General features: G+C 45.8%; 3 protein-coding genes across 5 annotated transcripts; all 3 read right to left on the minus strand.

Annotated features, from left to right (window-relative positions):
- Positions 1–220: 220 nt before the first annotated feature.
- On the minus strand, positions 221–796 carry LOC133351265 (ceramide-1-phosphate transfer protein-like). The gene has a single exon (XM_061566367.1). The coding sequence runs from the start codon at positions 794–796 to the stop codon at positions 221–223; it is 576 nt and encodes a 191-aa protein (XP_061422351.1).
- LOC133351083 (uncharacterized) lies at positions 566–14,166 on the minus strand. The gene is made up of 7 exons (XM_061566012.1): positions 13,866–14,166; positions 13,198–13,252; positions 11,966–12,081; positions 10,641–10,685; positions 9,753–9,946; positions 3,748–3,997; positions 566–740 (listed from the first exon to the last, which is right to left on the minus strand). Exons 1-6 carry the CDS (start codon positions 13,954–13,956, stop codon positions 3,752–3,754), a joined length of 747 nt encoding a protein of 248 aa, XP_061421996.1. The 5' UTR covers positions 13,957–14,166; the 3' UTR covers positions 566–740; positions 3,748–3,751.
- A 3,610-nt stretch (positions 14,167–17,776) lies between these two features.
- PIK3CD (phosphatidylinositol-4,5-bisphosphate 3-kinase catalytic subunit delta) lies at positions 17,777–96,066 on the minus strand. 3 transcript variants are annotated; one of them, XM_061566014.1, is made up of 23 exons: positions 95,788–96,066; positions 76,946–77,133; positions 73,888–74,116; positions 66,008–66,042; positions 64,844–65,026; positions 59,485–59,640; positions 54,830–54,919; positions 52,419–52,679; positions 51,112–51,208; positions 48,112–48,245; positions 46,895–46,954; positions 44,729–44,914; positions 42,799–42,920; positions 40,982–41,125; positions 40,339–40,438; positions 37,832–38,013; positions 36,373–36,479; positions 34,686–34,764; positions 31,635–31,802; positions 28,692–28,815; positions 26,532–26,677; positions 25,557–25,689; positions 17,777–24,635 (listed from the first exon to the last, which is right to left on the minus strand). In XM_061566014.1, exons 2-23 carry the CDS (start codon positions 77,084–77,086, stop codon positions 24,501–24,503), a joined length of 3,012 nt encoding a protein of 1,003 aa, XP_061421998.1. In that variant the 5' UTR covers positions 77,087–77,133; positions 95,788–96,066; the 3' UTR covers positions 17,777–24,500. The 3 variants fall into 3 exon arrangements, with proteins under 3 accessions (XP_061421998.1, XP_061421997.1, XP_061421999.1); XM_061566013.1 differs by having other exon boundaries at positions 65,801–66,042; XM_061566015.1 differs by lacking the exons at positions 64,844–65,026; positions 66,008–66,042; positions 95,788–96,066 and having other exon boundaries at positions 76,946–77,103.
- Positions 96,067–144,179: the final 48,113 nt, after the last annotated feature.

Raw genomic sequence — 144,179 nt, forward strand, 5'->3', positions numbered from 1 at the left:
CTCTGGCATGCAATTCAGTAGTTGGGAGCGGTCCAAATAATAAAGTGCTTGTGTGGCTTGGTTAAAAATGCTGAACTGTCCTCAACAAGCAGCCTACACCCTTACCTACAACATTTCACCCATTTAAGCATTCTGTTAACAATAACTATGGCACAATCTGGATCGCAGTTTGGCAAACACCCGTCGCGCAGCAACAACGACAGCAGCTAGCGATCGGCGCTTACGGCAAGTCCAGCATATTGTGCTCAGTGTAGACGGCCTGGGAGACATCGTAAACCTTCTCGATGGCAGGCACGGCCTCTCCGAGCATGGCAACCACCTGCTCCTCGGCACCCACGTGCATCACCTCGAAGAAGGCGCTGCGCGTAGGCAGCAGGCGGAAGGCCACGGAGGAAGCCTGGCGCACGATCCACGGGTGATGTTCTGACAGGGAGCGGTCGTACGCCTCGGAGCACATCGTAGATGGACGGTCGTTCTCGCCGCTCGTGCGCAGCCGCTCCAAGAAGAGGCGCAGCCACAGCAGGGCGCGGTGGAGGCGCAGGAAGGTGCGGCAGCCGGAGGGTGGGTCGCGCTTGGAGGCGGCGACGAGGTCACCGGCCTCCGACTCGAAGCGTGCCATGGTCTGCAGCGAGCGGTAGCTGTCGGCGTGCGGGCCAGTGCGGTAGGCCTCCAGGATGTTGAGCTTGCTGACAGCGTCGCTCGAGATGAAGGAGAACATCGTACCCAGGCTGTTCATGAACCTGGAGGGAGAAGTGTCACACTTGTAATTGGACCAGAACTCCCGCGGCTCACACATTTGGTATCTGGCAGTCATAATTCTCGTGTGTGAACCGTACTCAAATTACTCATGAATTTAGGGTAACATGAAAATGATTTAACAATATTCGGTACTTTTTGTTATGGAGGTAATCATTACACCACCCACTCCCAAATCTGCTGCCCTCATGCCAACCGCAATTTGCACATTCCAACTCGAGGGGGTCTCTTATTGAAGCCGAACATTTCTAAAAATACAATTCTCCATTAGCCCGAGGCTGGTGGTAACACAGAATATCAAGTATTTTATACTGTTGTTTAGTAAAGAAGTTACATTCTTAATACCCCAGCGAATACAAATGCAGTACATGTTAATGGATGCTTGGCAACAGAATGCAATGAATGTTATTTCAATTGGACAAGCCAAAAAGAACAAAATGTCCTTAATAGAAACATTTTTCGACTTACAAAACATATTGACCCTTGGTTTGTATAAACAATGTAACAATTGTTTTTTTAAGTTCAGTATGACCTTAATACAAATCCAACTACATAAAAAAATACAAATTCTGTGACCACACCGACACTATGTATCTTTGAAAGTTGTTATTATACTGTATATAAGCAGAACTCGATTATGTGTGTCTTGTCCTTCGGCCTATTGGCTTCCAGATCAATAGTTTCAGACAGCATTTGTATTAAGGAAGCAACCCACTGGACGGGTTTCGACCTTCATGTGCATAAGGGAAACTACTATACAACACCCACTGAAGCATTATAGTGCACTCCACAGCAGTATGTACAACACTGCAATGCTAAACACTTAAAACATATAGGGCTTTATCTAAAAAAAATTACATACCATCTTGTGCTTGAAAATGTAAAGAGGAACGATAAAGACCAAAGCGACACCATCATTTGGCAAAAGCATTGGCAAGTGCATTACCGTAAATAATTTATGTCAAACGTATGCTTGTAAAATTTAACAGCATTAATGATGAATTGCGATGGGTTTGTTAAAATAAACATCGGTCAATAATGAATATTAATGGCTTGGTTAAATAAAGGAGATCAATCACTCCATCAATGATGGATCTCAATAGTTTAGTTATATAAAGGTCAATCAATACTCATGAATCTCATAGGGCCGCTTAAAGAAACATTACCAATAAATCAATAACCATTAACCTTGCACATGCATGTTTTTTTACCTTTCTGTACTATAGTTTGTGGTTTGGTTTTCCCCGTTTACTGCACGTATTGATTGTTATCATAAAGATAATTATGAGGGCGACAGCAATGATTGCTCAGATGTAACGTGCACATTGACGAAAGTACTTTAGGCAAGCAAACACCAGAGTCACAGACAGTTGCACAGACTCAATCATCACGGAAGTGCTTCGTGGCGTTACCACGGCGCTTTGTGCCAGGCTAGGTGCACGTTAAGGCCACATCAAGTGTTGATCTCCTGCTGGCAGGAGGGCGCACGGGACAGACCCAGGTGCCATGGGTTGATCGACTCGAGGTGACTGACCGATGCACTCAATACTCACACACTTTACACAGAAGCACCCACTCACGCACACTTACACAGGTGCTGTACACACATGCAGTCACACTTTCCAACACACAAAGACATTGGTAGACACAAAGACAAAGGCCCTGCTCGTATAGCCGTGAACATGTTGGGGCAAGGGCTGTTCGCGAGCACCTATTAAGGCTGACACACGGCACACGAGAAGGGTGGCCACCACCACGCCCGGCCACCTTTGTTTTCCACAATTTTAGGCCGAGTCGACTTAGGGGAATGCACAGGACCGGTTTCAGATATTCGCCACCCATGTTTGGCTGTGAGCGTAGCAAAAGTGCGCTCACCACTCTGCCACTGCTCCGCACTTCCACTTCTAAACACACACAGGTACACAAAGGTACACAAAGATCAGACGCTGGCCTTCCTCAAGAGATGCCGCCAACTTGCATCTTGTAATCGCTGCCTCACTTGATACACCAAATTCAGCTGTGACGGTCCCACCTGATGACGGAGACTTGTGTTGCCTCCGAAACGTCGTGATCTTCATTATTTTATTAATTTAAATTTCATTTTTTACCTACGTGACTTTACCGAAAAAAACTAAAGAGTATGAATCCTGGCAGTCACGAAAGCTTCAAATCTAGAATCCCCCTACGTCAGGGGTCGGGAACCTTTTTGACTGGGAGAGCCATAAAAGCCAAATATTTCTAAATATATTGCATTGAGAGCCATATAGTATTTTTAACGTATAATAAATTAATATGTCTTACTTTTAATGCGACTTCTGGTGCTGCATGGTTTTGCTGATGGCCTTGTAGTCTGGTTCATACGTGGTGAGGTTGAGCTTCGTGCATGCGTGACCCGTGCAATTTATCTTCAAAACTAATTTCTGTTTACTTTAAAATGACACAGTATTATTAAGCAATATCCCAAGTATTTTAAAATCAGTTCCAAACTGATTTTTGTATTTTTTTTCAACTCAAAATTGTCTGGGAGCCATATGCCGTCACCAGAAGAGCCATATATGGCTCGTTTATAACCCTAACCCTAGGGGCAAGTGCTGTTAGCGAGTAGCACCCAATGAAGGCCGGCACGCACACGTGGCGGTAGGGGGGGGGGGCAGCAACCACGCCCGACCGCCTTTGTCTCCCCAGGTGGCGATATTCACACACAGCAAACCAAGTTCTCATTTGAGTCCGAGTCGACCTAGGGGAGGACGACCCAGGACCGGTTCAGATCATTAATCGATGACCGTGACCCCCACTGAACAAACAACCACCAAGTGGCGGCGGCGGCGGTGGCGGCGACGTTGACCACGGCGCCTGTGCCAGGCTACGTGCACGCAGGCCCTGAACGCCCCCCACACCAAACCACACACGAACGCACGCAAAGTCGACAACCAACACGGCAACGACTGCCTGGTTGTGTGTGTGTGTGAGGGGGGGCACGTCGCTACTCACTTGATCAGTCCCCGCCATCCCTGCGCGTACTCCTCCAGCAGCACCTCGCCGCGCTCGTCCAGACAGACGCGGAAGGCGTCCAGCACGTCCCGTAGACAGAACACATCCTCGCCGCCTTACACGTGGCGACGGCGGTGGTGGTGGTGGCCATGGCTTCTTCCTCGTCTATTCTTCGTCTGCCGCCTTCCTCGTCCGGGTCCCGGTGAAGGCCGCTGCCAGGCGGAGCCTCGCTGGGCGCGGCCTCAGTCGCCTGCGTTGGCCCCCAAACGAACGTGAGAACTTGATGTTAAAAAAACGAAGTTAATTATTACTACGCGCTGCTATTAGTAAGCTGCTATTAGTAAGCAGCAGCAGCAGCGCCACTCCCTGTTGTCGTGTGTTGTGTGACGGCGTGCAGCGAGCGTAGACGAAGTTGGACTGCTGGTGGTGCTGGTGATGATTGTCGCGATCCATTTAACGACCACAACGCGGCGCTAGGCCGCCTCGCACCGCGCGCTGCAGATTCGCGGCATCGCTGCTGCGGTTGTAGAGAGCCCCCACCCCCATCCCCTCACCCAACCCCCCCACCCAACCACCCCCCTACCCCCACCCCCATCCCCTCACCCCCCACCCCCCTACCCCCACCCCCATCCCCTCACCCAACCCCCCTACCCCCACCCCCATCCCCTCACCCAACCGCCCCCCTACCCCCACCCCCATCCCCTCACCCAACCCCCTACCCCACCCCCATCCCCTCACCCAACCGCCCCCCTACCCCCACCCCCATCCCCTCACCCCCCACCCCCCTACCCCCACCCAACCACCCTTTACCCCCACCCCCATCCCCTCACCCAACCCCCCCATCCCCCCACCCAACCACCCCCCAACCCCCCTCCTCCACCCAACCCCCCCACCCCCCTATCCCCACCCCCATCCCCTCACCCAACCCCTCCACCCCTCAGCCCCCTCCTCCCCCCACCCCCCTCCTCCCACCCACTCCCTCCTCCCCCCGTCTCCCTCCTCCCCCCTCACCCCCTCATCCCCCCACCCCTACCCTCCCCCCCTCAACCCTCCCCTAAACCTCCCTCCTCCCCCCAGCCCCTCCTCCCCCCACCCCCCTCCTACCCCCACCCCCTCCACCCTGCTACCTCCACCACCCCCCTCACCCTCCTCCCCCCACCCCCTCCCCTCCATCCCCCTCCACCCCCACTTTATTCCCCCACCACCCTCCCCACCCCCTACCCCATCCCAGGGCAGGAAAAAGCCATTTCCACATTCTGCGCGGCGAGATTCAAACGTGGGGGGGAGGGGGGGATTTAAACCGCTGTAATAATATCCCCTTAACTCAAATAGTGACATACTTATTCTTTGGGTCTTTCGGTAAAGTGACGTGGATAGAAAAAATAGTAATAAAATAATAGAAATGAATTAAATAAATACTCTTTGGGTCTTTCGATAAAGTCATGTAGATAGAAAAATAATAAAATAAAATAATTTTTAAAAATCACGACGTTTCGATCGCATCGCAACGTCGTGATTTATTTTATTTTTTATTTTATTCTTTTTATACCTACGTGACTTTACCGAAAGACCCAAAGAGTATGAATTCCTGCAGTCACGAAAGCTTTAAGTCGAGAATAAAAAAAGAATAAAAATATCACGACGTTTCGATCGCAACACAAATAATCGTCATCAGGAGAAATAAGTATAACCCGTAAAAACAAAGTTTTTCACTCTAAATACTTTATATGCGTGGCGGCTAGAGTCCTCTCGTTCTCTGGCTTGAGATGGCTGCCACCTATGGGTCAGATGATTGTCTGCAGTATTAAACAATTGGTAATTAAATATTTAATTTGTTTTCCCTAAACAGTGTAAAATTTTGGAATTTTTTTTTTCACGAACATTAATTGTCTCGCACAACGAGTCTGTGTGCAAAATGTCAGCTCGATTGGATCACGGGAAGTGGGTTAAAAAACGACCGAAAGGTTTGCACGGTCGTAAGCAAGCAAGCAAGCAAGCGAACTTAATATAAAGGATTTAAAAAGAGTGGGATAGCTGCTGCGGCAGGCTGTTTTAAAGGTTTGAAATGGGTGTAGCCCAAGGGTCATAAGCGAAGTGGGCGGGGCTAGTTATGTTAATGTGAGAAATTTTCATGTCAATGTGAGATCTGAGAGCGACCTCCACGACGAGGGTACGGAGGTGGCCATTGTATTGTGAGAGATTAGCGTGATTAAATTTCGATTTAAAGCTTTCGTGACTGCAGGGATTCATCTTCTTGGTTCTTTCGGTAAAGTAACGTAGAATGAAAATAATGAAATAATAAAAATAAAACACACAAACAGACTCTGTCTTCTCGACAGACCTGTTCTCCACCTGAGGACGGCTGCTTGCGTTGTGGCCGAAACGTCGTGAGAATTATTTTATTATGCTTTATTTTTATTATTTTATTATTTCCATTCTACGTGACTTTACCGAAAGAACCAAGACGATTAGCATGATTATTGGGTTTTTTACCCTTTTTTCTGGCAACAAAACTGACACCTTTTTTTACAAGGAATCATGTTTGCATAGACCACAATACCTGCAGTCATAATGCAAACAAAAAACATAACTCTGATAATGTATGCACTGTCCTTGAAGTTGATTGGTCCATACCCGAGACAGCTTTCCTTAGAGCCTAGTCTCACATGGTGTTGGACCAGATGACGCCAAAAGGCGCACAACTCAAAGACAATGCACCATCAGAGTACGAGAGCTCGGGGTAAGCATTTACACCATTGGAACCTCATTTACCAGAAGAAAAATATGATAATTGGTGTCAGTTTTGTTGCCAGATAAAAGGGTAAAAAAACAATTATCATATTTTTTCTTCTGGCAAATGAGGTTCCAATGGTGTAAAAGAGATTAGCATGTCAATGTAAGATCGCGGAGCCACCGCCACATAGAGGACACGAGCAACGGCGGCTGTGTTAGTGTGAACCTGTTAATGTAAAATCAGATAGTCGAAAATAACTGCTAACATCGGAAGGTAGGATGGAAATATCACAGCCAGTTATGACTTAAACTGGTTAATAACGCCCTTCCAATAATTGCTCAGTTTGTACCCATCTTCTTGGTTGAAATTGTGTCTGTGTCTATATATATGGATGGCTTCATGAACGAATCTTTGTTGATAGCCAGTGGGTTTGCAGAGTACTTTCGTCTTGGAGAAATCAATTTCGTATGAGCCAACCGCATTAAAACAATGATCAGCCACGGCCAATGTGTTGGTCCTACCGTGTTTCAGATCTGCCTTATGTTCACGAACACGGTTCGAGACATGTCGCGTAGTTTCCCCAATGTAACTACTGTCGCAGACACAGCTTAGTTTGTAGACGCCTGGGTATTGCATGTCAGGGATCACATCCTTCACAGACGGGATCAGATCACAAATTGTATGTACTGTGTAAAATCGAACCTGGATCTTGTGTTTGCTCATGATTTTGGAAATCTTTTTAGTGATCCTGCTATGTATACCAATTCAGACCTTATTGGTCACACCGTTCCCCTTATACATCTCAACGTTCATCCTGCAAAGTCCCACCACAAGAAGAGAAACACAAACAAATAGGCAAAAAAATAGTTGTTGCCCGTATAGAAACGGCTGTACGCCATATAGACCTGAAAACTCGATTTCCCTGTACAGGAATACGGGGCAAAACCGGCTAGAGAGCGTTGGCAGTGCGGTGTTGGTGGCACCAACGATCTTTGACCTCGACAACATCTTGATATGGAAACATGTGGCAACATCCCAGGCTGATGTGTCCTACAGATTACAGCACTACGCTATACGTATGGGGGATTCCTGATGGCTGTACATTCTTAAGCTACAATGACTGATATTATTTGCCGAGAAAGCTGCTTTTCGTCACGCCTCATTGTCACTTTGCTATCGCTACTACCGTGGTTACTATCGCTCGTTGATTCCTCCACCCATGCTTGAGGACTCGGGTCGACCAGGCTGAATGTTCCATCTCATCTGTCCTGTGTTCAACCACCGTCGTGCCAGCAGCTCACAACAAAACCATCACGAAGTGGCGGTAACGTCACCACGGAAGGTCACAACGCTTTCTCATCCTGCTCCCATAGTCTCTCTCACTTTCCCAAGTTCCCGTAAACTTTGCTCAGTACATGCAACGTTTTCACCCTTATTGTCGTTTACACATTTCACCCTGCTGTGTTGTTGATGGCCGTTTGAAGTTCCGGGCCTGTTACTGAACAACCGTGTTTAAAAAAAACAACCCCCACAAGACCCTTCACGTACAAAATGCGCCGGCTCGCTTCTTAGGAACATGAATGTCGTTCAAGTGATGGCTATCATCTGTAATCCAGCGCTTTGGAACCAGGGGCTGATGGATGATGTAAGAGCAGTGTTATTCACTCATTTTCAGAGGGAGAGGGAAGGGGGGGCACTTATCCTCTACGACATCAGCGTGAGGGCCACCGCACATTTGAAACCATTGGGGTAGGACAGCAGCACGATTGGGGGGTGTTTTCAAATGTGTGTATTGTCGGGGGCTGCACATCAGGGGGCTGCACTAAAGGCCACGAGGGACCGCCAGTGGCCTGCGGGCCTTGCAATCAAGAAAACTGCTGTCGAGATTGATCAAACTCCCCAAACCCACTGGACCAGGAGGTGGCAGTAGAGGAGATGACAAAGCAAATGGCTTTGAGTCAGAGGTCGCAAACGGGTTTTGATTCCTTACCCTTACCCGGCCGCACCAGGGTCGCAAACGGGTAGCCGTACCCGGCCGTACCCGTACCCTACCCGTACCCGGCTTGAATTGTGAGAAGAGACAAGACGTTGGGAAATGAGTGACAAACGGTTACTCACCAGTGACTCACGGCCTACCCGTACCCGGCCGCACCAGGGTCGGGTAGGGTACGGGTATCGGGTACCCGGTTGCGACCTCTGCCTTGAGTGGTATCCCCTTGGACATGGGAGGGCTGGGTGGCTCAACGAGAGCACTTGTGTCTCATGGCACGAAGGACCTGGGTTCAATTCCTGACTCGGGTGCCACTTTGTGCGGCGTTGCACGTTCTCCATCTGTTCCGCACGGATTATCCTCCAGGTGCTCTGGTTAATCATTCAAATCTTTCAATGGTGAAGAAACCCCATCACAACAGAAATAACATTCTCGTCATTTACAGATCTGAATTACTGCACTGTTTGTGGGCGGTTAATTGGTCAGGGCGGATACGTGACATTGTACTGTGTTGTTATTTCCATTTGAATATGTTTTATAAACTCAAGGTTATTTTGCCCCTGCCAAATGAATGGGTTGTTTCTCTATTGGTAAATCATTAAACTGGCCGTTAAATCCTCAGCAAACTGGACAGTGTTTGTATAGGGTGTTCTGAGTGCACTGCAGTTAACATGCAATCAATTGTCGATACCACCTTGTGTTCCATATCTATACGTTAAGTAAAATCAATTTCAGTCCATCAGCCTGTTGGCCTTGTGGATGTACGGTAAGCAGCACCATTTGTTCAAACACAAACATTCTGGGGCGGTGTTCAGTCTTTTGGAGCTCATCAGCAGTGTTAAGGCATTTATAATTGCACTGTAGTGGAGGTTCTTGCTTTTTAAAGGGGACCCATTCCTTTCACTGGCACCCATGTGACGTCACGATGGCATCCCATGGGCCCTGGGACCGATGCACACCCTGATGCCTGTATATTTTGAGTTTGCATGTTCACCCCGTGGTCACGTGTATTTTTCTCCAGGTCCTCCGGTTTTTTCCCTCCACATTTACTATCAATAAATGTCCACATGATAACTTCGTTGAGCTATCATTTGTGCAAAGGTTGCTTCTGAAAAAGAGCTATATAGCTCAGTGGGCCTTACCTGATGACATTACAAATAGTTTCGTTTTGGTTTCAGCACACACTATGGCACTAAATCTGCCTTCTGCTGGGTTCTGGTGACAGCACCACCGCACTTGACCAAATGCTGCACCGAGTTGTCCAGGTTTTGGGGAGCCTACCTGTCGCGCATGTGCCCCGGGCCACTGCAGACGGATGGGCTGGAAGCAGTGGACCCAAGATGATCCGGGGCCACACAGAGAGGGTGGCCTTACTTGAGACTCGGGCCTCTTGCGCCGGCGTGTCGCACGTGAAGGCCTCGCCAACTCAGGCCATACGGGTTCATCCAATGCCTCGTCCACCAGCACGGGCGTGTCTGCCGACGCAACAATTGCACATCACCGTCATCATCGGCTCTGCTGCGGTACCGCGTCTTGTCCGGCACGACGTCCGGCGTTTTTCTGCATGTCCTGCTTCAAGAACTCGAATCGAAATTAGTTCCTGATTCAGTTTTGCCGTACGGCACAGCCACAAAAACCTAAACAGCAGTGCACATCGTCGGGGTCTGCGTGAAGGTATTGCTTGTCTCTTTGCAGTTTGGTCCATTGACCTTTGGCTATCATTGCCATGAATATCGTAAATACCAGGTGTGTGACCATTCACTTCCTGCGCCTCGAATATTTGATGGAGGTTCGTGATTCGAAAAAAAATGTATATATATAAACTGCCAGGATTTTCATAACTGAAATATAGTGACCCCTTAAAATCACATCCGCAATAGGCTCGCTGTGCTGGGACCACCGCTGTTTTACGCTTGTATGTTGAACTTCTTTCGCACCATACGTAGACAACCGTGCAAATCGGAGGTGACATCCACATCACAAATCAGAACGCTCGCTTGAGTCGTCCGTTAGTCCTTAGAACAAAAAAAAAACGGTGTCAGACAACGACTGGAATTTTACGTTTCAGTCCTTCCACACTGGCTCGCTGGCTCCATGGCCTCCACAATCTCCACATCAGCATTTTATTTACGATCCCAGCGCACACGCGGCAAGCCCTCTGGACTTTACCTTCCAAGTGTGATTCTTGGTCTTTGCTTATCTCGTATTCCGTGCCTGCGGACACAAACGAACAGATGACTGATTCCACTGCGACTGGTTGTAATATCCACACTCGCTTTTCTGATTAACTGCATTTTGCAAGATGCTTTACACATGTTTTAATGCGTGCCATTCGTCATCTGGACCATGGGAGATTGCTTTTATGGGGGGGGGGGGGGGGGGCGGGGCTGGCTTCATCCAGCAGTGGATTGATCATGGCTGATACAAGTAAAATGCAAAGGTACAGCTCTGGCATTATTTGGCCTATTTGTCTACGCTTGCTCGACGTCTTGGTGGGATTAACCACACTTTAGCCCACCGCACGCGACTGTGTCTGACGCATTCATTTATACCGCCTGGGTGGACGCAGGTTGCAGTGCCGGATTAATATCCTAGAAGCAAAAGTAGCTACATATGCAGTAGCTACATATGAAACGTGTCTTTTACAGAAATGACCCGGCCACAAATGACAGCTCGAAAAAGTGGCTTATGTTGTGGAAATGTACAGAAACCGAATTACTCCAAATCCATGTTTTTTTTAAATAGGGAGGGAATAACCGAAGGACCCGAAGAAAAATCCACGCGACCACGGGGAGAGAGAGAGACACGCAAACTCCAAATATACAGCAGGCGTCAGGGTCGGAATCGAACACACGACCTCCTGCATACCAGGCGAGGTAGTTAACATCTCGCCACCGTGGTGTCTGGCAGTATGTGCAATGAGGAGATGGAGGAATAAATAAAATTGCATGCAGTTGGATAGTATTACATCACAGGACCGTGAGAGGTGGTTGGGCTGCCTTCATCCAGCAGTGGATTGACCATGGCTGAATGGTAATCGTGATGATAAACATGCTGGGTTCAAACGTCGCTGACAGTTTATATGGCAACTGTACACTCCTTAGTCAAGGCACTAAAATCTCTGACTCACGAACACTACTGCACGTGTATATACCGCACATACACTGGGTGTCACGCCACTGGTTTAAACTGCATCTCAAGATACGACAATCACAGAGATGATTATCAATCCACCTCTCACCTGCGTTATTATACAACTCCGCCAACATAGTGTACGAGAGGCGGAGGTGGGTTATGCATAACTGCACTATGAACCTGACGACCCGAGTTCAATTCCCGGCCACGGTTATCCAGTATGGGCGGGCAGGCGGGTTACAACATCAAACAAAAAAAAACCTTTTTTTTTTTTTAAATGACAAGTCACCAAAATAAAAAATAAATACATTCATGACTCGTACGAGTCCCGATCGATCAAGAACGAAGTCACCACTCACCCCTGGGTCGCTGTGAGATGATGACGAGGATGTACACGGCGACAGCAGCGACGCCCAGGCGAAGACCCCAGCGCCTGGCGAACACCCCAGCCATGTGCCGGTGTGACCGCGTGCGGCTGTGGGGAGCGGTGGGACAGCGGTTAGGTGCGCTCTGCTAACAAAAACCCGGCGAATCGAGTTCGATGCCTGCTCACGGCCACCGACACCTGTGACCATTAATCTGAAGCAGTCCTGGGCCTCCCCTGCGGGTGATGTGTAAACATCGCCACTGGGGAGACAAAGGCGGCCGGGCGTGGTGCTGGCACACCCACCACCTCGTGTGCTGTGCCGGACTTCACAGGTGCTCGCTAACAGCGCTTGCCCCAAAAGTATGCTACGGCTAAAGGGGAGGTCTTAGTCGCTGTGTGTATGACTGTGTGTGACTGTGTGTGTGACTGTGTTACTATGTGTGACTGTGTTACTGTGTGTGTGACTGTGTGTGTGACTGTGTTACTATGTGTGACTGTGTTACTGTGTGTGTGACTGTTACTGTGTGTGTGTGACTGTGTATGTGTCTGTGTGTGTGACTGTGTTACTGTGTATGTGTGTGTGTGACTGTGTTACTGTGTGTGTGACTGTGTCTGTGTGTGACTGTGTTACTGTGTGTGTGACTGTGTCTGTGTGTGTGTCTGTGTGTGTGTGACTATGTTACTGTGTCTGTGTGTGTGACTGTGTTACTGTGTCTGTGTGTCTGACTGTGTTTGTGTATGACTGTGTTACTGTGTGTATGTGTGTTACTCTGTCTCTCTCTCTGTGTGACTCTGTGCCAGTGTCTCTGTGTGTGTGGACTTCGTGTGCGTTGTGACGGAAGGTCAGCACTTTCCAGAGAAACAGTTTACTCGTGCAAGGCTATCAACCATATCTCGCTTCTGTTCTCTACGTCAAACTCGCTGCGTTTGCATTGACCTGTCAATGCGAAATATCTCTCCGATCCAAGTTAGCCGACTTTTAAACGCATCCATAAAACGTGTGCCGAGTAACCGCTCTCCTTTTGTTATGGTGTCAAGTAATGCTCTTTACCATACGTGTTCTTGAGTCTGGATGCTCGTTGTTAGGAGTGCATTGCTCGGGATGTATCACTGTTACGTGCGGCAGAATGTTCGAGCAAATAAACGACTGGAGCGACCTGCAATCACGCCACGTAAATCCTTGACTAACCCTCAACGTTCGACTGATCGAGCGGAGCAACTTACGTGCTGTCAATCTGCACGCCGCGCGCGTTCCTTGACTTCCTTGCAAGGTGGGTGCCTAAACACGTCAGCGTTTTAACGGCAGTCCCAATCCCCAGAACGTAATCGACGCACTGCACATCATTCCACGATAGGGTGCGTTTCGTAATAAAATGTGAGAAGGCTTTATTACGAATGAAAAGATGAGAACTTTCAGATAGACGTCACGTTTGAGATGCATCCCGTCCGGTTTGCAAGGTACTTTATTAAGCTTCTGCATTTCTATTCTTAGGTTTTTCGGTAAAGTCACGTAGGTAAAAAATTTTAATTAATAAAAGTAAAATAAAACAAAATAAAAAATAATAATAAATAAATGTAAAAAAATTTTACCTACGTGACTTTATCCTAAACAAACCTAAGAATATGAATCCTTGCAGTCACGAAAGCTTCAAATCTAGAACTTCTGCATTTCAACAACCGCAGTAGATCTTCGCCCCGTAGAGCCGCCCAGACTTTTTTAATAACAAATAAATCAACGACTGCGAGACAACATTGAAGATTAAGCCACGCAGCATACCGGCTTGCCATTGCTTTCAATCCATGCTGAACAGCATAACGAAAGAAGAACCGCCACTTTCACATCAATTTATTCTTTACCATCATCTCTTAGTTACAGGGACTCCTCTACTTACGAACGAGTTCGGTTCCAGAGGTCTGTTCGTAAGTCGATTTGTTCCCAAGTCCAATTTTACTCCTGTTGATTCCAAACATGGTGTACGACATGTATACTAAACACGGAGAATGGCTTTAAAAGTTGTATAATCTCCGGTAGATGTAGATGCCACTGGTTCTCCATGTTCTGCAGATGTAGATGTCACTGGTTCTTCATGCTCTGCAGATGTAGATGCCACTGGTTCTTCACGTTCTGCAGATGTAGATGCCACTGGTTCTTCACGTTCTGTAGATGTAGATGCTATTGGTTCTTCACGTTCTGCAGATGTAGATGCCACTGGTTCTTCACGTTCTGTAGATGTAGATGCTATTGGTTCTTCATGTTCTGCAGATGTAGATGCCATTGGTTCTTCATGTTCTGCGGATGTAGATCCCACTGGTTCTTCACGTTCTGCAGATGTAGATGCAACTGGTTCTTCACGTTTTGCAGATGTAGATGCTATTGGTTCTTCAAGGTCTGCAGATCCAGTTGCTATTGGTTCTTCATGTTTTGCAGTTGTAGATGCTACTGGCTCTTCATGTTCTGCAGATGTAGATGCCACTGGTTCTTCACGTTCTGCAGATGCCACTGGTTCTTCACGTTCTGCAGATGTAGATGCCACCACCGCCATCTATTTGCGCGGCGGTTGAACTTACGACTCTCGGTCCGAACAGGCAACTGGACGTACGGACCAGGTTTGATCGAATCTCTTGAATGTTCGTAAGTAGAGGAAGTCCCTGTACCTCTCGACCGTCGGTTAAGAACTTGAGTAGATGTTGTTACGAGCCAGGAACGATGACGCACATTGCTGAAGACCGTGTCCCGCTAATCATGCCGAGCGGCTGTCTGATGGACACCTCGTTTTACAAATGATGAAGCCGCCTGCCTCGGCGTTCAAACTCGCACGCTCAGCAAAAACGACGAATACTGTCAGTCCCACTGGCTACGTACGGTGGGTAAGAAGTTCGACATACATGCATGCAAAGATGCGTTCAGGTGCGCGGTGTACAACGTGCTGCGGCTTGGCTATGAAATGCAAAGGAACGTTGCAAACTCCCTCGGGCTGATGCTCTCCTTACTGCGGCTTCTCTCCATGTTGTGGAATGTGGTTGGACGTGCATTGTTAAATAAAATGTCACCTTTTATGTCAGTTCACGTGTGCGTGGATACACGTGGGGGAGCGAAAGTAGCGTGGTTTTAGCGCTGCGCTACCAACAACGCGACACCCCAGTTCAATTCCCGCTCACGGCCAACATCACTGACGAATATATCTAAACATTGGCGCTGGGGGAGACAAAGGCGGTGGTTAGTGTGACCACACAATAACAAAGATCCCCCGTATAGCCTGAACAAACGGGGGATCTTTGTTAGCGCAAGTGCACCTATAAAGGCCGGAACCGCACACGAAGGTTTTGGGTGACCAACACCACGCCCGGCCGCCTTTGTATCCCCAGTAGCAATGTTTACACACCGCAGCCAGGTACTTAATTGAAGCGGAGTCGGTGGGGGGGGAGGCATGACCGGTTCAGATAATCGTCACCGGTGTTAACCGTGAGTGGGAATCGAACTCGGGAAGCCGGTTTCGTAGCGCGGTGCGCTGACCACTACACGAGCCGCTCCCCACCCCGCGTGTGCCGTGCTCCCCCCCCCCCCACCTTGCCACTTCAAGAAGGCTACATTTCAGGGCACAATTATCCACGGAAATGTAGCATCGGCCGTTGTTAATCCACTGCTGGACGAAGGCGTTCCGAAGCTGCCGTCAGCTCTTAGCATCCTGTGATGTAACAATCCAGAATCATCAAATGAATTTATATACTGGAGGAATCCGATGAGCTATAAAGCTCTTTTTCACCGACGTCCAGTAGGGGTAGGTTAGGACGTTGTAGCAATACAAAAAAATTAACCCGTAAAAACAAAGTTTTTCACTATAAATCCTTTATATGCGTGGCGGCTAGAGTCCTCTCGTCCTCTGGCTTGAGATGGCTGCCACCTATGGGTCAGATGATTGTCTGCCAGCATTAAGCAATTGGTAATTAATTATTGAAAAAAATTTCCCTAAACAGTGTCAAATTTAGGAAAAAAAAATTCACGAAAATTAATTGTCACGCACAACGAGTCTGTGTGGAAAATGTCAGCTCGATTGGATCACGGGAAGTGGGTTAAAAAACGACCGAAAGATTTGCACGGTCGTAAGCAAGCAAGCACGCAAGCAAGCGAACTAAATATAAAGGATTTAAAAAACAGGATAGGAGTGCAAAGTATATGAAAGCGAATCACTAAAAAAATCAAACGGAACAATTTTTTTTACCAGATAAAGCCCACTGAGTAATGAGCTTCTTTTTCAGAAGCCACAAATGATAGCTCAACGAAGTGGCTTATCACGTGGAAAATTCATAGCAGCCGAATAATGAAAATAATTATCTAAACGCACGTTTCTAAATGTGGAGGGAAAAGTAATATAGAAAAAAACTTTGAAAAAACACGCTTTTATGAAATGTACCGTACGAGTAATGACAGAACTCCACGACTCCAGGAAGTGGCCCCGAAGCTTGCCACGACGTACGGGACCGTGGCCAATTAAAGGCAACGTCAGTTGAGCGTGGACAATTAGACCCAAGCCGAAACATAGCATAAAAAACAAGGTACAATTGTTTTTATGATAGAATATAGTATTGTCATCAGTATGACATAAGTATACCAAGTTTGCAGTCGATAGCACATTGGGAAGTGGGTAAAATTGAGTTACAAGCTTTGAGGATACGACAACAGTGAGTTAAATATTAAAAGCGTGTAATAATAAAAAAAAGCGTGTAGTAAAAACGGGAGGACCCGGAGATTTAAAAAAATTAACCCGTAAAAATAAAGTTTTTCACTATAAATCCTTTATATGCGTGGCATCGGTTTTATTTTATTATTCATTTCTGTTTTTCTTGAGTAAGAGTTTCATTTTTATCACATTGGTATTTTAAATAAAATATGAAAAAAAAAATTTCCTAAAAAGTGGAAAAAAATTTTCACGAAAATAAATTTTCACGCACAACGAGTCTGTGTGCAAAATGTCAGCTCGATTGGATCACGGGAAGTGGGTTAAAAAACGACCGAAATATTTGCACGGTCGTAAGCGCGCAAGCAAGCAAGTGAACTTAATATAAAGGATTTTTTAAAAAATGCACGCGACCACGGGGAGAACGCGCAAAGTCAGGCGTCAGGGTCGGGATCGAATCCCCGAACTCCTGCAAACCAGGCGAGGAAGATGACATCTCCTAGCCACTGTGGATCGACATAGCACCTGCACTGAAACTGACTTTCACCGCTCCAGCGCCCTCGGTGGACGTAATCTCGGACGCGTTCCGTTCCTTGGCAGCCACTCCCGTCATTATTCTTGACCATCGCCCCATCAAAGCGACGGGTCCTGCCCAGGCCCACTCACTTTACTCTGAACAGTTTGAAGGATGTAATCAACACATTCCTGCGGAGGGAGCTGGTAGGAACGTTGGGTTGCTCGGTCAATGGCCAGGGTCAATGGCGGCGTGGTGTATTCCGCAAATATTCCCGACTGTGAGGGCTGGCACAAGCCGGCGTGAGTAGGTTAAACGTTGAGTTTTATAAGGGCACCACGGGGTGACCAGCCCCTCCCCACCCAGTCCCACCCACTCTCCCCACCAAGCCCCACCCCTCCCATTTTTGGATGCACAACAGACGGATGGACACAATAATCCCCTGTGCGCTGGTGGAACCAGGAGGTTCCTACCAGTATAAACATATTCTGTACTTAACGAACGTAATAAGAAGCACCCGCGCACAAGCTTATGTCATTTTACTAAATTGTTCCATCTCCTGGACGCAATTAAAATTTAACGGAACAACAAAGAACATCGGACAGCTTTTGTTTGTATATTTTTATTGTACTGTAGCTGCACATTTGCTATTTACACGTGAATGCCATAACGTCTTTTTATTTCCAAACACCTGCAATGTATTGGGTATACTAGAATTTAACTTATTTTTTTTTAAAAAAGCAAAGCAACATTCATATACAAACAATTTTCAATACAAAGGCAAATATTCCTTGGCAGGCTGTGCACACGGGCACGCGCCACGTGCAATGCGTGTAAGATATGTTACAGAGTTAGCACATCAAATTTCACATTTGTCTGCAGGCCTTATATTGATTCAACAGACAGAACAACAACCAAACAAAGCTCATATACATTCATATCCTTTCTCGCAACTGAAACGTATTTTTTCTGACGCACATTTTTCGTCGTCACGCTCTCGGTTGATTTTGTATTTTCAGGGCGTCTTCGTCTGGGCAACTTGAGGGCCCCAGTGCAAATGTGACAGCCGTTTGAGACTGGAAGAAATTACTGTTATCGTCATCAAGTTCCGTTCCACTCGACGTCACTCTCTCCACTTTCGCAGCTTTTGCACTCAAGTAAGCGACTCGTGGATAATTCATTCTACTCACTAAGCATGCGAGAATTATTACGAGCCTCTTGACAGCCAGATCAGTCTTGTGCTCATCGGGATTACTTTGAGTAGGCACGCTAACAACACATCAATTCAAATCAATCCTTACATTCGCAACGCGTGCATCTCATCGCGCAAGAATCCGTTGTTGTTGTTCCGTACGTATATTTTACGAGACCGCTGCGTAGATTTTCGCGACTGCGCCGCGTTGCTCTCCAAATTGTTTTTTTTTGGGTTGCACCTTCGTGCGTGTTGTTCGGCGCGATGTCCGACGTTCCCCACCCCCCTCCCCTCGTGACGGGGAGCTTTCACAAGACACTCGTGCTGAACATGCAATACAACCCGAATACACAGCGGAGAGCCTGGATGCGACTGGTTCGCTGACCCCCGCATACAACCCATTAAGAGGACTCCGCGCCGAGGACAGATAAAAAAAAACTCAAATCTTAAATCCAATCGTAGACTTGCATCATGAAAATTAATTGAATGACTGAGCGGGGTACCGATTGAATTGGTACAAGGCTAACCTTGAGTTCTACAGGCTAGGAGCAGTCAAGATTTCTTTGGGTGTCACAATGGAGTACTGAAACCCTAAATCGTTGCCTTTGTCCAATGTAAAAAAAAACCTCAAGGTGCCAATTTTTGGTCTCGGTGTGGAGATAAATTCATTATTTTCACGTTGGCAGCACAATGGGTTTAGTGGCCCGGCATTTACGAGTGTCAAGCGCTGTCGAAACTAAAAAGATGAAAGAACGGATCACTCCAAGCCAAACTTTTAGCGACTTTGTGACAAAAAACATTTTAAGTTGCTGCCCTGTTTACCTGCCATCCCGATGGCCGAAATAATCCCCTAATCAATGAAATAAATGTATCAAGCTAATATGTAATTCACATGTTTTTGGAAACATTAACTGGACGTGAAATGCTACGGTAAAAATTTTCTTACGATATAAATTCAGTGGGTTAACATGGGGGGGGGGGGGGGGGGGGCTTCCAATACGAAATGGTATTATCCACATTTATATTTACACGATCTAACCCAAAAAAAACCTGTTTTATGGACGATCCATTTATCCCACGCACACATACTTTTGAAAGGACGCGTAATTGAAAAAGAACACCACCCTAAAAGATGTACAACCTGTGCATGTCATTGATAATAATTAAGTTATCATTTCCATCCCTCCTGTCAATCCACTGCTGAATAAATGCCACCCAGAACAGTGTTGGTCATGGGGCATGTTTGACCAGGTTTCACCACACTGGTCAGTGCAGGTTCGTAAGGCAGGGTTGGTAGGGGGGCCGAAAGGGAGTCAGGGGTTAAGACTGGTTCAAAAGTCACTTGCCACTGATGTTAGCCGGGGCTGGGAATCAAACTGTGTTCACAGGGTTAAAAGCAAAGTGGCTCACCACTGCACTGCTGCTGCTGCACCAGATGAAATCTAGAAATGTTTTAACCACACACCACACATTTATGTATGTTCCATAGTGTGGATATTTCCCACAATTCAAGCAAATTTGTGCCAAAACTGAATTTAAGACATCTTGGAAACGAGAGCTTACAGTGCTATTCTGTCAACTACAGCCACATTTTACTACTTCATTTTACATTTCAATCTTAAGGTCATTTTACTCATTGCATTAGACGTGACAATCTATTTAGCCGGAATAATGCAAAACAATGCATTTACATTAAAGCTACTAAATTTAGGCCGCGTAACATCTTGGTAAATAAACTACTGAAATGTCATCCAATTCCCACAGCATCACTCTCTGATATCAGTAGTCTTTAGAGCCAAATGGCCAAAGAGCACCATACACATCCCAGAAAATTGCACACTTAATTCCAATTGGGGTATATTTTAACTGTATATCCTCTTCAAAAGCTATACAATCATATGTTTAAAAAGTGAAACGCTTTAGGTTTTCATGCCATACGCAACAATCACAAAGATCTCCCGTATAGCGTTAATAGACTTTTGGGGCTAGTGCTGGGTAGCGATCAGCTTATGAAGGCCGAGGCCAGCACGGTATACGTGCGGAGTGGTTGGCCAGCACCACACCCGGCCACTTTCATCTCCCAAGTGGCGATGTTTGCACACTTCACCAGGAATTAATTTGAGGCTGAGTCAACCTAGGGGATGCCCAGGACCGGTTCAGATAATCGTCACTGGTGTTGGTCGTGAGCAGGAATCAAACTCGGGTCTCCAGGCTCGGAGCGCAGCACGCTAACCACTGTGCCACCACTCCCCAACATGCTTAAACAACACACACCTGCACACATGCATTAAAAGCAACGGCGTTTTAGCACAGAAGCAGAAGTGAAGCAATGTAAACAAGCTACATATTATACGTACCACTCGCAAGGTAGACAGCAGTGGGCCTGAATATGCACTTGCACACTTAATACTATTTCTGGTACATTATATACAGAGCAAAACATTTTAAACTATATTCATACGTGATTGTACATTTATAAGTTAGTACCCAGCATGCTTATGTCTTCATCGAAGTTTCAGTATATTGCATGATAACATTTTCATCCCACTGTTCTCCACCTTGCAGATGGCAATAAACACAGAAGCACAGTTTTTATGTTTTGCAAAAAAAGCCAATTGAAAGAACGGCAGTGAGTGCGCGATACAAGGGGGGGTCAAAACATTGTGAAAACACCTTCTGAGAATGCATGACATTTCAAGGTAAACTTTAAATTAATAGCGATTTCGTGACAAAGTAAGGAAGCGCAGAAAAAATAAAACGATTACAAAATTGGTCATTGTAACTCTGCGTCAAATGTATATCCCCGTGTTTATGCGTGTGTGCATGTGACGTGTACAAAAAAGAATGCAAACGCATATTACACCATTTGCGGCTTAAAAGAATCGAAAAAAATACCACAAAAATGTAAATCAAATGCCCTATATTGGAATGTAAGAAAAATGTTTGCATCTCAAAACTGTAATAAAGGCTTTTCGATCGTTGCGCCGTCGTCACTTGCAAGCACGTAAATATACATCAGGACGTAAATAAAACACCCCCTTTCGTGCCGCTGAATGTTGTTAATGTGCTGCTGACCATCCGTTTGTGTAAACTTCCCCCCCCCCCCCCCCGAACCACCGGGCTCCCTTGGCAATAACCCCCACGTTAATATTCAGTGATGAGACAGTCTTCAACGTAAATTTTTTTTAAAAACATTCCCACATCGTGTGCAATCAATTCCAACGCGTATTGCACAGAATGACCGCCCGCCGGGTGTGACATGTCCCCCTCCCACCCCTCCACCTCTGTCTGTGCCCCTCACGGCCACCACAACACGACCACATCTCACTCGTAACGATTCGTCTTTAAAAGCACAAACTCTTCACGAGATGCGCACCCCCCCCCCCGTAAAGCAGTCATTAAGGCCATAATATGTACAAAGCACGGGTCTTGGTGAGATAACTGGAGCAGATGGTGCAAAATAATTACGGAGAGGACACGAAATGTAGAAAAAAACAATGGCTTGGACTACATTCTCAATACATCCAGGAGACGCATAGTCTCTGTTACGCAACAATTAATTTAAAATATTTCTTTTTAAATCAACATGCAAGCCAGAACTGCACCCCCCACAGCAGGAAAAAAAAACCATCGACAACGTTTAAACGTTTGCCGTAATCTGCATAAATATCCAAACCATGGTCTGGAGTGCAAGCACGCGAGGACAAGTGAATACGAGATGAAGCGATGAAACTGGAGCATGCTTCTGGGAAAAGAACGCAGGTGAACATGATTGTACATAATCGTGCCATTGTGTGTAGAATGACGATGATGATGGTATTGCTGTTGCTGCTGATGATACAAACATCATTTTATATTACTGCATATGCGTGCCTTTTGTCTAACAGCTAGACACTGCATGCTACTGAATAATAATGTACATGTGCTCCATTGGAACTGCATAGCTCGTTGTTCCTGCATAGCCGTCAACGTTTAACAACACCTACCGGCATCGTTGCACCCCAGTTGCGCCAAAGTGGAAGCGTTGACTATGATACCACTGCAGTTCCAAAAACTTGGCTTGACTTAGACCTACACTGTCCCTTCCTGATGCTGAGAGGCTGTTGCATGCCTTCACATAATCGAGGTTAGATTACTGTAATACCTTGCTTGCTGGCGTTTCTAAAAAGTCTTCTAAATTGACTACAATATATTTAAAACTCAGCTGCTTGGGTTTAAACCGGACTGAAATTGTGTGACCATATTACTCCGATTCGTTCCTCAAGATTTTATTCTCGCGTTTAAGGCTCTGGATGAGTTCGCTCCTAAATATCTCACCGATCTGTTTAATTTTTACATTCCACTGCGAAAATTGAAATCTTTCCATTGTGGTTCACTACCCATTATTCCTAAGACCAGTCTTCATTCTACTGAGAGACGGAGGCTTTTTTTGCAGCCAGGCTCGGCAATTGAGGAATACCCTTCCTTGGTCCATTGGGGAATAAGAGTTTGTTAAGACTTTTTAAATCGCGTATTAAAAACTCAACTGTTTTTCCAGCGGGCTCTCTCCGTAACTTAAGCTGCGTGTGATGCGCTTTGAGTCCTGGTGTGAGTTAGGCTATAGAAAACCGAGATTATCATTATTATTAAAATCCTAAAACCTGTGCAGCTGGGATCGATTTTAAAACTGAGAATAAAGTGCAATTAAGAAGGCACTCGTGTTGTGTTTTTTTTTCATGGCAACTCACCCGAAGTTGAATTTACCATTAAAACCGGCGATTTCGTTTTTTGTTGAGTGATGTGATGATGCCACATGGGCAAGGCTGTTTTTAATCTGCTTCAAAAGAAAATGTGGCGATCTGGGTGTTTAACTTCTGTGTAAATGCATCACTAATTAAGGAACTCTATCTGGACAATGTCAATATCGGCGCTAAAAATGTATGGCAGACATTATCATTTAAAAGTAAGATTTTTTTGTAATAACGTGGATGATTTTTTTTAAAAAGATGCCCTTGTCTTTGGTAGCCATGATACTTTGTTCAATAAAATTAAATTACCCTTTACAATTAATAAGATCAAGCGTTCCATGCAGACAAAATTACAAAAAGAGGAGCATGCTCCATTGAGAAAAGTTCAACAAACATATGCAAAAACTTGATCATGTTAGTTAAGCAAGAAAAGAGCCAAAGCCAAATGTGCTTCCTTCCTTTGACTGTCAAGTAACGTAACCTTTCAGTAGTCCTGTCATGGTTAGCGTGAATTGTCATTCATTGGGCACGCAAGCCGCAAATAAACAGCAATTTTAAGTTACTTGTGCCCAGCAACTTCCTAATAGAAGCATGTAAAAAAGAAACGCACGTACGCGTGCACGCGCTCTCAATCCTGCTTCCCCCAAACAACGAAACGTAAATGAACACACGACAAAGCTTATCTACAGCTCTCAAATAATTTCGACAGCTTCAAATCGAGACGGAAACAACTGAACATGCGAATTGGCCCGTCGTATCGGTGTGCTGTCAGACCCGGCTCAGGAGTTTCCTTAGTTAATGAAAAATAAAAGTTCATACCTTGATGCCGTTCATATGGGTGGTCATTTGTGGCTTTAATATCCTCGCCACAACCCAGGACGGCAAGAGCCAGAAAGTGTCGCACCCTGGCATTACCTGCAGTGTGAAATGCGTCTCGTCCCAACAGTCTCTCAGTGCAATTAAACAATTACCACTCTGTTGTGTTTACGATCCTTCTTCCTTTGTCGTTTAAGTTCCTGAACGGCCATTCCAAAAGTACATTTTCTCATTTTCTGAATCTTATTCGTCTTCCGTTATTTGACTTATATAAAAAAAAACGAAGAAAAGCCCCCCCCCGCCCACCCCCCCCTGCACAATAAAAAAAAACCCAGTACGACTTGAAATTTCCACAAAGTAAATAATAACAATACAAAGTTTAAAAATAACTTAGAAAATATATTGCATTCACAAAAAAATGCTTGTCAGGCTCTTTGTTTGAAATTCTGAACTCATTTTGACTGTAGAAACATACAACACTGGGTCGACGGTTGGATGAGTGTTTCCAAGAAGTTCGAAATGTTGACGTTTCATCTCTTCGATACTTCGTGCCATCCCGCCGTCTTCGTGTGCCTCGCAAGCGCCAACATCAGCAGCGCGTCTCAGCGATTGTCCTTTGCTACATTGTGAGCCATCCACATCACCTTGGTCTTCCAACTCTCACGTAAAGCCTCGTTGAACTTTTGGCAGAAATGTTTCAGGGCATCGTCCTCTCGTTTCTCCAGAGCGAGCGTCTCCTGGAGGGGCGCACGGGAAATAACGACGTGAGCGGGAACAGGATGCAGTCCATTTTTGAAAGGTTTCATTCGATAACGAAAAGCAATGTGCAAACGTGCTTAGTGAAAACTTAACGCGAGGCTCTTCGCAGCCAATATTACGATTGGCTGTTCCTGTGAGGTCGCGACACCTACTTCAGAAACTGGATCAGGTGACACGGTGAGTACTAACTTCTTGGACTGTTATTCTGACTCCCTGGACCTTATTCTGATCATGTTTGACGTCATTTCAAAAGAAACGCCTCATCGAACTGCTGCTAAATTTCATTGTAAGGATTGTTCTTCAACTCACCAGTGAGCTGAAACGGTGATCATTGATGCGTTAACCGCTGATACACAGGACAGGATGTTTTGGCTTTGTCAGGTGGTGGAGGGTCCTTAACAATACAAGTTTGGCCAGATTCTTATGTGGCCAAACCCAAAAATCTATTATTAATCATGCTAAAAGAAGAAAGTTTTTAATAAGTGACTATAGATGCCATGATATGTGAATTGAACACAAGCGAATAGAGCATAAGAATAAATGAAGAAACATGGGTAGTAGATGCATGCTGGGCATTACAGTCTTACACTGAGACACATTAAAAGAAGAATGCATGAATCAGTGAACAAACAAAAGTTACAGATGCCACATTGATCGTTAAGAAGAAATAAACAAGTGTACTTGGACATGACACACTGGGCGAAGTGATGATGGCCGATGGACGATGCTGGTAATTGAATGACAGCCAATGGAGGGAAGACGCCAGATAGAGGTCAACTGCTTGTTGGCATACATCGTGAGACCGCGAGAGATGGTGATGCCGTGGCGAAGCCTACATCTGCAAGTGGCTAGGTCATGGCTGGTGATGATGAACAGAACTTTAGTGAAAGTCAGCATACCTTCAGGTACTGGATATCTTTCGGCGATGTGAGCTCTGGGAGGCCAGCTGCCAGCATGAGGGAGAAGAGGTTCAGGAAGAGGTGGCCGTTCTTCCTTAGGATCAGGTAGGCCCGCTCGCAGTACTTGCGGAACCTTAAGCATGGAAATGGTTTCATTAGTTGCAGTCGTTGCGCTTCGTGACTGCGGTGCCAAGTTGCACCCCAAAGTTTGTTGCAAAATATAAATTATTTTCCGTCACATTCAGCCCGTGTGACTCAATCCTTTCAATAATTGGCCACATCGATGAAGGGCCAAGGTGGCTCGGTTGTTCAGGATAAAATCCCACAACGGGTCAAAACAACTATACAAAGCCAATCAAATGTGCCACTATATCGCGATTAAAACTCTGCACGCCTCACTGGGAATATAGACATCCCGTTGGAACGAAACAGGTGGCATAAAGTACAATTACGAATTTTTTTTTATCTACTTATCCAGGAAACCCTCGACGAGTCTCAAGACGAAAATTGTTTTTTTACCCTTCTATCTGGCAACAAAACTGACACCTTTTTTACAAGGAGTCGTGTTTGCATAGACCACAATACCTGCAGTCATAATGCAAACAAAAATCGCCTTTTGGCGTCATCTGGTCCAACCCATGTGACACTAGGCTCTAAGGAAAGCTGTCTCGGGTGTGGACCAATCAACTTCAAGCACAGTGTATACATTATCAGAGTTATGTTTTTTGTTTGCATTATGACTGCAGGCATTGTGGTCTATGCAAACATGACTCCTTGTAAAAAAGGTGTCAATTTTGTTGCCAGATAGAAGGGTAAAAAACCAATTATCATATTTTTTACTGGCAAATGAGGTTCCAATGGTGAGTCTCAAGACGTTTTGTAAAAAGTCTTGCTCTGCGACGTACTCAACAATTGATTTGTTTCTGTTAATGTGCATTTTGGAAGCTAGGGCTGCAGCTACGCAGGAAGGCTCACCGGTCGAACTTTTCGCTGTTGGTGGTCTTCCCCTCCTGGATGACGTGCACGAAGTCGTACGTGAGGATGAACGGCACCCGCTCGCGCTTGATGCCAAACTTGCTCTTGAAGTTTCCCAGGAAGTGGCCAAAGTCGATGTGGAAGAGCTGTGAGCATCCAGGCAAAAAGGGGCCATTGCACGTTTGAAATATTCTGCTCGTAGAAATTGTCCGATGTAACCAAGGTCACATTCGTGACTCAGCAGGCCTATATTGCATATCCTAGATAAATAAAGGATAGTATTACTGTTACTACTTTATCGCAAGTGAACAGGTATTCCTCAACAGGACTGTCAAACACATCAAATGACACTAAACATGGTGGGTAAAGTTACATATTTTGAACAGAACGTTATGGTCATCATGTAGTTGCTCATGAATAACAGCCGTGCAGTGGTTACTGCGCTACACTATAAACCTCGTGATCCATGTTCAATTCCCAACCCAGCCATGGCTAACGTCAGCGGCAAGGGATATTGGATCCGGCTCTTGCCCCTTCACCAACTCACACTGTCCAGTATGGTGAAACAATCGCAATGACCCACACGGTATGAGGAGCCTTTCATCCAGCAGTGGATTGATAATGGGCTATATATGATTACAGTAAAACCTCAGCTTAACAGACATCCATTCAATGGATCTCAGATTTAACGGACAAAATCTGCTGAATGAAGAGTTTTGTCCGAAGATCAGAGAACAAACGGACTTTGCCCCAAGCAACGGACTCAGTCCGTTAATGGGTAAACTAGTCCAGTCATTAAAATGCAAATCAATTTATAACATTTTTGACATGCGTTTTTCTGGATTTTGTTGTTGTTATTCTGTCTCTCACTGTTCAAATAAACCTACCATTAAAATTATAGACTGATCATTTCTTTGTCAGTGGGCAAACGTACAAAATCAGCAGGGGAACAAATACTTTTTTCCCTCACTGTATGTACAGGTATTATTACACTATTATTGTGCAGCTTTTTTTATTATTATGAAACGCATTACAATATTTTAAACCATCATTAATGAACTATCAGTAAGTAGTTTGCGTGTGGTAGGGTGTGATTTAGTGCTCAGGAGGCTCGTGAAGGACGCTACTGGGCAGTTGGAGGCAGTCGCCCTCCAACAACAACGGAGGGCGGAGGAGCGACGCTCACAACGAGCGGAGCGCCGGGTGGCTATAGCACAGCAAGTTGGCACAGTAGGGGGCACAGGTGGTGCATCAGCCAGTAATCTCGGTCATCTCAATCAGTTGACCCGTGGCCCCTGGGTCTGCCCCGTGACCTCCTGCCAGCGGGTGTTCGACACTTCACGTGGCCTCAAGGTGCACATGGCCTGGCACAAGCGTCGTGGTGAAGTCATCGCTACTTAGTGGCGAATGGCGGTTGTTGTTGTTTAGTTCTCAAAATAGGTAATTTGGCCATTGACGGACAATCGGATTCTACGGACACTCCTTCCCCCCTATTCGTCCATTAAACCGAGGGTTCACTCTATTGCCATTTACTAGATTTCTGAATTTTGGTCTCACTAACCCTGTGACTCTTTACATAAACATGTTCAGATTCTATTTCCTCTGGGAACACGGTCATAATTAGAAATCAGTCAGTCAGGAATAATAAGCGCAACATATGAAAGTGAAACTAAACTATAAACTAAACTCTTTTTTATTTTACCAGGTAAAGCCCACTGAACTAGATAGTTCTTTTTCAGAAGCGACCTGGCCACCAATGATAGCTCAACCAAGTGGCTTGCCAAGTGGAATGTATAGCAGTCAAATATTCAAAAAAGCATGCTTATAAATATGGAGGAAAAACTGGAGGACCCAGAGAAAAATCCACGCGACCACGGGGAGAACATGCAAACTCCAAACATATACAGGCGTCATGGTCGGGATCGAACTCACGAGGTCCTGTATACCAGGGCGAGGTAGTTAACATCTCGCCACCGCAGCGTGCTTGATATGGACCCTGTTGTAATAAATTAAACAGAGCCGCTCTGACTGCCTTCCCGCCCGTCTCTTTGTGGCGCAGCACCCAGTCTCCTCCATCCCCTGGGCCCCGATGAAGTTGCACCGCCTCCACCCTCGATAGCCAAGCCACTGGTGTGTTACACGACCCAATCAAAAACTCACCTGCCCCGTTTCCCGAATCATGATGTTGTCGCTGTGCCGGTCTCCTATGCCCAGCACGTATGTTGCCACGCAGTAGCCGGCACAAGAGAGGGTGAACTCTTCTATAGCCCTCTCCAGAGCATCCCTGCGCCAACACACAACAGAACGAGACTCTCACCATGAACAAAATCGACCGCTGCTGCTCATTGAGCTACTAAGGTGACGTAGAAGGGATGTAATAAATAATACAAATAAAACATAATAATATAATTCTCACGACGTTTCGGCTACAACGCAAGCAGCCGTCTTCAGGTGAAGAATGAAACACTGCCAAGCTTGGAGCGTATATATAAACTAAACGTCGTGAGAATCATTTTATTATGCTTCATTTTTATTATTTTATTACTTCCCTTCTACGTGACTTTACCGAAAGAACCAAGAAGATGAATCCCTGCAGTCACGAAAGCTTTAAATCGAAATCTACTAAGGTGAGATTACATTTATACGTCACAAGGCAAGGAAACCTCCTCGCTGAATTCCTGCAGTCAGAAGACCGTCATGTCACATCAGTGAGTACCACTGGTTAATTACATCACAGGGCTACTTCTCAATTTCATTCGACTTAACTCTCTTACTCTAGACCAGGGGTGGGGGTACCTATGGCCTGCAACTTTATCTCATAGGTCCTGTGGACACATGAGGCTCACCACTTATAAAACGGCCCTCAAACCAAATGCGACCGTCACTGGAAGCATCTTAGTTGCAATAATTGGGTAGTAGAGGGACATGTAAATTTCGATTTAAAGCTTTCGTGACTGCAGAGATTCATCTTCTTGGTTCTTTCGGTAAAGTCACGTAGAAGGGAAATAATAAAATAATAAAACATAATCAAATACAATTCTCACGACGTTTCGGCCACAACGCAAGCAGCCGTCCTCAAGTGAAGAACAGGTCTGTCGGAAAGACAGTGTCTGAATGAACTTCATGAATGAACTTCATTCAGACGGCTGCTTGCGTTGTGGCCGAAACGTCGTGAGAATTATTTTATTATGTTTAATTATTTTATTATTTCCCTTTTACGTGACTTTACCGAAAGAACCAAGAAGATAGAGGGCAATGTTTTAGACCTGGTAATAACTCCGTTTCATAATTTTAGCATGCTCACTCGCTTAGTTTTCAGCAAGGACAAGGGAACGAGCTGTGAGTGTGTGTGTGAATACGTCGTTGCCCGCAAAATATATTTGAAAGCCATATTCGTCTCTCGGTGAGGACAAGATTCACTATCTCTCCTGTAAACTGTTTTCCTCATTGTCCATCATAATTTATACGTATAGATTTTAATCCTCACTGCTAGACAAGGCCAAATTACAAAATCGATATGATGCTTTCCATGTGCAATCATCAATAACTGGACAAAAATCCATCAACTCTCTACGTTTGAGTAATTGGTCTGTGGGCAGATATCCAGCTGTGAAACCAGGATCTCAGCGGTGGTGCCTGATTACTCAGGACAGGGCAATGATGAGCCCAGCCAACACACACACACGTATCATTTAATTCTATTCTCACAACAGGCATAGAGGGCGACTTTTGTTTGTATGCCTACGTGAGTAGTGTGTTGGTTATAAATCTACTTTTTCTTGTGTGCTGCCACAAAAGTCATGTAATTATCCAATGTCACACTCATGATGATGACGATGACATGGCCTGGTCTGTAATGCTGACGAGGTACTTCATAGCGCACGGCTCTTCCATAATCATTGCGCGCTTTCACATGCGCTTTTGGGGCCGTCTGGAATGCTCTTCCTTTCAATGTCAGAAAGCCACTGGAGCGATGTACTTTAAAATCTAGATTGCAAACTCATTTCTTTATAACTGCTTTTTTGTGTTTAGTTTGTTGTCCTTCCCCCGCACCTCCGATTAACACGGTTGGCTACGTACGGTGCGAAAAAAGTTCAACATACATACATACATAGTGTCGCTTAGTGGCCCCACTTTCGCACGTGGACTCTCTAACTGTCTGCTCCGGATCGAACGAGATTCAAGGCCGTGTAGGTCAGACAATCGTTTCTCTGCACCAGCGGTGGAGGTGGTCGTCAACGTCGATGTGCGTTGTGACGTCCTTGGTTATCGGGTCAATGAGTGATCATTGACAGCGGTTTCCTCAACAGCGCCAGCAGACTAAAAAGTAGGCATGTGAAGAGCGAGCCACCACCGATGCATTGATTAACATGTCCTCGTGTGCTCTCTCACAATGCATGCACCGAATTTTAAGAGTGATTTTTTTTGTTTTGTTACGATGTAAACCAATTATATGAAAATTATATGCTAGTACCTTTATGATAAAGGGGGAAAATAAAGCTGTACATTTAAGGTAAATCAAATAATGATACACAATACAAAACTCATAAACCAATTGTTGTGAGAAACTCATCGCAACAAAATAAAATTGCTGGCCAGAAAAAAAAAACTTCCAAAAACACAAAAATGTGTAAAAAGCACACAGCAAAGGCTGTCTGTGCACGCATTTCCCTCAAGAATTGCAAGGACAAGGGGACCACAATGCACTTCTTCAGGAAGCGCTGATGGTTTATGCACAAGTGCAGAGTATGAGTGCTTTTCACACATTCGTGTACTGTCAAAGATCCCCTGAAAGCCTTTCACAGACTGTTGGGGCAAAAGCACCTATGAAGGCTGCAACAGCACGTAAAGAGGTGGGTGGCCAGCACTATGACCTTTGTTTCCCCAAGTAAACAATGTTGACATACCGCACCAGGTACTCATTTTGAGGCTGGGCCGAGCTATGACTGGTTCAGATAATCGTCACTGGTGTTGGCCGTCAGCAGGAATCGAATTCGGGCCTGCCGGGTTCGTAGAGCAGCGTGTTAACCGCTGTGTGCACGCACACACCGCACACACCGTACACATCGCACACACCGCACACACCATACACATCGCACACACCCGGGGTTCTTGGCTTTGAGCCAATTGAGCAGTGCGTCCTTGTTGAAGGCGGCGGTGGCCGCGATGTTGCTCTTGTCCAGCTGGATGTTGGCGATGGTTTCGGCGCGTCGCACCATCTCAATGAGGCCCGTCTTGTCGCCCGTTGACAGGCACCCGTAAGGGACAATCCTGCCGTGGGGGGACAAGTGTTTGAGAGGACAAAAGTTGTAATTAACGGCAGAGCAAATTACGAGGCTTTCACCGCGGCAGCACACCCTATGATAGGGATATAATGGTAACGTAGTGCAAGGACAATTGCCGGAATAATTAAAATGGATAAAGGTGGATCATTTGGTAGACAATGCAAGCTTTTGTCTTCTACAATGTCACGTGGTGTGACTGACGATCAGTATTAGCCCTGCTTCACTGTTCACCTGCCTGAATGTGACTTTCCTTCGAGATGGATGGTTAAAGTTATTGTGCGCGGTGACGTGTGCACGTATAGCCCGTATTTGAAGGTCAGCAACGCACTAGAAAATGCTGGATTTTGACAAATAAAAGGCATACACATAAGTGGTGAAAGAATTAACCGACAATGTAGCAACTATAACAATTCCCACCATTAATGGAAAAAGAAGGTTTAGCAAGCGATTAAAGAACTTAATCAAAAAGGCTGCAAAGTTGGTTAAAGAAATAATCACGACCAAAAATAAATGTCGTACACAACAGATTTGCCCAACAAGAGGAAACCATTGTTGGAGGGACACAACTGGAGAACACAACGGAGTGTGCATATCTACGGCAACTCGTGAAGGCGGAGCGGGAACGAAGACTTGGTTTGAAGAGGTGAGCGAGAGCAAGTTGGAGTGCTCTTTGTAAATTTTAATTCGATAATGAAAAGCAACAGACACGTTTTTTTTTCTTCAATCAGTGCGCATTACCAGCGATGACAAATGCATAGGAAATATGGAGTTTGACAGAGAACATGGAACATGAGCTGAAGATAATTGGTTTTTTACCCTTTTATCTGGCAACAAAACTGACACCTTTTTTACAAGGAGTCATGTTTGCATAGACCACAATACCTGCAGTCATAATGCAAACAAAAAACATAACTCTGATAATGTATGCACTGTCCTTGAAGTTGATTGGTCCACACCCGAGACAGCTTTCCTTAGAGCCTAGTCTCACATGAGTTGGACTAGATGACGCCAAAAGGCGTACAACTTATATTTTTTACTGGCAAATGAGGTACCAATGGTGTAAATGCTTACCCCGAGCTCTCATACTCTGATGGTGCTAGGCTCTAAGGAAAGCTGTCTCGGGTGTGGACCAATCAACTTCAAGGACAGTGCATACATTATCAGAGTTATGTTTTTTGTTTGCATTATGACTGCAGGTATTGTGGTCTATGCAAACATGACTCCTTGTAAAAAAGGTGTCAGTTTTGTTGCCAGATAAAAGGGTAAAAAAACAATTATCATATTTTTTACTGGCAAATGAGGTACCAATGATGAGCTGAAGAGTTAACATGCGTCTTCTTGGTTCTTTTGGTAAAGTCACGTAGAAGGGAAATAATAAAATAATAAAAATAAAACGTAATAAAATCATTCTCATGACGTTTCGGCCACAACGCAAGCAGCCGTCCTCAGGTGAAGAATAGATCTGTTATTATTTCCCTTCTACGTGACTTTACCGAAAGAACCAAGAAGATGAATCCCTGCAGTCACGAAAGCTTTAAATCGAAAAGTTAACATGCGTTTTAGAGTATTTGGCTGCTCGTAATCGGAACACTAACAACGCCAATTTGCGACGTTTTTTTCAATTGTGGACAAGTGGGTTTGGGGCAGGACTTTGTTTGAAGGGATCATGGACGAGGCACGAGACTGGTGACAGAAAGTCCACCGCGGAGACGGAGCAATAAGATCAGCAGCACCGTGAACGATAGTGATGACATGGGCGAGGCATTATTCCATCATTGGATAGATGACTGCTGATGATGATGAATGCATGCATGTATGTGCAGTGCTCATGCCAATGTAAGCAGACAGACAAGCTTCTGAAGGATATTTGGCAAGAATTCCATATTAGCCAAACTGGCTTGCGGAGATGGAATTTTAATTACACTTCATCGTCCACAAAAAGGAATGTACATTCCGTCCATGCAATTAAGACGGAGGTCCCGATAAACACATTCCCCAATGTGTTGAATACAAAAAAATAACCGCTTTGTCTATCATTTCCCATATTCCGATTGGCTGGAGGCTGCCCGTGGGAGAGCGGGAGTGTGGGAGGTTGGAGCAAGGGTGGGGGCTGAGGGGGGAGGGGGCGAGGAAGTGGGGGGAAGGGGCAGGGGGGGGGGCGCGGGCAGTGGGAGTGCACTAGGGGAGTCAGGAAACCGATCGTTCACTCGTGCATTTATACAGGAACACTGTTGAATATGGAAAATTAAATTAAATATAACAGCCAAAATGTATTCAATAATTTCTATGAGAATCCAAATTTCATGAGCGCATTCCACAACATTTGCACTTCACTGTGCTTTTTATTGCAAATGGAAAACAAACAACACGGGAAAGTATGCTCCAAATGCAAAAGTGTAATTTTAGGGCCTCACTACTGGGAGAGAAAATTTAGATTTTAAAACCAAAGAGAAAGTGAATGTGATGGCATAAAACTCTCATTAAAATTCTCACTGCCGATGCTTAACCGCATGAACATTATAATCAAGCTGGAGAGAGAGGAGCTTGTATGAAAGTCCATGTGGAAAATCATTGAAACCTTGGCTTCGCATCACTGCTGATAAAAAAAAAACTTCCCTTGTTGATTTTGTGTTGCTTCATGATGTATAGTTATCATCTTGTTACGAACAACTTTTGGTACGAACAACTTTTAGCGCGGCCTTTTAAGCTAAATTATTACTTCGGGGGGGCAGGGGTCCACATTAGTTTAGGGCATTGCCAATCGGTGCTGGCTCAAGCTCCCAGTGACATTCCAGACGGTGGCGATGGCACAGTGGGGGCCAGTCACAGGAGAGCTGCGGAAATCTGAACACTGCTCGTGTTTTCTCACCTGAGGTCAAGGCCCTGCTGTTTCCACATGTTGTCCATCAGCTTCAGCATCTGCAGAGTCAGCATGTCCTGCCGTAGGTCTGCGTGTCACAGTGAACGTTGGTTGTTATCAGTGAGGGGGGGGGGGGGGGGGCAAACAACGGTCATGCATAATTTGGCACTTTATTTTTTAATTAAACCTCCTCACCCTTGCCCTCCACTCATCCTCAGCAGCATCACGGTAAGTTACAAAGTTTATTATGACTTTGTAATGTACCGTGATGTAATAATAATATAATTCTCACAGAAGTCTTTTACAACGTCAATGAGCGCGTACGTTAGTGCTGTTCAATTTTTCCAGGAATGCATCGACGAGCCTCAAGACTGCGTCGTGACGTTCAGCAATAATCCATTCCACCGAGTGCATTGCATGCGGGAGGAAAGGGAGTATCCAGGGAAAATGAATGGCTATGAGGAAATGACAACGGTCTGCATAGGCAGGATCACGGACCTACTTGCTGTACCGTCATCTCCTGGCCACCTTGCTGCCCAGCTGGTTTGGAAGGTTCACAAATGCGTCTGATCTACCAATATCATCAACCCAAAATGTTGTTTCACGTCGATATGATGAACTTAGATGAAAAAAATCAAATGTCCATGTCGAGCTCTTCTACTACTCTGTGTTTATCACTTTCTCTGTGGCCGTTCCATTTTTGCAAGTGATTTTTTTTTCTCTCTCTAAATATTAGTTTCACTTCGGCCATGATTTTTGCGAGCTTAGATGACCGCATCACTTTTCCGCTGAGGCGAAAATAGCGGCCTCTAGTGGTTGGAGGGGATCACGTGAACCAATTAAGTGCAACATATAACAAGTTATAAAACATATCTTTTAACGCTCAAGATTCGACGCATGTAGAATGAGATTTAGAACCAACATTATTGGATTAATCAATGCACCGGTACAAACATAGCGAATTGCATGAGCCTCAATTCAAAAGCAAAGATGTGAGTGTAAACCCAAGGTAAGAACTATACCGACATGAGGGGTCAGCAAAAGTGTGGCCAGCAGAGGTTAAAGCACCAAGATCCATTGCTGTACTTACTTCTATGCACCCATATCTATGCTCCCCCCTCCCCAACCTCCATCAACCAGAAGCCGCATGGTATGGAGAGGCCTTAACCCAGCAGTGGATGACAAATGGCAGTGCATGTGTAGTGTAATAACAAGGGCTGCTGACGGGAAGGGGTACTGACAGCACGTCAGCATGAGTAGACAAAAAGCAAAGCCCAGGACAGGGGTCCATCTGGAAGCCGAGAACCCGCTAGGAGGTTCTAGAAGAGCGGGGGGGGAAGTGTGGCTAGGGCGGGGCGAGGCCAAGCCAGGAAGATAAGAGGAAGCTCGGGACGGGGGCTCGGGGCTGTTGCTGGGAGTGGACCCCCCTCGCCGTGTCCCTGTCCGTCACCTTCGTCGCCGCCGTCTCGACCACCTGAAGACGCCACCAGCTAGACAGCTTGTCAACTGTACTAGCTAGGCAGTGCCGTCAAGAGGCGGATATGTGACTGGCGTGTAAGGATGTAGGGCGTCTGTAGTTCTCTGATGTGTAGGAATAAAAGGTGTCTTCTGAACCTCCTCTGGGAGTGAGTCACTACACATGTACAAAATGATGGCACAGAATTTAACTGCGAAAGCAGCCAATGCGAGCATTCACCGTCTCCATTTTTGAAGATGGCGCCTGTGGGCTCAAGCCCTTCTTCGTCCGAGTAAACCATCCACAGAGGTTTCATTTTCGAGTTCATGAACTTGCACTTCTCCACACTGCACACACACACACACATGCAAGCAGCAACACACCACGTGCACGGTGAGTACGGACGGTAATGTTACCTAGGAGCACGCTTAAAATCAGCACGTCTTTTCAGTGCGAGGCTCGCAAATATAAATGCTAATTTCGCCGCGGGTTTTGACGCACAGTCGTGAAACACAACGTGGAACCCGCATGCCCCAACCGAGTGTCTGACCTCTCACAGCACGGTAATTTTTGTGAGTGGCTACACATTTTAGGACCATTAAGAAGAGCAGCAGTAGGCACAAAACAACTTGTCAACCTTCCCTACAGGGTTGGTAAATGTAATACTATCTGGTGGGGCTCAATCGGTATGCTAGGAATGTAATGATCATTCTAGATTTAAAGTTTTCGTGACTGCAAGGATCCATAATACTCTTTGGTTCTTTCGGTAACGTCATGTAGAAGAAAAAGAAAATTAAATAAATTATATTTTCTTTTTTTTCACCTATGTGACTTTACCGAAAGAACCAAAGAGTAGGAATGTAATGGTCCGTGCCATATGAATATGAATCCCATTATGGATTCAGGACTGGCAACAGGGAAAAGTAAAATAATTTACACAAACGAGCTTGGAGCCAAATTGACTTGACACATCAATTAGGTTACAGAACCAATAACCACCTGTCCAGAAATGATATCTTCATCATCCAAGCGATACAATTACCTGCAACTGCTATAATTTAAAAATAACTCTCCCCCCACTATGTGGCTGTACATACGAATACAACAAATAAGCATGGAAATGTATTACCTTCGTAAATATCTGCCGCTCCACGCAAAAAAAGAGAATATTTTACACTTCTTGTGAACGGCACGGCCTTTTTGGAGGATGTAATTTCAGCAGTGATTCGATAAAACAAAACTCTGGATTGGTTTTGACAGTGTTCTCAGCAGCAGCAGTCAGGCTTGCTTAAACCATTGATGGTGAGTACCAGATGTGATAGGTAAAAACCCTCTCTTCAAGATATGGGCCCCAGTCCTATACTGATAAGATTGGCTGTGTAAATCCAATGGGTCTGCCATAGCATAACTGTATTCCAAACAAAGCAATCCCCAAAAAATAGAAAAACATGACATTTCAGGCAATGGCCCATCTTTATATTAAAAAGCCCTCTTCAACGGGAAGAGCCATTACACAAAACGTCGCCAATTATAGATTTTCCCCTCTTAAGGGCCACAGTGTTATTGACGAATGTGTCGAGTGTTTGTTATCTGTGCTCGTGCACCACCGGCAATGTTTGGCTATGTACTGTGCGAAAAAAAGTTCGACACACACGGCGGGTATCACAAAGACCACGGGTTCAATATGCGAGATGCTCACTTGAGCTGGCTGAGAATGACGCAGGGCTTGAGCGGAGACTGGAGCCCCGTGAGCGCCTCTGTGTAGGACGTCTGCCGCAGGGAGGCGTGCATCGCGTCGATCACCTTCGCTTTGTTGTTCGACTTCATGGAACTGCTCTTCACCAGGTCATTGATGGCCCTCATCTTGGTGAGCGCCTCGCACTGCGGGAGGGGGGGGGGAGCCAGGGAGCACGCCTTGGTCAGCCGTCACCTCCCCAGCTATGCCGAGGGTTTTTTTTACCTACGGCGTAGATTGAGTTTCCAGCTATCAACCCTGGCAACTTTGTCACGGTGGCCGGGTGGCTCAGTGGGGCGCCGTGGTGGCGAGATGTTAACTACCTCGCTTGGTATGCAGGAGATCGTGAGTTCGATCCTGACCCTGACGCCTGTATATTTTTAATTTGCAAGTTCTTCCCGTGGTCGCATGGATTTTTCTCCGGGTCCTCCGGTTTTTCCCTCCACATTGATAAATATGCGTTTAGAGTATTTGGCTGCTATAAATGTCCACACAATAAACCACTTCGTTGGGCTATTTGTGGCCAGTTCGCTTCTGAAAAAGAGCGATATAGCTCAGTGGGCCTTACCTGGTAAAATAAAAAGCTTAGTTTTTGGTCAAAGCACCACACTGGCATCAGAGAGATCGTGAGTTAAAAACTAAACCCCTGAATGTTTGAAAAGTCCCAGAGCACTGTTCATGGAAGTCGGCCAACGTGCAGCAATGTCAAGACGAATATTACCACCTCTGATTAAACTGGTTCCTGAAGGGGAAAATCTTGAAGGTCTGCGCCCGGTCACCAATGACTGCACAAAAAAACAATCACGTTCTGTTTTGTGCCGCACTTACTTTGGCAAAATTTCAACTCTGAGAATGAATCGAATAAGATTGGTTTGGTGATGGGGATTGTTTAACCATACTTCATTCTTGACTGTGCCGCAGCAATAATTCAGACATTACTCGCCATTGATGTTATAGCTGCAGCCGTGAAATTAATTAAGCTCATTGGATTTATAGCACAGTAAGTGCGCTAACCGCTGTGCCACCGCTCCAGCCCAGTCACATTTTACATGCCATATAAATCTAAATGTCGTTGTATAAAACTTTCATAAATAGCCTCTCATCCCGAAATCCCCCCACCCAAACTTGCAAAGTGCTGGTATAGCTCATAACTCAATGATCCCCTTGAGTGGTGTCTATATGGCAAGGTGGGTTTGGTTTCGACTGGTAGGTTAAAAACTGGTTACGGGGCACTTCATGCTTCTACGACTCCATCGTTTGTGAAAACAGTTTAGGAATTTCATTCGTACGAAGCGCATTTAATCACTGCCTCTCGTCAGGATGTTACGCTGATACTGCAAAAAGTTTTCCTCTGAAATACAAGGCTAAGGTTTCTACTCACAGCTAATGGGGGAGGGCAATGCAGAAGTGTTTTTTGTTGCAGTCAAAGCACCACGTGGTACAGATGAATGGAATGGACGTAAGCCTACGGAAAGTAACATCAGCCAAGACCTTGTCTGCAGTGCAATTGAATCCTTGATTCAAAGCGTTACCAAGGGCTAACCACTTGGTGCTACAATTAATGCTTCAAAGGACTCCAAAACACTTCACGCGATTCGTTCTCCTCGCCAAACTTAAAAGTGCGGGTGGCCTCCCCTCATTCAATCGCCGCCATAAAATGCACGCAAGCAACTCCCGACGGGAAAACCATCTCGGGGCGCGCCGGCGGTTTGGCGAGCAAATTGAGCACGGGCGCCGACTCGCGTTGCTCACCATCCCACGTGTGAATTGAGGCCAGCAGGGCTAATACGAATTGCTTGGAAGTCGTATAAATCACTCCATTAACGCTACTGATGGCACACACACACGCACGCACGTGGGTACACCTGTGGGGAAATCAATAGCAAGCGTTCGCGGTGACCGCAATGCAATCTCTGCTTTGACCCCACGACAGGAGCTGCCAGAACTACTGCGGTTTTCACGGGAGCGCTGTAAAGCTCGGCATGACGTCCAACGTTTTTTTCCCCCCCACGTGCTGGGAGATTCTAAGGGGAAGTGAATGTTCAGTTCCCGTTTAGCTACTGACTGTTTGGTTCCTATTCAGCTCCTGTGAATATTCAGTTCCTGCTCCTGAAGAAGCTCCAAGCGTGTGCAGCGAAAACATCAGACATCGTGCCACGCAACAATCTGTACTCAATCTGAATGTAATCTGCCCGAGTCGATTTGCGCTCCATGGAATTACGTGTGCAATATCTTCAATTTGTCGTGAGACAGAGTCGTTACTATTCCTGTGCTGATTTGTATGCAATTTACTTTATTCAATTTGGTGACTCATGTGCTGACTCTTGCAAATTAGGCTTTATCCTGCTTTCTTGAGTTTTCACACAATTAAACAAAATAAACTTGAACAGCGCGCAGTGCAACTCTAAAAGACACATGGCAGAGCTGGCGGCTGCCAGCGGCCGGGAGAGGTGAAGTGCGGACGACCCCACCTGCTTCATGAGCGAGCGCACGTGTGCGATGCTTCCGCGGCAGTATGCTTCCAGCATGAGGCCGAACTGCAGCGACACGGCCGGAACGTGCATCTCTGACCTGCGGCGAGCACGTAACACGAGCAACTTAACGACGCGGGCAAAATAACGCGGAAGCGGGCAGCCTTGAACGTGACGTCGGAGCGCTCGATTTGCAAGCCGAAGGGGCAAAATTTCAATCGAGCCGATCCCCGATTCTTCAGCGTATCGTCGTGAGTATAAAAGTCGCGATTCAACGCAAGAAACGACAAAATATATTTTATGTTACGGTGAAACGTTCGGGCCTCTACAGTGTATCATGTGTAGCCATCACATCCGTGGTTCTCGACCCATGGCTTCGCCGCCCCCTCCCTGTTCTTTCAGTCGTGGCACAGGCTGCGGCCTGCATAATGTGCAAGACATTGTTTGAATGTGTGCCGTGAATGTTGAATGTTCACCACTGGCTCAGGATTCCCGACAGAGATAAATGCCGCATTATTATTTGAACAAGAAGACAATTTGACTCGTGTCTCAAATGCCAGCAAAGTAGGGGCAACATATATGTTTACACGTAGACATTTAAGACATTTAATACATCATACACACAGTTAAAATAAATCCTCACCTAAGATGCCAGAAAAGAAAGTGTCCGATGCATCTGTTTGTGAGCGCACGTTCCAGCAGGAATTTAGCCAGGTCGCTGTCCAGGTACGGCTCGTATTTGAGAACCTGGACAAGCTGCAGTAGGTACTGAGAGAGTTCGTCATCGCTGGGAAAAGACACGGAAGAAGGTGTGTGGGCAGAGGATGATACAGGAACAGTCACCATTTATGTAATCATTCAGATGTTCACGTCACCGTATTTCACAGGTACACAAAATAACGTATTAAAGTCAGGAATAGCTTGGCACTGTTATATTGTGTGTGGGTTATTTGCACAGCAGGTGTAAATGGTTCAATCGGCAGGGTCTTTATCCATTCACCAGTTTGCACCAGTTCTCCCCAGATCTCTCTATTTTCGCAACGATTGACTGCGAGTCCGTTAAATATTAAACCTCATCCGCCTACAAATGATTGAAACATCCCACAGCACTGATCAGTGGATTGGCCATTGGCGTAGCAATGTCAAGACCAGCATTACCACGTGAAATTCCCGAAAGAGGGCCCTTCAGCGCACTTCAAATCAGCACGCGTTACCTCTGTTGAATTATCCACGTTGATTTAAACAGCCCAATAAATGATGCACTCATCTTGCTATGTCTCGTCCTCTTCGCTCCCAATCTCTACTGCCCCTCTCTGTGCTTTCTCCGCCCTGCGCCCAGTCACGCTTTGGTTCCTTGCCCTTCACTGATTCCCGGTACCCCAGCTATGACCAGGCCTACCCCAACCTCTACCCCAACCCCTATCACTACCCCAAACCCTTATCACGACACCAATCACTTCCCCTATCACTACCCCAACCCCTATTACTACCCTAACCCCTACAACTATCGCAACCTTTCCTGAACCACTCCGATCTGTCCTCCTTAGTGTCACAATAACTTCACGCCACCACTTTTAAGAAACCCGCTCTTTATCTTAACCACGAACATATTTCGTGCAATTGTATAATTATTCCAAAGCACCTTGGACCAGAGCGCTATATAAATCTATGTAAGATAAGAAATGTGCTTGTGTGAGAGCGTGAACATAAACCACGGAGCCATCGCTTATGGCATCGTCTGCTGCCACCGTCTGGACTCCAGGCCCAAGTGCCTTCCGTTCATCGAACGGCGCGCGACGAATCACAAATGACGACACAAGCATGAAGGGATAACGGGGAAGTAAGTGTTCGCCAGTCAATTCATAAACTGTGTCCAACTTAAATTTTTTTTAAGGAACCACAGTGCCACCGAGCGTGATCTCCAACCATAAATGTGTGAAAAAACTCATTGTAAGCTGGTGCTGCTGCGACTGCTGCTGCTGTTGTTGTTGGGGTTTATCTGAAAGAATGTAATAACATTTTAGTCCACCATCCTAAATGGGCTTTCTGGACCAATGATTTACAGCAGCATATGTTCACGCAGACAAAAACTTTGGACCAATTTCGACTTTCAAAGATATATTGGCAGACTCAGGGCCGCGAAACGAATGCCGCCAGCTCGCTAGATCTGCTCGTCGTGCCGTCTACCACAGAAGCCTCTTGTTTGACGGACTCCATCGACTGTCCTTTAGCATCTCAACAAATTATATTACAGAACCAAGAAGAAGGAATTGCAAAGGTCAAGGCAGTAAGAAAAAAGATCTGTGAGATATATATATAAAAAAAAACTTTTAACATGTGGAAACCTTACTGCAGAGCGCCATGTGGCTTCAAGGTGAATGTGTGCTATGATTGTCCTGTTATTTGCAGCACTGTGGGTAAGGTGGGCGGGTGAGTGGTGGTTGGTGAGTGGTGGGGTACCTGAGGTGTTGCAGGCACTTGATGGCGAAGGATCGTACGTAGCGGTCGGCGTGGTTCGAGTCCAGCAGCTCAAGTGCAGTGACTGGCAACAGCTTCGGCCAAATCTGCAGAAGCGCTTGCATCTGACGGGAACAATGATAGCACCTCTGATTAGCGCGGTTGGCTACGTACCGAGCGAAATAAGTTCGACATACATACATAGCGCTGCGTTAATGAGCTGCCCAAGACAAAGACTGCAGTACACAAATTGATGGACTCTTTGGCAGATGTGCCAGGGCCTTTGCCCACATTGCAATGTGTGCTGGTGAGCTTCTACGTGCTGGTGAGCTCAGTGAGTAAAGGAATAAAGCACTGCTTCCCCACCCATCGGCTCAAGACAAAGAAGTGTTCCTTCTGGCTGAATAACAGCAATGATGATGACAATCGCAATAGAGGTAAAAGGTAAAGATTGAGCCACCGCTGGTGAATGGGCCCCTCTACTAGAGAGCGTATCTGGCCGACTCCTTCACAATGACCAGACATCTTGAAAGCAGTGAGAGTACCCACACTTTAAACCCACCACACGCAACCTGCCGATCGACTTACCGTGGGTGCACGACGCATTCATACTGCTGGGTCGACAGAGATGGGTGGGTTTAACTAACTTGGCAGATCGAAGTGACAACCTCGAAATTGCGAGTTCAGCGTCTTCAAAAGCATTATATATTTTTTTATACCAGAAATGCCTCACTTTGCATCAAGGATAATTTTGAACAAAATTCCTACGTTGTTTGTTTGTCCAGTTCCTTTTAGACTATTACTCCACACGTCGAGGAGGAAATAAAAAATTGCCGTAGAAAACCCACGCAGAGCGTTGCGCATGGGGTTGTGTAACAAATCCAACCGCAGATGTGACAAAAACACGCTATGGGGTTGTCCTCCGCATGGTGCAACACCGGGCTGAAAGAGTTTCTGAAGGACGTTACTTTGTTTCATGACAAGGCTCCAGTCGCAACGTAACTGGAATCTAATCATGCTTCTATTGATTTACCGAAAAAGTTGTTTGTTTTGTCGCCGGTTCTCTTGTAACTCGAGAATCAAAGACAGTAGAAGGTGGATGAGCAATTCAGAGAAAATATGGGAGAGAAATAAAATCCACTTTCCAAAAAAGCAGGCTTGTTCTTTTTTTAGTTGGCAAAACCTGACATTTAACAGCGATCGCCATCAACTCATCAGCCGTCGCCTTCGCTGCCATCTGTGAGTCACAATCGATATTGAGCGAGCAACTCTAGAGAGTACACGGCAGTGCACGTTTGCACAAAGTTATGGGATAGGGGGTGGAGGACCGCATGCCCACTCATCATCCATCCTTCGTGGAAAATCGGCAGACAACTAAGGGACACTGCAGTGGTAAGGCCTGAGTTAATACCTCAGGTGGGCTTTGCATTGGTAGGATGGGGATGGTTTAGTTTTATTCGTATGTTTTTGAGTGATTTGTTTGCTTTTCCTGTACACTTTGCATGACTATCGTGTTTTTGTATTGTTTGTTGTCGTAACATTCTTATCCGCCCCTCCTGGACATCTGTGAAAGAGAGCTTTATAGCTCATCGGATTCTTGGGTCTTTCGGTAAAGTCATGTAGATAGGTTCAAAGAAAATAATCAAAAATAACAAAAAAACTACGACGTTTCGATCGCAACGCAAGCGGTCGTCTCCTGACTTTACCGAAAGACCCAAGAACATGAATTCCTGCGGTCACGAAAGCTTAAGTCAAAATTTAGCTCTTCGGATTCTTCCAGTATCAAAACAATATTCTGTTTAAGAACCAAGGCTAGCTAGCTGGGCGAGAAGAGATCGGACGTCATTAAAACCCAGGTGGATTCCTACGATGAATTCGCAAGATTTTACTTTCACGTGCTGCCCGACATGCACACACACGCACACGCACGCACCTGGGTCACGTCCTCGTGTTTGCCCCACTTGGTGGATAGCAGCAGCTTGGGCAGAATCTGCGGCACTTCGCGGCAGTCGAGCCGCAGGAACCACACCAAGTCTTTTTCGTGCTCAAAGAGCGGCGAGTTGGACTCGCGCTCCGAGATCTCGCGTAGCTGTTGCATGTGCGACTTGGAAGCCCGTCCCTGTTACGGAACGAGACGGGAGGGGGGGCAGGGGGTGAGGGGAGCGGGGGGTGGCGTCAGTCGGAGAGTTGGGCACCAAGAGACGCGGTGATTTTTCCGTTGAGGAGGCGAAAACAGCCGAGCATATTTGAATAAAAAAATACATGCGAGCAGATCGAGTAATATGAACATTTTTTTTCCGTTACGCGTCAGATTTAAATATTCACTCTGAATCCGTTTGACACGTCTGCAACTTTTTTAGACAATGAGCAGTTTAAAAGTTATTTGTCCGAGTCAACGCACATCACGGGATATGTATCGTCTCCAATGCTGATTCATGTTCGCGCCGTATTTTCGATTTCTCCTCCAATGCAGTAGTTTTTGCTCTCATTTCAGATTTACTTTGTTGCCGTACTTAAATAAACGCAAACTTAAAAATAACTTTTATTTGAATAAACTGCACTTGTGTGAAAAAAATGTGTTGAATCACGAGCCTGGTAGCTGTCTGCCTCTGCTCTGCTAAACAGACTGGCGACAGCTCAACATTACAGTCTTAGAATCATGGAATTACCCCCCCCTCCCCCCCGTATAATTTTCTAATCATTTTTTACAGAATTCCAAACATAATAATAAGGAATCAAAATCTTTATTCATCCTGGAGGAATCTGATGAGCCATGAAGCTCTTTGTCCCAGCTGTCCAGTAGGAGCAAGCCACAATGCATATGGCCCTTTGTCAATCCACTGCTGCAGGATGTCCTCCAGACACTGTTTGTCAGTCACGGATGTTGTTCTATCACACTTGCCCACACGCTGTTCAATGCTGGTTGGTAACGTTTATACCACGTCCTAAATTATGAATTTTCACACGCACGAGCCGATGCACGTATCACGAGCATTATAACCGAATTTAAACTTGACGAATCAATGTTATCATCGGTGCATGCCCAGCGACTGCCAAAGCAGCAAAAATGAAAAATGTTTTTCAGAAAAAAACTAAACGGTAATTTGTAAAAGGCCACGAGGCATCCCAGGCTTCAAGGTATAAAACCCAGTATTAAAACATGAAAAATAATGCTTGTGGCTCTTTATTTACAAACAAAGGGCCATCAGTAGTGCTGCAGACATCAGTGGTATTATTTCCAGCTTTGCTTCAATTCATCTTTAAAAATGCACAGCTCTCCCTCAAAGCATCGCAACTGACACAGTACCACCACAGCCAAGTGACTATGGTCCAAAAGAAACATTCTAAATGCTGCTTCTCACAAAGTGACACTTGTTGTCAAAGACATCGTGATTAAGCCATGAAAAATGGTGATGGAAATTACATTTGGCAGCTTGCTACGAAGGCGCATAATTTTCTAATTTCGTGCCCGTTTCCCCCAATGCTTCTACAAAAGCGTAAATTCCACTGTTGCAGCACACATTAAGTAAGACACAGGCGGTCTGTGTTCACGATGAGCAAAGGAAACGATCTTCTTCCCGAATATATCTCCAACCCTTTGATGTTTACTGAAATATCACAAGAATTTAAAACTATGGGGAAACATTCATCCATGCACCATGACCACACCAAGCGAAGCCAACATATTCAGTAAAATAAAAATAGAAATAGTTACGTAATACGCTTAACGTCCCTTCAACTCTACACATTGCGGGTGTGTGTGTTAACCGATGGGGAGCGGTATCGTAGTGGTTAGTGCGCTGCGCTACGAAAGCGACAACCAGAGTTTGATTCCTGCTCACGACCAATTACAGTGGCGAATGTTTCAATCGTCCTGGGCCTCCTCGAAGTCGACTCAGCATTAAATGACGACCTGATGTGGTGTATAAACATTAGTGAATGGGGAGACAAATGCAGCCGGGTGCGGTAATGGCCACTTAACCCCCTAATGTACCATGCTGGCCTTCATAGGTGCTCGCCAACAGCACTTTCCCCAACAGTCTGTTAAGGCTATATGGAGGATCTTTGTGTTAGCAGAGGGTGCATGCACAATGCTTACCCCACTTCCACCATTCTTCATATCAGTTGACTTGGCCACTTCAGCGGCCTTCTCAATAATCTGTGGTACGGTGAGAAAAGACAACAATTATTTGATTAGCAATACTTTGGAATTTCCTTACGGACATTTGCCATTGCAAAAGCCCAATTAATTGAGTAGAAGCTATCCAGGGAACTCCGATAAACCGCACACCAATCAACGATGCTCCCACGAAGTTGGAATATCACTTCGTCTAAACCAATATAATTTCTGAATATGTGAAACTGCCTTGGAAGTGGTAAATAAGTAACACAAACTCAATACATTCACGATGGGAAGTTGACACATCAACGATCATTTGTTTCTGCACTGCCCTCTGCTGACCGCCAAGCAGCACTGCCCACACTGCCCTCTGAAAACCAAGTGCACATGGTGGCTACCCATCCAAGGACTGTCCAGGCTTAAACCTGCTTAGTTTACAATATCTCCACGAGATCGGGCGTGCATCGTGAGTGACGACGTGGTTCAAGGCCTAGCTATGACATCGACAACCGTCGCACACCCATAAAAATCCACGACAACCGTATCCGCAAGCCTGCAAATGGATGTTTTTTTAATAATACGCACGTTTACCCAGTTAATCATTATTCTGGGAAAGCATCCGTAAATTGTATCCGCATGTCTTTACAATAACCAGCATGTGTATTTACTTGTAATCTGGCACCAAATCGGCCGTGTAAATCAGGGCATGGATTGCATTTGTCACCCGGGCTAACCCAGGTTGCGAAACGCGCTGGTGACAAATTCATAATCACGGCGCATCCCTCGCCTACAAGAGAAAAGTGATGCCCAAATCTTATGAAAATTAGTGGTTGAAGTGTCACCCAAGGGACTCGATTATTACCCCACACGTTACCTACATGATTCTTCGATTTTTTTGTTTACAATACTACTCCTCGCTCTAAAGACTCAACGATTGTACAGAGGATATAGACATTTCTAAACCAAAGATTATCAAGGTGAAAACTTTGATCAGTTTTGATGACCTCGGTCCAAGGCCGTCAGTTGTACATAGCTCATCATCAACACCATGGCTTTCTGGTTCCTTCCAGTCAGAAGCGGGCCCCAACTTGACTTCTCTACAGCACCATATACGTCAGCGAGCAACGTCAACAACAGACCGGACCAGCGACGGGCAAATTAAATTTCTTAAAATGTACACGTGTACGCATCGCCACCTTCTCAAACGGTGGGTAGTAGACGGGGCCTTTGCTGTACTCCGAGAAGGCAATGTGCAGAGCGGCGGCGCTGTCCGTGTTGGGGTTGGTGTGCACAGTGCCCATGGGATTCAGCATCTCCTCGTCCATGTCATCTGCACCATGAGCAGGCGGACGTGGTTAAGACCCGCCACCCGCGCAGGCAATGTTCATTTTTCGATTTAAAGCTTTCGTGACTGCAGGGATTCATCTTCTTGGTTCTTTCGGTAAAGTCACGTAGAAGGGAAATAATAAAGTAATAAAAATAAAACATAATAAAATAATTCTCACGACGTTTCGGCCACAACGCAAGCAGCCGTCCTCAGACCTGTTCTTCACCTGAGGACGGCTGCTTGCGTTGTGGCCGAAACGTCGTGAGAATTATTTTATTATGTTTTATTTTAATTATTTTATTATTTCCCTTCTACGTGACTTTACCGAAAGAACCAAGAAGGGACGATGTTCATTGTTACCAGGAATCTAGAAATGGCCTGCGCAAGATGTACCATGCCCTATGTCGATCGTACGAGTGCATGAAGGACCACACCGCCCCCCCCTCCCCATGCAGTGTCTGTCATGGGTGTGTTTTGACCATCTTTCATCGCGCCGGTCGGCAAGGGATGGTGAAATGAGGTTGCGTAGCACCGGTTGTTAGCCGTGGCTGGAAATTTAACTCAAGACTACCGGTTTCATAGCGAAGTGTGCTAACCACTGCGCCACTTCTCAACTCCCCATTTAATAAGAAGAACCCAATAAGCTGTTTGTGTGATTAACAAATCTAAACTTTATCCAGGTCTTGCATATCTAATTTCATAGCACACATTGTTACTGAGGCTGTCTCATCTCTAAATTCTCAATCAATGTTCCCATTTCAAGCATACACCTGATATTAATAACCATAGTTTTAGCTTTCTCCCACGTTTTAAAACAGTGACCACTCACTTACCTATTGCACGTGAATGATTATGCTAAATTGTACATTCACTCGGCAATGATCTTCTTTACATTTTTTATAGAAAAACGAATTCTAGTGTCGGCATGTATGTACATCCAATTATGTCTTTCTCGCCTCAATATTATAACTCCCACTTAATCACAGAAAACAATGAATGGCATGTAGAAACACTCACAGATAGCCTAAAAACATCTTGATATATAGAGGACATCACCGTCTAGGCTACCTTTCAGCTCAGCTCGTCCGTGGTTCCTCAGCGATTGTTAGATGCAAATTGCATGAACGACGCTGCATAAAACTAAACATTATCGTGCTATTAGATTTTTCATACGATTGTGCAGGAAATACAATGTGAAAGAGCAACAACATTCATGTTGCGCTCACAACTCTCACTCCACAAGGTGGCAGTGTCCCCGTCTTTTGTGTCCACTGCACTGTTTAGCGAGGTCATTTGTTTTCAAGGTCAAATATGGATCTAATGCGAGCAGGCTGTGCACAGAATTAAAAACAACGCTGCTTTAAATTAAAATCCCACTTCGACTTGCAACACCATGAACACAAATCGGAATAAAGCGCCGGCAATTGACACTCTGTAAACAGTTACACAAGCTAACTCGATTATCGTGATGACAATTTCATGACGGGAAGGAAACAAAGCAATAAAAGGAAATAAAACTGAGCTGTATACTGCCTCCAAAAAGGCAGTGAACAAAACTGCCCTCTCAAAACTACACAATTCCTCACTACAAAACTTATAAACTAACTGTAACATAGTCTGGCGCTCGAACACATCCAATATTCCTTTATTGCGAAACATTTTGGCATGTGGCTTAAAAATATATATTGGTTTTTAAGAGGCACTGAGACTGGACATGGTCACGTAACTCGACAGCAGTTGAGTCACATGGCACAAATATCCAAATCTGGTTCCAGCACCTGCTCATATTCCGATGCCCTCTTCGGCGGTGGCTACATAGCTCCCAGTGGAAACCACTGCCTGCCAAGCGAGTGCTTACTCTTCCTTGACAGCGTTCATCAGGAAAATCCTACATACATGTCCACGTACATATCTACGCGATGTCTGCTCTCCACAGCAATCGTTACATATTGCAACCTCCAGTGAACCTTCACTCATTCTCCTCTGTCGACCCCATCATCAAGAACCCCCCTTCCCCCAGCGATCAGTGTTGTCGACTCCCTGCCTTTGTTCAATTTCACCCTCAAGACTTTCCATTCTAGCGCTTACAACGGACTACCTCTACAAACTATATATATACACACACACCGTTTGTGTGCAGCGTATTGAAATTCGGTCACATTTTGACGCTCTGTATGTCGGGATGGTATCGTATCGGCAACTTCACTCATTGTTTAATCTTATTTTTTCAAAATGCGTTCAACTGCCACACTGCAGGTCACAACTGCTGGACCCAGCAATTCCCTCCCAACTTCACCGTTCCCAAAAGCTCTTATAATAACCTTGATAAATTCAAAAACGTGCTTTCCAGTACAACTTTGAAAGTGCCCTTTATCGTAGGCCTGTGCTCAGCAACTGTGTTTGAACAAAACAAAGGCATTTCTCGGTGTGATTTGTGGCGCCTCTCTCAGCGTCACCAAACCCTGGGGAATCCAGGGCAGACATTTCACAAGCGCAATGAGGATAATTCTGAACTGTCACGAGGTTTTGTTGGCATTAAGCCCACAGCACGAAGTATTGCGCTTGCTAAACATGTGGAAATGCATAATACACGTTTTTTGGGTTAGATCGCGAAAATATAAATGTGTCGTTAAACCCGCCACCACCCGACACAGCCAATTATTTGGGTGGTTTGTCACGAAAAACGGAACATGCCAATTCGTTACCAGTACAGCGCACCGGTGTGTCAGAGAGCAAATCCACAACGTTTACAATCTGAGTACGATGTTTCGCGAGTTATTACAACAAGCGTCGTCAGGAGGACAGACAGATTTGATGTGGAAATGGCTCTTTAGCGGCGAGCCAAGGATGCCGACTTGCTGGCACCAACCTGGAAAGGATGACCATGTATGGAGCACGGCCTCCCCAGCCCTGAGCTGGTCTTTGTAGTCAAATACCATCGCATTCACCCAGGCAATGGGAAGGTCCTGTAGTGGAAAAAAACAAATTCAGACGTTCGGTTCAAGTGTCAAGCAGTCGAGTCACCGGGGTGTCAGTGTGCACAGCTTTTTGCAGATCAATGATGTGTCTAGTGTAAATTGACTTGCACCGTGCGAAGCAACAGCAACGGTGCTGTTGATTTGCAGGGCAACAAACAGAACATTAGAAAATATCCGACGTGTCCTTCATAAAACAAAAGAGATTTCTTATCTCAATCGGCGCTTAACTGGTTATGCAGCTCAGCTACGTATTGGGGAACCAATTGGCTCTTAATAAGAATAACTATAATGTATAATCCACCTCTGGATGAAGGACTCCTCATGCCATATGAGGTCATAAGGGATATTGGCCATCACTTCACCACACTGGCCAGTGTGAGCTGATGGTGCAGAGCATAGATGTCGGAGCATAGTACAGCATAACGGATCTTGCTGCACTACCCTATAATACGTAGGACTTCACGAACAATATTATCCATAACAAAGGTTTTTTTGGGTTAGATCATGTAAGTATGAACTTGTCATTAAGCCCGTGTGCTGAAGTAGTAACTAACTGGCACGTTTTGATTACGTGACAAACCTTACTAATTGGCTGTGCCGGGTTTAACGACCTACGTATACTTACGCGCACTAACCCAAAGGAAACCTTTATTAAGCCCTTCCCTATTCTGCCCACAACATAGCCCCCAGCGGCCGACAGCTATTCTCATACTGTGGCCGTCACCCATCCAAGCACGATCGAGGCTCAACCTTGCTTCGGTTCCAAGATGTTATCTGGCGCCTCGATGGTTAGATGTTATCCCTGATCGCCTGGTATACAGGAGGTCGTGGGTTTGTATCCGACGCTGACGCCTGCTGAAAATTAGAAGTTTGCATGTTCTTCCCGTGGTTGGGTGGATTTTTCTCTGGGTCCTCTGGTTTTTCCCTCCAAATTTAGAAACATGCGCTGAGGGTATTTGGCTGCTATCGATTTCCACGTGATAAGCCACTTTGTTGGGCTATCGTTTGTGAGCCAGGTCGCTTCTTAAAAAGAGCTACGTAGCTCAGTAGGCCTTACCCAGTTAAAAAAACAGAGATCGGTCAAGACTGGGTAAATTCCCTGGTCGCGGGCAGCTTGCCCGTTATCTCAGGACAAACGGCGGCACGCGTGAGCACGTGCCCCCTTCCGAACCCCCCCCCCCACCACGCCCTCGCTCACCGAGCGACGAGCACGCTTGCCGACGCTGCTCTTGCCCATCGTCTTGTCGGGTTTGATGGCCTTGCCGCGCCGGCCGCTCTTGCCCTCGAACTCGGCGTAGAGCACGAGGCAGAGGCGAGCCGTGCGTGGGAGGTCGCCCGTCAGCACGTCGAACTCGAGCCGCTCGTTCCACGTGAGGTCGGCGCTCGCCGGCACTTCGGAGCTCGTCACCGTCTTACTCAGCAGCTCCGAGCCGTGGAAGAGGCCGGCCTTCACCACCAGCTACGACGGTCGAGAGAGTTTGTGGAATTTGTGCGTGTGTGCGCCGTGTGTGTGTTTGCGACATGCGAGGTTGTGCGTGTGTGCGTTTGTTCGGCGTGTGGAGTGTTTTTGAGTGTGCGTGCAAATTATTGTGCAGTAGCGGTGTCAAATGGTTTGTTTTGTTCATTTGTACGTGTGTGCATGCGTGGTTAAGTGCGATTGCAAAATGCATGTATGCATGCGTGTACACGTGTGCGTTTGTTTGGTGTGCAACGTGTTTTTCAGCCAGCCAGTGTGTGTGCGTGTGTTTATTGTGAAGCAGCGTGTAAAATGTTTAGTTTTGTGTGTGCGCGTGTGCCCAAGTGTGCAGTGGAAGATTGTGTGAACAGGCGTAAAAAAGAGATTACGTGTCTGCCGAGTACCTCTACCTAGCTGCCAACTGAGCCTCAGGTGCTTCAGGTTCAAGTCCCATTACTCCATAAATATTTACACTCATGAGTCAGACCCCTCCTGGATAATAGCACTCGAAGGCCAGTGAAGCTCTCACTGCTCTTAGTTGAAAACAAGACCTAAACGTTATCGTATAGGCTTACACCTTTCAACAGGACAATGAAAGGATCGAATGATAAACAGTGACATGGATGATGGTAACACTCAAATCGCTCGATTACATTTAATTCGCGTGCACAAAAGCGTGATGGGTATCAATTCAATGTTTCGTTTAATACCGAGTGCTATACGCACCGGGAGGAAAAGTTGATTGCCACTAGGATTGTTTGCAACACTTGCCAGTAACGTCTTGTGTTAATTTAGACATGTGACTGCCCGTTTCTACTGCCAACAGCAAAAGAAAGGTAATGGAGATTCAAGCGATTAGAGAAATTGGCACACTCATGCTGGCCAATGTATTATGTTTTCTGATAATGTTCAACAGTGTTACGCTCCAATGCACATGATACTTGACAAGGGCTCTTGCTGTGAACATGACCAAATGGAGAGAGAAAAAAATACAAAAATCCAGGCAGATGAGGATGAGATTCAAAGCACTGAGAGATTCGAGTTTAAATTTTATTATGCTTAACCAGGTGAGAACTCAAGAGGCCAGAGGATAAAATGAATTTTCAAGAGTGACCTGGGTTAGCAGAAAATACAAAAGAGAAACAAAATAAAGGATAAAAAGAACAGCTGGATTGTTTGTGTCGATGGTAGCAAGCGCCTGCGATGGAAAAACGGTGTTTCTTTGCGATGGCAATAACTCGTTTAGGATGGCCATGGACATGGGGGCACGTACAATTCACAAGCCGCTTGTGAGCGCGCCGACTTACCGCTTCAACTGCTCAGGCGGACGAATGAAAGGCAATGAGCAACATCAAAGTTAGCAGGGCATTCCAAAACGTGAATCACTAATTGGTCTCTGGATATCCAGTACGCCACATACGTGTCGCTTATAATAGCTATCGCAATGCGACTTCAGCGGGCTACTGTTGCGTAACTATCATTTGTACAATATGAATATATTTTAATGACTTGCAATTTCAATCAGATCTGTAAACGATGATAAAAAATAACCTATCATAAAGGAAAATAGTGCAGGCTGGAAAGCCATAAGTTTCAAACAACACGCAAATGTGTAAAAAGCACTCGGCCTTTGTGTTTCCTGAAAGAGAACCACAATGCACTTCTTCAGGAAATGGTGATGGTTTTTGCATTATGCACAAAGGTCGAGTGCTTTTTACACATTTGCGTGTTGTTTGAAACTTACGAATTTGGAATTTACCGAATCCACCGGGACTCTAACATCGCCGGTAACCTCTCGTAGATGAGGCTGACCGGGCTTTCCATCATTTGCCTTGTCCATGGGTCCAAAAATGGCTGATGAGTCCGACCCGGGACCGATAAGACTCTGGTGCAGCTCGGGCACACATTTCCGAGAGGGATGGAGGCTTTTCTCTAATATGACAAAAACTCTCTCTTAATTCGTGGCTTTTAAAGGTGACATGCAGGCTGCGACTATCAAAGATAAGCCCCCCCCCCCAGCCGCTGTTGCCAGGGGGGGGCACAGAAGTCTCCGTGATTGAGCGGGACGTTTCAACTCCTCCGGTGGGTTTTCGAAGTGGGTGCGACGTGAAACGATGTGAAACCGGTGCAGGGTGGGGATTGGGGTACGGTACCTTCATGGCTTCGTCAGTGTTCACCTTGCTGGCCTTCACCAGGGTGATCTGGTATGGTGCCGTGATGGACCACAGCAGGTCTCCCGCTTGCTGGGGAGAGGAACCAAGAAGACACTCAGAATCCAAATGACAAATTCTATATGAACCCCCTCTCTTGTCTGTGCACCTGATAGGCTCACAGTGATGACATTACCATTACTGTAAAACCTTGCATTGAGAGCATAATTCGTCCCGGAAACGTGTTTGTAACCCAAAGCACTCGCATATCAAAGCACTAGTATATCGGTTGTGATCACGTGACGCTCGGCAGACAAAGTGTACACGTACTACTCGTATTGCAAGACCTCGCTCGTTCATGAAATTCATATTTATTTAAAAATTTGCTCGTCTTGCAAAACACTCGCAGACCAAGTTACTCGCAATCCAAGGTTTTACTGTACTCTATTTAAGACCAAAACAGGAAGACTTCACAATTATGGTTAATTGCATGATGAAACGGGTTGTAATCACCAGTGAAACGTCGTACTCCAATTGTAAATGTTGTGAGTTTACTCTCCAGCACGTTTCGTTTCCGTGACAAATTTATTAACTGGCTGTGTCGGGTGGTGGTGGGGCAACGACACATTCATGTTTACGCTATCTAACCCATAAACCCTTTATAATTAAAAATATTGGGTCGCTAAAGCCTCCGTTTTATACGGGCAAATCATTTCCAAAACCAACACAGGTCTCCGAAACGGTGAGCCATGAACTGTGCTCGATCAAACCGGAGCTTCACTGCGTACATGTACAGCCCTTTTGACAATCCGCTGCCCAATGAGAGTCTCTCCATGCCATGTGGGTCATGGGTGGGGAATAATTGACCATACTTCCCCACACAGGACATTGCAAGTCGGTGACAGCAGGGAACAGAGCTGTGAGAGAACAGGAATACAGGAGAAACAAAAAATGTCCCCCGCACTGCACTTTGCTGCCCACAATGCCATCTGTTAAACACAGTGGTTACGCGTGCAAGCACTGTCCACCAACCTCATATCTGCAAAGCTTCCAGGGCATAAACAAGATTGGGCACATTCCGGGTGATGTAGTCATAGTCCGAGTTTGATCAAACCCTCATAAATACCAAGACATAAATGCTAAAAGAGGCCAGGTCCCATCTAAGCTACTGTAAAAACTGTTCATAAGCACAAACTAGCTGCTATTAATCAAGTTATCGTGGATTATTACCAGGCATGTAATGATCTATCAATTAAAATCGACTCTTACAGTGGCGGTCAGTCACAGTGAATGTCCTGAGCGAGTGATGGAAATTCCATATTTCTATGGCTGGGGGAAACTCTTTAGAGGACAACTACTGCTGCCTTCCCTGCTAAGTTAAACTAATTTTATCAACCCTGGAGGAATGATGGGCTGAGTCAACCCCCAACCAGGATTTGAACTCACAACCTTCTTTCTGGTTATGAGCGGCTCTCTTTCTACAGCCAAGCCACCCGGTCAGATACACTGACGATGAATGTAGAGATGTAACATAAAACAATCGATTACTTTACGATTCCCTTAAGTTCCATGTACTGTAATTGGTTCACTCACAAAATGTAGCCACTAGAGGTGCTATATTCTCTTAAGAATCATTTGTTTTAAGGTGCACATGGCTAAAATGTTTCCTAATTTTATAGTATTCTTTTAACTTTATTTTCCGTGTCCATTGCCATCATTGTACCCAAATCCTATCATTCTTTATATCCTGTAAAGCGTTTGGATATGCGGCTGCATGTAGACACCCTATAAAATGTCAATTATATTGAATTCATTACAATAAAAAAGCATTGCTTCTTGAAACAAACCATGACCTCAGATGACAACAATTCATTGAATCGCAAGAGGAGCGGACCATGCAATGCCTAATTAATACAGCACCCATGATAGAGTTGAAATCCTAAACGACCCAATGCTTAGAGAGTCGAAAGACTTCACCAGTCACCGTATCGTATCAAAGCTAATCGCAAAACACTAAGTTTCAACACCTCCGATAACCACCAGCTTTTCAAATCCATTACTTAATAGACATGTGTGGTCCACATGTGAAGTAATATGATTTGCTCATGGCCTCATTGGTGGCTCGTGATAGCTGAAGTCTTAACGCAGCTTCTTAAATGGATTATGACCGCACACGTTGAAAGCAGAAGGGATGATGTGGATCTTAAGCCTGCTGACCATATGGTGTGGTATATACTTTTAGGCCAAAGTTAACTTTACAAACTTTGAGCTTATATGAGAAAGCAGCCCTTTCAACTGGCATCTAACACAAATGTCGTTCACAAGTCTAAATGAGTCACCTTTTTTAGTGCTCGTTGAACAGAAAGCGGGTGATTTATAATGTACTGTTACTTTGGCATGCAACAAGACCAACATTTTATTTATAGAGTTTGGCGTCTGCCGATGTACCACGCACCGTATTTAACCATCTACCCATTCATATTTCTTCCCTTTTATACATGCATAAAACAAACCATGTTGCTCGGTGGCTGATCGAGTGGGCTCACCAAGCAGAAGGTTGGGGAGTTCACATCCTGATTGCAAAGTGACTGAGTCGATCATCCCTTCAGGGTCAATAAACTTAGTACCACTTCGTGGAGAAGTCAACAGTGGTTGTGCTATGGAGAGGCTTGGCCACACAACTGGAATGTGGAAATTCTACCACTAGCTCAGGGCACATAACAGGAGCTGAGCACTGCTTCAATGCTCACTGCTCATCTGAATAATAAATAATTATCATAAAACAACAAAAGAATGCCCTAAAGAAACAAAGAAAAGCAAAGAATGTAAGCTGTGTTTCCTCTAAAACAGTAAGCCGAGCCTCCCAGAGATGTCACCACACTTTGGAATGTGCAGACGTGTCTGTCTAAGAGGTGGCTGTTTGACTGTCAGTGAGCCTGATAGAGCACAGAGGAGTTCCAAGAAACTAAGTGACCCAAGCAGGAAGTAGAACACACTCCACACATCACACTCACACCTGCAAGATGTTTTAGTTTTAACCTGGGTACGTAAGATTTATAACCCTCCACAGATATATTCATATATATATATATACCAAGTGAAGTTTTGACACACCAATCCACTTCGAATGTTCGTTTATCTTAGTAATTTAAACGAGGTATGGGTCAGTTCGTGGTGGAACCATGTACCAATTCGTGATATAATATAGATTACGAAGCTGATGATGCATCAATCAAACGACACGTGTAAGAATCAATGTTCTTATATATTCTTTGGTTCTTTCGGTAAAGTCACGTAGGTGAAAAAATAAAATAAAAACAAATACATTTTAAATAAATATAGAAATTTCACCTATGTGACTTTACCGAAAGAACTAAAGAATATGATCCTTGCAGTCACGAAAACTTCAAATCTAGAATGTTCTTATATTTGTCTCATGTAAACGGCTTTTGCCAATATTACAATCAGCCACTGCAGGTGCAGTCATTCACCGAAACGTTTCAACGAAATGATTCTGCAGTGGATTAGCGACCCTCCACTGAATCATCGCAATGTGAATTTGGTTCACCCACAGTTAGAATTAAACAAGCAAAACCAAGCGAATGTGCAAGGCTACGCAGTCTTCCTCTCATTCTAAAATGCCCATGACAAAGCTAAAATATCTTCTTGGTTCTTTCGGTAAAGTCCCTGCAGTCACGAAAGCGTTAAATCGAAAGCTAATATACTTGCATGTTTTCAATATGTATACGATGAACACGTAAAAATGTATTCCCAAGCACTCATCTATATTTAATGGCCAAGCAAAACAGCCAGGAACAAGACGAATAACCAGATAATCGATCAGATGGTCGAAACCGACACCAATTATAGGCGATACTTTTAAGGCCAGACCATTCATGTTCGATAGCCAAACGCTCATTTAGTTTGCATCTGATTTATCAATATACGATGGTTGCCGCCATCTTATTTTTGAATATGGACAGTGTCGTGTAACAACAGGCAGCTTATAATTTAAAGGTGCCGAGGATAATGCCACAACACGAATAAGTAATTGTATTTATTTGCACAGTTTTGTTTTTACATGTAAATATATTAAAACGGTGCTAGTCATGAGATGATAAAAATAAAATCCAATTTCAATCCTCAGCGAGCAGTGATGAATGTCAGTGAATGGCCATGGGAAATTAATACCAAGAACTACTTCCTTCTTAACGTCACTTCATTAGGCTTCTAACCCACATGAGATATAACACATTTTACATACCCAGCAAACACCATACAGTGTTTGTAGCATGGAAACTAAACAAATATAATTCTCAAAAATTCAAGCGCTGGAATATGCCAAATTAAGCGACAAAGCATGGATTTCTACATACGTTCATTGGCGATTAGGTTTGAGATCACAAACCCTCGAGAAACCGGTTTAATCACAGTCGGCTGCTTGGATTCCATCCCGGGAGTTTCAACGGTGCCGGTTAAATGCTCCAAAAGTATTAACCACCACCCCCCACAGTCCATCTACTCCGACCGCCTACCAATTTGGTGCTCTTGTGCCGCTCATGCTGATGCTGCCGCTGATTACGAAAACGAAGTTGTTTATGGGCCAAAGGGCAGCCCTTTCTCGCCGCCCCCCAACCCTCCCAATGCACCGAACTCACCTTGTTTTTCACAGGCAGCGAGGGTGGCTTGGAGGCTGAGCGAGCTCTGCTCACGACCTCCATGTTTGTTTCGGCCTGGAAGAGTTTGACGATTGTGGAGCTGTGCACCATGGTGAGGCTTGGGTTGGTCTCGGCGTAGATACAGTTGCGGATGTACTGCGTCAGCGGAAGGGGCAGAACGGGTTATGTTGAGAACAGGAAATTAAATAGGACTTTAATGCATTATTATTACCACCATCGCGTCGCCAATTCACTGCTCATCCTTAGTTGCATTTAGAAGTGGTAATATATTGACACGTGCGTGCGTGTATATGTGCCGCACTTTGACAATGGCCTCCCCCATGCCATGTGGGTCACGGAGGTTATTTGACTAGACTTCACCGTGCTGGTCAGTGTGGATTGTCCTGCAGATTGTCCTGCACTACACTGTTACCCACAACATAGCCCCCCCAGCAGCAGCCTATACCACTTGTAATGCACGATGGGTGCCCATCCAAGCACTATCCAGGCTCAAACCTGCTTAGTTTCGAAGATCTGACGAGACTAGGAGCATTCTGGGAGATTTAATCATAGGCAAAATGATCAAATACAGCTACAACACGAACATGACTTGCACATCTCCCTTACATCAAAGGTATCAGCGTCAATGGGATTTTAACAGGAAATAAGTGACTTTGATATATATATTCACATGCAAAACTCTACAGTATTCATTAGGACAATGTTTAAAGTGAAAATTACAGCTCATCGCATGAATAGTGAAAATTAAATATGTACGAAATTAGACGCGATCAATGAGATTGTGGCAGATCAAACGGGATACATTCATACATTTTTTATCGCTTCAACAGAGCCGTCTAGCTCCCTCTGTAATTTCGTACACCTGGTAAACCCCGCTTGTTAACGCATCCACTGATGAGGCCTGCAGAGTTTGTCACAAGGTGGGTGCCGTTCAACACAATTTAAAGTGGGGCGTTTAGTATGGAAGTGCCATCAGGAGTGCAACAGCCGCTCCGCTCTTGCACACAGTTGTGGGAAATATTAATTCGGCATGCAAAATCAACAAGCGTAATGAATCCTGGTTAATACGGGGCCCGGTGTAATAGCTGTGAAGCAACTGAGCCCAACAACCTTCTCAAAGTCACATGGCTGGCTTCAGCAGTGAGTTGGGCGGACGGACCACACGGATCAATTGTACATTTTAGAGGCTAGGAAACCCTGCCCATGTATAAGCGGTAAACTATGACGGGTGAAACAATATGTCCAGTGAAAACTGCTACATTCTACAAACTTCTGTAAAAAAAAGAAAATCCCCACCAAGTGTATGCATGAACAATGTACAGTTATTCCTCATTTAAACACAGTATATGCGTTCCTGAAAAGTGCCACGTTAAGCAAAAATGCGTTAAGCGAGGAATGACTGTATATACATTGCGAGGCATGCATAAATATGTAAAAACGTTGCACATTTGAATCACATCTGCACTATAAAGTCAGAATTCAGCCATCCCATGGCGGGACAAAGAACTGAGATGAGGGTACGCGGCCGTATCATTCCGCACGTTTACTTCCCAGACCGTTCAGCCATGCAGCTCAAGAAAGTAGTTCGTCATCTACCGCTCAGAAACCGTGCGTTCCGTGTTGTGCCAATAGTCTTCCCGGGTGGAAGAACGAGGTTATAGGGAAAATGTGCTGTGTGAACATGCGTTAAGCAACGACTTACAATGTACTGTATGTGTTAATGAAGCCCTCTACAAAATTTACCTTGCAAAACAAAGCCACGATAATTTTTTTCTGACAGCTGTGTGGCAATGTGAGGAGGAAACCAGTTCCCACAAATAAAATTTTAAAAAATTCATCACGTATACGACGAGGGGGTTAATACGGCGAAGCCTTCGACGGACAGATTAAAAAACCCAATGCTGTATGTACTGCCATCTCCTGAACACCTCACAGCCTAAGACGACAACAACCGCCGTCTATTCTAAAGGTCCAAACAACCTTAACTCCGCTTAACTTGTACAATCTGATAAGTATAGGCCCATTCGGAGAGATTTACCGATTTAGTGGTATGCAATATATGTAATCGTACATGCATATTTGTTATTTTAGATCATTTGTTTTAATAATGTATAAAAACAAGCGCATTGTAATGCATAATCAAGTCATGGTTATTAATGTTTTACTCTTACGCCCCATGATATTTTTATCTATCACCAAAACAATAAAACACAATATAACGTGTTTTTTTTCAAAGTGTCAAAACCTTTGACAAAATGCTAAGAATAGTTTATTTTTTCGAGCACTTAAAATATTGGGAAATAAGAAAATAAAGATATAAATCTCACGTTAATATTAATTACCCGTATTGTGCAAAGGTTTATTTGCACAACACGTATTGGATTGTATTGCTACAAGGTCTACAGGGCCCTGCACAGATGTACAGTTGAGCCGTTGTGAGGTCTACGGGAGTGGGTCAAAAAATTAGTGTACACGTGACATCTCTAGGGGTGTGCACGTGACATCTCTAGGGGTTACACGTGTGTGAGATCTCTAGGGGGTATGTGTGAGATCTCTACGGGGATACGTGTGTGATCTCTAGGGGGTATGTGAAACATTTCTAGGCGAGACACGCAACATCAAGTTGATTTGTTTAGCCAGCAGAGAACTCAAGAGACCAGGGCTAGTCTCAAACGCAAGAGTGACCCGGGTCACTAAGCTACCATCTCTCTACAACATCATGCTGTGGCCCAGTGTCGATGGAACAATAATGATCATTATAATGAATTACAGCCCTTTGTTAATCCACTGTTGGCCGAAGGCCTCTTGCTAATGCCGTGCTGTCGTGGGGGGCTCGATGACCCCACTTCACAACGCCGATCAGCGTAGATTCGTGAAATGGAGGCCAAGGCCCGGTTCGAATATCACTCGCCAGTGGCTTCAGCCACGGCAAGGAGTCGAACGAAGGTCGCTGGGTTCGCAGCACAGTACGCCGGGCACTGCGATTGTTAACAGAGGATAGACTGAACCCAGCTGTAAGGACCCCCAGCTGTAACCTTCCGACTCGCGGAGATGAGAGAAAAAAAAACACTATTTGGCAAAAAACATGTTTTCAAGTTCGCTACAAATTGTAAGTTAAATGGAAAACATATGAAAGGGTGAGTTATACAGCTCCTATGTGGGAGCGAGCGAGAACGCAGTTAATGATTAATGTAATACCAGCCAAACTGTGTATAACGATTGCTGTAAATAAATAATTTCTGGAGAAAAGAGCCACAGAGCACAGGTGAGTCGTTGAAGAAAGCGTGGGTTTGGAGAAGCATGTGGCCAAGTCTGAATGGAAAACTTAATTTCACAAAAGTACATCTAATGGCAATAAAGATAAAGTAATAGACAGCCCTTTGTAAATCTACTGCTGGATGAAGGCCTCCGCATGCCATGTTGGCCACGGGGGTTATTCGACCATACTTCACCATGCTGACCAGTATAGGTGGGTGAAGGGCTGGTGGAGGGTGGGGCGCAACCCAGGAATGGTTCAGATGTCACTCGCCACCAATGTTATCAATGGTCGGGTGATAACCAATGCATCACCAGAGCACCCCACAGGTGCGTACATTAACATTATATTTTCACGATGTAATATTAATTTACCGACAACGTAAAAAACAAATCCCAAAAATATTCCCCCAGAGGTTTATGTGAAAATGTGGTGATGTGAGAACAGGGGTCTCCCACAGAATAAATAAAACAGCTGTGGTCGTTACCATTGCACTAACTGCGAACGTGTGTCAGCCGCTGCGCTCAAACAAGAGCATTTCTGAAGCCCATTAACTCATTAACTTGTGCCCCACAACCAATGCACAGACCACATGGCTCTCTTCACAGAGCGTCTCATTTTCTCTCCACATTGCATTCCAGTCAGCAAGTCAAACTGAAGTGGGTACATCAACCCACTTCGTGCCGTTCAATGAAAACACTCGTCCGACTTGTGCATTTCGAAACAACAGCCAAGTTACAAGCAGCAGCAGCACAACACTGAGAACAGCTGCTGCCTGTCTATCTGTATCAGTGTTGTGGTTGGTATTGAGGTTAGGGGTGATGATAGATTCGTGCGGTAGGGTGAGGGTTAATTTTAGTAGCAACGATAAGTTAAAGGGGGCGAGTGGTGTTAAGATTAAGTGTAACGTTACGTCTAGCTGTCATCGATACTGTTGGTAAAGTTTCCAATCAAGTTGAGTTCGTGGGGTTTTGTACATGATCATGAATTATGTTAAATTAATACGCCTAAGGGAAAAAAATACACTTTGATAAACATTTTTCCCAAGCATCGAAAAAATGTTGGTCGCACAAAATTCTGTATGAGGATCAATGAACTAATTAATACAGAAAGGAAAAGTATTGTAGGAGAGAACATACATATACAACTATTGCGAAAGGCTTTGGAAACAAGGAAAACATTGTAAAAGTCCAGTCTTATGGTGGCACGGCGAACAGTATTGAAAAGCAAAAACACAAGATGATATAGTGTAATGTACTGAAAAGTGGTCAAAGTTATAATGATCGTGCCCACTGAAAGCTGGGCTGAAGACAGATCCAAGCCGACAACCACCAAGAAGATTTCGAAAGAGCCGACTGGCTCTGAGGTCGATACCTACAGGCCTACCCCCGGTGACTCCGCCAAACATAATAACAATTACATAATTCAGAGCACATTGTCAATCCACTACTGGATTAAGGACCCCCACTACCCCCAACCCATCCCTTCATGTAATGTTGGTCGTAGGGGATGTTTGGCCATACTTCAGCATATTCATAATTTAACACATTATTTCCCAAAGCGCTTACCGCTGTGCCACTGCACCAACGCTTTTGTAAAAATGATCGTATTGCAGATTAAGTTGGTGGACCTATGGTTAGATAGGAGGGAGTTTGCGGTTGATGAGAATGGCCCATGGAAGTGGATATCACAGAGCTACCTCTGAAATCCCTTAAAATGACCTAGTACATAGAGCAAAGGTTCCCACTTTCGTACCCACTCTACCACATGAGGGCAATGTTAATGGCATGACAGCTAAACCCATATCATCATTCTCAGTGTTGTAATATAGCCAACTGAAGCAAAAAAACAGAATTAGAGTAAAATTATTTTTGTGCAGTCATCGCTGAACAGGCTGAGCAGCCTATCAGCTCCCTATGCTGCCGGGGCTCGACAGAAGCAACTGTGCCCTGCCAAGCTCAGCAGCGCTCTGACCTCCGAGCCACCCTGACACCTCGATGACAATAAACTTCACGGCAATGTTGACAGCAAAGATCGCAGTCGAGTGGACTAAACAAACACAGTGTCAGTGCTGGGCCCCACCTGGAACTGGCTGAGTGGATAATCCCCGTAGATGTACTCGTTGGCCCGAGTCACTTTCAGCACAAAGTCATCGTGCCCCTCGCTCGTGTACTGGGGCTGATGAACGCTGAGCCGTTTGCGCAAGGCCTCCGTCTTCAGCTTCAGAGGCAGTGCCGACACAGACACCTGCACTGAAAAGCTCTCCTATGACACGTGAGACACAAAGGGGAAAATCTGGCTGAGTGGAGAGAACGCATTGACCGCAAGGCTAACCTGGGCATAAAACACTTGACCCCCCCTTCTCCCGCCACCCATAGCGATCGATGTAGCAGCCTCTAGTGGCTGAAGGGGCCGCATTAACACATTCGTTATGGACAACGTACACGATTCGAAAAGCATCCATTCTTACACACGTGATTAGATTTGAATATTGTGAGTGTGTGGAATCAATTTTCATCGAGTAATTGAATGTTGCAGCGCATTCTCAAGAACCATTGACTCACTGAGGCACCGATGTCATCAGGAACTGTGAATATTGCGACGAAGACTAAAGAAATAGAGCTGCGTGCGTCTTCCAAAAGCGATTTGTTAAACTGCCATGATTCAATGACACAACTCGGTTTGAGAATTTATTATTTTTGGCCGCATGCTCCTTATCTCGTTATAATTGTTTCCCACTTTTCTGTCTAGTTTATATAGTTTTAGTTGCTCCATTAACACAAATGTAACATTGTCATACTATTTGTCATATCATTTTCATGAATACTCATGTGTATTATTCGATCCACAAGGTTCGATGCTCAACAATGAATTGACGAATCATTTTATTCCTCCTAAATCAATCGCTTAAAATGGCTTTTTACACTCACAAACCGTGCATATTTTTTGGCGATATTGGTGGTCGGCGTAATTCACTCCTGCTCCGCTATTAGGGTTGGGGTCGGGGGGGGGGGGATGTGCGTGCGATGTGAAGCCTACGGAGCAAGAAAGCTGGCTTTTCTCGAAGGAAATGCACACGATGAGGTTGGGTCGGTGGAGCCGGTTGCTGCACAGCTCCGGCAGCCTGTCGGTGGGCTCCAGGATGGGCGGCTGGCTGTACTGAAGCCACTCCTGCCAGCTCTGGCCCTGTCGCTCAAGCACCTTCTTCTCGCTCAGCTGTCGCATGTTCGTGCGGAAGTCATTCACCTCGGGGCTCTTGAGCGCATCGAACTCGTGCAGACCTGCACGCCCGTAAACATGCGCGGGGATTACGCTTTAACAACAAGCACAACTTATTTGTCCAGTGCCGTATTTAAGAGACAGTGTCGCGAGGCTGACCTCCTGTGTCGAAGCTCGAGCGTAGTGGACAGCGGTGACTATCGACCACACGCGAAAAAATGTTTGTAAAGTCTTTCTTTGGAACGTTTCGTAAGATCGGATGGATCGAAAGTTGTCAACTGGCAGAGCGTTCCAGACTGACGGAGAGGCGACTCGCAACGCTCTGCCGCCCATTACGGTTCAGGTCGACGGCATTGCGAGCAAGGATTTGCCGGCCAATCGCCAACGTCTGATCGGATTGCGAACTGCGAGCTATTCAAAGAGGTAGATGGCCGAGACTGTTCTGTCAGAGCCCGGTGAGTAACGGATGAAACTTTGTACTCGATATTGTTTCTTAATCTACAGCCATCATCTATCTGCAGCAGTAGCAACGGCAGAAATATTAGCCTGGCAGAAGCTTTGTTTTTTTACGAGCTCAGTACAGCTATGTCAGGCCTGGAAAATATTATGAAAGAGATAATTTGCTAATGTGGCTGTGATTTAAACAATTTCGTGACTGCAAGGATTCATATTAAATAAGAGAAATTAAAACAACTAAATTAGTTGTTTTCATTTATTTTATTTTATTTTTTAACTATGTGACTTTGCCGAAAAAACCAAAGAGTATGTGTCCATTGCTACCTATACTTTATTATTTATCTCGGTCATGAGAAAATGCCTACATGAAGTCATCAGTCTAGACTGGAAGGTATTTTAGAAATAAATAATTTAAAATATTTCTTGTGCAAAACAACATTCCCATCGTAATGGAAATGAATCCACGACATAGGAAAAATGTGAATGTCATAAAACAAAGTTAAGTAAAACCTCACAGAAAAATAGGCTTGCTAACAGTCAATGGTGGTAATTTATTCGGCACTAATTGTGCCCATATAACAATACACATATGGCATGTTTGCCGAAACTTCACAATTGCATTGCTGGAATTTCCAACTTCCGAGTATGTTCGGGGTATGCAATGCAGCAGCAGGCACTCATTTAAGCATTACAATGCCACCTCACATAACGCGTCTATAAAGAGAAAACATGTTTGTCGACAAGTGTATGTAAAAGTTTAAGCTGCAGGCGAGTTCTGCGCTATTCTTGTTATTTATCTGGACAAACCACAGCATGGTTTTTCGGTCAGGCCACGCCACACCAGTTTCTACTTAAATTATTATTTATTTCTTATTTTAAAAAAATACTTTCCACTGTTGGGGCCCCAATGCTGAGATCACTTCCTGCCCGCAACTGGTGTGAAGTCGTCCGATAAACGGGTCACCGCACCACTTCGCACTCTACTCAGAATTAAACAACACGAAAACAGGACCTACGTCACACGGCACTCGGGCAACTCCCACGTGCAAAATTCCCGTGCCAGCCGCTGAGCTCGAGTGCCAATGCGTGTATCTGAACGAGCAATTAATTACGAGATAACTACAGCGTAGGTCTTTGTTATTGTGTGTGTGCGGTCATGCTGTGTAGCAGTTCCGATGTGTTTTCAGGTTGTGACGCGTCGTTAGGAGTGATGCCTGATGATTTGCGTGACACATTCTTTGGGTTTTCGTGACTGCAGGGATTCATCTTGTTGGTTCTTTCGGTAAAGTCACGTAGAAGGGAAATAATAAAAAAATAAAATAAAACATTATTATATTATTTTATTATGTTTTTTATTATTTCCCTTCTACGTGACTTTACCGAAAGAACCAAGAAGACATTCTGGGGGCTTCTTCAGGAAACTTTGGAAACATGCCGTTGCGTAACGATGACCCACCTCATTTGATAAAACTATTTCATGTAAGTGACTAGGTCGGTTAAAAAGTGTTTAGTTTTTACAAGTGTATAATTTGGCTGCTTCGTGTTATTTTACGTGTTGCGTTAACCTGTACCGACTAGGGCATCCGACATTTCACTTCTTCGGGAACTGAACTGTTCAGTTCCTCAAGAAGCTCGCAGCACGTGGAGTGAAATGTCTCTTATCATGCCAAATGACACGTGATGCAACCCAAAAACACATTGGCGAGCTAATTAATAAAGATGTATTTTGACTGCAAAGCTGAGGATCCTCACACAAGCTCTAATAGATGTTTGGATGTTGCAGTTGAGTCAAGTTAATACGTTTAAATCGACAAAATCGAAGAAAATCGATTAGATGTTTTGTTCTTTTTAAACAAGACTTTAAATGCACCATGCAACACACCGCGTTGAAGGTAACAGAATGCTTCAGGACTTAACATTGAACTGTCTTGGCCACGTACACGACTAAGGTGTATTCAATGTCATTTGGATAATGTTGTTCATCAAAACAATCTCTAAATACTGGATATACCCAGATTTGAAGCTTTCGTGGCTGCAAAGATTCATACTCTTAGGTTTTTTCCAGATTTGAAGCTTTCGTGGCTGCAAGGATTCATTTCGTGGCTGCAAGGATTCATACTTAGGTTTTTTCGGTAAAGTCATTTTGGTTAAAAAAGAATAATAATAAAATGAAATAAAAATAACTAAACATTTAATAATGATAAAATAGAAATAAAATGAAAACTAAAAATGTAGTTATTTTCATTTATTATTATTATTTTATTATTTACCTACGTGACTTTACCGAAAAAACCTAAGAGTATGGATATACCCAGTTGACTGTTAATGGTGGCAATAATAAATGGCAATGCATACGAATGGTTGAATGTCTGGAATACATTTTTAAACAAGTGTATTTATTTACAATGAAACAAACGGTTTCCCAATATTACAGAATGAATGTATTAAATTGGGATTGTTGACCTAACCAACCCCCACTGACCAGTATGGGTGAAGCACGGTCAAAAAAATCCCAATAACCGATATACGGCAGCGTAGCTGTAAACGTAATGGTTTGTCACGTGACAAATCACACTGGAATCACCATGGGGGTTGAACATTCTCTTGTTCCTGCGTGCCAACTGGTTTGAACGTCACTCGAACCGACTGGGTTCGCCTATCGATCCCATGACGTTTGATATCAGAAATTGATTCCGTAAACGATTGTGCAATAAAAATTGATATTCGAACAACAACCATTTATTGCGACAAGGTAGATGATTTCGATTTAAAGCTTTCGTGACTGCAGGGATTCATCTTCTTGGTTCTTTCGGTAAAGTCACGTAGAAGGGAAATAATAAAATAATATAAAGACAGCTGTCTTTCCGACAGACCTGTTCTTCACCTGAGGACGGCTTGCTTGCGTTGTGGCCGAATCGTCGTGAGAAGTGTATTTTATTGTTTTATTTTTATAATTTTATTATTTCCCTTCTCCGTGACTTTACCAAAAGAACCAAGAAGAAGGTAGATGATGTGGTGTTTGTACCTAGTGACAACATCTGCGGCTGTGCAAGATCTAAGGGCTGGGGGGGGGGGGGGGGACATGTGAGCATTCCAACCCCCTCACCCCCCCAAAACCGAAAACACTGATATTCTATCTTAATTTTTTGCAAAAGGAAATAGACTTTATTGGTATCTTTCTAAATTTAGGACCATTGTTTTCAATCTCAAAATGTCTGGGCCACAGCCCTCGCCCCAACCATGCAAAGTTTCTAGATCCACCTCTTAATCTGCAGCCAAGCGAACACACCCCTCCCGCAGACTACCGTGAATGTGTGAACTCACCTGACCTTACCCTGTGATTTTAATACGTTCAACCGGGGTTTATGATCTCCCATGTTCTTACACGACCTTTGGAGCCTACGCGTGCGGGCACCACGCGGTGCATCAGTGGCCAGAGCCAGCACTGTAACGCCATCGATCGCACAACCACGTCTCTCTGCCACCCCTACTTTGACATCTACAAGGATCATTGTCACCACTTTCACCACTGCCAGTCTCTACGGATGCCTAGATAACCACTTAAGAGTCGAGAGGAGGACTGACAGCAAAGGATAGACAGAAAATACTCTCCAAGTAATCCTATAGGACAGCACTGTGTTGCACGTGATAATATCATCTCTCACAATGTTTTAATTGTTAAGAGTCTACTGCCAAGATATTCATCCATAAAGTGGTCTGGAAACCTAAAATGACGTGAAAATTCCGTATGGATTTGTGTGCGTGCGCATGCGTGAGTGCGCGCGCATATCCATAGGCATGTTGTGTATCAAGATAACGTGTACTCGTACAGCCCTTTTGTCAATCCACTGTTGGATGAGGGCCTCCCCATGCCTTTCAGTCACATTGGTTGGTTGACCACACTTCACCACACTGGTCAGCACAGGCCAATGAAAGGGGTGCCCAAGGACCATTTCAAACATAACTCGCCACCGATGTTGGCCTTGGCCTGGAATCACACTCGGGTCGCCGGGTTAACAGCGCAAAGCACTAACCACTGCGGCACTGCCATACCCAATCATTACGTAACGCCATTGCTATTTTAATAGATAGGTTTTCTTTCATGGACTCAACGTAATTAAATTTTACAGTTGAGACGTACATTTTCATACAGAATGTGGGTCTTGCTAGTTTATGCACTGGGGCCTAAACAAAAAAATGCCGCCGAAATGCTTAACAGCAATCGCACATAACTTATACAACAGGGCATGTGAATGTGTTAAAATTGATACAACCAGCATGCGAATACACGTTGGGCAAAACCGATCCATCACAGTCGCCAACTTTTTCAGTGCACTGTGGCGATACCATTACACGCGAGTGCAAGTCGTGTGCACTTACGGAGGCATCCCGACACCGGGTCCTGAAACGGAGCATATGCACACTGCTGCCTTGGCCGCATTAACAATGTCGCTCGGGCAACGGTTAGACTCGCACTCGGTGTTTTGATTACTATCTCCAAAAGGTCGTGCGAACCCAGCGGAAAAACAACGCATTCATCCAAGTGCATAATTGTTCGCGTTGATCAGCCTCTTAACAATTCACACTGCGAGCCTGGTGCGACACTTCAACAAGTGCTGTGATAAACAACCGCACAAAAACACATGCTCGCTAGCTGCCGATAAACAAGCGCTCAGGTCTGCCAATAATTTTAAATTACTGGCTCTATGAAAAGCTAATGCATTACAACTGAGACATTGACTTAACATGTGCTGTACGAATGTAGTGTAGCGGGGAACGCTAGTGTAGCGGTTAGCCCGCCACGCTACAAACCCGGCGACCCGAGTTCAATTCCCGCTCACGGCCAATATCGGTGACAATTATCTGAACCGGACTTCGGCCTCCCTTAGGTTGACTTAGCCTAATATTAGTACCTGGTGTGGTGTGTAAAAATATCGACACTGAGGAGACAAGGGCGGTCGGGCACGGTACTGGCCCCCCATCCCCTCGTGTGCCGTCCCGGCTTTCATAGGTGCTCGCTAAAAGCACTCGCCCCAACAGTGTGTTATGGTTATACGGGGGATCTTTGTCTTTGTACGTACACCTGTCCTAAGTGCATGCGAGTCGGTGACAAGCCACATGGCCTTGCTGGGCACTACAGCCCGGCCCAAGTGCCAGGGTGATGTCACTGGCACAGTTGCACTGTAATGCATGTGCGTGCATGCGTGTGCATGTGATATTGCCGTATATAATTCGTAAAGCACCTAGCAGCAGATTCTCTACACACTGTGACACCTTTTTTGCCGCGTCGCTCAAGGTCGTGATGTTACTACCGCCAATGCCATGGATGCCACCACATCTCGTTATCGCTTCCTTCCTTCTGCTAGATTGCACAGCTGTTGTAAAGTCCACATCCCTGCTCCAAGGTCTGCTCTTACAGTATACTGCCATCTGGATGAACGTTTTCCCCTTGGTGGCCAACCTCTGGGTGCCTCTCAAATGCCTCTCTTGGTAACCTGCCCTCCTCCATCCTGCATATTTTGTCCCACCAAATGCAACCTACCCTTCCCCTTCTTATATATATACACAATACTTTCCTGCCACGTTTTATTCCGAAGCTCAAGTTATTTTCCCTATTCTACAATGAAATTCCTAGCATCCTTCAAATACACATGTGTTCAAGGACCAGCAGCTTTTCTAGCTGCCGTATTCAAGTGCAGCTCTATGACCCATACATTAAGAAAGTGTGGACTGAATGGAAGTTAAATAAAGGATTTAAAAACAAAGTTTTTCACTATAAATCCTTTATATGCGTGGCGGCTAGAGTCCTCTCGTTCTCTGGCTTGAGATGGTTGCCACCTATGGGTCAGATGATTGCCTGCCACCATTAAGCAATTGGTAATTAAATATAATTTCTTTTTTCCTAACAAGTGTAAAATTTTGGAGAAAAAAATTTCACGAAAATAAATTGTCACGCACAACGAGTCTGTGTGCAAAATGTCAGCTCGATTGGATCACGGGAAGTGGGTTAAAAAACGACCGAAAGATTTGCACGGTCGTAAGCGCGCAAGCAAGGAAGCAAGCGAACTTAATATAAAGGATTTAAAAAACAAACTGAATACAACACTTAGCATTTAAAGGAGTCCAGACACATATTGCATTAACAGAGAAAGTTATCATGAACAATATAAACTATTTTTGAAGAGTAAAGTGAAACTTAAACAACAAGTGTTCATGTTGCTCTATGGGTCAGACAGCTGACTTTTAACAATGAAAAAAATATTTAGCCTTTCAATATAGGTGCATGTGAAGGGCACTCGGGATTTTAAACACATTTCTGCGGAGGGAGCTGATAGGAACGTTGGGTTGCTCGGTCAATGGCCAGGGTCAACGGCGGCGTGGTGTATTCCGCAAATATGGCCGACTGTGAGGGCGGGCACAAGCCGGCGTGCGTAGGTTAAACGTTTAAGGGCACCACGGGGTGACCAGCCCCTTCCCACCCAGCCCCACCCCACCCAGCCCCACCTAGCCCCTCCCCATCCAGCCCCTCCCCACCCCACCCAGCCCCTCCCAACCCTCCCCACCCAGCCCCTCCTCACCCTCCCCTCTCCACCCAGCCCCACCCCTCCCATTTTTGGATGCACGACGGACAGACGGACGGACAGAATAATCCCGTGGGCTGGTGTAAACCAGGAGGTTCCTACCAGTAAAAGGACCGTGTAAGCAACTTGCAAGTTCAGGAGTGTGTATGTGGCAAGAAAAAAAGTAGAAAATGATCATAAAGATGAGTGGCAGATATGGAGGATGGACGAGGTCACCACTAGAGGGAATGCAGTGACACCCATAGGTTGATCACCAAGGGGTAGGCCAGACGCCCAGCTTGTTGGGACATTGTAAGAACGGACCAAGGAGGTCAGGAGATGTCAACACCTACAGGATCTACCAGAAGGAAAAGAGCAATGGCAACGTGTGGTTGACATCAACAGCACTGGCTGTCGTGAGCTCTCGATAACAAGAGACATGCTTCCCCCCTCGTTAAGCCCTTCCGTGCCGATCTCGGGTTTTCGCTTGCGGAGTTTCCGTTCCCCCCTTGTACTGTGACCGGTACTTTGTACTGTGCTCGTGTCGAGTCGTAATAATATATTTTTAAAACAAGACACATGCACCGCTGTGGCAATCAGGCTGCTCAAAAGTCGTGAACGCTGAGCTGGCACTGCCACGAGCACCTGGGTTCGATGCTGGAAAACTAACGCACAGGGAGAGCGTAGCAGGAACGTATATGCATGGATGTAGAACTTTTTTCGCACCGTACATAGCGAACCGTGAATAATCTGAGGTGTGAACGTGATGGGAACAAACGGGGGGTAAGAAGGTGGAACGCAGCGGCGCGCTGGCACACACACACGCGGAGAGCGAGAGAGTGGCGAGGGAGTGGCGAGAGAGTGGGGGGAGCGGAGGGGCAGAGGGCTCACCACGGCCGATGAGAACGGAGATCTGCGAGTTCTGGAGCCGCTCGACGCGATCGCCCTCCCGCAGCACGAGGCGTAGCATGGGGAAGCATGGCCGCACGTCGCAGAGGCGGCGGCTCTCCTCCTCCAGCTCCTCCTGCTCCGCCGCCTGGTTGATGCATGTGAACACGTAGGCCTCGGGCTCGTTGAGCAGCGAGAAGAGCGGGTACAACTTGGCCTGGACCCACACGAGCTGTAAGCAATGAAGCGGAGAAAACAACAACAGGAGCAACAACAGAATGAGCGATCAGTTGGAACAACGCTAGCCGCGCCAGGACAACTGCCAAGCCAAGCCCAGCACGGCTCAGAAGGCGCCAGGTTGTTTTTCCACTGCAAAAGCTGAGCCGAGCCACGGACACCACACGCAGTGACCGGATGTATATGACGTCGTGTCGCTGTATCCTCATGGTTTACCGACTCATGTCACGCGCAATGAGCACATCATTAGCACCGCCCCTGGCCCTGCTTGGCCTTGAGCCAGAAAACAATGTCTTTTGAGGACAGCGTATCATAGTTTGGTTCCGGCTCGGCAAAGCAAACGGCCAGTGGAAAACCACCTTGAACCGTGAGGGATGGGACGCTGGCCTATGGTGTGTTGAGAATCGGCTCCAGCTGAATGTTTAAAGGTAATGCTGGAGGGCCTCCCTCCACACCCACGTGGATCGTGGAGGAAATTTGACCTGAAGTACCCACGCCGTTTAGTGAAGGTTGGTGAAGAAAGGGAGCAGATTCTAGATTAGAAGTTTTCGTTACTGCAAGGATCCATACTCTTTGGTTCTTTCGGTAAAGTCACGTAGGTAAAAACAAAATAAAATAAAAATAAAATAAATTTTGTTGTTTCATTTTATTTAGTTTTCACCTATGTGACTTTACCGAAAAAAAACAAAGAGTAAAGGGAGCAGAGTTGTGGGAGTGGAGAAGTGCAGTATACACATAGAAGTAGAGTACAACAATAGATTGTGTTGCATTGCCCTCTGCTGCCCACAACATGGTGCAGGAGCAGTCTATAATGCCTATCTTATGCATGGTTGGTTGGCCATCCAAGCGAATTCATCCTGCTTAGCTTCCTTGACCAGATAAGATTGACTGATTTGGTTATGTGCATTGGTAAATGGGTAAATAAAGCGTCGCTTTGTGTTTTTGAACAGTTGCCGAAGCAAGATTCATCTGTAAGAATGTTGCTTAAAGATCCTCTTCAATACAATTTGCATCATAAAGCATCCCCATTGCGATATTAAGAGGCTGTACAAATGTGGCAGGGCAGATCTCGGAAGGAAAAGTGTTTTAGAGAAGGGTTATTTTTAGACGAAGGAGAAAAGTTGAGTGATGATGATGATTATGATGACGTATTTTCCAGGATGTGTTAGCGCATATTGAAGTCAGGCGTCTTCGATAGAGTTGCAATTATTAGGAAGCTGATGTAAAATTCCTGCCAAGTAAGATGGAAATATTGTTTGTCGTGGCCGATTATTTTATTCTTAAAAAATAAACCACATTGTCGGTGTCAGGCACTGGTCAAAGCCTCACACCGAAGCTGGCACAACCGTGAGCAGCATAACAACGATACTGTGAAAAAAAATCCACTGCGGTCTGGTGTTAAATACGCAGGTATTAAAGCCATTGAGGCATCAACTTGACTCATTAACTTAACTTGAAGAAACGACAGAAGTCTGTTATAATTATACTGTGCAAAATAAATGTTACTTTATTATTATTATCGCACGTGTTTATCCAGGAAAGCCTCAGAGTGCCGAGGCTTTTTTCAGGAGGGTCCCACAATGGGACATTTGGCCAGTATCATGAATGAGTGTTTGGATTCATACATGGGGAAGAAAAAAAACAAGAGTATACGGAGGAAATCCATACCTCAAAACTCCACACGGATTAAGAAATCCACTGCTATACTGCCATCTCCTGGCCACCTCATAGCAAAAACCTGTAATGCCTCTAGGTAACCACCAATCCACATACCAACCAGGCTTGGTCCTGTTTAGCTTCCAAGATGTGACAAGATAGGGTGCATTCAGGGTGATTTGGTCATCAGCAACGTGGCCACCTCATAGCAAAAGCCTGCAATGCCTCGAGATAGCCGCAAATCCACATATTAACCAGGCTCGGACCTGCTTAGCCTCCAAGATGTGACAAGTTGGGGTGCATTCAGGGTGATTTGGTCATCGGCAGTGTTACCCACTTATATGACACTCAGGTGAATCAATGCAGCAAATGGGAGAGAGATATTGGCTTTGTAACTATGGCGCTGGAGAAGACATTTGTTTTTTTATATCCCATGGACAGCAAAAAGAACCAGCAAGAGTGTTTCACCAAAGACTGATGAAAAGGCTAGATTGTACACTACAATAGAAATATGGAAGCTAAAGTATATTTGGACACACATGGCTGTAGGTGTGATGGGGAAAACTGGAAAAAAAGTTGATGACGTTTGGTAAAGAGAGAACAAGAAGCATGGCTAGACAGAGACTAAGATAGACGGATCGTAAGCTAATTTTACCGGGAGGACAAAACAGTACAACGTCGCTTATCCGACTCGCAGGAGACTGAACGTATAAGTGGATATGAGCAAAGGTCATATTTGTGAATGTCTATAAAATTACAGTTACACCACCGTGCACAAATAGGCTACTAGACACAAATAAAACGCAAACTGCTGTACACGTGGGCAATTTCTTCGTCATATGTGATGTTAAGGATACATTCACCTTTGTGAAAATGTGGGATTTGTAAACGTTTACAGAAAATGACAGTTGTACCATGCACAAATTCTGTACTCGGTGGGTCCGAGAATTTATTTTGGCCAGAGAGGATATGACGGTAGCATATGAGAAGCCGCATTTGTACACCGATGTTATATAAAATACAAAAATTGACGAGTGGAGTAGCTTCACCATCAAGCTGACAAATACTAAGTAATGAGTATAACGAAAGACAGACAGACAGAAAGTAAAGAGATGGTTGTGAGAGATGACTACAGTTCTAAAAATGCTGCCCGTGGGTTTCGCCTCACCCGCTTGATGTTGCCGATGGTGGCATCTCGAGGCACGCTGTACGTGAAGAAAATCCCCGTCGGCAGCAGGAAATCCACCAAAACGTCGCTGTTATCGCTTGCCGTCCACTGATCAAACGTGTAGTCAACTCCCGGGGGCATCTTGGATGGCACGAATGCACCCCCAGTGCTGTCAGCTCACCGCCGCCCTAGGAGGACAGAAAACATCGGTGGCATGTCACGCTCATTTCAGTCCCTCCGCTATCTGTCGCGGACAGCAAATGACAACACGGTAAAAATACACGACTGCATTGCATGATGTCCTCCTACGAGAGCTGCGATAGCGACCGACCGGGAGATAAGGGCGTCAAAACGTCCTGCGGGAAAACCCAGATCAGTCGGCGAGACCTTTTCAAGCGGGGACGAATTTTACTTTGCAGAGACGATACTTGGGGGAGATACGCATCCGGAGGGTATTTTACCCTTCACTAACCAAGCGTTTGTCAACGCTCCAGTTATTTAGTCTGCGGTCTAAGGAAGTCGGTCGTTGCTGACAGGACCCTCCAAGAGTAGCAGCTGATGCGATCGCACATGTCACATCCCAGGACACACGCTAATTAAAAACATTCAAATAGCGCGCATGAACAGCACGGTACATTACAAACAACAATTACTAATACTCACACAGAAGGACTCTAACTCATTCTTAAAAAGCTTCCCTTCTTTTTCCACACCACCCTTCAGGCGGTGTGACACGCGCCGCTATATATTTGCGGGAGCAGCGGTTTATCGCACCGCGCTACAAACCTGCTCGCCCGAGTTCGATTTCCAGCCTTGACTAACGTCGGTGGCGAGCGATATCCGAACCAGCCCTGAGCTGCCACTTTCACCAATCCGGACTAACCCAGTGTAAAGTATGGTAGTTAGAATCCCATCTACTGCTGGATTTATTAAACGGGCTGTAAGTTACTGTTGCAATATTTTACGTGACTTAAACCTTCTGCATTTGTGGAAATCCGATCAGGACACAATGGTTCGCTCTTATGAGGAATTGCGTGCAATGCCTTGCATGCGTGGTACAAGGAAGCTGGAGGGATAGTGGGCTTCCCTTCCCTACCAAAGGATGCCGCACTTCTGTTTTATGGGGCTTTTCTGCTGAAGATGCGGATAAGCCAGACAGAAACACTCAGTTTACGGTTTAAGTGGCATTAAGCTCAGAGCAACATAGGCCAACAATTTACCCTGTTTCTCTGTACAAAGGGCTGTGTGTATACACTGGGAATGTAGCAGCAATTGCAAACACAGCCCTACTATGATGTGTTTTTGGGTACAGCACAACCACAAAAAATGTACGCAGTGCTTATGTAGACTTATTGTACAGAAGAATGGTAGGTTAGAGGGCACATTCTTGGTAAATGAAATCCCCAATATGATCAATAAACATATTACAGGCGATGCTATTTATTTTTTGTTTAAGCCAAATAAAACCGAACTTCGCTAAAATTAATATGAAAAATGTACAAAAACATTAAAGCTATAAGAACAAGTAGCAATTGTTTTCAATGTTGAAATAAATACCCCAGCCAGGCTCTTAATGAAATATTTGCACTGTTATTTAAGAACAGAAAAACATACGATGTCATCGTAATTTTTTTCTTTTTTTTTAATGAACAATACCCTGTTAAATGTGAGAAAAAAGAAAATCCAGTCAAAAAATTACACTATTATACAAATGTAAGTAATAATCAACACCCAGATGTCACCTTGCATGGGGTAAACATAGAGCCTATGATTTATTAAAATGTTTTAAATTAGCTCGGCTTACTTATAGCCAGAGGTGTGGACTCGAGTCATGTGACTTGGACTCGAGTCAGACTCGAGTCATGAATTTGATGACTTCAGACTCGACTTGGACTTGCATGACAATGACTTTGTCCCACCTCTGAGGTGTGGACTCGAGTCATGTGACTTGGACTCGAGTCAGACTCGAGTCATGAATTTGATGACTTCAGACTCGACTTGGACTTGCATGACAATGACTTTGTCCCACCTCTGCTTATAGCCTTCACAAACCCGCACCGACCACAATGGTAGAGTACGGTCAAATAATCCCCGTGACCCGTGGCTTGGAGGCAACTCATCCAGCAGTAGAGTTACCAAAGTACTGTACATCTACTATACCGATATCACTGCTCTGGTAGTACAGTACTGTAATATTGGAACGCATATATTCTCTAGATGTTCAAGCCTGCAATGCCATATCAATTAACCAAGTAAAATATATTCTAATGCGAACGATGCATCCATCGAAAATGTCCTTGTAAGAAAGCATGACTGCCATTTTATGCAAAATACATGCCAATGATGTATTTATACTGGTAGGAACCTCCTGGTTACACCAGCCCACAAGGGATTATTGTGTCCGTCGTACAGGGAGGGGCTGGGTGGGTAGGGGCTGGGTGGGGAGGGTGGGGAGGGTGGGGAGGGGCTGGGTGGGTGGGGAGGGTGGGGAGGGGCTGGGTGGGGAGGGTGGGGAGGGGCTGGTCACCCCGTGGTGCCCTTATAAAACTCAACGTTTAACCTACTCATGCCGGCTTGTGCCCGCCCTCGCAGTCGGGAATATTTGCGGAACACACCACGCCACCGTTGACCCTGGCCATTAACCGAGCAACCCAACGTTCCTACCAGCTCCCTCCGCAGGAATGTGTTGCAAATAAGGAGAACATAGTTGCACGACTCCAAAACCCCCAAAAGAATAACACAGTAAAACCAGGAGAAAATTATTGATGCCTCAATAGAATCATGACCCTGAATGGTGACTATTGATCACATCGATAGGAACTGTAGCACGCCTAATATATATATGCGCATACCCGTAAGTAAACAAAGTTATAAATGCATACGTGTGCACCTGTAACCAATACCCTAAAATGCATTGTGATTCACGGTCTTGGTTAACATCGGTTGCTAGTAACATCTGAACAGGACATCGACCTCCACCTTCACTAATCTGTACCGATGAACATGGTGAAGTTATCCTGGAGAAATCCGATGAGCTATGAAGCTCGTTCTCACAAATGTCCAGTCGACACAGATGTCCAGTAGTAGTCACAGATGTCCAATAACCGACATAGGCCTTCCTCCCGCAGTGGATTAAAAACGGCTGTGAATTATTCTTATCGCATTGAAATATGCAGTGTATTCTGCCGTGGCGTAATGGCTAGTGCGCTAGATTTGCAATTTAGACATCGTCAGTTTCTATCTCCCGGCGGCGCAGAAGTTTAAACAATGAGCAAGTTTCTTACTTAAATTCCCCCGCTTCTGTCCACCCAGCAGTCAGAGTCAACCAGCAGGTTACTGCAGTGGGGTGAATTGTGGGTACTCCTACCTCTTCCTAGACATCTGGCTGGCACGGAATAAGGAGGCCAAACACTCTCAACAGGGGTTCTCTCTAGTTTCCTCCAGTTGAAGCCCTTGCAGCACTGCACTTTTACCTTTTTTCTATGTATTGTATAGTGGAAGGTATAGTTCAGTTGGTAGATTAGGGGTTTTAGAATTACACTTTCAGGGGTTCAAATACGCACCGGAATCACAACCAAAACTATCATCTCTCTTCAGCCGGCAAAAACTTACAAATATCACTGTGCCAAGCAAGCACTGAAGTATGTCAGTAGTGGCTTTCTTCAAGAAATACTGGTTCCGAGTATGAAAACATGCAATTAAATAATTGGCTCAGGATCACCATCGAAGATAAGTAACGATGAAAGGAACATGGAAGGAACTTTAACTGTTTAAGGTACAATGTACAACCCTTTGTAAATCCACTGCTGTATGAAGGCCTACCCACGACAATGTCATGGGGGTGGTTTGACCATACTTAACCATCCTGGTTCAGTGCAGGTTGGGAAAACAGAGACCTAGAGCTAGTTAGGATAGAACTCAAAACTGGAGTTATAGCCGTGGCCGGGAATCGAAGTCGGGTAGCCGGCTTCGTAGTACGGTGTGCTCACCACTGCACCACCGCTGCTTCACCCCCCAATTATTATTATTTTTACACATGCGGGTACGTTCCACGCACACAGCGATCACCCTCCCACTACGGGTTGGTGAAGAATTTGCCTATTAACCGATCATCTTTCCACAATTCTACGAATTGTCATGAGCCGAGGTCACAATTTTTTTTCCACCGTCTCGTTTGTGTCGTCCGCCTTTTCGTTGGCTTTGTCTTGTCCTGGTTTTGTTCCATTAGTCTAAAAAGTGCAATACATTTCTTGTTTCCACTTTACATTCATTGAACACAATTGATTCTTAGACACACGATTTAATGCGTGTGCCACGAGAGTAGGAATCGACTTTTAATCAATAAACTGATTAAGCACACCTCCCTATTTAAACACATTAGTTCACAGGAGACCGTTGTATGTGGTGGGCAGCAGAGATAACTACAGAAAATCCATTGCTTTACTGTACTTCCGTATTCCCACATCACTACTACCTGACCACCCGCCTTCATAAACCCACACTGACTACATGACCCTCGATGACACGGGGAGGGATCTCACGACAAGAGTGGCATGACAAAGAATTGTACATGTACACACACACACGTGTACACTTACACATGTAAATAAGGTTGTGCACGCTTGTAACCCGGTGCTATGCGGACAGAGTTATTGGAATGCACAGGTGGATGTACCCCACTTGAACATCAGAAGGTGGCCTATGGAAGGTGGCGCAGTTGGTGAATTGTGTACCTTTCTAGATTTGAAGCTTTCGTGACTGCAAGGATTCATATTCTTAGGTTTTTTCGGTAAAGTCACGTAGGTAAAAAAATACTTTTATTAATTTTATTTTTTTACCTACGTGACTTTACCGAAACAACCTAAGAATATGAATTGTGTACCTATGTGTAGATTTATGAGTGTTTTTCCCCCCAACTTGTACAATTGGGGCTTTCTCCGTTCACCCAGCTCCACCCCCCGCTTTCCCCCTTCCCATGCAAAAATAACCAATTAAAAACTAGCCAAACACTCCAAGTAGTGGCAGGACATTCTCCTTGATGTGAGAATGTATGTATGTTGAACTTCTTTCACACCGTACGTAGCCAACCGTGCTAATAGGTTTGTGTCACTGTTATTACGAAAATACCGAGCTAACTTGCACATGGACCTAACTTTTTCTGGTGCCTCTTGCTCTAATAATACTTGCACTGTTTATTTTATATTTTTGTGTGTGTGTTTCAATCACGACCTTTATATACCTCGTTTGATAATTGTGCAATATTCCTTAAGGACCCTGTGGTCATCATTCTCTGCAATATCGTTTCTTTTGTCTTTGTTGTTGCTGTGATCACGAACCACGGATCTGAACTTGTAAAATAGCCGGGCAACTGGCTAAACGAAATCATCCATGTAACAAATCAAATAAACATAAACTAAAATAAATGTCACGGGTAAAACAATTATTATCACGATTACTTGCAAATGTATATTTAGTGCATATGTATATGTAGGTAATGTGCTTATTAAACTACTCAAAATAGAACTGTGTTTAAAAAGGACACATCCTGTTGTTACTGTAAAGTCTGCTTTTACTATAAGAACATTTGACTTCCTCTCTGCGGGCCCTGCACTTACAAGAAATATATTGCGAGACTATGGAGTGCAAATAAGAGAGAAAAAAACACTTCCTTGCATTAGTTGACACGGTCGTCCAAGAAACCACACTTCTGATCAATTGCCAGATTGTTGCGGCACATACAGGGCCCCGTATACACGCGCACAAGAGCGAAAGCGAGCCTTTTCCGCATTTTACTATATTTAAAACGCGCGGACGGAGAAATTGCACGGCAGGCAAGCAATGCTTGCGCCGCAAACGAAAACTGCAATGACCATTTTTTTTTATTGGTTAATTGTACTTCAGCAAATACATACTAAATCATACCACAACCCACCACCACCACCAGCAGCATAGTGGCAATGTAATTGCTGTAAGATTAAGTGTGCATGACGCTAACGTGCACATGTAGTTAGCATGCTCTGTTAAACTCAGTATTTGTATTCTTATTCTTCCTCGTGTCCTGTAATGAATGTAGACCTTTGAATGCTGAAGCGCCTACCATGTGTTAAAATGTTTTTTTTAATTGTTCTGTACGTTTAATTATTGTTGTTCCGTATGATAACGATATAACATCTCGTATAAGGTAATCTGCGGGTCTCTCTTTCAAAGCAGACTATGGCTGAATGCAGTGCCGGATTAAGCTAGTGTGAGGCCTGTAGCATATGTTATAAAGGGGCCCTAAAAAAACCCACAAATATATTTTAATTTTTTTACTTGCATAGTAAAGTAATTGTATTTTTTTCATTTGCTATATAGACAGATAATATGACAAATCTCTAACCTTAAACCCCCAGTCGTTCATAAAAAGTTGAAGGCAATACAGTACTATATTAATAGAGCTAGTGCAGAATCACTGAACCACAATTGATAGCTTGAAAGCATTTAGCGCGGGGCTCTTGAAAGTGTGGGGCCCGTAACATATGTAGCTACTTTTGTTACGAGGATAATCCGGCACCGGCTGATTGTCACCCACGTCACAACTGAGCTGATACAGTCTGAGGAAATAATGAATGAAAATGTTTAAAGTGGACGAAAATAAACTCTTTTACTTACGCGATGCAATATTCCATAAATATTAATGCAAATGCGACGAATGTATATATTTCCCTTGCTTATGTTTCTATCAATTGATACAATCTGGGATTGTGACTCGATTCAAGGATCAATTCTCTTTATGCTTTTACATTGTGCTCATTATAGTGGCTACCTGTGGCTGGAAGGGTCATGTGAACACATTACATATAACACATATTGCTTGAAAAATATTGATTCTTAGGAACCAAAGGGTCACTACTGATGATGCGCTCCCCAAATTTCACCAGGCTCACTGTTCATGAACTCTTGGAAGTGCTTGCACAAAGGATAGTAACATCTCATCCTGTGTTTTTTTTTTTTGGAATCTGAATTACATTTGTAATTTGACACATCTATCATGAGCTTCGAATAGATAGTAATCGATTAATCGATTCACCGTTACACAAAGAAATAGCATTTTTTTTAAAGTGCATGCATGATGAGATTATCGCAGATGCATTAATTACACAATTACAGCACTGTAAGGTGTTGGTAAGCAAATTTCAGAGAGTGAAAAGAAAGTTGTGATCAGAAATTTTAAATACAGTGACATCATCCAGTTGAGAACTATCAAAAGCTCACATAGGAAACGGCTTAGCCCATTACTCATCTGCGGTGTGTAATATGTGTACCAATGAATGAAGATGCATTACCTGTTTTGGAGTCAACAGAAGTTTTGCTATGTGTACATTTTCACAACTGAGTGGAAAGTGTCAATAGAGGTAAGAAAGCATGTAAACAATTATACTTAACTCCAGCCATTCTCAATCGACCAATGGATTAAGGCCTCCCAAACCCATGTCAGTAATTGGGGTTTTCCCATTTACCATGCTTCACCCCACACTGGTCAGCGCATGCTAGTTAAGAATGTAACCGATCATTAGATCAGATCAAACTCCAAATCACCAGTTGCAAATAATCTACTCTACAGAGAACGCTGAGTGGAATAAGTTCAGCGCTTCAACTTTGGCACCAGCGAGTAAAATAACAAAGGGGAACAATTTGACGAAAGTTGACCTTTGCCCTTCATTTGCAACCGCTCAGCACTTCGACACGTCATTTTTCAGGGCAGCATTTTCTCAAACTGCAATCCTCACGGCCTTCCACGCTACACCAACTCTCTCCTTGATAGCAGGCGAGGTGTGAGCAACGGGTGGCTGCGTAATTTGCATACAGAAGACAAAGATTTGAAACGGGTGAAAAGGCGCACAGTGGGGCTGGGTCACCTGCAGGGTAACAAACAGCACACACGAGCGCCTGCCCCGTTTTACTTACCTGAATATTTTTTTTTCACGACACTACTTTTGCAGTGATGCATAAGCACACAAAAAAAAAATCAATCAACACATTCATGAATACACTGCCCTTAAACGAAATCATATATATTAGACATATGTATAGACATATACGTGCCTGGCAATGTTTATGACAATGGCCCTTCTGCTGTGAAAAAGGCCCATTTCTCGAAAACGTCGCCTATTATATATATTTTTTGTTCCTCTTAAGGCAGTGTTATTGATGAATATGTTGCGTTTTCATTAACGTCCCCCCTTGGGATTAAAATTTGAATTTCAGCAGCACCGGATACATACAAAGAGGTCACACTTTTTCCTGAATTTTTGTTATATGCTGACCCCCCCACCGCCCCCCTGATCTGTGCTGATCTTCCAACAAGGGACAATGTCTGTCAATAATAACCATCCCATGTCTGTGGCATAGAGAGGAAAGTTCACGCATTTCCACCAGCCCCTCCACCAGCTTTACTCCCCCACTGCACCCGCGCAGTCAACAGATCGGTTTCTGTTCCAACTCGCATGGCTATTCCAACATTGCTTTGTGCGCTCGCGGACGCATGAACCCGTTGGTATTGCAGCCGAAGTGGAATGCGTAAAATTTCCTGCAGCCTTTATTTGATTTCTTTTAAAAATATGTTTTTTTTCTTAAAGCACATTTTCGCCCCCCCCCCCGCCAAACGACACAAGGTTAGAGGAATGCTGTTCGGCTTTATTTTTGAAACTTCCTTTCTCGCGAAAATTGGCAACTTGTCGCAATTTTTTTTATTAAATAAATGTGTTCTGTTTGGATGTAGATGACTTAACGTTGTTTGCGGCTCTGTAAAGGTAAGCATTTTTTAAAACTGAGGTTAAACAAGATTAAGTCTTTTGTTTCTTGCATAACAGCATTAAGTACTTACGAACAAAAGACTTCAAACTGCCTTGAGGCCTACTTGAATGTCCACCTTTACGTAATTACAACAGAATAAGCTTATTTAGCTTAGAAGAGGCTACACTGAACAACTAAGAGTTGAACATTTTGCATATTCTTAATAACTATAATAATTTCCATTGCTTTGTCAATCCACTGCAGGATGAAGGACTATGAAACATACTTCAACATGCTCGTCCGTGCAGCTTCGGGTAATGGAGGGAAGCTCAGGACCAAGTCAAATTTCTGGGACTCGCCACTGATGGGAGCCATGTCCAGGAATCAAACTTTAGATAACCAGGCATCAAAACTTTAGATAGCCAGGCATCATTGCGTGGGTGTGCTAACCACTGCGCCACTGCTCCACCCCATTATTAATATTAACTTTCAAACACTCTTTAACCGCTACTCGTACGAATTATTGTTCCTCATGAAAACATTATTCTTTGAAAGCAAACAAAAAAACCCTGGGGCAGGTTACAACGCTGGTCATTTAAGGTCCACAAGTAAATTTGAATTAGCTGTTTTAGTCATCATACGTTGGCGAGATGTTAACCACCTCGCCTGCTATACCAGATGTCGCGCATTCGATCCCGTCCGTGACACGCCTGTATATTTGGAGTTTCCATGTTCTCCCCGCGTTCGCGTGGATTTTTATCCTGGTCCTCCAGTTTTTCCCTCCACAATTTAGGATCAGGTGTTTAGGGTATTTGGCTGCTATAAATGTCTGCATGATAAGCTACTTCTGTTGAGCTTTCATTTGTGGCCAGGTTACTTCTGAAAAAGAGCTATATAGCTCAGTAGGCCTTATCTGGTAAAATAAAAATGCTTCGTTCATATATGCGAGTTATGCAAGTGCATATAGGTTCATACAGTCGTGATGCATATCTCTCCGACACATTTTCAGGTTGTACCGCATGTTTTTTCAGCATGATGCCCAATGTTTCCTCCACGTTCTGGGAGCAGCTCGAGGAAATTTATTCCAATGGGTAGCAAAATATTGAACATCCAACTCTTTGGTTCTTTCGGTAAAGTCACGTAGCTATAAAATAAATCACGACGTTTAGGGTGCAACACAAGCGTCCGTCATCAGGTGGGAAAGCATTGAACATCATGTCGAACAGGACAAGGTATAAACCGAAAATACATCGGAGGGCTGTACAATGCTCATTATTAAATGGACTAGACACTCAACACTCAGTAGAAGCTACCATATATACACTTAGGAATTCCACTGGCACTGTTTATATTCCAGCGAAACATGTCAACAAATGGTACCATGGCATTTTACATTCCTATCCAGACACTCACAAGAGGCTTTACATTTGAAATGTCAGTTTACCTTTTTGAAATATTTGACATTTTCAAACGGTATTTCCCAATGACTAAAAAAAACATGTTTACACACACAGAGTGCTGCTACGGATATTTCAACGATTGATTTGTGTCGTATTTATATTCATCTTTACAAAAGGTTTTCAGAGTAGAGAATTATCTCTTTTCTCACCGAATTGTATTATTTTAATTTAAAGTAAAGCACGTACATAATCCAAAGGCTATATATACAGCATAGTGACCAACAAAAACATTCATACCATGCAGGCAATTTCTATTTTAAATTATAAATATAAAAATTCACCACGTTCGTATATTACACTACCCTAAAAGGAACAATATATAATTGGCAACATTTTGTGTATTAATAGCAGTCAAACATTAAAAACACCAGTGAATTGCTGTTACTTCTAGAAAACGAATTTTCTTGAAAACTGCTATTTTGTGTTTAGTTTATTGTCCTTGCCCCCCACCACCCATTAGCCCAATTATCTACGTACAATGCGAAAGAAGTTCAACATACATACTTTTAACAGAAATCGATATTTATTACTTTTTCTGGTCCAAGTGACTCAGAAATTACACATTACCGTGGAAGAGAATAGTCTCTTCAGAGAACAACCACTCCTGACTTTGTGCTAAGCTCATCTTATATTCCTGGCCCCAAAGCAACAATGTGCTGGGTCAACCCTGGCTGAAAATTCGACTTAAGTTCACATGAGAAATGTTCTCCAATTTACAAATTAAAAAAAAACACCAAAAATATATGTATTTTTGTTGAACGTCTTTCGCACCGTACGCAGACAACCGTGCTAATCGAAGGTGCGGGGGAAGGACAACCAACTAAACATAAAAAAACAGTAAAAAAAAGAGTTTTCAATCTAGAAATTCGTTTTCAATATGTAATAGGTTAATACTTCAGGCAGTGGTGAAGCGTGCAGGCAGTATAACTGCACCTGGACCCACAGACTACAGGGGACCCAGGCACCAGCCTTCGAAGGGTGAAAGAAATTTGACCGAAGGCGTGCCCCCCATTTCATTCCTTGCACCAGGGCCCATGCCAACCACGCTACGCCACTGGCATCCGGCAAGGGTCTGTCTTCAAATACGAGACACGGAGTGTAGCGACCGACTGACTTTATCGTTGGTGATCACACATTAAGCACTTTGGGGGCACCAAAACATTTTTTGGAGGTAGACAAATAATAGTTTTACATTGGCAGTCATTGTGTAACGCTACTCAATATCTGTTAAGGTAAAAACCGTTTTCACGTATGGACTCAAAACCGTTCACTTTTCAAATCATTACCGTACATTATCTTACGTAGATTTACATAGCGCCTTCGTCCAAAGCGCTCTACAAAAAGTATAAAGTTGTACTTTAGATATTGGTAAAAATGACGAGTGAGGTTAAATTCATTTCGTTTATGGCGCCAGTGTAAGATGCAATCTCCACCTATAAGGCAGTAAATATTTGCACTCTCTCTACTCTAAAGGGCCATTGCCCGAAACATCAGCCTGTTAAATATAGCTCAGTAATATTTCAGTTACGAGGCGGTGTTAATGACAACATCCCTTACTTGTTGTGCACCGCTGCCAATGCATTCCCTTGAGGTTTTGTTTAATTCCTATGAAGTGAGGCGTACTGTAACTCTGCAATTGCTCGGAGCTGTCACCCTGGATCCTCACATTTCCATGTTTATCGTTCAACGCGTCAAAGTTTGCACCCACACAAAGTTCACAAGTGGTAAACAAGCATTGGCGGAGCATGTAACGGCGTACGACTTGTAAGTTTGCAAGACAACTCTGTAGGTGGGCCAAGTTTCCCCAGCCTCCCTCCCTTAGGCTAAAATGTACAGCCCTTTGTCAATCCACTGTTATGTAAAGTCACCCCCCAACACCGTGTCGATTGAGGATTTCTTGAGAATACTTCACTACACTGGTCAGTTCGGGTTGGCGAAGCTGCGATGGTTGGGGGGGTCGGTGGTTAGGACTGGTTCCGAGATCACTTGCTATTGATGTTAGCCGTGGCCGGAAATCGAACTTAAGGCTGGCTTGCAAGGTTTGTAGTGCAGTGCAAGAACCACAGCACTAACACCCCCCGCCCCCCCTTGGGTAGCTCTGCCTAAAATGAAGGCATGGTTATGGTGTGCCAACATCAGCACTGGGAAGACCTTTGTTGTCTATACCACCGCGTTAGTTTGCTGTGTCGGGATTAACAGGTGCTCGCCAACAGCATTTGTTGCTCCAAAAGTCTAAAAGGCCTAAACTGGAATCTATATTATTTTTGTAGGCTGTGTGAAAGTTTACGTGCAATTATATCAAGTTTACACCACCACAAACTAAAATGGATAGGAAATGGAAGCAGCCCTCGGGCTAAATACAGTGAATGTCTGTTTGTCACCACCAACCATGTTATCTTGTGCCTTTCATGAGTCATAGCAAAGGCCAAAAAAGCGTTCTGCCATTACCCCACATGCATCCATTCATAAGAGTTCAAGTTGGCTAAAGGATAAATAGTGCAGAGCACTCAAATGTCTTGCTTCTTCTCGCTGTGCAAACGTGCATGCCCACTTGCTTAGTCAGTGTGCCCAAAAATGTGTTTTTTAAATATATTTATCTTCTGTTTAAGGAGGATCGTAAACATAATCTCGGTCTTCGGCCTGAGCTATACCCGGCAGTTGTAGCTGACCAAGTGTGTGTGGGGGATGGCAGAGAGCGTTGGGAATGTGCGACATCACGTGTTTGGCAAAGCATTACCGAGAAAATTCCGTTGTGGTCACCGATATTGCTTAATCCCTTTGTCTTTTGGCCGATGGGCTTTGGCTAAAATAATTCAAATAATAACATCTTTCATGAAGGTTCAATTTTATGTCATTGTGAAAAATAGAGAACTTCAGCACTCGTACAAGCACAACGATTGACACACGGAACACACAATTGCAGTGTTTCCCGCTCAAAGGGCCATTTGGGGGCTCTGCTCAACTTCCTGTTGAATGTCCTGAGCCAGCGGTGGAAATTCGACATTTCTGTGACGAGAGTGAGTCTACCTTTACGACATGGCACAACAGCAAGTGCTAAATATCCATTATTTCTCCAACAGGCCTCGCTCAGCCACAGTCTAGATTTTTAACACAGTCGGCAAATGTAGCCGCACGGTTCAACGCACACTTTCAGAGATCTATTTTAAAAAATCCAGCTTCATTCCATAACCACCACCACCACCGCCACGTTAACCCGAAGCGCACCAACTATAAAACAAAGCAACACTCACAGCAGTTCAATTAACATCATAACCACGGGGAAAACAATGTTAGCTTGCATCCTTATCCACGAGTGGACAATAACGCACGTGCGTCCCAGACCATTGTTTTGACTTCTCTCGAATCCCCCAGTGGGCCTATGACTGCACGAGGTGACGTCGAGCTTGGATGACGGCTGCACCCCCCCACACTTGCATGGACAAAGACAGAGAGAGAGGGCCTCGCACGACCATCAGAAAAGAATGTCAAAACATGCATTCGAAACGATGATAACCGCCGGGTGAGTCGACACCGAGTGAAGGGAACAGTTCATGGGGGTTGCATAGGACCAACGTGATCAGCGGTTCCAGCACTTTTTTTCTTTGCCAGCCGCAGACAAGGGTCTTGGCCGTTGCAACATCTCTCTGGTCGGGGTGTTTTAATTATTTTAATCAACAACAGTACAATGGGGCTCTTCTTCGCATTTCTATGCAGATATTAAAGGGTACTGTGAACGGATGTGGGTCTCCTTGCCACGTCAGCTATATTAGTTGGAAATCAGACGTGGTAATTCGTTTGAAGACATGACTTGCATTTGGTCTGCTCATTTGTAATTCACGACACGATTTTTGTAGGCACCTTTTGTGAGAAACTAACAGGTGGGCGGGTGGTACGTCGTGAAGAATATTATCTTTACCAGTTCTCTACCTCTCCCACGACTCGTTAAATGGTTGCAAGCTACCGTCATCCTGGGGACAAGGATGGCAATATTCCTCATCGCCCCTCTAAGCTCCCAAAATTAACCGGTGCGTTTTCAATTGTGGTTCACAAAATGTGTTTTGTTGTTGTTGTTATCCTTCTTACTCGTCGAGAGCCCACTACTGCCACAATCAGTTGTTTTCCCAAAATGAGATCCGAGTCAGTGTCTTCTTATACATCAATATAGCATTCCTTGGTTTAAAAAAAACACACAGACGCACAATCACACACAACCGCACTGATTCACATGCATGGTCCATGTTTAACACAACAAAAATGTTTGCTCTTCGTTGCGGATGATTCCACTTGCACACGCACGGGTTACAATGGTTTGGGCAACAAGGAGACATTATCGATTAGGAAACGAGCAAGGCAGCTGCGGGGCATGTGATCTCAAAGAGCTCAAGGCAGCTTCTGTTATTGACTTACCTGCGGGTTAAATAGAGGGGGGGGGGCGAATATAAAGTCGTAAATCAAGGGACAAGAAGGCAAATTGGGATTGCATTCATTTAATTATTAACCAAAAATACTGCCAGGATAATGGATTTTAATATGTTTGCCGTAGTTAATTAGTGCCATCATGCTGCAATTTCGACGTATAAGTCACTTTGACCTTTTTTTGTTAGATCCATTCACAACTAATAATGTAAATGTGTACAGGGGAATGAAGCTAATATGAATTGAGTTTCACAAACAAACATGTCGATTATAACCGGGTGCCATAAAAAAGAATCGGTGCTACAGAGGAAATGATACAGTGCATAGATACAGGTCAAACATTACCCACAGCTTCTGAAAAACATGTGCATACCTGTACAGTTCAACGTGAACATATCGTACTTTGACTCATAGCTCTATAAAAACAATCTGTAGATTATCTCTATGACGATTATAATGAGAACAATCATATACAACAAATATTACTCAACTGATCAAATATTTAAATATCCCAGATTTGCATACATTATGAACAGCGTTCTATGTCACTGACAAAAGTAGTTGCTTTTCACAGCTGACTGATATGATTCATAATTACTGTCACGAGTTGCACTTCCGAGTGCAACTTCAAAGACAATCACAGTAATGTCACATGTCATATTTGACGATTCATCACGATTATCGGGGCAGGGTTAACTCACTTCAGTACGATAATCCACCGGGCCACCTGCACCACGAACTACCTTAATTTCTCCACATCCTCGGCGGACTTCCTCACACGTGTTCCATTCACACAGCATTTGTTACATTAACTCAGCAGTCAATAGGTTATCGCACGCGGGCATAAATAACCAATTGCAGGTGTCAGATATTCATTTAAGAGTGAAAAAAAGGATGCTGTAGATGCCCCAAATAAAATGTAGAAAAAATTCCCCAATCACCATCAACCATCCCAGATTTGCACGAAATCACACTGCCACCAAAATATTTAAGACATTCTCAAGCCACCGAACGAATCAAGGCCTACTGATTCCATGTCAGCTTATAGGTGTTTATTTGACCATACTCTAGCCATGCTGGTCAGTGTGGATTTCTGAAGGAGAAGCCAGGACCGGTTCTATCACTTACCACTGATGTTTGCCGTGCCAAGGAATCGACCTCAGGTCACTGGGCTCATAGCATAGCGAGTTAATCTTTGTACCACGCGTTAACCACTATACCGCCACTTAATCCACTGTCACTACTGTACCACATTTGAATACAGCTGCCCGCATGTAGCATGCATTCACATTGTTTTTACTAAGCCTTGGGCTATAAGCTTTGAACCTCTTACTGCCCTAAGGGGTCAACAGAACGGAAATGGCCCACACCATGAGCTAATACGGTGGGACAGGTCGTGAACACAGGTTTTTTTACACGCACACAGTTAATGGAGAGAAGCTTTACACAACGTGTTTAGTTTACGGCAGTACATAAAGGAACGGCATTTGAAATGTTTTTGAAAGCCTTATAAATGGCAAGGTATAAAAGTTTACGTTCTAGAAAAGTGGTGTGGACAGTATTTAAATGCTGTGTTCAGCTTTACTGGCTGCTATTGTCAGTGACAAACACAACCCTAACGCTGTTTTGTCCCTTAACTTACTACCACTCTAAATTACAAACCACAGGATGCTGAAATGCCACTTGACATGTTTTAGGCAAACTGACCACTGGCAGCACGAACCTACCTGGAAGACGACTACATTTAATAGCAGGCAAAGGTCAATATGTATAATTGCTGAATAAAGGCATTGCTGCTGCCATCTCTGTCACGATTGCGTGTGCTGTAATGATTGGACCAGCACCTTGCACACAAGCTGATTTCATCTTCACATCTCGGAGGTAAAAGTACTCTGGAACACATTCCGTTCTGCCACTCACCATTGGCAATCATCCCTACTAGTGGCTCTCTCTTACCCAAAACCCAGTTTACTTGCGTTCAGAAAGGTTGTCTATAACCTGGATAAATTGTCTAATCAATGTGTTACACTTATCAATGTATTTCCAAACACGCGACTCTCCAAGCTTTTTTGCGCCACTTGTTTCAGTTTTTGTATATACTTTCTTCACGAATGAGCATGTTTATGATCCGTATGTCACAAATAGGTGGTAAATAACGATTTTAAACGTTCTGCGTTAAGCGCATAGGTATGTTACTTTCTATTTTGGAGTTCAGCTTTCCTAAAGCACTGCAACCTACACACACACACCCTCCCATAACCTTGATTCAGGTTCACTTTCAGCAATTGTCTCAGGTGTACGTATGACTCTGTTTTCCAGTTGCACACTAAATGACCATTGTTTTGCTCATATTTATCCTGAGCCCAACTTTGCAGCCTTCTACATTACGTTGCAAGAACCAACTCAGATTTGCTGACGGAGATAGATTATTGTAACGTCCAACGGGAACGAACAGAAAGAGACATGTCAGAACACACATACTGAATAACACTGTATACACGTGCACAAGATGTACATTACGGTACATATGCACTATCGCAGCAGTAAAGTTGATCTCTTATGTACAGTATATGGATACGAGAGGGTACATATAATTTATGTGATGGCAGTGAGAGATGACGGCCATGCATTCTTTTAAACCGCCTAATTTTAAACATAAGGGGTCCCCCCCCTTGGGGCTGCTCCATTTATGAATGCATATTTATATTAGTACAGTGATCACTATGCACAGATAGTTCATGCAATCCTCCTCGTTGTGCCAATTTAAAGTGAAGCATAACAAAACCTTCACATCTCTGGCGCTCTTTTTTAAGTGTATCCAATGCGTAGCGAATTTGTATTAGAAATCAAATAAACTAGAGACACAGACACAAAGCAAATTACACTTTGAAATTAATCCGGAATGACACTGGAAGTTTTTTGTTTTTATCTTCAATAAAACCCATCACTCTCACAAGTCCCCTATTGAACACGAATGGACTTCATCATCTCACAAGCATTGTTTCAGAATTATCATCATGATGGGCCATGATCAAACAACTGCTGGATGAAGGCCTCTCCCAAAAAAAATCCACCGCTCATCTCTGAATAATTCAACACAGCCGATGCACAGGAGCTGATTACATCGCTCCATCTCCCCTATAGACGTTCCCAAGGACGTGTTTGTGTGTGTGTGTGGCGTTCTATTCCATGACTGCCAACAACTTGTTCTTGGATCTTTCAGTAAAGTCACGTAGAAGGGAAATAATAAAGCAATGAAAATTCTACATAATACAATTCTCACGACGTTTCGGCCACAACACAAGCAGCCGTTCTCAGGTGAAGAACAGAGCTGTTGTGGCCGAAACGTCGTGAGAATGTTGTTATGTATTATGTTTATTATTTTATTATTTCCCTTCTATGTGACTTTGCCGAAAGATCCAAGAATATGAATCCCTGCAGTCACGAAAGCTTCAAATCGAAATGCCAACAACTTCTTTGAATAGCCCCGTTCGGGCAGTTGACACGTCCTGCCCACCACATGCCCCCAACGTACAACTCTGAACAGCTTTAATGATGTTACTAACCTTGTGTGTGTTCTCAAATCCACGTCTTGTTCCTTCCCGTGCAATTCTAAGTACAGTACAGTACTGTATACGTCTATGTCTCAACGCTACTGTGCACACATGTCAATCAATTTTATATAAACAAGTACTGTACTAACCATCACGCACAACTAAAAGCAACAGCGGAAACGGTCGAATACAAAACAAAAACGTATTTGTATGCGACCACACACGTTTCATCTGTATAGATCTTTGACAAATTAAAGAATCTCTTAGGCACTTCCACTCATCCCATTCACCATCCTTAACTCCTCTATCCTCCTTAACTCCTACGCGTGAGCATTTTAACAGAGCATCGTCTGAACAATAAGCTGCAGTCGTCATCGCACGTTCCATCGCTTGCAAATATTACTTGAAAAATGTACATTAAAAAGTCGCAAGTTTAAATTCTGCGTCACGTAGGCCGCAGCGAGGCACCGACCCTCGGCTAGCGAGCCCGCCGGGTTGGCAAGCACAAAACTCGGCCGAGCCAGGGGACCCCGAGACCCCCCCACCCCACTTTACTTCAAAATAAAAAAAACACAAACACACACCGCAACAATTAACACAGCCGCACACAAAGCCGATATAACCGATCCAAACTCACCTGGATGAACCGAAATCCCACGCTGCAGCCGCATACTACGACAAACACATTCCTTTTCTGGACCAGTTTATATCGATGGAGGAGGGCAAATGCGGCTGATGTCCCCTAATGCATTCAACGACCGCTGTTGTTGTTGTTGTTGCCACCGTTGTTGTTGTTGTTGTTTACAATTCCCTGCGTGTACGAGGAACGCGAGAAAAACACTGCACTAGTGTTGTGCCAGACTTTTGTGTGCGTGTGTCTGTGTGTGTTGTGTGCTGTACCCGAGTGAGCCAGCTACTGACGCCAAAAGGAAACGGCGATCAAGAAGGAAGTTGAAAATTGAGGGGTGGGGGGGGGGCTGCAGCTCCACCCTTTGCACTGCCAATTGAATTACAAATCACCAGTGGAACCTCATTTGCCAGTAGCAAAATATGATAATTGTTTTTTTTACCCTTTTATCTGGCAACAAAACTGACACCTTTTTTACAAGGAGTCATTTTTGCATTGACCACAATACCTGCAGTCGGAATTCAAACAAAAAACATAACTCTGATAATGTATACATTGTCCTTGAGTTGTGTGCCTTTTGGCATCATCTGGTCCAACACCATGTGAGACTCGGCTCTAAGGAAATCTGTCTCGGGTGTGGACCAATCAATTTCAAGGACAGTGCATACATTTTCTTGGTTCTTTCGGTAAAGTCACGTAGAAGGGAAGTAATAAAATAATAAAAATAAAACATACATTATCAGAGTTATGTTTTTTGTTTGCATTTTGACTGCAGGTATTGTGGTCTATGCAAACATGACTCCTTGAAAAAAAGGTGTCAGTTTTGTTGCCAGATTAAAGTGTAAAAAAACAATTATCATATTTTTTACTGGCAAATGAGGTACCAATGATGTAAATGCTTACCCCGAGCTCTCATACTCTGATGGTGCATTGTCTTTGAGTTGTGCGCCTTTTGGCGTCATCTGGTCCAACCCATGTGAGACTAGGCTCTAAGGAAAGCTATCTCGGGTGTGGACCAATCAATTTCAAGGACAGTGCATACATTATCAGAGTTGTGTTTTTTGTTTGCATTATGACTGCAGGTATTGTGGTCAATGCAAACATGACTCCTTGTAAAAAAAAGGTGTCAGTTTTGTTGCCAGATAAAAGGGTAAACAAACAATTATCGAATTACAAATCCTTTTGTCATTTCTCCTCGTACTATAGCTTGATGTAGATTTTCATTTTTTTGTTTAAAACGTGGCTTTTTTTTTTTAGAACCGACCTGACGAAAACATATGATGGCTCAACGTAGTGGCTTATCACGTGGACATGTCTAGCGGCCAATTGCTCTGCACGCATGGCCGATTTAAAATGTGGAGGACACAGATGAAAGCGTCAGGGTCGTGATCGAACCCACGACCTCCTTGAACACCAGGCGAGGTGGTTAACATCTCGCCACAGTGAGCAGCAAACTACAATTTTCAAGATAATTGTATTTTTACCCTTTTATCTGGCAACAAAACTGACACCTTTTTTTACAAGGAGTCATGTTTGCATTGACCACAGACAATAGCTCAACTTTGTTGTGGCCAGGTCGCTTTTGAAAAATAAGTTAATAGCTCAGTGGGCTTTGTCTGGTAGAATGTGGATGGTTTAGTGTTGTATTTGTTTGTGTTTGAGTGATTTGTTTACTTTTCTCGTACTTTGCACTCTTATCTTGTTCTTGTATTGGTTGTTGTTGTCACGTTCTTATCCGCCCCTACTGGAACATCTGTGAAAAAATAGCTTTTTAGCTCATCTGATTCCTCCAGTATAAATAAATATTCAGATTCTCATACCCTTATCAGTGCCCTTCCTTATTACTGACCAATTCACACCTTATTGGTCACCCCGTACCCTTTATAAATCTCGACGTTCATCCTACAAAGTCACCATCACACGGGAGAAACATAAACAAATAGACAAAAAACTTTGTTTAATACGCCGGCTTTCGCGACCAATATTATTCATAAAAAAGTTTTTGGGTTAGATCGCGTTATTTATAAATGTGTTGTAACCCTCTACCACCCGACACGGCCAAACAGTAAAAAATGTGTCACGTTTACAAAGGACAAATAGTTCACTACTTAAGCCCACCGGTGTGTTGAAGAGTGATTTAACATCATTTACAATTTTTGAGTACGACGTTTCGTTGGTAATTACATCCAGCATCATCGGGCAATTTGCCAAAATGATGTTTGTTTTATTTGTCCGTATCGAAACGGCTGTACTTCATATGGACCTGAAAACTCGATTTCCCTGTATAAGAATACGGGGCAAAACCGCATGGGTCGACGCCTACGGATTCTGATAACATCGTGAGGAGGAGCAGTAAGCGGAGTGTAATCGCTGCCACGATGTCTCCTCCGTGTTTGTTGATCTTTGCGTTTGGGCTCTTTCTGGATGATCACATGTTTATTAATGTTACATTTGAACCTTATGGCGTTGCGACGTTATTTTACGTCTGTTGAAGGCGAACGATACGGTAATCTATTCCTCTCGACGAGCTCTTCACGATGCGCTAATCAAAGTTTCAAAATTTTGTTCACGACTACGGAAATTTTGGCAACGACGGATGCTTTGCGAAGAACGAGAGGATTGATTTCTGGTGGGTCGCGTCGTTTTTGTGCGCGGTGGGACGGAGTCGCCAAAAATAAATGTATTCAATCTTGATTTGAAGTTTTCGTGACTGCAGGAATCCATACTTTCTGGTTCTTTCGGTAAAGTCACGTAGATAGAAAAAATTATAAAAGAACACGACGTTTCGCTCCCAACACAAGCGTCCGTCATCAGGTGAGATCAATTCTTTCTCACCTGATGACGGACGCTTGTGTTGCGACGTCGTGTTCTTTTATTATTTTTTCTATCTACGTGACTTTACCGAAAGAACCAGAAAGTATAATAAATGTATTAATTACGATTTTGATTTCCGTTTATTCGGGACCCCGGGGTCCCGCCATAAGGTTCAATTTGGGTCAGGTGTCCGTCTCAGACCCCTTGCTCGCTGTGTCGGGCAGCAAAGGGGCAATGTAGCAAAATCCATTGCAGTACTGCACAGTAACTTCTATGTCCCCCCCCCCTTTCACCAAAGGGCAACGAAGTATATGGTCAAATAACCCCCACAATCCACACGACTTTGGGGACAGGCCCTTATCCAGCAGTGGACAAAAAGAGCTGGAACGGCAAGTAGATTGCCACGAAGAAGGGACATTGCTTGAAAATTCACCTGTTTTTTTCATTTATATTCGTTTTTTTTTTAAAGGCCAAGTGTTTATTGGCGAATGTGTTGCGTTGTGTTGATTCTCCACGCGCGTTGGATGAGTGTGCCATCGCTTAAGTTACAGCACAGTAATGTTACTGAATCGGAAAATCTCGATATTTAACCTACACGAGTTGGATCTGATTGTCGCTTAGTCACAGGCATTTGCCTGCCGCGGTATTTGTTGTTGCTATTGGGTTTTTGTTTGTTTTCGATTCAGGCGTTTGAGAAAAGTACTGTAGTGCATTGGGAAAATGCGTTTTGCTCTACTGCCCTCTGCTGCACATCACCTAACCCTGCTACCTGTATCAAACCCGTATATATACAAGGACTGTTTTCTTGGAATTTCTCTCACTTGATACAGCTATCGTGCTGTGACGGATCCACCTGAAAACGAAAGCTTGTGTTGCCTCCGAAACGTCGTGATTTTTATTTTATTTTTTTATCTTACGTTTATTAATTTTAATTTAAACATTTTACCTACGTGACTTTACCGAAAAAAACCTAAGAATATGAATCCTTGCAGTCACGAAAGCTTCAAATCTAGAATGTATCAAATCCGCTTAACTCCATGAGCCCTGATTGGATGGGGCGCATTGCGTGTGATTTGCTCATACATTCAAGTTGATCCCAATAATTATTTCCAAATGCAATGCTGATTGTTATTTTTTTTTACACAACGTATCAAACAAAGCAAATAAATGTCGCACCACAGCATCGCACGGGTGTGTGTGTGTGTGTTGCTAGCCAACTGCTATCTCTTCGTGGTGGGGTGGTGGAGCGAACAGCAAATGTACACACAAGCAGTGGTCATTCTAGGACACAATAAACAATCTTAGGGTAAACAACGGAAACACACCGAGACCAACATATAAAACGTCCAAAAAAAACTTTACAATGGGCAGGAGGGGGTAAGAAGATTGGAGGCAAAACTCACTCGCCGACTGAACCATAGCCCTGTTATCGAAACGCTGATTAACTAGAGCCCACCAGCCATTCACACTATCTCTCTCACTGAAGATATCTCTACTCCTAACACACTGCCGATCAAACACTCGGGAAGGCTCTCCCACTGACCCCAACTAACTAGAAAACCAGCCACGAATACTATTCCCCCCACCTACCATAACTCTACCCCCAACCAACTTCTGTACCAAGCAGCCACGAGTAATAGAATCCTTCCCAATGACCCTACCTAACCAATTATATTATTCTTCATTCGTATGGCTGGTGTAGATGCAGAGCAACAACTACAATTTCGCATTCGCGTGCATCAGCAGCAGTGGCGTGTATTGCTGTGATGTCTCCTTTGTATTTGCGGATCGGGCATTGCATCGACAAATGATTATCAATGAGACTTTGAGTACCATGCTTGCCATGCACCAAAAGCACATCTCTTCCCCGAACCGACTAACAACCGGCCACTATTGCTATGCTTCTCACTGACGTTACCCCTAAACAAATAAAATTGAAATGCTGGAGTTATCCTTCCAACTTATCATAACACTACTCCTAACCAGCGATTGTACCAATTAGCCACTCATGCAATTACCCTCACCCCCACCTCTGTCGTTTTGTTGGCACTCATCTTCACTCTGCGCTTTTGGTGTTCATAGAATACCAATCGTTATCAGACGGGACAGCATTTAATAATGAGGGTACAACCCATGTTTACACCCTTATTACATAAAGTTCCTTACTGCAAGGGTAGATGTCGAAGGGTCGGTGGCCGTTTGTTTAACGTATGTGAACTAAATATCATATATATAGTGAATATATAGATATCGTAAATCTAGCTGTGACGGTCCCACCTGATGACGGAGACTTGTGTTGCCTCCGAAACGTCGTGATTTATTAATTTATTTTGTTTCTATTAATTTTATTTTTTACCTACATGAATTTACCGAAAAAAACCTAAGAGTATAAATATCATAGTTGCAATGTTTTTAATGACAATATTACATTCTAGATTTGAAGCTTTCGTGACTGCAAGGATTCATACTCTTTGGGTTTTTTTTCGGTAAGGTCACGTAGGTAAAAAATATAATTAAATAAATGAAATCAACTAAATTAAATCACGACGTTTCGGGCGCAACACAAGCGTCCTTCTTCAGGTGGGGACAACGTAGCGAAAGCGGTTGTGCTTTCGTCGTGATTTAATTTAGTTGTTTTCATTTATTTGATTAGATTTTTTTATCTACGTGACAATATTACATTTTTGATGCTGTATGCAACTGCTCATTGCAACTTCTGGGAACTCTAGCAGAAGGAAGCGATCGTGGACATCAGCAGCAGTATCAGTACGCTCTTGAACTTCAGTGCAACTTTGTTCATCCTGAAGAGGTGCCCATGAATATGGAGGTAGATTTGTGGGGGTTGGCACTGCCATGAATTCAGGATCAATGCCTCCCAAAATAATTTCCGCTTAACACACGAGAGCAAAAACAACATGTATTTATAACTGCGTGGTGTCATCAACACCATCTGTCCGTTCAGTCGGCTCAAGAGCAACGGTGGAGCCAAATTGATTTCCATCACAGTTCTATTTGTGCAGCCAGTAACACTACTTGGTTCAGTCGTCTCAATGTTTTGACATCTGGATCCGCACACCGCATTATAATAAGCTATAGAATGCGATTTGGTTGCCGTTCTGGAATTTTCACCGCTGGTTCAAGGTTCAAGGCGATTAACGGAGATAGGTTGAAGCCCATGAGCTGAAATTTGCAGTTACAGTCCCCCACTTATGAGAAGGATTAAAAGTAATGTCTAATCCTTCGACTCAATCCTCCTGTCTAAAAAAAAATTAGGTGTAAAAATGTATCGTTGTCTTGAGTGGTAATTTGTTTTTAAGGAAATATATTTGTATTACTAACATTTTACCAATTAATAGAGTGAACGAGAAACCCATTGATGCTGACCGACTAATTAATATAACATTTCCTATCGATGTTTTATTTATAAATCCAAATGATATTGCATATTTCAATTAAATATCCAAGCAAATAACTAATCCAGTGTTACAAATTTGTATACAATTGGTTTGAGACGCTCTATAAATACGTATATTTTTTGAGTGGATATTTAATTGAACGATGATGCATGTGTGGCGCAAGTTATACTGCATAATCAAACCGAAACCCTGCAAAGTAAAACATATTGACATTACTCATGTTGAAATCGAAATTAAGTTTATCCACTGCAATCCTTCAACAAACTCCCACTGACCAGTCAAGTATGGTCAAATAACTTCTCATGATGTGGGTAGGCTCTCATCCAGCAGTGGACTGTACACGTACAATGATCTTAACAGCGCACACAACATGAAAAACAGAAATTGGTCGAAATAGAGTGGTCATGGTTTTGCCAATTGCACTTCTTATACAGTCGGTAGAGATGGAAACACAACAGATATGTGTTATGCTTTATTATTACTACACACACCGTGTTATATAACATCTTAAGCACAAAAGGCAACCTTTCATATGAATGCGATTATGGATGTTGAACTTATTTTGCATCGTACATAGCCAAGTGTGCTGATCGGAGATTGGAGTAAAAGTTAAAACAGTATGATTTCAATTTAAGGAAAATGTTTTGTTGACTATGAGAAACTTGTGTTTGAAATTGTATTTAAACTTCCCAGACTTAATGTTTTAATACGTTTACAAAAAAAAATAGAGTGGCCGCATGTTTTTTAAGCAAGAAAGCTCTTTTCAGTGGGGCAAAACTTTCTGAGTGCCAGGGATAATCTGGCAAGATGTGTGTCAAAGGGCCCTTTTCATCAACAGGGTTCCTTTGTTTTCTGATTTATGTAAGCTATTTGTAAATCAAACATTTTCACAGCTCATTCACTTTGACAAAAAAAAATGCGCAGATAATTACAGGGGCATGCGAGAAAATGCAATTTTAAAGAAACCATAAATTCCTATATAACAATTGTTTCCTAATACAACTGCGATAAACATATGATGTATACGCATACCTCCGTTCTGTGTCTCCACATACAAAAATGTGTTTAGTCCATCAACCTATTGGCGTTTTCTAGACAGGTATTTTCCAGAAGCATTTGCTGTTGAGCAAGCAAAACTCTGAACCGTTTTAGACCTTCTGGGGTCTTAAAAAATATTAGCAAGCGCACTCCCTATACAATACTTGAACATGTTCAAAGTAAAACTAAATACGACAGTACTATACTCTTAGTTTTTTCGGTAAAGTCACGTAGGTAAAAAATTTAAATTAAAATTAATAAAAATAAAGAAATAAAAAACCACAACACAAGTCTCCGTCATCAGGTGGGACCGTCACAGTCAGATTTGCTGTATCAAGTGTGATTTATTATTATTTAATCATTTTTATTAATTTTAATTTAAAAATTTTACCTACGTGACTTTACCGAAAAAACTAAGAGTATGAATCCTTGCAGTCACGAAAGCTTCAAATCTTTAATAAATACGACAGGTTACACATGTTGACGCTTTGAGTACGCGTGAAACCTCTCTGTGTGGATGTACGGTGTTTTTAGCTGCTGAGTGGCTCAATACTAATTACATGAACAATAACATGCCATGACGGAAATAAGGATCGATAATTTCTGCTCAAGTGCCAGAGTTTTGATTATTAACAGTTTGCATTGTGCAAAAAACTAAAAGTACTAAATGCTGCCACTGCTGAATATTATGCAACACTGCCTCCTAGTGAGCATTGTAAAAAATGCATCTCAAACAGATTATCTTATTTCCTTGCGTATGATGATGCAGTGTGGTTCAGGTAGTGTGGCGGTTAGCGGCGACTCGAGTTCGATTCCCGCTCACGGTTAACACCAGTGACGATTTTCCGAACCGGTCGTGGGCCTCCCCTAGGTTGACTCAGCCTAAAACGAGTATCTAATGCGGTGTGTAAACATCGCCACTCGGGAGACGAAGGCGGTCGGGCGTGGTGCTGGCCACTCACCCCCTCGTGTGCCGTGCCGGCCTTCATATGTGCTCGCTAACAGCACTTGCCCCAACAGTCTGCTAAGGATATACGGGGGATCTTTGTCTTTGTGGTTCAGGAGCTTAATTCCAATGTTGAAGTCGGCTCGCCACGAGAGGGCTTCGGGAGGGAGTTTGTTCAGAGTTTGGATAGCATGGTCACAGTCGCACTACTGTGGCTTGTTGTGAATGTATCTCTGTGTGTCTCTATGAGTATATATGTTGCTGTGATCCTCTATGAGTTTAATCTATGGTCCAGAGTTTGGGCTGCATGGTCACAGTCGCATTACTGTGGCTTGTCTGTAATCTTACATTTATGAAGGCGATGTGCACATCGACCTGTTGATGATTCTGATTAAACAACTCGGATACATTACGACCACACACTACAATACTTTACTTAATATACATGGATCAATTTAATTCTTGAGTTTATAATTGACAAACATAAAATGTACTTTTGAACATTATTTTTGAAACCTACAAATACTAATATAAAAAATTCCTCCCCTAATAATAATAATGTAATTTATAACACGCGCAAATTTTGCGGACGTAACGGCCGCAACTCAGAGGCGCGGAGCCAAGCTCAGAGTCGCTCGAAAGCACGTGGTTGTAGAGGTGAGTTTTTAAGTGTCTCTTGAAGGAGGCGATTGAGGTGATGCTGCGAATGTGCAGAGGAATTGCGTTCCAGACTGTTGGGGCTGCCACCGAGAAGCGGCACATAGACGCGACCATCCTGGATCTTGGTATCAAGAGGAGGTCGTGAGTCGCGCTGCGCAGGCATCTGCCGTGTGCTGAGCTGCAAGTCGTCAGTGCGGACAGGCAAATGTGAAGGCATGGTGGCAGAGGCAGGCGATCTTGTATGTGACCCTGCTGGCAATGGGTAGCCAGTTGAGGGCACGGAGACAGGCGAGTGGGTCGAGACGGTGATGAGTGTGGCCAATGACGACGAGTGCCAGGTTGTTTTGTAGTCTTTGAAGTTTTCACACCTCTTGCCAGATACTTTGTAAAAATATTTGAATATGGGAGGGAAAATGTGCATGGGGGCTCCATATCGAGCAGCCAAGGGGTGCCCAGGAAGGCTTTTCATTCAGGGCACACAAGGCAAGGCCTGACCCCCCCCCCCACCCCTTAAATGCCCCCATTCCCGTAGTGACTACATACCGCAGCGCAGTGTTCTAAATTAAATCGGACAAGCAGGTTACTTTAGGCTACCAGCGCTGTGAGTTATCCACAGTGGATTGTATTATTTGACATTGGTATGGTCACCTCTGTACACACGCCACGAGGCACCGCGTCTATATTGAGACCCCTACTGGCCCGGCTATGAAGAGAATGCTTGCCAGCCGACGAGGATTGATTTGGCGTGCACGATGCCAAAGTGGCGCTGAATACTGACACAGGGCACGCGGCGCATGCGAAGTCGTCATCTGGTTGTGTCACTTCGACCAAAGGTTTCAGCTCTGTTACTTATCGTACGTCTGCTCCAATGAAGCTGATCGTAATGCCCAATTGGCAATAGGCGACGTGCAAATTATGTTACAATTATCAAGAGCGGTTTGCAGGTTAATAATATCCACTGAATTAGTGGAAACATATATATATATTTTTTTATATATAATCATTGATAAACAATATATTTTCTGAGCTGGCTATTGTTCATCCTTACTCACACTGCCACACACATTATTATAAAGTGTCTCAAATAATTTACAGCCCCCAGTCATTAGACTGCTGGATTAAGGCCTCCCCATGCCATGTCAGTCATGGGGACTGTTTGGCCATACTTCGCCACAGTGATCAGTGGCTGCTTGATTGGGAATGATCAGAACTGGTTCGGATATCGCTCATATCACTCACCTTTTGCGTTAGCCATAGCCAGGAATTGAACTCGGCCCGCCGGGTTCATACTGCAGTGCACTAACCACTGTTCGACCCCTCCACCCCAAATTGCTATCATCACGTGACAGCAATTAGCACGGTTGGCTACGTACGGTGCGAAATAAGTTCAACATACATGCAAAGGCCTGCAATGAATTCATATTCTAGGAAGAGGCAAACATCTGTGAATAACGGAAATGCTATGACCAATGCAGCCTGACTTATAGCTAAGTCAGGCTGGTGCTACACATTGGGGGGATATATAAGTGACCATATCCGTCGGGTTGATACAAGGTTGATGCAGATACCCACTTGACACGTGGAGAGCACTATTTCCCCGTGGTTGCGTGGATTTTTGTCCAGGTCCTCCGGGTTTTCCCTCCACATTTAGAGACATGAGTTTAGAGAATTTGGCTGCTCCTATACATTTCCACGTGATAAGCCACTTAAATGGGCTATTATTTGTGGCCACGTCGCTTCTGAATAAGTATAACCCGTAAAACAAAGTTTTTCACTCTAAATCCTTTATATGCGTGGCGGCTAGAGTTCTCTCGTCCTCTGGCTTGAGATGGCTGCCACCTATGGGTCAGATGATTGTCTGCCAGTATTAAGCAATTGGTAATTAAATATTTAATTTGTTTTCCCTAAACAGTGTAAAATTTTTGAAAACATTTTTCACGAACATTAATTGTCTCGCACAACGAGTCTGTGTGCAAAATGTCAGCTCGATTGGATCACGGGAAGTGGGTTAAAAAACGACCGAAAGATTTGCACGGTCGTAAGCAAGCAAGCACGCAAGCAAGCAAGCAAGCGAACTTAATATAAAGGATTTAAAAATAGCTATATAGCTCCGTTGGCCTTACCTGGTAAAATAAAAAAATTGTTTATTCGCAACGGGTGTGAGGCCTTCATGCAGCAGTGCACTAATCATGGCAGCCACTGCTGCTGCTGATGATGATGATAACGATGCCATCCACAGTATAAACGATACAACTAAACTAGTTTTAATTTAGCAGGTAAGGCCCACTGAGCTTTCTAGCTCTTTTTCAAAAGCGACGTAGCCACAAATGACAGCCTAGTGAAGTGGCTTATCACGTGTAAATGTATATCAGCCAAATACTCTCAACGCATGTCTATAAATATGGAGGGAAAAACCGGAGGGCCTGGAAAAAAATCCACGCAACCACGGGCAAAGCATGCAAACTCTAAATATACAGGCGTCAGGGGTGGGGATCGAACCCACGACCATCCTGTATACCAGGCGAGGTAGTTAACTTCTCGCCACCGCGGCACTCATATAGAGAGCAACAGCTGTAATTAACCAGGGTGGCTATGGGCCTCGAACCGCGAACCTCCGTAAATAACAGCAACCACTCAAAAACACCATACGTCCGAGCAATATTCACCGTATGTCTCGGATGTGAAATTGAAAGGTAGTAGACAGTCGGATAGCAACAAAACCTGGGCACCTAGAGACCGAACCGGGCAGCAGAAACAACCACGACACTATTGGCATCGTAGCTGTGTTCCACGTGGGGCAATGTGCCCAGGCTGAGATTTGTAGCAGAGTAGAGAGCGCATTCAGGAATGTGCGTGTTTATTCGGAGCCATCCGAGATGTCGCGCGTTTCTCGTTCGTGAGAGATTTGTGTGCGTGCGCTTTTGACGTCTGACAAGTATGACACGCGCGCGCGTGTGTGTGTGTGGTAGGGGTCGTAACGGTGTCAAGGCGTGGCAGCGATCGATCACACAGACAAGCTGGAGTGGATAAAGACACTTTATTAGGTGCTAAATAAAAAATAACAAAAAATCGGGCGCAAGGCCATGTTTGGCAGAGGATTTATATCGTTGGCGGTGTTCACTGGAGATTCGAGTTTCTAGCCAACCTGTACTTGCTCCTGAGCTCATAACTCATACCGAGTGCGTCACTGAGATGTATGTTGAACTTCTTTTGCACCGTACGTAGCCGACCATGATAACCGAAGGTGCGGGGGAAGGACAACAAACTAAACACAAAAAGCAGTTCGAAAGAAATACGTTTTTAATCTCGATTTGAAAGTGCATAGCTCCAGTGGCTTCGTAATATCGAAAGGAAGAGCGTTCCAGACGGCCGCAGAAGCGCATCTGAGAACGCGTGGTGCGGTAACCGCATTTGCTCGACGGCCAGCAGCCACAGGCCGCTGCTGGGAATGTGAGAAGGGCGTCCAGAAACAGAGAGGGCGACCCGCTACGTGCGTTGTCGTCCATTCGTGTGGAGGTGGCCAAGAGCTTCACTTGTCAGAGCACTGGTTGAGGTTGTACTGGACATCCGTGAAAAAATTAACCCGTAAAAACAAAGTTTTTCACTATAAATCCTTTATATGCGTGGCGGCTAGAGTCCTCTCGTCCTCTGGCTTGAGATGGCTGCCACCTAAGGGTCAGATGATTGTCTGCCAGCATTAAGCAATTGGTAATTAAATATTTTAAAAAAAAATTCCCTAAACAGTGTAAAATTTTGGAAAAAAAATTTCAAGAAAATTAATTGTCACGCACAACGAGTCTGTGTGGAAAATGTCAGCTCGATTGGATCACGGGAAGTGGGTTAAAAAACGACCGAAAGATTTGCACGGTCGTAAGCAAGCACGCAAGCACGCAAGCGAACTTAATATAAAGGATTTAAAAAGAGATTAATAGCTCATCGGATTCTTCCCCGGTATGAATTAAGATTCTGAGATGATTGCGTCAGGAGTGTTGCATCGCTGCTGTTACAATGTATGTATGTTGGACTTCTTTCGCACCTTACATAACCAACCGTGCTAATTGCAGGTGCGGGGAACGATGCCTTTCCTTCGTTCTTGTGAATTGTCCGTTAAGTCGTAATATGTTCCACAGTCCGTTCTGGGCGACGACAGTCACCGCACACTGCCGGAGTGTTTTGTAATTGTCAATTTGTGTATTAAGCTGTTCGCATCTGCTGCTGCTGCTGCCATGCTTTGTGGGCATGCGGTGTAGGCTTGCGTGGCCCGGCAGCCTCGTGAAAGATCGAATACAGGGATCTTCTGCATCGGGTGTTTCACGATGAGGGGTGTGCTTGTGACTTCTTGTGAAGTCTTCTTTAGAACTGCTTTCCTGTTCAGTTTGTTGGCCTTCTCCGCGCCTACGATTAGCACGTTTGGCTACGTACGGTGCGAAAGAAGTTCAACATACATACACCTGAATTTGGCTTTCAAAGCGTCATCAGTGTTGAGTAATGAACCAGCTCAATCAACTGAGTTTCTGGGATAAAACAACGGCTGATTTAACAGGAATCTCAGTTGTAGTGAGTTGACAAGTCTCAACCTGGGCAGCAATGACTCCAAACACACACCAACAACAACAACAAAAACCCCGATCACATAAAATTTGGGTTTTCAATCCATTTGGCAAAATTCCAGCTGTGAAAGTGAAAAAAAAATCTCTCGGTTCGACTGCCATTGTGACGAATGCTGCTGGCGGAGCGCGGCACGTGGGGATTTGAAATCGTCCCCTCGTGGTCGATGTTGGTTATTGATGTCTATCAATGGCTATTGATGTCGATCGATGGCTATTGGTAGCTACCGATGTCTAATGCCGCGGGGCTGTGGGCTGTCGCTATCTGCCCGTGGGCTTCTCGCGGGCGATGCAACTCTGCTCGGAGAGAATCCTGATTGTATATATCACCCCGTGGCCGCAACACCGATGGCACAATATGAATCAAATGTGAAATTGGCAAAATAAAACGATTACACGATGAAGGTATCAAAGGCAAAGACCTCCTCCCCCCCCCCGTATAGCCACGACAGCCTTCATAGCTGCTCGCTGACGGCACTTGCCCCAACAGCTTCCGTCGACTACACGGGGAAACTTTGTCTTTGTGCGCATAGTTCATTGCCTGCGTGCACGAATCACTGGTCGCGTCACCGAGAATTCTCTCCAGGATCGAGATATCGAATGAGTTATTTGTTTTCTTCCTCTGTGGGTGGCAATGGTGGGGGGGGGGGGGGGGGGGGTGGGATGGAGGGGGGGGGTGCAACAGAACGGAAGAATAGTCACAATCCTTCACTGCACCTGAGGATGCATTGTAAAGCCCAGACCTTGGTGAGTCGTCACGGCTGGAATGGAGCCAGGAATAGATGCGTATCCAAGCATTCGCACAAACCCTCATCGATCAAACGAGCAGAGAAACGTTGAGATGGGAAATTAGAAGGTGGAAAGAGTTTAGAGCGGCATCCCTGTGAACAAATCACCAAGAAAGCTGCGGCTCCGATTAGATCGCCGAAGCTAAGCTGATTTGAGGCTGCCGAGTGCTGTAGATGGTTGACCGTCATGCACCGCAACAGGCATTGGTAGGAATTGTTCATTCTAGATTTGAAGTTCTTGTGACTGCAAGGATGCATACTCTTTGGTTCTTTCGGTAAAGTCACGTAGGTGAAAAAAAATAAAAATAACTAAATTAAATCACGACATTTCGGAAGCAACTCAAAAGTCACCTACGTGACTTTACCGAAAGAACCAAAGAGTAGGAATTGTTCAGTACTTTTGTTTATTTATTTATTCATTTTGCAGCCTATGACCAAATCATCTCAAGGACGCTGGACGCTAAACATGGATTGGGAGCTTGGTTAGAGCTTAAATCGGAAAAATGTAGACACGTGCATAAAACAGGTGTTGTGGTCTGTAGTTATAGGCTACGTTGCGGGCAGTAGTCGGCAGTTTCGGAAGAAAAATAAAAGTTGTCGTCTACTTCTACGCGTCCATATCTATTCTCGCCATCCTCACCAATCAACACTTAACATTGAGCAGCGTGGGTGGCGACGTGGCCAAGCATTGGCGCGTTCGCCGCTCGTTGTAGAGAGGTTCGAATCCAGGGTCGCCCTGATTAATACTGCGGATGTGTACTCTTAACTATAATAATAATTATTTGGTTATTTCGGTAAAGTCACGTAGAAATAAATTAAATAATAAAAGAATACGACGTTTCGATTGCAACACAAGCAACCATCATCAGGTACAAACGAATGAGAAAACAAACATAGTAAACTTGGAAATATAATGCAATACAACACAGAGAGTCGGTCAACACAACAGTCAACACCCTACCTGGTTGATTACGTTCTTCCAAAGATTGCTAAATTTTAAAGAGAGACAAAACATAGACACATAGACAGACACACAAGCAGAGATAGACTCACACAGAGACAAACAGAGAGAGAGAGACACACACATAGGCACACATTCATTTGTACCTGATGATGGTTGCTTGTGTTGCAAGAACCAAAGAGTAATTCCTGCAGTCACGAAAGCTTCGAATCTAGTTTATAATAATGATAACAATACGGGCTGACTCGTTCACAGAGGGCGTTAGAGGTCCCATGACTTCACTCGCATAAAGCGTTGGCATCATGGCCCGAAATTTGGAAAACAATACCCTCAAATGTACACAATTTGAATATTCACAGCAATAATTTCCTCCCCTCTTGGGAAAGCTTGGCAGGAAAAAATAGTCACGAAAAATAGTCACGAGACTCAGTGAGGCTTTCCTGGCTTTCCTGGTTAAACAACAATAACAACAACAATAAAAATCCCCGTGATCCGTATGGCGTGGTGGAAGCCGTCATCCAGCAGTAGATTTCATGAGCAATTACCCACACGACGGTGGGCAGCTTCTGGGGGGCTACTGTTGCTGGACCGGTAGCTACACAGAGCCACAGGTGAGGGCACAGGTGAGGGCATAGGTTAAATGCGTCGGTCTGGGCGCACGGGAACGTTACCGCTCTGGGCAACGGAGCAAACAAATTTCGTGACAACGTCATCAGTACGGTACAGGCAGCCTGACGACCAAGGAGGGAGGGGCTTTGCCAAGTGGCACGAAAGCAAATCTCTCACGCAGCGACACGAACAAAGGGACACACAGCTGCGAGACGCATCCGAAGATCGAGGCAATACAATGTGGACAGGGGCGGTCGTCTAAACTGGTGCAGCGAAGAAAGGGGACAGGGGGATGGGTTTGGAAACTCCCCGGCCCACGGCTGCATTTCGCACGGACCACGTTTGCCACCTCTTGAGTTTTCAAGAACCACACCAACAACAGAAAACGGGGGATAATTTCACGAGAGAATAAGGGGCCGTCCATAAATGACGTCATGCACCTGGGGGGGGGGGTGGGGGGAGAGTCAGACATTTGTGACGATGTGTGACGAGGCGGGCGGGGGGTTTGAGAAATGTGACGTCACATCAAAATGCGCAAAATATAGACAACACGTTCTACTTAATTACATAGATTTTTTTGGTAAATGTTTTCTCCTTTTGTTTTTCTTCCCCCGGGTCCTTCGGGCTTTCACTCCACATTAAAAAAATGCACTGAGATTATTTTATATTACTTTGCTGCTATAAATTTCCACGTGATAAGCCACTTTGTTGAGCTATTATTTGTGGCCAAGTCGCTTCTGAAAATAAGTTAATACCTGAGTGGGCTTTGCCTGGTAGGATTGGGATAGTTTAGTTTTATTTGCATGTTTTGGGTGATTTTTTTTACCTTTCTTGCCCTTTGCACTACTATCACGTTTTTGTGTTCATTGTTGAGTTGTAATGTTCTTACCTTACACCTGCTGGACACCTGTGAAAAAGAGCTTCATATAGCTAATGGAATTACTCCAGTAGGTATAAATGTTCTCATTCTGTGAGGCCCACCAAAGGTAAATGCAAGTCCTATCAGGCCATCTGTAAAGAAAAAGGTTCCCGCATCTCTGTTACGAGGAAACGCTGTCAGACAACTCAAACAACTGCACGATCACACAGCAAATATGTGGCACGCCGTGGAGATCAGATAAGGCAAGACACCGCAGCGTTCAATGCAGCTACCAACGTTTTGTGTGTGTGTGTTTTTTTCAAAGACGTGTGGAAGTTCATACATACATGGGGCAGCATGATGGGGTTTTTTTTGCAGGGAATTGTGTACGAGAGAGCAATGGCGTGGAACACGATAAACTGAAAAGTCGCACATTGTGTCCGATTTGCACCTACTTAGGGAAGAGGAGTTGCAAAACCTGTAGCAGGGCAATCGTTCACACGACTGCGGAATTCAGATACACCCTTGTAAAACCGGTAGTTTATAAAAGTGCGAATTTGAACGCTGCCAAGCACAGTGGCATGGCTCCTGAGTGAGTGTGCAGGCGGTGTAACTGCCCCAGGGTGTCGGAGGGTGACAATGAGGAGGGGGAAGGCAGACTGGGGGTGGAGGGGGGGATTTCATACCCTGCACCAGAGCCCACGTGAACCAAGCGACGCCACTGGCCGAGAAACACGTCGTGAGTAGAGGTCAATATACCACATGATGCCCACGAGGCGACGCGCAAACGACGATCGATCAATCGAACGGCACTAACTCCGCTCACAACTCATGCCTATCGAGGCAGCGGTGCACGCCGATGCTACCGTGCAATGCGTGTACATGTCACGTGACCCGGCTGATAAAGCTACTCTACATCATCGTATACATGTGTATGTATGTTGAACTTTGTTTGCACTGTACGTAGAAACCGTACTAATCGGAGGTGCGGTGGAAGGACAACAAACGATGACATTGGGAGGTGTAGGAGGTGGTGGGGGGGGCTGTCCAATTAAATCTGACGCCTGGGGCTCCTCCAGCCACGTGAACTCAGGCGCAGTTGCACCGCCTGCACACTCGTCTAGCTACGCCATTGGTTCAGCTACAGGCGTGCGATGATCATTGCGGGCGTGCCGCGGTGGTAAAGACGTTTACTCCCTTGCTCGGTATGCAGGAGGTCGTGGGTTCTGATCACGACCAAGATGCCTGCTGTATATTTGGAGTTTGCGTGTCTCTCTGCACGTGGTCCCGTTGATTTTTAATGCAGGTCCTCCTGTTTTTTCCCTCTACATAATAAAATAATCAACGTTCATTTAGAGTATTTGGCTGCTATAAATGTCCACGTGATGAGCCATTCCGTTGCGCTTGTGGGCAGGTCGCTTATGGAAAAGAGATCTATACAGCTCAGTAGGCCCTTTTTCGGTAAAGTCACTTAGGTAAAAAATTTAAAATTAATAAAAGTAAAATAAAAATAAAATAAAAATCACGACGTTTCGGAGGCAACACAAGCTTCCGTCTTCAGGTGGAACCGTCACAGCACGATAGCTGTGTCAACTGTTTTAGTTTAACTTGTCTTGCGTCCATCCGCGGCTCATGAGCCGTCTGGAGATATCGCACACTGATGTTCACTGCTGTTGTACTGCACCATGCTCCAACATCTATGGGACCCTATATCTTAGTGTACTTTACCTGGTAAAATAAAATGTTTACAAAGTTGATAGTTCAATGATGGTGCTTCGGCGAGAGTGTTAGCGCTTGCAGATGTGTGTTCACAATCCTTATCTTTGGGACTCTATATCTTAGTATCCCTTACCTGGTAAAATAAAATGTTTAAAAAGTTGATAGTGCAATGATGGTGCTTCGGCGAGAGTGTTAGCGCTTGCAGATGTGTGTTCACAATCCTTATCTTTGGGACTCTATATCTTAGTATCCCTTATCTGGTCAAATAAAATGTTTAAAAAGTTGATAGTTCAATGATGGCGCTGCAGCGAGTGTGTTAGCGCTTGCAGATGTGTGTTCACAATCCTTATCTTTGGGACTCTATATCTTAGTATCCCGTACCTGGTCAAATAAAATGTAAAACAAGTTGATAGTTCAATGATGGTGCTTCGGTGAGTGTGTTAGTGCTTCCAGGTGTGTGTTCACTTTCGGCGCTTGCTAATGCGCCCGTGTTTACACAACAGCAGCAGCAGCATCAGTGGGCGCGTCGCCCGACGCTCCGGGCACCGGGCCTTTCACCCCGGACGCCGTGCGCGTTCACGGCACGCAGGCAACATGTGACAGCAGCGCACGACAATCAACAACAAAAAAAACCTCCATCCTTTCGGACCCTGATTATAACTTCCACTCAAATCACCCACAATACTGCCGATCTCAGAAGCGCATGCGGGGAATGAGCCTGGATCGTGCGCTCGTGATGGGGGCTACCATCACCACCATCACCACCATCACAATGCGTAACGCGTAGCTTCGGTTGTGGGCATCAGAGGCCAGTGTCACGAAGTGCATTGCGATGTTGCACTGTACGTCTATGCTCCCACGTCTATACCCGCACTGACCAGCCTGGTGAAGTATGGTCAAATGACCCCCACGGCGTGGCGAGACTCTCAACCCAGCAGTGGATTGACAATGTCCTTAAATGTATTTCGATGATTGTGATGATAGTGATAATTGTTATTTAGCACAATGTACAGCATAGGGGACTGCCCGAGTTGTCGCACACACGGTTTGTGCTCACTTAGCTCACCGTGATTAAGTTTTGTTTGCAAAGCTTCGCCCGTAGGTGGCGGCAGTGCATTTGGAATAGGCGTTCAACGTCCCACTAACTTCTTCAAACTCACGGATGACCCGCCAGCTGGGATGATGGGGTGGGGATGAGAAGAGCTGTACTCTTGGTGGAGCGGTTGGCGCTACGAACTCCCGGCGATCCGAGTTCGAGTCCCGTTCGCGGTCAACATCGGCGACGAACATCTGAACCGGCCCTAGGTCTCTCCTAGGTTGGCTCAGCCTCAAATGAGTACCTGGTGCGGTGTTGAACCATTGCCACTTGGGAGGCTTAAGCGGCCGGGCGTGGTGCTGGCCACCCCCTCGCGTGCCGTGCCGGCCTTCATGGGTGCTCGCTAACATCGCTTGCCCCAACAGTCTGTTTAGGCTATACGGGGAAGTTTTGTATTTGTCGTTCGACATGATAGTTCGACGTTTCGCTCCACGTGCCGTACGTATTACTGCGTTAGATGAAGGGAATTCAGTTCAGGGGATTGAGTTCAGCTCTCTGAAGAAGCCCCCAGCACGTCGAGCGATACGTCGGACATCATGCAAAAAAAGAACCCAACAACAACAACAAATCCCGCACACCTCGGATTGCCACATTGATACGGCAGACCCGCGACAACCCCACACAGTAGTTAGCAGCAGTAATCCCGACGTTTGTTTACACCGTGCAAATTGCCCGCTCTAGAAATCAACAGGAGCGTCGCCACGTGCGTGGTGGGGACGGACATCAGCGCACGTTCACGAGACGACGCAGCTCCAAGCGGAGCCGAAGCGACGATGGCTTTGCCCCAGTCAAGGATGTGGGCAGAGGAAACCAAATATTTTGTCATTTGATAATCCCCCCCCCCCCCCCCCAGTTTTTTTTGTTAGTTTTTTTTTGCGACTCTTTCGCGCAATACTAAATATTTTGTTCTCTTCAGGGCACGGCGGCGATTTCAGCGGCGGGGGATTTAATCACTTCCGAGTAACGCACGTGCACAAAGACAAATATCTCCCGTATAGCCTGAACAGACTGTTGGGGCAAGTGCTAAGAGCGAGCACCTATGAAGGCCGGCACGGCACACGAGGGGGTGAGTGGCCAGCACACACCGCACCGGATACCGCGCGCTTTTAACAACACGTTAATGCGTTCTATTGGAAAGGATACATCATGTACATGTGCTCGTAATGACGGCTCCGCATTTGAATAAAGTATGTGGTTCTTGTGCGGAAATGCGGAAATCATATATTCATTCCAATCAGTAACTCAAAGCCCTACGTGATGCTGGGCCTTGCATGTATCCTTTCCAATAGAACGCATTAACGTGTTGTTAAAAGCGCGCGGTCATAGGAGTAGTCTTTCCACCGTTTGCGGTTGACTTTAGCAAAAATGCGGGAAAATTTGAACCCTCCTTCCGCATTTTCCATGCGGAAATCGCAACCCTGGTGGGCCGTGAGAACGAATCGAACTCGGGCCGCTGACCGCCACACTACCGCTCCCCGCGCGCGCACACAAATCACACACGCGCGCAAACTGGACTGGCAAGTTTGCAACACGTGGCGAACGTGAAGCCGCATTCATCTGCTTGAAGTGAGCATTCACTCGTTATATCTTCCATCTCTCTCCTCTCTCTCTCTTTCGGCCGGGTTGTGTGAACATCTGCCCTTGCGTGTTGCAGAATGGCTAGAATTGGACGTGTATGTTAAGAAAAGAAAGGAGTAAGCCCTCTAATGCAGTAATACGCGCGGATTGTGAAAGGCATTGAAGCATTTTACAACTTTTGTCACACTGGACCACATGTGGAGCAGTGCAGTTTGCAGCGTGCAGCGTGCGTGTTTGTGCTCTAGAGAAAGTGGGAAGCTGCAACATTCGAACAGATATCGTGTCGATGTGAGTAGCGGTTCGCGCGCTGCACTACGAACCAAGCGAACCGAGTTCGATTCCCAGCTCACGGCAAAACACCGGTGACGATTATTATGAACCAGTCCTGGGCCTCCCCTAGGTCGACTCGGCCTCAAATGAATACCCGGTGTGGTGTGTACACATCGCCGCTTGGGAGACAAAGGCGGCCGGGCGTGGTGCTCGCCACTTCACCCCCTTGTGTGCCGTGCCGACCTTCCAAGGTATTACTAATCGTGAACTGATGTCAGTTAGTTCACGAAATAATTATTCACAAGTGATACAGCCCTGTATATAGTGCAGCGGGATGCTGCCACTGTGTAATTGTTAGCCCACGGGATCGCCAGCGCGATCTTCAGGCGCGGCAGTTGAAACATCGGACCAGTTTCTTAAATCCCTCCACGTGTCTGTCCACCCAGCATTGTCAATGAGTACGGGCAGTCCGCGTGTGGTGGGGTAAAACGTGGGTACACCTATGGGCCGTCCATAAATGACGTCACGCACCTGGGGGGGGGGGTCAGACATTTGTGACGATGTGTGACGAGGGGGGGGGGGGGAGGTTTAGAAATGTGACGTCACATCATAATGCGCAACTTTAAATAAATATAGACAACACGTTCCACTTAATTAAATCGACTTTTTAATAAATGTTTTCTCCTCCAACATCAGAGTGCAGCGCCACATTAAATACGCACTACAATGACAATAGTTTAAAGCGATTTGAAGCATGTTTTTTTTGGGGGGAGGGGGGGCAGAGCTTTGTGACGTCATATTTGAGGGGGGGGGGTTGACTTTTTGTGTGATGAAGGGAGGGGGGGTCAAAAATCGTCCAAAATCGCGTGGATGAGTAGGCCAAACAACCCTGTAGACGGGGGGCTTTCTGGAGCACGCCAACAGTGTGCATATAAGTCCGTGTTGAACTTCGTTCGCACCGTACGTAGCTAATCGGAGGAGCAGTGGCGTGAGCAGGTCATTGCAGGGCTGCCCCTTTGCCTCGAACAACATTCAGATCCCCCTCAGCTCATTTTTTTTAAAAGCGAAATATGCCACCGACCTTCTCAGAGCTGGGAAGGAATGGGGAGAAGAGTTACGGCTAAGGTTATAGGAGGGGTCACGGAGTCGAGGCTAGAATTACTGTCGGAGGTCAGGGTTATATGTATTAACTTAGACGTGCGACTTTAAACGGCGAAAATATGAACCCTTTAATTGCGCCGTTTCTAAAGTCATTCCCTTGGAATTGCGCCCGCGTGCAAATTATCAGCAGAGTGAAACGATTATCTTGCTCGTTCGCTTAATCGATTTCCCCGGTCAGCTGTTGGCAAATATATCGGACTATTTAGACGGAAGATACACCCATCACAACTCTGGATGTTGCCTGATGAAGCTGGTTGTAATTACCGGTGTAGTTTCGTACTCGAATTGTAAATGTTGTGGGATTTACTCTCCAAAACACCGGTGTGCTGAACGAGTTACGAATTGGCGTGTTTTGTTTACGTGATAAACCTTACGAATTGGCTGTGTCGAGTGGTGGCGGGTTTAACGACATATTTATATTTACACGATATAACCCAAAAACCTCTATTCTAGACACCCACCACGTATGTCATTCCTACTGCTGTATGATGAATTATATATATAGGCTGACGTTTAAGGCGATGGCCCTCTTGCAGAGCACGGAGAGAACAGAGAGCTTGACTTGTAGTTGGGTAGTAACTGTTCAATATGACCACTTTTATGATATCATATGAAGCCTTTAGAAAGTCAAACATTCGCGTTGTACGAATTATCCATAATTATGAGTCATTAAAATACAATACGTGACAATACCTTAAAGTCACCATTTAATTGTATTACTACATTGCTTACGTTATAATCACTTCAATTTCCGATTTCCGAATTTAATAGACATTGCATTGCATATACAACTACCAATGGGATCATATCAGGTCACGAATATGACGTCCGCTAGTTTAATCTATCCACCGCTAAATCCAGGCATCCCCACGCCTCCGTCATTCCTCGTGGTCACGTGATGCCCCACAGAGTTTACGCGAGCGTTTTTATTATTTAAAAAAAATGTAATGACTGTGTGAATCATTTGCGACTCGTTTAACTCCACCGCTGGATGAGGGCCTCCTCCACCGACCGTGCCGGTCATGGGGGTTGCTTGACCATACTTCGTCACGGTGGTCAGTACGGGTGGAGGGCGAGCATACACGTGGCGTGGCAGTTTTAGCAGAGTACCGTATAGTATTAAGCTGCAGCTACAACGCGTACTACACCATTCTCAAATACATTTGACCACCCTGCAAAGAGGCACCACAATTAGCCAATCGGCAGGTCGCATGCGACGGGGCCAAGCGTGGGTATATATTCTGGGACGGTTACCAGTGTGGAGGTGTAGACCAAATACTCGTCTAGCCACGTGGAACTTCTTTCGCACCGTACCGTAGCCAACCGTGCTAGTCGGGGGGGCCTCTCTCGTGAACCAACAATGTGCGAACCGGGCGACACGAAACGTGGAGGAGTTGCCCGAGCGCGTCTCGCCCGCTCACACAGGACAAGCAGGTGTGTCGTGAGATGCGCAGGGCAGACAAGGGGCGGTGATGCCGACCTTAACACCCGTCTCACTTTTCAAGTCTCCCTCCCCGCTGCAGCTGTGAGTCCGGGCCGTGTGGAATAGCAATCATTCCAGCACATTGTCCACGGCACACGAACCAAGAGTTGCCGGGGAGAGAGCGGGAGGGGGCGGTTAGCGAGGAGGATGGGTGGTATGGGGGTGGCTGGAGGTCTTCTGGGGTTTGTTTAGCCCTTGCTTTTGTGAGCGAGACACCTTGCACCTGCGTGCTGTCCCGGGGTTCCATGCCACCAACACCGCCCCTCCCCCCATCCCTCCTCCTCCTCTTCACTCACTCAAGTCCACATCACCCAACCCAAGCACCCACCCACCCTCCCTCCTTCCATCCATCCCTATCCCTGCCTCCGTTCACCCTCCTTCTCTTCCGCTGCAGCGGATCCGGGCGGGAATGGCTGGAACGCGCGCGACCTCATGGACACCCCCCCCCCCCCGGCCTGTGGCGCACCACGCAGGTGAGAGCGCGCGGGGGGGGGGGGGGCTTGCTTTGCGAGTTATTTATTTATTTACTTATTTATTCGTGCACGGTGGGGGTTTGGGGGGGCACAAATATAACAAAATCCCGTGGGCTGGACACGTCCCACGACTTTGTTCCATTCGACGCGACGTTTTGTTAGTTCTACGTGACTTTACCGAAAGAACCAAGAAGATGAATCCCTGCAGTCACGAAAGCTTTGAATCGAAATTGTGTTAGTTGTTGATCAATGCGAGCGGGGTCGTAGCCACACTCAATCGGCGGTGCCAGAGTGGGGGAATGTGTGTTTGTTTGTTTGTTTATTTTGTTAAAACCTGAAAACAACACCGTGTTTTTGTTGTTGTTGTTATTGTTAAATGAGCTCCTGCAGTCACGCCTGCCACGAAACGAGGATAAATCACAGCAAAATATAAAATCCTTACACGCGCGGGCAGGCGTACGCGATCCGATGCATCAGCGAGTCGGGAACTTTAGAAAAGTCATCGTTGCAACCCCCCCCACCACCCTGCCTCATCCCCACTCCCCATACAGCGCTGCAACATTATTTGAATCTCCTCCCATTGTTTAGAGTCTGCAGGGCCCACTCATGTCGCGAGGTCACGGGGCCATGAGAGTCACAGCTTAAAGGTCACCCTTTGGTCCAAGCAAACAGCACTGACAAGCCCCGCTTGCCTGCATGCCCTGGTCGCACGCACGCACACACACACACACGTCACCTCCTTGTACTTTCACACGTGTTCCAATATATTAATAATGAATGCGCGAATAGTACATTATGGACAAGTACTTATCTCTCATTCAGACGCTGTCTTTCCGACAGACCTGTTCTTCACCTGAGGACGGCTGCTTGCGTTGTGGCCGAAAGGTCGTTTTATTTTTATTATTTTATTATTTCTCTTCTACGTGACTTTACCGAAAGAACCAAGAAGAAGTATACTTATCTATTCAGGAAACATTGCAATGAGTCGTGTGACTGTTTTTCTTTCTTTCAGGAGCGTCCTGCTGTATGAAGTTTATTTTTTTATTTTAAGATGTTTTCAACCGAATTAATTACGTGTTTTTTATTATTATTATACAAGTGTGGAAGAAACCGGATACACCCGGAGAACACCCACGCCTTACACGAGGGGGGCAGCACTCTATACCAGTACAGATGGAAACAGGTGGCGATTATATTCTTAGGTTTTTTCGGTAAAGTCACGTAGGTAAAAAAAATTACAATTAATAAAAGTAAAATAAAAATCACGACGTTTCGGAGGCAACACAAGCTTCCGTCTTCAGGTGGAACCGTCACAGCACGATAGCTGTATCAAGTATTGCCTCCGAAACGTTGTGATTTTTATTTAAATTTTACTTTTATTATTATTATTTTACCTACGTGACTTTACCGAAAAACCCTAAGAATATGAATCCTTGCAGTCACGAAAGCTTCAAATCTAGGTGGCGATTAGCCCACTTGCTGCACTGCCTTTACGTGGTCAGCTAGAGTACAGCGCCTCCTCGACGCCCACGGGAATGGGGTTCTACGGCATCTTTGCGTGATCCGCCAACCCTCGCCGTCTCCACCAGTGCTGGATTGCAGGCCACGTGCGTAGCCACGAGCCCACTCTTGGGGCTGGCACATCGTAATTCGCATGTACCGGCACGTGCATACAATACACACGTCGAGATTAGGACCAATTTACGTCAGGTGCCAGGACGTCAGGTGCCAGAAGCTAAGCAGGGTTGAGCCGAGGGTAGCGCTTTGATGTGTGACCACCATCCACGTGTGACCACCACCCACGTGTGACCACCACCCACGTGTGACGACCACCCACGTGTGACCACCACCCGCGTGTGACCACCACCCACGTGTGACCACCACCCACGTGTGACCACCATCCACGTGTGACCACTACCCGCGTGTAACCACCACCCACGTGTGACCACCACCCACGTGTGACCACCATCCACGTGTGACCACCACCCACGTGTGACCACCACCCACGTGTGACCACCATCCACGTGTGACCACCATCCACGTGTGACCACCACCCGCGTGTGACCACCACCCACGTGTGACCACCACCCACGTGTGACCACCATCCACGTGTGACCACTACCCGCGTGTAACCACCACCCACGTGTGACCACCACCCACGTGTGACCACCATCCACGTGTGACCACCACCCACGTGTGACCACCATCCACGTGTGACCACCACCCACGTGTGACCACCATCCACGTGTGACCACTACCCGCGTGTAACCACCACCCACGTGTGACCACCATCCACGTGTGACCACCACCCACGTGTGACCACCACCCACGTGTGACCACCACCCACGTGTGACCACCATCCACGTGTGACCACCACCCACGTGTGACCACCATCCACGTGTGACCACCACCCACGTGTGACCACCATCCACGTGTGACCACTACCCGCGTGTAACCACCACCCACGTGTGACCACCACCCACGTGTGACCACCATCCACGTGTGACCACCACCCACGTGTGACCACCATCCACGTGTGACCACCACCCGCGTGTAACCACCACCCACGTGTGACCACCACCCACGTGTGACCACGACCCGCGTGTAACCACCACCCACGTGTGACCACCATCCACGTGTGACCACCACCCGCGTGTAACCACCACCCACGTGTGACCACCATCCACGTGTGACCACTACCCGCGTGTGACCACCACCCACGTGTGACCACGACCCGCGTGTGACCACCACCCACGTGTGACCACCACCCACGTGTAACCACCACCCACGTGTGACCACCATCCACGTGTGACCACCACCCGCGTGTGACCACCACCCACGTGTGACCACCATCCGCGTGTGACCACCACCCACGTGTGACTACCATCCACGTGTGACCACCACCCACGTGTGACCACCATCCACGTGTGACCACCACCCACGTGTGACCACCACCCACGTGTGACCACCACCCACGTGTGACCACCATCCACGTGTGACCACCACCCACGTGTGACCACCATCCACGTGTGACCACCACCCACGTGTGACCACCATCCACGTGTGACCACCACCCACGTGTGACCACCACCCACGTGTGACCACCATCCCACGTGTGACCACCATCCACGTGTGACCACCACCCGCGTGTGACCACCACCCACGTGTGACCACCATCCACGTGTGACCACCACCCGCGTGTGACCACCACCCACGTGTGACCACCACCCACGTGTGACCACCACCCACGTGTGACCACCATCCACGTGTGACCACTACCCGCGTGTAACCACCACCCACGTGTGACCACCACCCACGTGTGACCACCATCCACGTGTGACCACCACCCACGTGTGACCACCATCCACGTGTGACCACCACCCACGTGTGACCACCATCCACGTGTGACCACCACCCACGTGTGACCACCATCCACGTGTGACCACTACCCGCGTGTAACCACCACCCACGTGTGACCACCACCCACGTGTGACCACCATCCACGTGTGACCACTACCCGCGTGTAACCACCACCCACGTGTGACCACCACCCGCGTGTGACCACCACCCACGTGTGACCACCACCCACGTGTGACCACGACCCGCGTGTGACCACCACCCACGTGTGACCACCATCCACGTGTGACCACGACCCGCGTGTGACCACCACCCACGTGTGACCACCACCCACGTGTGACCACCATCCACGTGTGACCACCACCCACGTGTGACCACCACCCACGTGTGACCACGACCCATGTGCACCAGGTTGTTATAGGCCGCTGCGGGGCCACGTGGTGGGCAGCAGAGGGCAGTGCCGGATTAAGCTAGTGCGGGGCCTGTAGCAAAAATATATTAAAACACAGTTTGTTTTACTTGCATGGTAAAGTAATTGTATTTTTTCATTTGCTATACAGCTAGATAATACGACAAATCGCTAACCTTAAACAACCAGTCGTTCATAAAAGTTGAAGGCGGTATAGTACTATAGTAATCGAGCAAGTGCAGAATCACTGGACCGGAATTGATAGCTTGAAAGCATTTAGCGCAGGGCCCTTGAAAGTGATGGGCCTGTAACATATGTAGCTACTTTTTCTACTAGGATTATCCAGCACTGGCAGCAATTCCGTATTGCACAGTGTACTTATGTTGCGCCACGGTGGTGAGATGTTAACTATCTCGCCCGCGATACAGGAAGTCCGTGGGTTCGATCCCGACCCTGGCGCCTGTATATTTGGAGTTTTCATGTCTATCTTCCCGTGGTCGCGTGGATTTTTCTCCGGATCCTCAGTTTTTTCCGTCCACATTTAAAATAAGCATCACGCGTTTAGAATATTTAGCTGTGATAAATGTCCACGTGATAAGCTACTTCATTGAACTATCACTGGTGCCAGGTCCCTTCTGAAAAAAGAGCCATATAACTCAGTGGGCCTTAGCTTATGTGCTCCTCACCTTCACCAACCCGCACTGACCAACGTGGTGAGAGATGGTCAAACTCCCAAAAACTCGCAACGGCGTTGAGACCCGGAGTGGACCATCCGGCGGTGGACTCAAAAACAGGATGCTGCTATATTTGCATTCGAGAGTACTTTTATTTCACACATTAGTGATGCACAATCGCGTGTAGAAAGGCGAGGGAGGACACCAGGAAGGCGCGCGCACGTGCACACAAGCTCATTCGAGATCCAGGCGTCGCACCTCCTGGCTTTGACATTGCACCTCCTCGAAGACACTTGGTGGAACCATCAACCGCATCAGAACGTCACCGGGACCGATGCGTGAATGTAAAGTCAACGGCAAAAGGCACGATACGACTGTGGCCATGCAACCCAAACTACGGACCGAATAGTAGTTCACGAACCCACAAAAACCCCTCTATTATGGATAATATCGGTCGCGAAATCCCACGTGTTCATCTCAACCACTATAGGTTGCACTACTTCAATGGAAGAAGAGCAAAACTCCACGAACGAACTCTCACGCTGCTGAAGCCCTCTCGTGGTGACCAGAAGACTTCGACATTGGCCTTTAGCTCCTCAGCCAGATTGCCGCAATGATAGGCAAGTAGAGATGAGACGAGCTGTGGTGGTGGACGTCACCTGGGTATACTTTCTTGCTTAACTGCTGCGCACGAATGTCGCCTGCAAATGCGGGTGAGTTGTTCGCAAAGGTGTTCCGTCTGAATGTCGCCTTACACTTTAACAGCCCTCCCCCGTTTCGATTTAAAGCTTTCGTGACTGCAGGGATTCATATTCTTGGTTCTTTCGGTAAAGTCATGTAGAAGGGCAATAAGAAAATAAGAAAAATATTTGATTATTTCCCTTCTACGTGACTTTACCGAAAGAACCAAGAATATGAAGCCCTCCCTCGTGTCAATCCACTGCTGGATGAGGGCCCGGTCCACACACCGTGCGGATCGTGGTTGGTGGGTGGGTGGGTGGTGGTAGGTGGGTGGGTGGTGGTGGGTGGGTGGGTGGGAGTGGGATGTGTGACCGTCCGTGCCACGCATTGACTTGCAGCGGCCGCTTGTTTCGCAGTGATCGTCACACATGGTTCAGCACAAGGGTGGAATTCGGCCCCGATAACGCAGCGCTGCTGAGCCCTTGTTGTAATTTAGGAATTCGTTCCCCCCCCCCAAACTTTGGCCATGGACGTGGGGCGAGACGGCCGCCGTGACTTCTCGAACGCAATGTCACCGTGTCCCTCGCTTTGCGTCCACGTGCCCTGCTTCTTGCGTGGCGTGCCCATTGTCACGTTCACGCAATGTAGTGTACGCCGTCGCCGCCGTGTGTTTAAAACCAAACCATTCAACAATTATGATTCGTATTTTAGTAGGCAAGGTCCACTGAGCTGTGTTGCTCGTTTTCAGAAGCGACATCGCCACACAATGATAGCGCAACGAAGTGGCTCTTCACGTGGGAATTTATAGCAGCCAAATACAGTACTGTATTTTGAACGCATGAGGATTCTAAATGTGGAGCGGGAAAAAACGGAGGACCCGGGGAAATATCCATGCGACCACGGGAAGACAGAAACATGCAAACTCCAAATATGCAGCAGGCGTCAGGGTCGGGATCGAACCCACGACTTCCTGCATACCAGGCGAGGTAGTTAACATCTCACCACGGAGAGAGAGAGATACGCAAACTCCAAATAAACAGCAGGCGTCAGGGCCGGGATCTAACCCACGACTTCCGGCATACCAGGCGAGGTGGTCAACATCTCGCCACGGAGAGAGAGAGAGAGACACGCAAACTCCAAATAAACAGCAGAGGCGTCAGGGTCGGGATCGAACCCACGACTACCTGCATACCAGGCGAGGTTGTTAACATCTCGCCACGGAGAGAGATACACGCAAACTCCAAATAAACAGCAGAGGCGTCAGGGTCGGGATTGAACCCACGACTTACTGCATACCAGGCGAGGTGGTCAACATCTCGCCACGGAGAGAGAGTCACGCAAACTCCAAATAAACAGCAGGCGTCAGGGTCGGGATCGAACCCACGACTTCTTGCATACCAGGCGAGGTTGTCAACATCTCGCCACGGAGAGAGAGACACGCAAACTCCAAATAAACAGCAGGCGTCAGGGTCGGGATCGAACCCACGACTACCTGCATACCAGGCGAGGTAGTCAACATCTACCCACCGCGGCGCCCTGTGCGTTAGCCGCGCGGTGGTGGTGCGTGGCTTTGCTGCGCATTCTAGATTTGAAGCTTTCGTGACTGCAAGGATTCATACTCTAAGTTTTTTCGGTAAAGTCACGTAGGTAAAAGATGAAATTAAAATTAATACAAATAAAATAATAAAAATCACGACGTTTCGGAGGCAACACAAGTCTCCGTCATCAGGTGGGACCGTCACAGCCAGATTTCCTGTATTTGCTGCGCATGGCTGCCTGTAATCCAGCGCTGTGGAGGCAGCGGCGAGTGCTTTGGTGGATCATCACACAGATGTTGTGAAACTCCCTTCCTATCAGAGGGTGGGTGGGCGTCGAGGAGGAGCTTGCAAGGAGAAGGCGGTACGGCAAACAGATGGACTCCATCCGTGCATTGTGTGTCTGTGTGTTGAACTTCGCAGGTGCGGGGGGAGGAAAACAAACTAAGCATAAAAAGCTGTTCTCAAGAAATTACCTTTAAATCTAGATTATTTAAAAGTGCCATAGCCCCAGTGGCTTCTTAACATCGCAAGGAAGAGCGTTCCAGACGGCCGCAGAAGCGCATCGTGATGGTCAACGGCGAAAAGCCGCCGCTTCTGCGAGGACGAGATGAGGTAGAGAGAGTGCCCCCCCCCCCTCGCATGCGTGCGGGGCTTTCTCCGGGTACTCCGATGCCCTGCAATGTGCAAAACACTCAATAATTATTGGCCGACAGCATCTCGACATGCACATAGAGGACCGCAGAGCTTGGCCTATTGCTGGCGCCGACTCCACGCCGCGTGGCTGATGCTGCCTGCCGCCTTCCCGCTCTGAGCCGTCCTCTCTCTTAAAACTGGGGGTGCTTCTACTGCAACAGCAGCTTCGTATATGGGGTGCCTTACCTGGCTAACAAGCGCCATGACCTCACCGACTTCGTCTTGCGCCCAAGCGAAGATGGCGGTGTACAAGACGAGCTATAACAGATGCTGCAAGGCGACACTGACGGCGGCTCTGTGGTGCTGCAAGTGTGCAGGGGCATGCTCAAGGCGCGGCTGCGGCTGCAGCACGCCTATACCACACACAAGCCGGTGATGTGCGCGTCTTCTTTGAATGCTGGGGTGCCGAAAAAGCCCTCTGCACAGGCGTGAACGGCACCCTCCTTTTCACCTTCTAACGTGCTCGGGCCTCGGGTGTTGCGACGACCACCACGTGAAGTGTTTGTTGTGTTGTGCGTGGCGCGTCTCGTGCCACGTGCAGTAGCGCGTGGGTTTTTATATTATTGTGTTTGGTTATTTTTTTTGCTGATGACTTTGTGTTTCGTATCAAAATCTCCTCCAGTGCTGTTGCTGCTGGCGGCAATAAAAGTGCTTTAAAAGTCAGTGTGTATCTCTCTCTCTATCTCCGATGACGAGCGAATTCTGCAATAGACGATACAATTAGTATTATCATTGTCCGAGAGGGCATCCACGAAAGAGATGGAGTGATACAATCCAAGTCGTTATTTTCAATGGCAGTGCCCATTGTCTATAAATGACAGCCACTCATAACTTCCCTCCAAAGTGGTACTGTAGTTATTTGATAGAACAAAGAGTGGCACCCTACCCAAGCTCACATTGTTTCAAATTGTTCATGAATGCAGGCGGACTTGGGCCGGGACACGCAGCTATAGAGGAGAGATAATGGCCGATACTGTCCTTCCCCGCGCCTCCGATGATGATGGTGATAGCTTGAGGAGGTCTTCATCTAACAGTGGATAGACCATGGGTGATGATGACTAAATAAGTGGTTGATTTAAATTATAACGCTGTTCTAGATAGGCTAAAGAAGTGAAACTCGGCACAAAGCACGGTGGTGTCTATGATTACAACTAGAATCCAAAAGCCACGTTTATGCCAAATTTTTACCGCCGCAAAACACACTGATAGGGTTGACTCATAGGGCAGGGTTAGCATCCAGGTACACGTGGTTTAAGTGCTCATGATAAACAAAACGTCCAATGTGCAATCCCCTTCATGAGATTACCGAGCAATTCGCTTGCGGTGGAGTGAGACGCTGAAGCCGATAAATAGCAGGCAAGACCCCGTAACTGCTTATTGCCACTACTGTACCATGTATCATTTGAATTCTTTCATCCCCTGCTTCTGCAGTCAAACATTTCGGCGTGATATAATTTTGTGCAGAGGGCGTTTATTTATTTATTTGCACATTGGAATGTCGGACTTATTTCCACCTCCAGGTCTCCCTTCAACAACAGACTCATTGGTGTCAACCCCTGCGAGCTCTGACCTGGTAAATAAAATAAAACTCGGCTCCACCGTCGCTTCGGCGGGCTCTTCCCCCCGCTCTTGCCGGGTTGCAACCGCGTCTTTTTAAATCCTTTATAATAAGTTCACTTGCTTGCTTGCTTGCGCGCTTACGACCGTGCAAATCTTTCGGTCGTTTTTTAACCCACTTCCCGTGATCCAATCGAGCTGACATTTTGCACACAGACTCGTTGTGCGTGACAATTTATTTTCGTGAAAATTTTTTTAAAAATTTTTACACTTTTTAGGAATTTTTTTTATATTTTATTACCAATTGCTTAATGGTGCCATGCAATCATCTGACCCATAGGTGGCAGCCATCTCAAGCCAGAGGACGAGAGGACTCTAGCCGCCCGTTTCAAAGACCAATGTGGGCTGGGTTGTGGCCCATTGAACACGCATATAAAGGATTTATAGTGAAAAACTTTGTTTTTACGGGTTAATTTTTGTTGTTGTTGTTGTTTCGGCACGATCGTCCGACGTTCCACTTGCGCGTGCCTTTGCTCCCCCTTCTAGATGCGCCGAAAAGGCGAGCGAAGAAGCTCCGCGGGACGTGGAGCACGGAACGTCGGACAACATGCCGAACCTTCAAGTGGCACAAACTGGAAGACGCATCGGAGAGCCAATATCCATCTTTGTCTCCACGCACATCTCTTACACGGGAGCATGTAGGGGTTAAACAAACGAGGCAATCTACCGGTGGTGCGCTCGTTGCAAAGTCAACGAAGTAAATATTTTATTCCGTGAAGTCGTGGTCTTATTGAAATTGACTTTGTTTTTTAAAAATATACAGTCTATCTAAGTGTACTCAATGTATAACACGTGCTCGTGTTGCTGCTGTTCCCGAGGGCTGCCCGTGTAACAAATCCCACGTGTGCCCGCGTGTCTGTGAGCTCGCTAACAACACTTGCCTCAACAGTCTGTCAGGGCTATACGGGAGATCTTTGTCTTTGTGATATGAATGTGGGGGAGCGGTGGTGTAGCTGCTGACGCGCTGCGCTACGAACCCGGCGACCCGAGTTCGACTCTCGCTCACGGCCAACACCAGTGAGGATTATTCTGAGCCGCTTCTGGGCCTCGCCTAGGTCGACTCAGCCTAAAATGAGTACCTTGTACGATGTGGAAACATCAGAATTTGGGAGACAAAGGCGGCCGGGCATGGTGCTGGCCACCCACCTCATCATGTGCCGTGCCAGGCTTAATAGGTGCTCGCTAAACAGCACTTGCCCCGACACTCTATTAAGGCTATAAGGCAATGTTTGTCTTTATTTTATACATATGTATATGGGTAGGCGTACGTGGGTGTGCCATTTGTTCCCTTGGGGTGCGTTGGCGTAGTGGTGCGTGCACTGCACAACGAAATCCCGAGTTCGATTCCCGGCCACGGATAACATCAGTGGCGAGTGGCATTTCAACGCGTCGCAGAACCTCCGTCAAGGTCGACTCAACCTTAAACGAGTCTCGATTTAAAGCTTTCGTGACTGCAGGGATTCATCTTCTTGGTTCTTTCGGTAAAGTCACGTAGAAGGGAAGTAATACAATAATAAAAATAAAACATAATAAAATAATTCTCACGACGTTTCGGCCACAACGCAAGCAGCCGTCCTTCAGCGTTGTGGCCGAAACGTCGTGAGAATTATTTTATCATGTTTTATTTTTTTTATTTTATTACTTCCCTTCGACGTGACTTTACCGAAAGAACCAAGAAGACTTAAACGAGTCCTTGGTGCGGTGTGCGTGAAAATCAGCACTGGGGAAACAAAGGTGGCCAGGCGTGGTTATATTCACGCCCACCCCTTCCCCCCTGAATAGGTGCTCGCTAACTACTCCGTCTCAAACAGTCCGTGTGTGTGAGCTCCGTTATTTTGTTGTATCTATCGGTGCAACGGAACCCCGCGAATGAATTAATTACGCGTGTCGTGCTATATACACTGGACATGTTATCCTTTCATGCTAAAACTCACAACACGCTGTGCACAATCGTGCCGTGATGCTGCGTTGACGGCGATGCGTGAGCACAAATAACAGAAGCTCAACACATTTAGTCAATAACACTGCTCTAAAGATTAAAAAAAAATTGTATTCCGTATATGCACGTACGTTGAACTTCTTTTGCACCGTACGTAGTCAACCGTGCTAATGGGCGACATGTGGGCATCGCGCCTTCTTCTTCATAGCACATTCAGTGATGTGTCCTGAATACGGGTCATTGCCCAAAACGTTGCCAGGCTATGGAAAGCTCATCCACGAGATATCAGAATATCTGAGCCTCCGGGCATTTTCTAAAAAAAAATGAGTCTTAAAACATTTATATACGTTTCCGCTTATTAAATGTTTAGTTCATTTAGTATATTTATTTTTATTATGGTTTTATAATTGAATCATGTTCGTGCTGAGTGTCTGCTGCTGCTGTACGATGCTGCGAGATTCTTAATGAAAAGCGAAATCTAAATGGAATTATTATTACGTGAATTTTTTCATCATTTTAGTGCATGCAGTTATATTAGGTACCGAGATGAGTGTTTTTTTTTTGAACAAGCCTTACCAGCAATGCAGGAGGAAATATACTCTCGTACAATCAGACAAAATTATAAAGTACAAAACAAATGTTTGATGGGGAGTGGAGGGATGGTGGTGAGTTGGTTGGTGAAGGATGGGGGGGGGGGGGGTGTGGTGGTGGGGGGTGGGGGTGGTGGGGGGTGGGGGTGGTGGGGGGTGGGATTGGAGGCAGTGGGGGGGAGGGTAGCGGCGATGTTTTGGAAACAAAGATTGAACTGCGCGCTGTCCTGGCGGGAGCCTTCAAAGCGGCCCCTCTGAAGGCGAAGTCCCGATTGCAGACAGAGGTCGCCCCGACCCCTTCGCCGTCTTTGTACCCGGGACGCGGCGAACTTCTTGCCACGGGGTGATAAAAAAAATATATCTGTGTTGTACCGTGTTGTCTTTAGTTTGGCTTTCTCCAGCACCCACCCACCACCACGCACCGCCACCAACCACCATCACCCACCACCACCCATCACCATCACCCACCACCACCCACCACCACCAACCACCACCCACCACCACCAACCATCACCAACCACCATCACCCACCACCACCCATCACCACAACCAACCACCATCACCCACCACCACCCATCACCATCACCCACCACCACCCACCACCACCAACCACCACCCACCACCACCAACCATCACCAACCACCATCACCCACCACCACCAACCACCACAACCAACCACCAACCACCACCGCCACCATCACCCACCACCACCCACCATCACCACCCACCACCACCAACCACCATCACCCACCACCACCCACCACCTACCAACCACCCACCCACCACCACCACCGCCACCACCTACTATCCACAACCACCAACCACCACCACCCACCACCTACCACCACCCACCGCCACCCACCACCACCCACCACCACCACCTACTATCCACCACCACCAACCACCACCACCCACCACCAACCACCATCACCCACCACCACCCACTACCCACCACCGCCACCACCACCACCACCAACCACCCACCACCACCACCAACCACCCACCACCACCCACTACCCATCACTGCCACCACCCACCACCACCCACCACCACCCACCACCACCCATCACCCACCACCACCACCCACCACCACCACCCACCACCAACCACCCACCCACCACCACCACCCAGCGGTCATCTTCATCATCTCCCCTTTCTTGCGAGAGGTGGAGGTTGACCCCAGAGAATGAAGTCGGGGCGGGGGGCAGGTGCGGCTCTGGCTGTGGAAGGCGCCGCGTGTTTTCCTTTGCTGTCGCTGTTTCTTTACTTTAAATCTGTTTGACTTAATTCTGCGGGACTTTTTCATTTCCCTTCACTTACGTTTCTCCAAAGAGGCTTTTTTTTTTACACGCGCGCGCACACACACACGCGCGCCCGTCAAAAAAGTAATTTGGTTAACCGTGTCACCATACCCACGTGAATAGTTTGCGGTGGCTATGGTCTCATCATGATCGTCGCTGCTTATCATGTATCATCATATCTCGATTCGCACCTCCTGGCTTTGACATTCATCCTCCTCGTCGTCAAAGACCCTGGTGGAACCATCAACCGCATAGAGACCATCAGCAGGTCGATGATGATGATGATTATGCACACATTACCTTTGTTGAATGGATAATTGAAGACAGGCCACACTTGTGCAATTGTGGCCAGGCAACACAAACCATGAGCCATATAGTAAACCAATAGAGACCCATAGAGATACATTCAAGACAAACCACAGCGGGATTGTGGCCATGCAAGTCAAACTATGGGCCATATTGTAAACCCATACAGACCCACAGAGATACATTAAAGGCAAGTCGCAATGGGATTGTGGCCATGTCAACCAAACTAAGGACCATAAAATAAACCAAGTTATTGTGCTCCTTTAACGGAGGAGAAACATTGGCATTTAGCTCCTAAGCAAATTGCTTCTGCCATCAGCAAAAATCGAAATGATCACGATGATCGTTGATCATCTGTCACGATTATCAATAGCATCATCTACCATCACGATTCATCAGCCTTCAAAATGATCATCCATAATTCAACATAATATGTTAAGAATTCAACTTCATCATCACAGTCACTATGACTATTATAATCATTACCGTCCATCAACATCATGCTCATGCGTTATCACCATCATCAGTGTCATCATCATAATCATCACTAGTAATCATAATTAGTCATCATCATTATTCTCATCGTTTCCATCGTGATCATAATTCGCAATGAGGATCATTAATTGATGTAAGGCCCTGTATGTATAGATAATTTTGTCAATTTCCATCCATGAGTGATTGTCTTCATGGGGGAGGAAACCAGTCCCCGGTTGTCCATCACCGCACCACTGCTGCTGCTGCTGCTGTTGTCATTCAGTGAGTCTCACACATTTATTTTGATGGTGACCGGAGACAAGAAGCACCGTTGCTCGGGGACGGAAAATCTGGGCGACCACCCCGGGCCCCGTGCTTTAGGGGGCCCCGCGCTTTAGGGGGCCTCACGCACCCCCAAATGGACGGTCCTGATTACTACAATACACTCCTCCACGAACTGCTGATGGGTTTTTTTGTATTGTTTTGCAAAATGCACAACGGGACAGAGTACCTTTATTAAACAATTGTTTTATATCGTGTGTTGTTTGAATCTGCAAGAGATTTGGTGGAAAAAGCTATCGACTGCATGTACACGGCGAAAGACAGACGGACACTAGCGTTTTTTTGGACACATATAGCCAATACAGGCGTATCCTATCAAAGCAATTGCATTACATCTTATTACACACCCGGCTGTCTGGCTCTTAGCCAGCGGTGAACGGGGCCTGTTGTGAGTAACGGAGTCGATGAGACCCCTCGGTTCGTGCCTTTTGACATTGACAGAGGAAGTCAGCGGGACGCCGGACATCCAAACAACGTGTTCCGCACGAGCCGTAGAGGAGCCTTCTTTGCCCAGGGCTATGTGTAAAACGTTTTACATCTCTCCGAACATCGTACGTTCACTTCCTCGCTCGCGAATGGGTCGCCGTGCATGAGGCCATACAGTTGTATGACAACAACAAAAAGCAAAGCTGCCCCGTATAGCCTGCACACGCTGTTGGGGCAAGTGCTGTTAGCGAGCACCTATAAAGGTCGGAACGGCACACGAGGGGGTGGGTGGCCAGCACCACGCCCGACCGCCTTTGTCTCCCCAATAGGTCTGTGTGATCGCTAGTTCTGTGTGATGGATATGTCTGTGTGATCATTCGTTTTGTGTGATGGTGAGGTCTGTGTGATGGTGATGTCTGTGTGATGGTTAGTTGTGTGATCGCAGCGCACTGTGAGGAATGCTTCCTGCACTGCAAGCAGGATTCGGGTGACGCCAACGCATTGTTTTTTTTTTACATTTAATTTTTACCAGGTAAGGCCCACTGAGCTATGTAGCTCTTTAACAGAAGCGACCTGGTCACACTTGATAGCACAACGAAGTGGCTTATCGAGTTGTACATTTACAGCAGGCAAACACTCTAAACGTTTATTTTTATAAATGTGGAGGGAAAAACCGGAGGACCGGCAGAGAAATCCACGCAACCACGGGGAGAACACGCGCATCAGGGTTGGGATTGCGATCGAAGCCACGACCTCCTGCATACCAGGCGAGGTAGTTAACATCTCGCCACCGCGACGTCCGTTTTAAAACACACACACATACACAAGGCTAAATCAAATATACGAATGATGTTTCACAAATCTTAATGTTGTATAACGTCGACGTCATGCCGAAACAATTACGTACACAATTAGTGGATCGTGTTCCAGTCGCCCGCCCTTGGATCCGAATCAAGAACTCGAGAGAGGATAGCGAGAGATCGAGAGAGAGAAGGTGGTGGTGGTGGTGCCTGGGGGCGCGTGGCAACTCATTAGCAGCCAATGGGCACGGGCCCCGCTGAACTCTGCTGGGATGGTCGCGCTTGTTAAAACGTGAGATTGAAATTGAATTGCGTAAACACCGTGCAATGTAAAAACCAGTTGCCAGCCAGCGTGGGTGAAGTATGTTTAACACGTGGCAGGCTGTCGCGACCCAATGTTATTCATAATAAAGGTTGTTGGCGCTTAGATCGCGTGAGTATAAATGTGCCGAAGCCCTCCGCCACCCCGACACGGCCAATTAGTAAGGGATTTGTCACGGAAACAAAACCCCAATTAGTTACTACTTCAGCCTGACGTCGTTAACTCAAATTGTAAATGTTGTGGATTTACTCTCCAACCCACCGGCGGGTTGAAGTAGTAACTAATTGGCGTTTCGTTTCCGTGACACATCTCTTACTAATTGGCTGTGTCGGGTGGTGGAGGGTTTCGACACATTCATTCTTACGCGATCTCACCCAAAAACCTTTATTGTGGTGAAGTATGGTCAAACAACGCCCACTTAACCCGCGCGGTGTCGTTGGCTGTTCAAACATACGTAGAAAAAGTATGTTCTCGTAATGCAGCCGTCTGTAGCATTTTCTAAGCTAACATTGTATTCTGCCGTATTCTCGTGTGTATTTTGGATATGGGAGTGAGTACTCTATTTAAAACAACATTGCGGGGAGCGGTAGTGTAGCTGCTATATGAATCCGGCCACCCGAGTTCGATTCCAGCTCACGGCCAACACCGGTGACGATTATCTGAATATGGTCTTGGGCCTCCCCTAGGTCGACTCGGCCTCAAATGTTTACCTGGTGTAGCGGTGTGTAAACATCGCCACTTGGGAGGCAAAGGTGATCGGGCGTGTCGGTGGCCACCCACCCCCTCGTGTGCAGTGCCGACCCTCATAGGTGCTCGCTAACAGCACTTGCCCCTACAGTCTGTGACAGGCTATACGGGAGATCGCTGTCTTGTGGTTTGTGTAGGACCATATTTGTATATAAATGAACTGACACCCCAACATAGCCTTGGGGTTCATATTCTATGGTTCTTTCGGTAAAGTCACGTAGATAGAAAAAATAATAGCAATAAAAAAATAAAAATAAATTGAATAAAAATTAATAAAAATATCACGATGTTTCGATCGCAACACAAGCGGTCGTCATCAGTCAAGATATAGCCTTAGGGTTAAGTCTCACGGAGAATACGGTAATGTGTACAATATATAGTTAGTTCAAGAGTTTATCGGTAGTTATGTAAGCACATGTGCTAACGTGCAGTGTGCGTAGTGAACTCCTCCTTATAAAAAGAGTATTGAGACTCGGTAAGGCTTTCGTGGTTAAATAAATTACATTATTGTCATGACATTAATATAATTTAATATTACAGGTAATGTACATCACTGTATATTGATATCCAGCCGTATACATGTGAAGCTAATTATATTAAGATTTAAATATAATGCCAGTTCATGTATATTACATATATACATATAACAGTATATGATCAACTGGGGCACGAGATGTTAATTCCCTCATCTGGTATGCAGGAGGTCGTGGGTTCGATCCTGACCCTGACGCCTGCTGCTGTATTTTTGGAGTTTGCGTGTCTCTCTCTCCACGTGGTGTTGTGGATTTTTCTCCGCGTCCTCTGGTTTTTTCCTCCACATCTAGAATCAACGATACGCGTTCAGAGTATTTTTTGGCTGCTATAAACATGTCCACATGGTGAAAAGACACTTCAATTGAGCTATCATTTGTGGCCAGGTCACTTCTGAAAAAGAGCAATACAGTGGGCCTTACCTGCAAAAAAAAAAATTGGTTTATTATTTAACGTTAAATGCTAAATATAATTACAGGGGCTGAACCTAGTGTTATTATACATTGCGTAATCATGAAGCAAGCGATGCATTGGTTATTTATAACGCTGAACATTCTTGTATTCGATTGTCACACAGTATTATATACTGCCTGGCGCTCTAAAGCGCAAGTCTATTGACTGTATTACATAAATTATATTCACAACAGACCAATAGCAACTAACTTGTATGCCAAATAACGTGAGCCATCGTGTGCTTACATAAAACTACGAAATGTTAAGCGACATAACAACGATAATATGCATCCTTTTAATCGATACACTGCTGGATTAATGACATGTACGCATACACACCTTAGCAGTCGGTGTCTCGTCAATTGTAACAAGCGTCGAGCCATAGAGTACACGCGCTGCAATGCCCCTACCGAAATAGCCAAAACGCGCGCGCGTCTAACTTCTTTCGCGCCGTACGTAGCCAACCGCGGCACTCGTCTCTCTACACACGCGGATGTCGGCGGATTTCGCCGTTTTCTTCGAAAGCCTTCTGAACGCCACGCCGCGTCGTTCCGCGTCGATTGCTGGGCCGTATACTTTCCCCACGCCGGTCAGCGGAGGGGTTAGCAAAGCGACGACTTCCTAGAATCGTGGACTGGGAATCCAATTCGTGTTGTCGGTTCCAGGGGCGGGCGGGCTGGCGGGAGTGGGGGGGGGGGGCTTCACAGCACGGTGTGCTAACCGCTGCGCCACCGCTCCCTCCTGCTGTCGAACAAAAAAATAAATCGTCTATCTTGTGGGGGGGGTGTAATGATGCGTGAACTCGTGGTGAGTCTAAAACTCGAAGCAAACTGCTAGGCAGCTGGTGTCGTGTGTACAGCCGGCGCAGGTAAAAGTCCCCCGTATAGCCTCAACGCCGCGGCGTGTGGAGCAAGTGCTGTTAGCGAGCACGTTTGTAACCACCACAACGCCCGGCCGCCTTTGTCTCCCCAATTGCTGATTAAAAAAACATATTTTTACACAAACACCGAACCAGGTACTGTACTCATTTACGGCTGAGTCTACTTAGCGGAGGCACGGTGACCGCTTGCAGACAATTCGTCGCTGACGTTGGCCGTGGCCGGGAATCGAACTCTGACGCTGACCACTGCCCACGACCGCTCGTGACATCACCTCCGACGGTCTAAAAAATACAAAGATCCCCCCCCCACCACCACCGCCACTGCCCCGTCATATAACCTGCAACGCGCGTGCGGCAGAGGAAAGTGAGTAGGCCGGGCAATTTGAGATGTTTATTGAAACATCCCGACGCTTTGGTTGTGCAGTTGTTTGTTTATCCGTTCCTCGAGATACAGCCCGCGCTGCGATGCGACACCCAGATTAGCGCGTGGCTCGGCCTGATGAGACGACGCCGCGTGTATGCGCGTCAAACTTCTTGCGCGCCGTACGTAGCCAAGCGCGCTGATGGGAGGTGCGGAGGAGGGGGGGGAGGAGGCAACAGGACAAACACAAAACGCAGTTCCAAAGAAATTTGTTTTCAATCTCGGCGATGTAAAAGCGCATGGCCTCCAGTGGCTCCCTAATGTCGGAAGGAAGAACGTTCCAGACGGCCGCAGTAGCGCATTGTGAAAGCGCGCGATGCGGTGACCGCCTTTGTCCAATGGTTAGTCGCTGCGAGGACGAGCGGAATTCGCGTGATGGGTTATGCTCCTTGACGAAATCAGCGAGGTATTGTGGTTCATTTGTGACGAGCACTTTGCGTGTAACGAGTGCGACGTTTTATAATGTATCCACGTGCATATACACATACGTACACAACTACACTCGGCATTGTACAGCGTGAGACATCGCTAGCGTAAGAGGACACACCCGACACTACACACGTACAGACACACTGTGCACACACCACACATCGTATAAATACACACGCAAATACTCCCATACATGTAAAGACAAATACACCCACCCCTCTCCCCATGTAGCCGACAAAGGCTGTTGGGGCAAGTGCTGTTAGCGCGCACCTATGAAGGCCGGCACGGCACACGAGGGAGTCGGTGAACAGCACCACGCCCGGCCGCTTTTAGCTCCCGAGTGGTCCGGTGTTAACACACCGCTCATTTTGTGCTGAGTCGACCTAGGGGCGGCCCAGGATCGGTTAAGATAATCGTCACTGGTGTAGGTGGCCGCGAACGGGAATCGAACTTTGGTCGCCGGTTTACGCAGCGCGTTAATCCTTGCAACTACCGCTCCCCACACGATTCATTTCACACACACACAAAGACACACGGATTGTATGTATACCTGATTGCTGTACATTATGCACGCGATTGAAATCGGAAATATTTTACGAACAGCGGGTCCGATGAACACCTGTGTTCGTTCGTTCTCGTGCGCTTTCAGATGTGTTCCCAATTGTGCACACTGCGTGAAACACGCCAGACTTTGTCGATGAGTGCGTGACAGGAGCGGGGAGCCGGCCTTTGTTGCGTTAGGCAAAAATACAACCGTTGAACAGCACACTGAGATCGAATTGTGGTCGGATAAATCGTCCCCTGTGTATGCGTGTATGATGAACTTCTTTCGCACTCTACGCTAATCGGAGGTGCGTACAGTGATAATTAGAGGTAATCATTTACATGACTCAACGTGAGTCAAGATGCATGACAGCGTTCTCTTTGCCCTATATATGCAGTATCATGTGTGTGTATGTGTATATATATAAAACACATGCTGTACGTGTTAGGCTCACTTTGAGTGTTTTGTTAACCGCATTTGCCTTCGACCGCTTTCTGTCGGTATCAGCGTCACACTCCACGAGAGTGGGGGAGGATATCGGTACACAAACTTGACTTGAAGCTTTCGTGACTGCAGGAATTGCTCTTTGGTTCTTTCGGTAAAGTCTCTGTGAGTCTGAGTCGTCTCTCTCTCTCTCTGCTTGTGTGTCTGTCCGTGTGTCTCCGTGTCTGTGTTTTGTCTCTCTCTCAAATTTTGTTCTAACTGATAACGGTTGCTTGTGTTGCAATCGAAACGTCGTACTCTATAGGTACACACAGTTCACCGTTCAACAAATTATGTTAGAGGCGATGCTGCTACAGTCAACAACATCAAATACAAACTCAACGCACTCGTCGAGAACACATGCACAATTCTAAAGGACAAAGGCAGTGTTATTGAAGAATGCTGATGTCTTGACTTACTTATCCCACCCGTGATGGGTATTACCCATGTTGCAGTATTCATCACGACATATATATACTCAAAACAATTTGGACTAACACTTACATATGAGTGAACCAATACATTTCCCGCCTTATTTTTGGGTGGGATTCTAAATCCATTTTTGTTCTACTATTTATAAATAGACTATAGGCTATTTTTTTCCCCAAATGTCAGTTCTCGCCAATTGTACGCAACACCATTCGAATGCTCATCAATTCACTCAGTCGCGTTCGACCGGAATCGTTACGATATGTGAGAGAGAGAATAAGTAAAGTTAATACAAACTTTTTTTAAACACGCTTTAATGAAATGTACCGTACTAGTAATGAAAGAACTCCACGACTCCAGAAAGTGGCCTCGAAGCTTGCCATAACGTAAGGGGCCGTGGTTATTTTCAGCCAACGTTAGTTGAGCGTGGACAATTAGACCCAAGCCGAAACATAACATGTAAAAATTATTGTTTAAAAATATTTCTTTAGATTTTTTGTGATAGAATATAGTATTGTCATCAGTATGACATACGTATACCAAGTTTGCAGTCGATACCACATCGGAAAGTGGGTTAAAATTGAGTTACAATATTTGAGGATACAACGACAACAACAGACAGTGAGTTAATAGAAAGCGTTTAAAATAAATATCACGACGGGCATAAATAATTAATTCTAAATCATCACTTGGCAGAACCCTCCCGCAAATGAGTGTTGAGACTCAGCAAGGTGTATGCCCGGGACTAAACAATCGGACAATAATGAGAGTAGGAATTATTCTCCTTTGTTCATTCCTAATGATGTCCACCTGCACATTTATCAGCCATGAATGGGCCACTCGCCACCAAACCCTTTAGATTGTCCCCTGAATTGCAATGCGGGGGGGGGGGGGGGTTCTTCTCTCCGCTGACAAATATGGAAAAGCGACGGCGTTAGAGGTGAACGCGATGTTTGTTCCAGAAATGTTTCCTGGATTTCAGGATGTCTATAAAGCCTCAACAGGCTGTTGGGGCAAGTGGCTGTTAGAGAGCGCCTATGAAAGTCGGCACGGCACACGAGGGCTTGGGTGGCCAGCACCACGCCCGGCGATGTTTACGCACCGCACAAGCTACTCATTTGAGACTGCACCAACCTAGGGGAGGCCCAGGACCGGTTCAGACATCCGCTACTGGCGTTGACCCTGAATGCTAATTATCGAACCCGGGTTTGGCGGGTTCGTAGCGCAGCGCGCTAACCGGTGTGCCCACGTGTACGTGCTGCGTGCTGGGTGGGAGCGGTGGCGCGGTGGTTAACGCCACGAACGCGGTCACCCGAAATCAATTTCTCGGCCGTGCCGAGCTATCGGCGGCGAGTGACATCGGGAGGCGATCTTCTCATCCCACGTCACCAAACACGCGCGCCGAGCCTGCGTGGCGCGGCAGTTGTGGTCTCTGTTATTTGTCGTGTGACACGGGTTGCACGGCTACCCTGCAAGGGAGATCCATGGTTGATGCGTGCCGGCAGCGGCGGTCGAAGCGGCGACAAAATCAAACAGACACAAATGTTGAGAGTGCAGAGAAACGAGTACAGCATGGGGGGAGAGGGGGGGGCACAGCCCTTAAGGAACATTGCACCGCTAAAGAACGCACGCGAGTCAAACAAAAAAAACTCAGTGTCAAATATGAAATGAGAGCAAGAGTTGCCAGCAAAACATTAGGCGCAGGTGCCAGTAAGCGCTATATTGGTAGTCTAATGGCGACACCGAACGCACGCGAAATCGATGAAGACGATGCAAACGTTCGGGGGTGGGGGTGCAAGAGGCGCGAGAATGATTTAAAAAAAGTTTAGTAAGTACGGTCAGACAACCCGCCAGGGCCGACGTAGCCTGTGGCGACGAGACCTTTCACCCAGCAGTGGATTGACCATTATTTCGAACATAAGATTTTAACAAAAATGTACATTATTATTCCGCACGGACTCGAGTCGGCTTGAGATGAGGGTGGGTGGATGGATGAGGATGAGGAGAGCGCACACAGCACAAAGCTGTTTTGAAAGAGGACACGTGTTTAGGTTGTAAGTCGCTTGGAGCTCGGAGCTCACAACACCGCTCGCTTTAATTAGTCCAAAATGGGTCGCCTTTCATCGCCGGCAAACAAACCCCCTCCTCCCCCCCAGCGTGAATACGCGAAGCGTAATCGGAGGTGCCACACAATCAGCGGCACCAAGCGACGACGACGCGGACGTCAATTAGCGGCGACGATAGCCCCGAACATATGTTGGTGCTCACGCAGAGGTCGCACATGGGTTTTGATTCCTTACCCGTACCCGTACCCGGCCGCACCAGGGTCGCAAATGGGTACCCGTTCCCTACCCGTACCCTACCCGAAATGAGTGACAAACGGTTACTCAGCAGTGACTCACGGCCTACCCGTACCCGGCCGCACCAGGGTTGCAAACGGGTATACGTACCCGTACCCGGCCGGGTACGGGTAGCCGGGTATCGGGTAGGGTACGGGTATCGGGTACCCGGTTGCGACCTCTGTGCTCACGCCGTCCTCGTCGTCGTCGTCGTCCGAGGAGTTGCGTTCGCGTGTGGCCCACTTGTGGTGTGACTGGTTGAATTGACACTTGCGTTATGGTGTGTACACGTGTGTGTGTCTGTGTGTACACGTGTGTGTGTGTATATTTGTGTGTGTAGCGGTTAGCGCGCTGCGCTACGAACCCGGCGATCCGAGTTCGATTCCCACTCACGGTCAACACCGGTGACGATTATCTGAACCGGTCCTTGGCCCTGCTATCGCCACTGGGGAGACAAAGGCGGCCGGGCGTGGTGCTGGCCACCCAACCCTTCGTGTGCCGTGCCGGCCTTCATAGGTGTTAGCTAACAGCACTTGCCCCGACAATCTGTTACAGGCTACACGGGGGCATCTTTTATATATAAGTGTATTTTTTTCTTCCGGATTATAGGACGCACCGCAAAGCAAGACGCTACGCGCACTTGTGCAAGCATTAAGGGGCCGTCCATAAATGACGTCACGCACCTAGGGGAGGGGGGGGTCAGACATTTGTGACGATGTGTGACGAGGGGGGGGTTGAGAAATGTGACGTCACATCAAAATGCGCAACTTTAAATAAATATAGACAACACTTTCTACTTAATTAAATAAACTTTTTCATAAATGTTTTCTCCTACAACATCAGAGTGCAGCGCCACATTAAATACGCACTACAATGACAATAGTTTAAAGCAATAAAAAAAAAATCGTCCACAATCGCGTGACGTCATTTATGGACGGCCCCTAAGCAGACTGTTGGGGCAAGTGCTGTTAGCGAGCACCTATGAAGGCCGGCACGGCACACGAGGGGGTGGGTGTGGTAAGGACCACGTCCAGCCGCCTTCGTCTCCCCAGCACTGATGTTTACAGACCGTAGCAGGTACGCATCTTACGGCTGAGTCGACCTAAATGAAGCCCAGGACCGGTTCAGATATCCGTCATCAGTGAAAGCGTCGGGGGGGTGGAGCATGATTTGCCCACGGCCCCCCACCCCTCCATGT

This window comes from Lethenteron reissneri, chromosome 36, assembly GCF_015708825.2.
Source record: "Lethenteron reissneri isolate LAM-NWPU_2019-01 chromosome 36, ASM1570882v1, whole genome shotgun sequence".
In the NCBI taxonomy this organism is placed as follows: domain Eukaryota; kingdom Metazoa; phylum Chordata; class Hyperoartia; order Petromyzontiformes; family Petromyzontidae; genus Lethenteron; species Lethenteron reissneri.

Excerpts from the sequence above, each read along its gene's own strand:
- LOC133351083 (XM_061566012.1), bottom strand. The coding sequence starts at position 13,956 with ATGTCGTACACCATGTTTGGAATCAACAGGAGTAAAATTGGACTTGGG. Across the intron at positions 13,253-13,865 it reads CTCTGGAACCGAACTCGTTC|GCACCCACCTTGCAAGGAAG; the intron begins GTAAGTAGAGGA and ends TGACGTGTTTAG. Across the intron at positions 12,082-13,197 it reads GGCGTGCAGATTGACAGCAC|CCGCACGCGGTCACACCGGC; the intron begins GTAAGTTGCTCC and ends CGCTCCCCACAG.
- LOC133351265 (XM_061566367.1), bottom strand. The coding sequence starts at position 796 with ATGTGTGAGCCGCGGGAGTTCTGGTCCAATTACAAGTGTGACACTTCT.
- PIK3CD (XM_061566013.1), bottom strand. The coding sequence starts at position 77,086 with ATGCCCCCGGGAGTTGACTACACGTTTGATCAGTGGACGGCAAGCGAT. Across the intron at positions 52,680-54,829 it reads ACACTGACGAAGCCATGAAG|CTGGTGGTGAAGGCCGGCCT; the intron begins GTACCGTACCCC and ends CGACCGTCGTAG. Across the intron at positions 25,690-26,531 it reads AACAGCGAAAAGTTCGACCG|GTTCCGCAAGTACTGCGAGC; the intron begins GTGAGCCTTCCT and ends TCCATGCTTAAG.